Source organism: Gobio gobio (genome assembly GCF_949357685.1).
Source record: "Gobio gobio genome assembly, chromosome: 7".
Classification (NCBI taxonomy): Eukaryota; Metazoa; Chordata; class Actinopteri; order Cypriniformes; family Gobionidae; genus Gobio; species Gobio gobio.
In genome coordinates, this window is record NC_137103.1 from 40,067,969 (window position 1) to 40,189,864 (window position 121,896).

At 39.0% G+C, this 121,896-nt stretch overlaps 6 protein-coding genes across 16 annotated transcripts; 4 read left to right on the plus strand and 2 right to left on the minus strand.

Annotated features, from left to right (window-relative positions):
- The first annotated feature begins 16,164 nt into the window (after positions 1-16,164).
- On the plus strand, positions 16,165-30,335 carry ccdc80 (coiled-coil domain containing 80). The gene is made up of 7 exons (XM_079821963.1): positions 16,165-18,325; positions 18,419-18,575; positions 20,985-21,121; positions 21,943-22,094; positions 24,891-24,994; positions 26,255-26,338; positions 29,641-30,335. The coding sequence occupies exons 1-7, from the start codon at positions 16,706-16,708 to the stop codon at positions 29,958-29,960; spliced, it is 2,574 nt and encodes an 857-aa protein (XP_079678089.1). The 5' UTR covers positions 16,165-16,705; the 3' UTR covers positions 29,961-30,335.
- Positions 30,336-30,528: 193 nt separating this feature from the next.
- On the minus strand, positions 30,529-35,686 carry slc35a5 (solute carrier family 35 member A5). Of its 2 annotated transcripts, none has more exons than XM_079821964.1 (7): positions 35,618-35,686; positions 34,755-34,935; positions 34,526-34,624; positions 34,240-34,373; positions 33,609-33,676; positions 32,758-33,526; positions 30,529-31,074 (listed from the first exon to the last, which is right to left on the minus strand). In XM_079821964.1, exons 1-7 carry the CDS (start codon positions 35,675-35,677, stop codon positions 31,006-31,008), a joined length of 1,380 nt encoding a protein of 459 aa, XP_079678090.1. In that variant the 5' UTR covers positions 35,678-35,686; the 3' UTR covers positions 30,529-31,005. The 2 variants fall into 2 exon arrangements, with proteins under 2 accessions (XP_079678090.1, XP_079678091.1); XM_079821965.1 differs by having other exon boundaries at positions 34,755-34,962; positions 35,618-35,668.
- A 1,278-nt stretch (positions 35,687-36,964) lies between these two features.
- Positions 36,965-54,054, plus strand: f5 (coagulation factor V). The gene is made up of 25 exons (XM_079821124.1): positions 36,965-37,164; positions 37,584-37,666; positions 37,782-37,904; positions 38,308-38,520; positions 41,471-41,632; positions 41,711-41,932; positions 42,104-42,269; positions 42,357-42,537; positions 42,653-42,749; positions 44,948-45,153; positions 46,592-46,742; positions 46,823-47,035; positions 47,155-49,393; positions 49,506-49,674; positions 49,782-50,018; positions 50,186-50,402; positions 50,589-50,768; positions 50,854-50,970; positions 51,067-51,138; positions 51,214-51,299; positions 51,388-51,543; positions 52,440-52,584; positions 52,666-52,817; positions 52,911-53,093; positions 53,186-54,054. The coding sequence occupies exons 1-25, from the start codon at positions 37,022-37,024 to the stop codon at positions 53,330-53,332; spliced, it is 6,060 nt and encodes a 2,019-aa protein (XP_079677250.1). The 5' UTR covers positions 36,965-37,021; the 3' UTR covers positions 53,333-54,054.
- A 15,575-nt stretch (positions 54,055-69,629) lies between these two features.
- On the plus strand, positions 69,630-81,745 carry gpr161b (G protein-coupled receptor 161b). The gene is made up of 6 exons (XM_079821692.1): positions 69,630-70,005; positions 71,039-71,447; positions 72,833-73,551; positions 73,640-73,747; positions 75,569-75,670; positions 80,112-81,745. The coding sequence occupies exons 2-6, from the start codon at positions 71,086-71,088 to the stop codon at positions 80,390-80,392; spliced, it is 1,572 nt and encodes a 523-aa protein (XP_079677818.1). The 5' UTR covers positions 69,630-70,005; positions 71,039-71,085; the 3' UTR covers positions 80,393-81,745.
- On the minus strand, positions 79,319-112,983 carry dcaf6 (ddb1 and cul4 associated factor 6). 10 transcript variants are annotated; one of them, XM_079821683.1, is made up of 21 exons: positions 112,561-112,983; positions 108,490-108,551; positions 106,244-106,336; positions 104,934-105,119; positions 104,663-104,776; positions 103,014-103,149; positions 102,482-102,693; positions 97,930-98,023; positions 95,325-95,441; positions 94,085-94,462; positions 92,729-92,917; positions 90,987-91,046; positions 88,891-89,143; positions 87,847-87,953; positions 87,445-87,754; positions 87,215-87,256; positions 85,757-85,895; positions 85,443-85,599; positions 85,255-85,343; positions 84,855-84,960; positions 80,071-82,726 (listed from the first exon to the last, which is right to left on the minus strand). In XM_079821683.1, exons 1-21 carry the CDS (start codon positions 112,646-112,648, stop codon positions 82,668-82,670), a joined length of 2,991 nt encoding a protein of 996 aa, XP_079677809.1. In that variant the 5' UTR covers positions 112,649-112,983; the 3' UTR covers positions 80,071-82,667. The 10 variants fall into 10 exon arrangements, with proteins under 10 accessions (XP_079677808.1, XP_079677809.1, XP_079677807.1 ...); XM_079821681.1 differs by having other exon boundaries at positions 87,421-87,754; XM_079821687.1 differs by lacking the exon at positions 92,729-92,917 and having other exon boundaries at positions 87,421-87,754.
- A 1,838-nt stretch (positions 112,984-114,821) lies between these two features.
- On the plus strand, positions 114,822-119,376 carry mpc2b (mitochondrial pyruvate carrier 2b). The gene is made up of 5 exons (XM_079821092.1): positions 114,822-115,169; positions 116,743-116,783; positions 116,875-116,959; positions 117,035-117,146; positions 118,920-119,376. The coding sequence occupies exons 1-5, from the start codon at positions 115,076-115,078 to the stop codon at positions 118,963-118,965; spliced, it is 378 nt and encodes a 125-aa protein (XP_079677218.1). The 5' UTR covers positions 114,822-115,075; the 3' UTR covers positions 118,966-119,376.
- The last annotated feature ends 2,520 nt before the right edge of the window (positions 119,377-121,896 follow it).

The following is a 121,896-nucleotide window of genomic DNA, read 5'->3' on the forward strand; positions in this document are numbered from 1 at the left end:
ATATATATATATATATATTTATATTATCTTTTTAATTTTTATTTTACAAATCACTGTTTAGACATGTTCCATTGTCCGCGATACATCAGTTTATTGGAAGTACAATCCAAAACATGTCAAATTAAAACGAGGCTGGATCATATAATCTGATTAAAAACATTACCTGTTCAAAATATGCGACCGCTGAAGGTTGTCGTTGTCATATCAAGTAGCCTAGGCCTATTCCTGTAATTTAGGACTTTTAGTCGTGTGCATATTTAGAAAAACGGATTCTCATGTTAGCCTAGGCTACCTACTTTGTAGAATTATAGTCTACCAAACAATCCCGATTAGCTTCCTTCGTGGTGTAGCTAGTTTCATAATACACCGAGACAGAGGCCGCTCTCTTGACCTGCTATGAAGAAGCGATTAATATTATATGAAATATATGAAAATCCCTCCTCACATATGGACAGCTGTTTCTATTCAGCCGAACAGGGAGTATGACGAAATAGGTATAAACTAGTTTTATTGTGCTAAACTAAATTGATGTAGCCTATGTTACAGTCCTTACATAGTTTGATTATATTGAATCTAGAGAATGTCGATCACAATTACGGGAGGGGACATGTGCTTAATAGAGAGACACAATATTGATTGGGGCATATAAAGAATGTGATGTTAATCCCTTGTTTCAGAGGGCGGAAGTCTGAATTAAAACTGATTTAAATACAACAAAAACGAATTCAAGCTTTTTACATTTTTGGATGACTTAAATTAATACTGACTCTTTGGTTTAAAAATGATTAGTGATTAACATTGAAGAGACATGTTCAACAACATAAATGCTGTTTCTTCTTTACATGTGGCCTAATACATAAATTCAGCTGTGGTGTCACGCTACATAAATTTACCATACATACATTTTTGTTGTTGTTGTTTTGGTCTTTTCTGTCACGAAATATTAAAGCCCATATGGAAATCAATCAAAACAGTGAATGTGGAGTTGAAGTAGCCTATGCACATTGGCGCAATGGAGGATTTAACAAAAAACTTTTTTTCCAAAGGTTTTGCTGCTATACTTCCTTCACCCATATGAGGGTGAATATTTAGGGCTAAGTATTAGTTCACCAAAAAAGAAACAAAAAGAAATCTGTCATAATTTACTCAGTTACGATGATCAATGGAAGCTCAAGCATGTTTGCTTGACGTGCGAGAACCAATGAGGTCCATTATCGTGTTAGGCAGCATTTTTGAGTTTCTGCAAGAACTAATGAGGTTTGTTCTTGTGCGTCAAGTAGGTTTAGTTGAGCTTATGTTCATGTTCACTGATCAATGTTTATATGTGAATAAAAGCTTAAATGTAATCTGTTTATCATATAAAGCAATCACGTCTCTACAGAAAATGTGGACTAAACTGGTCAATTCGTATTATTTTTATATCTCTTTATAAACTTTTTGAATCGTCAAAGTAATTGCTAGCTGTCATTGTAGAGTAGGGCCTACAAAACTGGCTGTATTTTTTATGAAAATATATTCATTTTTGTTCTGAAGATATACAAAAGTCTTACGGATTTGGAGCAACGTGAGGGTGAGTAATTAATGCCAGAATTTTCCTTTTTGGGTGAACTAATGATGGGTGAGCAGCAAATTGGGCGGTTGGGAATAACCAAAGTGATGCTTGACACATGCTACCAGTAGGAGGCATTACCGCCACAACTTATTGATGTAACGTTTGAAGCTCCTTGAAAAAGTGCACTAATGTGTAGCAGACCTTCTTCATCTGCCAGAGACATCTTTTCCTTAAACATTTGCTTGCCAGATCTTGTACTTTTTTCCAGCATAAATGCTCAGTCATGATCAATTATTGTTCAGTGACCAATTATTTTTAGTCTGTGAGCCAAACTGAGCCAACATTTCATGCTGTAAAATATAAAGAGATATGTGATTCAAAAGCTACATATACCATTTCTGATTTTGTCAATTTTTGATGTAAAATACATACATATGCAGTAAATTTTCACAGGTCCCATTTCTCTTGCAGAGGAAACAAGTTTTTTGATGCTGGTTTTAATTCTGTGTACTGTAAAGATGCTCTGCATCAGGACACCCAATACAAGAGTGCCAACTGTGATTAAAAGTATGTTTTATGAGTTGCCAGCTTAATCCTGTGTGGGGCAAGAGAACATATTTTAGAGGCTTCCGTGAGAGTGTGTGACAAACAGAAATAAACAGCCCTCAATAAACAAACTAGTGCGACACATTACCATTTGAACGCGTGCAATAGTCACTATATTGCCAAAAGTTTTGGGACGCCTGCTTTTACATGCACATGAACTTTAATGACATCCCATTTTGAATCCATAGGGTTTAATATGGAGTTGGCCCACCCTTTGCAGCTATAACAGCTTCAACTCTTCTGGGAAGGCTTTCCTGGTTTAGGAGTGTGTTTATGGGAATTTTTGACCCTTCTTCTAGAAGCACGTGTGAGGTCAGGCACTGATGTTGGACGAGAAGGCCTGGCTTGCAGTCTCCACTCTAATTCATCCCAAAGGTGTTCTATCGGGTTGAGGTCAGTCAAGTTCCTTCACGCAGTCATGTTGGAACAGAAGGGGCCATCCCCAAACTCTTTCAAAAGTTGGGAGCATGAAATTGTCCAAAATATCTTGGTATGCTGAAGCATTAAGAGTTCATTTCACTGGAACTGGGCCAAGCCCAACTCCTGAAAAACAACCCCACACCACAATCCCCCCTCCACCAAACTTAACACTTGGCACAATGCAGTCAGGCAAGTACCGTTCTCCGGGCAGCCGCCAAACCCAGACTCATCCATTGGATTGCCAGACAGAGAAGCGTGATTCGCCACTCCAGAGAACACGTCTCCACTGTTTTAGAGTCCAGTGGCTTTACACCACTGCATCCGACGCTTTGCATTGCAGTTGGTGATGTAAGGCTTGGATGCAGCTGCTTGGCCATGGAAACCCATTCCATGAAGCTCTCTGTGCACTGTTCTTGAGCTAATCTGAAGGCCACACAAAGTTTGGAGGTCTGTAGCTATTGACTCTGCAGAAAGTTGGCGTTTCTATCAAAATTAATCATCTAAATATAATTATAAAAAGGTATTTTTCATTTTTCTTTTTTATTCATTAATTGTTCTCTGGAATTTATTAACAAGCTTATTTTACATTTGATATTCTTTGAAATAAAAAAATCTGTGCTTCTTGGTACTTAAGTGTTAGCACACACTTGATTTTGTGAGACACTCTTGATTTTGTTTCACAAAATTAAAATCAGCACATATTTTGGCAAACATACTCTTGAATATGGGATCCATTTACTGAAGTTGTTAGCATTATTTCATTTTATCCATGCCAAGAGCACAAATTCATCAGCAGCTGACTGTTTCTGTATGTGAGAAATGGTTAGCATACATTTTGCTTTAGCAGACAGTGGACTCCTGAAGCACACTTAAGGGAGCATTAGTGGTTTCAGACACCTGAGCATGGAATTGGTTATAACTTATTTTTATGTCTTCCTGCATTCTTCAATATATTATTTACCCAAGGGCCTCATTTATTTACATGTGACAAAATATGTCCCTCTTGCTGAAACCACCTTATTATAATCATTCCCCCGCATTCCTCTCTTTTTAGTAACCACATCTCCATTTTATTTGTGTTAGAGACCTCTACATATCATTTAAAGTGGAAATTCTCATACTTTCCTTGATTCACAAAAAAACCTGTGATGGTCTAAGACAAGTGAATCACACAGCCTTTTCCTTGCTTCAGTTTTTAGTTATTGGAAAGAATGTTCTATAGTTGGATGATTCAGTTCCCTTTTTGTCAATGCTGGCTTTTACTGCCAGTAGGCCCGTGAGCTGACCTTATGAAGTTTCCATAGAAGAGGTCTTTTAGATCAATTAGCCTTTGTCATCCTGTCATGCGATCATTCAAGGTTTGTTTAAGCTCTTCTACCGTGCCAACAAATGTCTGTACAGATAAAAAGTGAGTTTTACAAATTAGAGTAACACATCAGATTATTAAAATGAATGGTTTAAAAATTGTTAAAGGAGTAAAACAAGATTTATGTAAATTCTATGCATATGTTTTGTTGAATTAATAGCTGCAAGACCTATTTTACTTAAGACTGACACCCTGTCTACACCAATAGAGCCCCTTATAAGCATGCTGTCTAGACTGTATGCGGCGCTGTGCGATTGGTATATTAGCGAGTGGCTTCATTAGCGGTCACATTAGTGAAATTTAGCTAGCAAAAAGGTCCACTGTCTATTGTCAGTAGTGTAGTGATGTATGAAGCATGGTTCACAAAGAAGTCACTTTCAAACCAAGCAGCTTTCTGTTGAATTCCATGACCAACTTGAACCAGTTGCGAAATCTAAGTTGGGAAATACCAGATCGCCTGGATTCCTATACTGAAATCACTGGGGAATAAAAAGTCGTCCCTGGATAAAGGTACATTTGACCACACCTTTACTTGACAGTATATAGGATAGCCTATGTCGTTCTATTTCTGACATACTCCATGTGCTGGCTGTAATTTTGAGGACAAATTATTTGGAACGTTCGCTTTGAGTGTCCATATGTTCACAAAACATTTTGTAGCTTTCACATTTGAATTGGATGAACACCCTAAGGCTCAAGTGTTCACAAACCATATTCAGTTATCACAGAGCAACATGTTCAGTAATTGCAGTCAAGAGGTTTTCAAAAAATGTGAACTTTAACACGCTCCATCTGCAGCAGAACCAATCAAACATGTCCTGACTCCATGTGCAAGAAGAGGTTATGGAAAAGTACTGGAAAAGGACTTTTGGACACAAGCCCATCTAAATTTACAAGAGCAAAGAATGCGTCTCACATCTGAACTGTGTTGATTCAACACGTATAACATATGCTTTATTTACTCTGGCATATAACAGAGTCAAATTTAGCCCATGCAGATTCCGTTGTTGTGTTTATCCATGTCAAAATAAAATAAAAAATTAAACGTTTATAGACTTTTATAGAATTTTCAGATCATTTCTGTACATTATGAGGGAATAAAATTAATTGATACGAAAAGGACAATAACAGAAGGACACATTTAATGCTCAGTATGGTGAGGTCGGCATTGGGAATAAACTACTGCATGGTAGCAAGGAAACAGTCATATACATCATCATCACCAGTTATTCTTTTGTGGGAAATGGCAGGCACTGACAAAACCAGCAGAGCTGGCAATGTGGTATGTATTTGAGCGCTTGGAGGGTAACCTTGAACTTGTAGCACTGAAACTGTTCATTTACTCAAGTCCTTTATAGGTCTTTTTTCTCTAAACTAGGAAAATTATCTCTAAAAACTAGGAGGAAATAGGTAAGTGGATAATTAAGCTGATAAAGTAAATTGTGTCTACAATGTCTTTTTTTCCATTTATTCTAATACCAAATGATGTTCGGTTCTGTTTTTCTGGAATATTGAGCTTAATTCAGAGCTGTTATCGAGATATCACACACAATGCAACATCATTCCGATTCTGAGGTAATAAAGACCAGATGTTCCTCAAGGTTTTGTCCATAAGAAATCAATTACACCGGCTCTCAGTAAAGTTTTCATTGCCTCACAAACCCATAGATGTCTTACCCGCAACACTGCTAACCTTTAATATTATTTCAAATCAATAGTTTATTTCGTTTGTTAATAAAAGCAAAAGAGTATAAATCCTAATGTGACTAACTGCCTAAATTGAATGACAACGTCCCTTAAAAGTCCCTCCCAGTGGTGACGTTCAGAAGACCACCATCATAAACATAATTTTTCCCGCAACCAAACATTTCTCAGTATCAAGTATAGTTTTCAAAATATTTACAGCTAAACAGCAAGTACAACAAAGGTCACATATTTTGTCATAGCACAATAAGAGTCTCCACCAGATCTGCTTTTGTTGATGGGTGTGCCACCACAAACGTAAAAGCTCTGGTCCGCTTCACACACACACACACACACACACACACACACACACACACACACACACACACACACACACACACACACACACACACACACACACACACACACACACACACACACACACACACACACACACACACACACACACACACACACACACACACACACACACACACACACACACACACACACACACACACACACACACACACACACACAGAGAACAAATGTCCACAGGAAGCACATGAGACGAGACTAAACCACCACTGGTGGTTCTTGTTAGAGAACTACAACAGACCATCCCTGCCTTTAACAGTCAAAGACACATGTCTGAGTGTTTTCTTCTCATAAACTTCTCATGTGTTTTTAAAGTGCGATCATGAAGAGGAACAGAAAAGGATGGGGTATAAAAACTAAGATATAGTGATGATGATGACAACTGACTACTAGTGCAGGATAATTGCTTATTCTGTATATTTGCTTTGAATAAAATTTTCTGCTAAATAAATAGGAATGACAACAATGATGGTGACATTTCAAGTGTAAAAAAATAATGAAATAAGTTAAATAAATCTGTACATTTGTGAGGTCAGGCACTGGTCAAGCTGTACAATTCAACTGCAACTGTTTCATATTCAAGCCTGCAGAAAGAAAGAAAAGAAGTGGGTATAGAAATAAAATACCACAGCATTCCATAGCTATTGGCTGAATATGTTATCACAAACGTATAACACCAAATCATCACTCATAAGTAGCACATGCATCAAGGCTGGCTTTAAAGGGATAATGTCATCATTTACTCACCCATATGTTGTTCCAAACCAGTATGAGTTTCTTTCTTCTGTTGAACTAAAAAGAAGATATTTTGAAGAATGTTAGTTGATGGTAGCCATTGACTTCCATAGTAGGGGAAAAAAAAACCCGATGGAAGTCAACTGTCAGGTCTTCAGAATGATGGATTCAGCCTTTTTTATTATTATTTAATTTAATTTGAAGTTTAATGTTTAGCACCATTTTCTCATGTCATTCCAATCCTGTATGACCTTCTCTGCAATGACAATGAATAGCAGACTGAGACACAAAATAAATAATGTCTATTGTGGATTTAAACAGCTCTTAAATCATTATTTGATTGGACTGCCAAATAAGATTTGCAAGTCTGTGGTTTTCCAACGGAATTGGGATACTACTTTTAAATTTAAAGGATGCAGTATTTACATATTGCATAATTATATTGGACTGAAATGCTTGCATTGAAATATTTGATATTGATAAAACTGTGCTTGATGTTAAGTTTTGTGAAGGAGGGCTGCTGGTTGGGAGCCTTTGAGCTGTATTTATGATCACTGCAATATAGTGGTTTTCAGTTTGCATAACAGTTTTGGGCTATTTTTGATTGGCCATTGGGCTAGTTTTGTTAAGCAGACCTGGCAACCCTGTGCCAAATGTATATATATATTTTTTAGGCAAAATTTTTTTGCAGATACAAGATAACCATGTATTTCCATTATGACAGCCTCTTGGACTTGATTCGCTGAATTAAACATGCAACTCAATGAAGTTATTTTACATAGTAAGATCATTTTACATGTAGCATTCTTATTTATTTAAAAGATCTATGATAAAAATCCAAGACAGCAGTCAGAAAATCTGGCAACTGCTAACATAGTTCAAATTGTCAAATAAGAACAGAAAGTACACATAACAGGTAAGTAAAAATGCTGATTAAATGCTAACGTTACAACTCTAGACTGACTGGACCTTTTCTACTGTGTACACAAGTAGCCATGGCCTTTTCTGTGTGTGTGTGTGCGTGCGTGCGTGCGTGCATGCGTGCGTGCGTGCGTGCGTGCGTGTGTGTGTGTGTGTGTGTGTGTGTGTGTGTGTGTGTGTGTGTGTGTGTGTGTGTGTGGGTGGGTGGGTGCATATGTGTGTATTGCAAAAAGGAAGAGGAAACTGGGAGAGAGGTGAATGTGTGGGGGCGAGGAGTGGGAGAGGTGGGTCAGTCCTGCCTGGAGCTGAGCACAGAATGTTGTTCTAATGCCTGAATGTGGAATGCCTTATTCAAACACTGAAGTCAGAGCTGGCTCCTTAAAGGTTTAATATAAAATAGCTGGCTATCCTTCTTCAAACATAATTCAGAGGGACATTTGATGTTGTGGGCCGACTGAAAGGTACAGCAAATAAACAACAAATAAGGTTTTTGAATTACAGTTTTTTAAAGAGAGTGAGGTGCTTCACATGAGAGTTCATACTGGAGAGAAGCCATTCATGTGTGAAGTAAACATTTTCAAATCAGTTAAGAATGAAATGAAAGCATAAAAAGAACCCCAGTAAGTTGAAACATACTCATAACGAATGACATCTGAACTGACGATTGTTAAATTTCTTCTCGATAAACAAAGTAGAATAGTTTGTTTGAACTAGGATTTTTTTTTACATGCTCTCTGTGAGGTGTCCATTTAAAAGCATTGTTAAAAAAAACTCTGTTCTTGATAACCAAAAACAGGTGCGTTATCTCATAAGATTCAAGATGGTCTGGATCAAATTATGAATAAACCCAATTCTGTGAACTAACTCAGAGACTGAAAATTGACAACTGTCTGAAGCAGAGCTGAAATACAGTATAAGATTACCTCTGTCTGTGGTCTGTGGCAGCAGACTCTAAAAGCAGATTCATAATCAAATAACTAACGGACATATTCTTTACTTGAAATAAAATGCTCATTAACTGAAAAATAAAACAAAAAATAAATTTATTTCAGGTAGTTGCCAAGGCAACATTTATCATTTTCATAAAGTTGAAGTTGAAGTACTAAAATGAAATAAAACTAAAAATTACATTAATAAAAACTACAGTTTATGGCTAGTTTAAAAAAATGGCAGAAACACAAAGCAAAATCACTAAAATAAAATCTAATTCAAAACATTAACAAAAACTATAGTTTATCAACGACACTAAAATCATGTTTTAGGCGAGCTATCCCTTTACATAACTTTTACATGTCCATTTTACACTATAACCGATTCTAGGTCACTACATGGTCAAGTTCTACCTGACAAAGAGTGATGACACTCTGCTGTAATGTTTGCTCGGTCGAATGTGCACGTTGTTGCAAGCGGTCCAGGTACACAAACAGTGAGAAGAAAATTAATGACTTGTCCTAAGGGTTTAATTTCACATGGAGAACAGATTTCACTTCATGCTCTTCCTGTACAGTCTGTTTGACAGAAGGCTGAGCTATAGTGGAACTACCCTTGGAGAGATTATGGATTATTTTACCTAGTTTTTATGCACTGTTGAGGTCATTTCAACTGGAAGCAGGATGGAACAACAAATGTTTGAGATGCCTTCATTTGTAAAACAGAAAAGAACAAGAGTTGAAAATATCACAGGCCAAGCAACAATTTATGAAAACCAGAGATGTATAATTTCAACTAATTCAACCAAAAGTAAATATTTTGATCTGATACAGTGACATTTAAACTAAACACTTTCTTTTACTTATTATGTTGCCTTGTTTTTGTGTGGGTAGATTTCAGATTTTTTTTTAATATACAGGTACTCTTGCAGTGTGAAAGTGACACATACAGTAGTGTGCCAAAAACTATAAATGGAATGCGTTAAAGCCACAATATGTAATTTTTCGCCGCTAGAGGTCGCTCTTCAAAACAAAGGTGTAGTTTGATGATGCCTTGATTTCGCTGAGCTTTTATTATGCCGCAGAAGACCACTTCTGCTTCTTCCGGTCATGTGTATGTGGGGCAACGCAGCGCTGTTTTATCATAGATACATTATTTGAGTGTGCTGAAAGTTATGTTATAATGCTACAGTGCGTTTGCTCAGCGGCTACTATGAGACACGTGCACACTTTAGTAAGCTAGATCGATAGGCATGGTAAAACATGGTACTTGCGGTAAATCAAGAAAACGAGAAACAATAAGACTAACTGTGTTGAGCTATATCCACCTGTTTCCGGGGGGCGCTACTGTAAAAAAGAACGTGGGTACAACTTCCGGTGAGGCGGCGGAAGTAGTACACCAATGGTAATTTGTGTGCTAGTTAGTGAAGAGGCTAAGTGTTTTTCGGATCATTGGCAAGGTTTCAAAATGATAATTTTTACTATTTTTTTTCTTATCAGATGGTGCCACAAGGGTTTAATGAAGGTTACTGTGAAGCAACATTTGCAACATGAATGACACACACTAAACATTTCAGTTTAGTACATGTATTAGTTAATTAATAATATCACAATACAATAAACAATAAAAATTTCCGTGTCCTTAATTGTCCTTACTTTACTGACCTTCCACAAAAGTGCTGCTGCATGACTACAACAGTGTCCTGGCCCTAATACATGAACAACCCGCTGTCTGTACTTCACCTGTCACTGATGCTAGCACCCATGCCTTGTGATGGGATACGTGTAGGCTCAGGCTTGGCTCAATGTCCGCTTTTAGATCGTTTCCGACAGATACTGATACGCCTCTGAGCTTTTCAAATTGCTCATCACCTTACCATCACAGGCTACTGAATCTAGAAAATAGTTAAAAATGCTACAGTACGTGATACGAGGCCACTTCTTCACATCATCCTCCCAACCAACTACCGCGGAAGGTAAAGGTACTGTTGTTTCACCCTTTTGAAAGTTCGTTGAGGTTGTGTTCCCACATCGTTAGCAAATTTGGATAGCTTGAATGACTGTCAACTGTTGAATGTCAATAAGCTATGTTTCCATCCACCTATTTTTATGCGCATTTTGGGATATTGCATCAAAAAACGCTGAACGGAAACGGCAAGATGCGCATGAATTCAATAAATGCGCATAAAAAACGTATGCCCTCGTTTGAGTCAGATACATTTTCTATCCGATACGAAAACGTGTGCATAAACTACGATGGAAATGCATAAAATCCCGCTTGTTTACTTTGAACCGCAAAAGATACTCCCGCTTTTGACGTAAGGCTTCATGGGGCGTAGGAAACTTGTGGATAACAATGATTCAATGATTCGTTTTCTGTAGATTAATGTATCCAAGTTGCTCACATGTCTAATAAAACACACACGACGCACAGACACGGTTGGTGTCCTGGTTAAAATTGCTTATTTCTCTGGATTTAAACATTCTTGGAATCATTTGGGGTAATGTAAGTACACAAGTCAACAAAATATACAGTATAACATTGTTCTAGTGGTTTTTGGATTTTTTAATAATTTTTTTTTTACATATTGTGCCTTTAAAGGGGTTATATGCGTTTTTCTGAAATTTAAACTCGCGACTGACACCTGTGGCCAAAAAACTCTTATTTTTTTTCCTATATTGCTCTTATTTTCTGCTCGCTCTCACAGCGGTGGTGATGTCATCCGCAGACAGCGTGGGAAAAAAACGACCCGCCAGAAAATAGGAAAAATAGGATACAGGCTTATAGGTGCACCCGCTGTGAGCGGACAAGGTGTCAGTATGCTCATCAGGAGATGTTTGAGTCATAAATGGTAAAATAAAAAGGCTATTGTTACGTTTATTTTGGGGGAAAAGTTGCATATAGCCCCTTTAATGGCACATTTGATCTGGCCATTTATTTTCATACAAACAAACTAAATGGCCAGTTTTAATGCCGTTCTCATCTAATCAACATGTGCCAACACACTGGGCTGTTTCATGACTCATTCACCAGTAGCTTTTGCTCTTTACTTGGCAGTAGGGTCAATCATATTATCAAGCCTTTTACTAGCAAACAGTTCCATAAAAATAAAGCTACTGATTCAGTGAGGTCCTTACAGTGTTTTTGTGTATAAAATGCTCCAAACATTATTTAGAGTGAAATATGACTCAGTCCTTAAAATAAAATTTAATTACATATATTAGCCTACCTTTCCCCTCTAAGTTTACAATGAAGACTTTACATTCAGAAACAAGAGCAGCTGTGTATTAGATTTAAAGAGGACTGTGAGTTCATGGGTGAGGTTTGAGCAAAAGGAATTAGGTATTCTGTAGAGGTCTGTGTCCATATATAAACTTTTTATTGTTTGTATAAATAGACCTTATATGCCAGAGAAACAAGCGTGCAACCATCTTTAGAATTTTGTGTTTGAACTTCTAGCTTCTATATGGCATCGCTGTCGAAGCGTCATTAACTGATGAAGTGGATTTACATATTGTAGAGTTAACGGAAGTTATCATGAGCATTGTAATGTTTGAAGCGGATGTCATAACAAATGTCAGTAGACCGGTAAAATTTTAAAACGAGCGGTTCATTCATAAATTTGTAAGCGGGGCAACATAAGATCATATATACCGAGCACATACACTATATTGCAGGTTTAGGGGTGTGTTTATGGGAATTTTTGACCATTCTTCTAGAGGCGCATTTGTGAGGTCAGGCACTGATGTTGGACGAGGCCTGGCTCGCAGTTTCTGCTCTAATTCATCCCAAAGGTGTTCTGTCGGGTTGAGGTCAGGACTCTGTGCAGGCCAATCAAGTTCCTCCACACCAAACTCGCTCATCTATGTCTTTATGGATCTTGCTTTGTGCACTGGTATGCAGTCATGTTGGAACAGGAAGGGGCCATCCCCAAACTGTTCCCACAAAGTTGGGTGCATGAATTTTTCCAAATGTCTTGGTATGCCGAAGCATTAAGAGTTCCTTTCACTGGAACCAAGAGGCCACACCCAACCCCTGAAAAACAACCCCACACCATAATCCCCCCTCCACCAAACTTAACACTTGGCCCAATGAAGTCAGGCAAGTACCGTTCTCCTGGCAACCACCCAGACTCATTTATCGGATTGTCAGACAAAGAAGCGTGATTCGCCACTTCAGAGAACATGTCTCCACTGCTCTAGAGTCCAGTGGAGGTGTGCTTTACACCACTGTATCCGACACTTTGCATTGCACTTGGTGATGTAAGGCTTGGATGCAGCTGCTCGGCCATGGAAACCCATTCCATGAAGCTCTCTGTGCACTGTTCTTGAACTAATCTGAAGGCCACACAAAGTTTGGAGGTCTGTAGCTATTGACTTCTGCGCACTGTGCGCCTCAGCATGCACTGACCCCGCTCTGTGATTTTACGTGGCCTACGACTTTGTGGCTGAGTACACCTTTGGCCACGTAAGTAATTGGAACACCTGAATTCAATGATTTGGAGGGGTGTCCCAATACTCTTGACAATATAGTGTATATCTTCCTCTCTCAGTGATATTAACATTGTCTAATATGTTTCTGAACAGTTGGTGTGTTGAACTATACTGAGTTATGTATGTAGGAAGTGTTGTCCAAAAATAAAAAGGGAAATGTTTAACTTCTTAAAGACCCCCTGTGGTGAAAATCAAGTTTTTAATGTTGTTTATATGTCTATGTGGTGTTTTTAATATGCTTCAATACAAACCATGTGCAAATGTATTAGTCAGCACCATTTCTGAGTATTTTCTGCCGTGAAGACATTCTCAAAAACATGGTTTGAAATCGCTGGTGTTTCTTACGTCACAAACTACCTTGTAACCAATCACGTCAATGTGCGGGTGGGCTTTAGCATATCATTTAATATGCTGCAAGCCTGCGAAGCAGGGGAGTCTCAAGAGAAGCCAGGTTATACTGTTGATATGAAAAATCTGGTACATTTAGCAATACTGTATAGCAGGTAAATTATGTATATGATGTATATTACGATGTTATGGTGAACTATATGCCTTTCTCCACTGACGTTCTGAGTTGTTCAAAGCATTTCTAAAGATGCTGATTTTTAGAAGGTAGCTGACTCTAAGATGGTCAACGGGAACATGGTTGATGTAACATTAGCAACACATTATTAGCTGTTTGATAATGTAGTCAAGCAAAAGGCTAATCATATTAATTACTGTTAATTGTCCAACGAGCGATACTTAAAACGCATTACCAGTCTCATACATCGACTTGTAGACAAGCCTGTATTTGGCTTCACTCTTCCACTTCTTCTGAATCAGTTTCTGGTTCAAATATAGGCTGTACGGCTGAATTAAACCATTATTTCAGTATGTATTCAGGTATTCTGAGCTTGTTAATCAATCATTTATATCATTAAAGCAATTTCACTGGTGACAAAGTTCTTAATAATACAATAAAATATTAGATTAGAATATGTTATCATAACAATTATTTAAAAAAAGATCTGCACACTGTAGTGAGTGCCATGCATCAGAGGGTTCATTTAATGGCTTTTATCCATGCTGTTTTTAACTTAGCTTCATCTACCCTCTTCTAAAACCTAATAACAGGGAACTGTAGGGTGGACACCATTACGGCAATTTTCAGTTACATCATGTTTCCCCACGTTTTGAAGAAAAAGTCTATTTTATTATATTTTAATTTATGCCCCAGCTCTGTCTAGATGAATGCTAGAAAGCCCACACAGAATCTGTGTCCACAGAACTCCTCAAAATGTTCCACAAAAAAAAAACCCATTTCAAACGGTCATCATTTACAAATTAAGTTGTACACATCCTCCACCCCTTGCATGTTCGTTATTAAATATTATGCCATATTATTATTAGCATTCTGCCATTCCCCACAAATCCACAGATCAAATTAGCTAAGAAAATGTGTGAAAAGTCAGCAGATTTCATCTGGGCCTAGTAATTAGTAATACGTCCATAATTGGCTCACAGATCCAAAGTGTTATAAGTTTAATTGCACATTTCTGAGATTCTCATTATTGAAGGGGTTTTGTTTATATGATGTGATGATCTTAGCTCTTTACACAAATGTTTTTTTATTACAGACTGATGCACTGTATTAAGAGCCACATGTGTCAGGAAGTGAGCATGAAGGGTAATAGAGGATTGTAGAAAAGCCTTGAGCATGTGCTCACATTGGGGCATCTGTTAAGAGAGCAAACCCAAAAGTAACAGGTAAGAAAGACACTGCTTATAAGCAGTAGAACATTGCAGTCAAAAAAAGCCAGATGTGGAACAAGCTTAATGATCATTCCATGCATTCAGATGTGTGCAGTATAGACCTACTACTAGATGATGTATGGGACCTTGCCCTATCATAAAATAATAATAATAACAATAATAATAATTGTTTCACCTTTGCAATATTTTAGAAATCTGTGTATAGAGCTCAGAGACATAATGTAACAACTGCTGAGAAGAATCTGTGGGTTTACTGGTATATGTAGCAGGTATAAATTTGATGACATCATACACTGTCTTGTATAGGGTGAGATAGACCACCATGATATACCCCCTGGATTCTGCTCAGCAGCTGTTATCCAGTTAAATCATTAGGCCTGGTATGTCAAGGGCTGTTTTAAGGCACAGAGCCAAGCATGTGCTGAGTATGCATGCCACGTTATTTTAATTTCATATTACACTACATTGTCGAAATTGTTGTAGTATTTTGACCTGTTAGCCTACAGTTTGATACTTAAGAAAACATTAAGTTGTATGTTAATTAAGACTAATTAAAAAGTTATGTGACTGTTATAGGCCTACTGACCAAAAATGTTTTTGTTATGATGACAAAAATGTGCTGCTTTAATCTGAACAGGTTCCAGTCTACAATATGTTCTGAAATATGTGATCCCAATTCTGTAAAGCTATTTTCTTTTCTCTGAATGAAATATGACCCCATTATAGATTACCAGAGTTACTGCTTTTCATGATATTTTCTATGGGTTGCCAGTCGTTGAATATCTATTCAATGTATCAATCCATAAAAAACGACCTTGAAAACTAACAATGATGAACATTTTAGATTCAACAATGTATATATATATACATTTGCATCTTCTCGTCATTGTCACCTTTAGTTTGCTCATTGGACACTTTTTTTTTTCCTTCTTCATATTTTTAATATTTATTGAAAATGTTTTCTTCAGGTTTAAAATATATACAGGCAACGTTTAATACAAACTGTTTACCAGATAATACTTTAAGAACTTGCTCAATTTGGCTTTAGAGCAGTGATATATAGGCTAAGTCTAATTTGTTTAGTTTTGGAAACAACATGTTGCCTGTAATATTTATATCACATTTGCTATATTTCTCACAATGTATAAATGGGCCCATATACATATAGCTGCCTTTATTTTTTAAAGAAATGTTCATCACAAAGAGATCATCATATTTAGGGTTTGAAAGCCTGTTTTAAGGTTCATTCTGCTTGCAGGAGTAAATCTATGCGCACTGGCACCCCTCAGCTGCATATGGGTTGGTCCCGTGCGCTCGTCAGAGGATACGGAGGCTGCTGTGCTGTTACTTTTTGACATGTCTGGGAAAGCTTCCAGTGATAAGGAGCCGTACGGAGAGTTTTCCATACTTTTGGAAGTATTTCTGACCTTTTCTTATTTTTCGCGACGTGCGTTGTTTTGAAGTGGCGCGTGTTAAACTTCTTAAGACTGACAAAGGACCGGAGTTTGACTTCATGGAAACTATTTTCAGTAGGATAAAGGATTATATGCATTTCAATTTAGGAACGCTGAGATGAGAAAATCTGGCGCTGGGCAGCATTACATGCCCCTTTGCTTTGAATCAGCCATATCGCGCGCTGAATGTTCAAATGTTTCCTAAACGCACTTACAGGTAAACAAAGGTCGACCTAACTTTTGTCTTTATTAAAGAAAATTATTTTAATTTGTTTGTTAAGTGTCTAAAGATGGTTTTAACTAACCCTTGCACTGTTTTGCACTCAGCTTCAGAATTATAAACACTTTTTGTTATTTTTATAAATCGGATCTTATGACGCTACTGTCTTAAGTGTTACTGAAGTTTTCAAACATGAGGGGAAGGTACATGCTTGGTTTCGGTGTTTTGTGTCTGTTGACATGGGCTGTTTACGTGTCAGAGAGCAGCCCGACCGATAAACAAGCGAAACTCAGACTGCTGTCCATAAGACGAGCAAGACAATACAAATCACGACTGGGGCAGATCATCAAAACACGTTCTCCTTCATGGATCAATGATAGACGCCAGCAGATGCAGGGAGATGAAGGTATAAACATTACCAGGAGCGTCCAATCCAGAAGGATCTTGGCACAAAGGAGACCAGGAAAGGGTGGGACTATGAATACAATCCAGCAAGATGATGGAACACCTGGAGCCAGGGCCAGAGTATCCCGCATGCCAAGCAGTGCCGGTTCACCAAACTTATTGGCGTCATTTGCGGGGAAAAATCGCCTACTGGTTATTTCCGCACCTCACGACTCGGATGGTTACTACAGATTGATGATGAGTCTTCTCAAACCAGAGGTTTACTGTGAGCTTGCCGAGCGGCACGTGCATCAGATTGTCATGTTTCACCAGGAAGGGGAATTGGGTGGGAAAATCAGACGCATTACTAATGAAGGCAAAGTGATGGAAGAGCCGTTGGATACCACTCTTATTCCCAGGCTAATGAACGTTCTTAAATTAGAGAAAGGAAAGTTTGGGATGGTCCTTCTTAAGAAGACGCTTCAGGTAGAGGAGCGCTACCCATACCCTGTCAGGCTGGAAGCAATGTATGAAGTTATCGACCAGTCGCCTATGCGCAAAATGGAGAAAGTCAGGCAGAAAGGCTTTGTACAGAAGTGTAAGGGGGCTGGGGTGGAGGGTCAGGTGGTTGAGGGTGGCCCCAGCACTGACTCCCAAGTTGACCCACCAACAGAGAGGAGAAAACCCATCCCAAGAACAACTACAACAACTACTCCAACTCCAACAACCACTACCACCACTACCAAACCAACTACCACCACACGTCCCCCAACTACAACTCGATCTACCACAACAATGACAACAACACGGCCGACCACAACGCGGGCCACCACCACTCCGAGGACGACCAGACCTCCTACTACCCCACAATGGATCCCAGCTCACAAGACCACGGCCGAGCCTTATTATTACAACCGAAGGGACAGATATCAGACAACCTCACCCACGACACTTCCTGTCCACACCAAGGCTTACACAGCAAAATACAGGGACAATCGCACTGATAAAAAAGAATACAACCACAGACATACCAAAATAATACCTACACAACACAAACCACCTAAAGTTAAGCCTACGAAGAAAAATAATGGTGATAAGGAAATTAGCAATGGTTACGAGGAGAAATATGATGTAGGCCAGCCCACCGACGGCTATCCTGAAGAAAAGGAGGAAGAGATTGTGCCCGTCAAGAAAGCCAAGGGCAAGACAGATAAAAAGAAGAAAAAGGACAAGACCGACAAGTTGTCCAAGAAAGACAAGGCGGAGAGGAGGGGAAAGGATGGAAAGGGCGGTAAGAAAAATGGAAAGAAAGTTATAAAGACCCATGAGAAAGAAGAGAATCAGAAAACAACAAAGAGACCACCGCCACCGCCTAAAGGAACTCTGGCAACCTTTTTGGACTATTTTGAAAGCAGAAGGAGACTAATTGTGAGTATCTTTGTAGGTAGTCTGATTTAGAAATGTGGGTTTCTTTATTATACTATTATTTACTCTTCTTCTGTTTTAAACTCTTTACTTCAGTTGATCACCTCTCCAACAGAGGAGAACACCATGTATGTTCAGCAGAGGGATGAATACTTGGAACACGTGTGTGAGATGGCAGTCAGGAAGGTCTCCATCATCACCATCTTTGGCACACTTACAAACAGCACCATGAAGATAGATCATTACCAACTTGGTAAGCCACTTTTTTTATTATTATTATTGATTACATATTATTCAAACCACCAACCATTATTTCAGTTAACATAACTAAATGAGAATGTTTTCATTGCTGTATGCAGTTTTCCTGTTATCTTTTTCTATTGTTTTACTTTCCTCATTCCTAAACCCCTGCTGAGAATCCATGTCATGCGTTGACTTATGGACATTTAAACACAGGTTATGGAAGTTCCGGTCAAAGCATTCCATCCATTCCCACTGAGCCAAACTGAACTCAGGCCACCCATCATAAAATCTTGCAACTTTCATAAAAAGAGCAACTGTTTCCTGTTCTTTTGAGAGCTTTACTAGTTGTGACATGGAGCTATGAATGATTAGGCCAACGATGGATATAATAAACACAAGCCATTTTCTTCTGGTGGAGATTAAGATCTTTTAATATGGCAAAACAATGTATGGCAAACAAAAAGTGCTTTTTATCCAACAGTTGGCACTCACTTGTAAGTTAGGGAAGCACTTTTCCAGATTATGACCTCATATGACACAAAACCTCACAGCAAAGGAACTTGGAGTTTGGTCTGGGAATGGAGTGAATGGTGCTTGTTCAAGTGTCACGGAATGCTGCTAGATGAATCAGATGGAAGAGTGGGAGCAGAGTCTGCCATGGCACGTTATTCTCTAGTTCATTATCCAAGACATGGGAAAATGTCTGTTTCCTTTGTAGATGATATTCTGACTGGAGAGTTTTAGCTCAGTAACAGCAGTCATTTCTTGGCAGACAAGCCAGTTTTGTAGGGTGAGTGTAGATAAAGCATACGTTACTCAATACAATTTCTTCATTGTACATTTTTGATGTACTGCTCCAAAAGCAGGGAAGCCTATGACTTAAATTTAACTGCTACTTGTTGTTCAGGGTTGTGCGCCATTCAGAATTGAATTGAAAATGCTATTTAAATGCCGATTAAATATGCAGAATTCCAATTTGAATATAAGTAGATTAGAAATTAATTGAAATTTATTCAATCTTTAAAAAAGCCTCGTTTTAAAAATGGTGTAAAAGGTTTGAAGGTTTATAGATAGATCTTCTTTCTCCTGTACAATTCCAATTCAACTTCCTTCGGTTCAGAGCCAATTCAAAATCCAGCTCATCGATTGAAAACAAGCCAATTCTTCAATCCAAAATTTTGCGCAACCCTGGTTGTCACTGTTTTTTGATAATTCTCTGGACGTCACACAATTAGATTCTACAAGCATTAAGACAAAATGCTGTGAAAGGGTTTAATAATGATATCATCATCATCTGGACTGCCTCTGAATGAGTCACTGCTTTGACTTTTGTTCCATATACTCATCAGTCTGGTCTGCGTCACATGGTTGTGTGTGAGGGGTCACTTTCGCTGCCACAGGATGGACAAATGGAAGCAAAGTAGATGCTCATAAACATCTCTTAAAGGCATCTAAGTGAACACAAGGCTCTCTCTGAAGGCATATATCAGTCTGGCACGTTCTGAGCATTTATAGCCTTCCAGCTCACTGTGACTGGTTCCAGTGCAGCATCAGAGGTACTAGAAAGGAAACATGACTGACTGTATGATCAGCGGTTCCTGAACCACAATTAAAGGTCCTGTGCTGTGGCTATGGTAGGCATATATAATTAGGAGTGCTGCTGAGGCTAAACCTAATCTTTCATTTTCCGTTTGTAATGCCTATGATGTAACGCTAGTTATTCATATTTTATGTTAAGATACTAGTTGTTGTTTATCTTGTCAGTGAGTAGACATATGCCTAAAGCCTCCTTATTATTTAATGAATAACCATATGTTTAAAGGAAGAAATAGCATTTGGCTTCCGCTTTGATACATTTTTTTTATTGTAGTTCACCTCCCATGCTGAGGTTAGTGTAGTGCCTTAAACCATCTGTTTTGTTGTCCTCTAGAAATCAGAGTGAGAAATTCTTTAGATTTTGTGGAAAGGAAAACAAATACTTTGGGTTGGCCGCATCCTCCCGCACTGTTTCACGTACCCGCAGTTTCCACAGACTAAAGAGGGTCTTTCACATGAGTTGCTCTGTTTTTATCTGTCTCTTTTAGAGCAAAGGAAGCCATGTTCCCAGAATAAACTCACAGACCTGCCATCTATAAGGCCCTGCAGCACTTCATTAAAAGACTGCATGTCTGGTGATTTTCCATTTAGACAAACAGCAGAACAGCATCGGGCTACTCATATAGCAGAGCGTCCCGAGTTCTACCGGCGTTGACCCCATCGGATGGGTCGCCCTACGTACTGTATGTTATGAAAGACACGCATGTCTCTTTGAACTGCAGTCATAACAAAACTAGCAGACTGTGGAGCCATCTGTAATCTACTGTATTCATCTCTCTGGTTGGTTGATCAGTCTGTGGGATTTTGTGTGGCGTCTTTGCAGAGAATGACAAGCCCATGAAAGGTCTGAGACAGGAGGATTTGGAGAACCAGGATCTCATCACGGAGCTGAGGAAAGAGTACGGAATGACCTACAGCGATTTCTACATGGTCCTCACAGATCTGGACATGAAAGCGAAGGTAAAAGACACGTAACTTGGCACACAGTACATTTTCACAGCTTTAAAGCTCTCTTCTTCCATGCTACATAACAAGGTTTGCCAGTGCAAGGCTGAGTTCTGTTTGCAGACAGCTGGAATAAACAAAGAAGCCACTGTGCAGTCTGGAGGTGGATAGAAAGTAAAATTTATTGAAAATCCTTAGAGACACCCGCCAATACCGATTTAATTCTGGGCATGTAGAGTTTAGATTGAATTGTGAGAGCTGAATGTTGACATAACTGACTATGTTAATACATACACTGTTAAACAAATAAACACGGATCGCCACAGTCCGTGTAAATGAGTTTTACTCTTTGTTTTGAGAACGTTTTAACATCCAATGTAATTTAATTCAGTGCCTTCATGAGCTGGATTTGATGTAATGATCAATATAAAACGAATAAAATAGTGTAGCATTTGCACTAAATGTATACGTTTACATAATAAAATAAGAATATATAAATATTAATATTAATGTAATAATAAATATAAATTATATTAAAAAAGAATAATACCAAAGTATAATAATTAAATTAAATAATACAATTTAAACACAGTTATAAAATGGGTGTCTTTCACAGAAGAAATGTGATATTGGACATTGTGGACATGTTGTGGTTTGCAGAAAAATGTCAAGAATTCTTCACAGTTCTGTCAATTTGACACATCATTTTAGGTTCGGCATTCTTGGCTGCTCAGAACCTATTGAGAAAATCCCCTTACTAGTAAAGGTATTCGGTTTCTAACCCTCTGAGGCTGTATATTTCTCTTATGATTTATATCTTTTTGTATTATTTCCAGCAATACTATGAAGTGCCAATTGCAATGAAAGCTGTTTTTGACTATATCGACACGTTTTCCTCGCGCATCAGAGAGATGGAACAACAGAAACGTGATGGGGTGACATGTAAAAAAGAAGACAAGCCAAGGTCATTGGAGAACTTCCTTTCCAGGTAAAGCTTTTTCCATTGAAATTGTGTTGTGCTGGAGCCTGGGCTCATATGGGGGTCTCAATTTTTTTTTTAAATCTGTGCTTTTATGCCATCACAAGCTGTCTTTGATGTCATTATATGCTGAAGACAATTCATAGCAATTCACACACTTATTTATACGTAATTTTGATTCAATTTATTTATTTATATCTTTATACAGACAAAGAGGAAAAAAACTTGTAAAAATATTAAAGGTGTCATGAACTGCCTTTTTTTTTGTTATACTGTTGTCTGGGGTCAACTTATGACATTCGTGTGGTTTTTATATTCAAAAACATCATAATGAATAAGTAATAAGCTATTTTCTGCCTTGGTTTTGAGGCTCTCTGAAAAACGCTCAGTTTTGATGGGCGTGCCGCACTGAAGACTTGGAAGTAAACGCCCATGGATAAGATTTGCATATTTAATGAGCGTCAGCTCCCTCAGTACATGTGGGGATTGTTTTGAAAGCGTCTGGAGAAACGCTCACAGGAATGCCTTTTATCAAACAAACACAATGATTCATCTCTCATCCACCCGCGATTGATTGGAATGTTATTTTTGTATTTTGGCCCACCCGATCGGTGAATAACCGTGACCCGTACACACGCACACGCGCGCGCAAGAAAGAAATGTTATTTCACTACAGCCCGTCGGCAGGCCAGTGATACTTTTTGGTAGCCCGTCTGAAAAACACATAGCCCCGGGAGGTGGCCTTTGCGAGCACTGGCGTTACAAGTCCGAGTCTGATCACGAATGAACCAATAACACCTTCTCCAGCCTGTGACCGCGTGCTAAGGTATGTAATCAATAGATATCAAACTATCTGTAACAATGCAATACTAACACATATCAAAAAAACATGTTTTACTCACATAAGTGTGTTGCACCGTTCCTGTCGGATCGAATATACTACAGAAGGCACAGCATTGTGTTTTAATCCCAATATGTCTGCAAATCCAGCCTCGACCTGTATCTTGTTTACAATCGATTCTGCGGTGAAATGAAGCGAACAAACGCGCAATGTCTTATGCACGTGAGCTGCTCAGTAGCGAGATCCGTTTAGCTCCACGAGTCGGTGGGCAGGCTTGAGGCGGCGCTTCTGCATCCTATTACGTCAGTGGTCGACATATTCTGAGGTCTCTCGTTTTCTGGGCCTGGTGTCAATAAAAGCTTTTCTTTGACTAACAAGGACGTTTTCAGCTCTGAAACTTACAGGATATTCTTATATCACGATGAACTTTTATATATCAAAGGCTCAGGGGAAAGTTGATTTCTCAATTCATCACCCCTTTAACAAAAATGTATTTTGTTATAATAGAGAAAAGGCATCCAGATGGTGTAGTTACAAAATCTACCAAGAGTTAACCAGATCATGCTAACCAGCTAAACTTTTCTTATTTTTTAGAAGCCGTTCAAACATTTTTGCTTTAACTTATTTATCTGTTAGGTAAGATCTTAAATGTTCAATATATGGTTGCATTTAATCTAAAAAGGAAATCTCTCACAAAAAGTTGACAAATCATTACCATCATTTTGCATGGAATAAAATATTTACACACATGCGCATGACTCGTGTTGTATCAATAATAATCATCATAAATATTAGTGATAAAATATCACTAATAATGGCTATTCGAGTGAGGAGAGTTAATCTCTGCTAGATTTTTTTTAATTTTGTGGCAAAGAGGGGACCAAGAACCAGTCAGGGGGGACAAGGGGAAACATAAATATATACTGGCTATATAAGGGGATTTTATGGAACTAAATATTTATGCACAAAGACTATAGATATAGGAAGACGATTCACTCCTATTACATATGAATGGGAGAAACTGCAATGCACATTAGCCTATGGCGGAGTACTACCCGCCCTCTAAGTAAAAGAGCCATTCGCTGATTGGTAAAGTCAGTGCGTCACTGCAGCTGCCTTTAGAAGCTCTGGCTCCCATAGAAATCTGAGGCTGAATCTAAAATCGCCCCCTAAACCCTCAATCACTATTCCCTACTTTAGTCCACTAATACAGTTCACTTGCAGGAGTGAATGAAAACAAGTGAGCAAATTCGGATAGCCATTGTGTGTACATCAGCTGTACACTCGTTATTGCGGTGCAATGTGGGATTGAATGAGTGCCCTCAATAATGTCCACTATGGTTTCGGACACCACTACAAATGACCGTCTCCTCAAATAGTGCCCTATTTAAGGGTATGGGGGGCGATTTCAGATTCAGCCTGAGACTCGCTTAGAACTGCACATGCGCATTGGCTGGTGTAGCCTGAACAATAAGCTTTTTTTAACGCTATTTGAGCATAAGAAACAACATTTATGGGACAGTTCATATCAGATTTTGTTGATGATTTGAAATATGTTTAATTTTTTTATGTCATAATTTAATTATGAGTTTGGCAAGAAGTTTTTGAGATTTTAGGATTCCCCCATTCAAATAGATTTAGTCTTGGATGCCCGAAATAGCTACCCAGAATAGTTGCCCGGAGGCGTCGCAAATATGGCCGCCGAGTGAACAGACTTTCCTTGGAAGGGACTTTGGTTATACATCATTTATCATCTGTTAATACCATGGTGTAATCACCATGTATAGCCCTATATACTGTTTAAACATGCCTGTGTAGTACCTAGTTGCTGGAAACATTGTTTTCAGACATAACTTGTATTAGGTTTTGCATTTGGATATATATTATTTAGACATTAAAGATGATATTTGTCAAATTGAGCTATCCCTGCATTGGTCTAATGATTTTGTTCTATGATTGCATAGGTTCCGCTGGAGACGCAGGTTGTTTGTCATATCTGCACCAAATGATGAGGAATGGGCCTATCAGCAACAACTCTATGCATTGACCAGTCAGGCGTGCAACCTGGGTAAGTATTATAATCACTGATTGGAGAATGTCACTGAAGGAGAATTTTGATAAAATTACCAGACCACATTGCACGTAAATACATATTTCATTATTGCAGAGGTAGTTATTCTTTAGGGACTTCAGTCTGTTACCCGGTGTTCTTTGCATACGTTTATTTATCATGTCTCAAGATATTTATAAAGATAATATCTCACATTGATTTTCTCTTGTCACGAAAATTGAAACCATATAGTTGTTACTGTAGTTCAGACCAAGCCAGTTCTTATAAACTCCACTGAGTTATGGATCTGGAATTTTTCTTGGTATTATTCCCAAGAACAATGTGTATTCCCGATGATACTTAACAGTCAGAAATGTTTCCCACAAAATAAGCTTGACACAACAGCAGTGAATGTGTGCCATTTTGTATCTTGTCCCAGAAATCTTGACAAGCATATAACTCATGTAATTAGCAAAGCATTTATTCATCATTGCAGCAAGCTCTTGGGTGACTCCTTTTTATATTATAAAGCTTTGCATAGACTAGCTGGATTTGACTTGTATATAGAATATATATTTATTAGTATTTGTTTTCTAGCCAGTTCCATACCTGTTGGTCTAAGTGTTGACCACAGCCAGTGACCACACCTGGAACAGCTAATAGTTAGGTGTAGCCTCATGTTCTTTTTCACATGGAGTTAGTGTGGAAAACAACATAAAGAGATGTACCTAGTTGTAAATAAAATAGTAAATAACAGCAATTTAGCAACTTGTTAGCAACGTACATAAAAAAAACAGCTGCTTCCAATTCCACGTGACATATGATTTGTATCAATTTCGAATAATAATGTGTAATTTAGGTGGTAGAAGAAAATGTGAAAGTGTCTTGAAATGGACGTTATTTTACGTCACAACTTTACACAGCTCTGTAAAAAATAATTATTATGTAGCATAATGTGACCAGAAAAAGATCTTAGAACAATAACGATGTTTGACATGAAAAAAAATAAAGACTGGCTTTCTATTCCATTTAAACTGACATCGGTTACCACAGTGCAATTGAATTTGGCAGTCAATTCAAACATGAATGACTTGAGAAATAGCTCTGTTTATTAATACATCACCCACATATTCCATAAACAGCAATCTTTAAGCCACAAACATGCCCTTCAACAGCCTAAATGTCAACAGGGGAACATTTGAAGACTCAGAGGGGTGTGTAGATTTTAGTCTGTTGCACTTTAACCTAAAAATTCCTTTTGTGTTGGTCGATTTGCAGGTCTTCGCCATGTATCAATACTGAAGCTGGTGGGGACAGAGATGATAGACATGGGAGGAGTGTTAGAGCTTTACCCCATCAATGGTAAGATCACTGTCACTGAAACACTAGTAAAAAAGATACACTTCCGTCTATACACTCTTTAAAAATAAAGGTTCTTTATTGGCACCAGTTGTTCCGTGATGAAAAAAAGGTTCTTGAGATTAGTCAAATGTTCTTTACATTAAGAACTGTTTGCTTAAAGTTTCTTTGGCAAACCCAAAATGGATCTTCTACCTCCTTTTGGAGCCTTTATTTTTAAGAGTGTAGTGAGACTTACCAGTAAACACCTAAAATGTTATCTATAATTTTTGGTGCGAGAAGCTCTATTATCGGGTATGTAAGCATTTGTAGCAATGGTTTAAAAAGCAGTTTAAAATATCAGCTGACTCAACATCCTTATATATAGACCCTTTTCACAGACTGTGATGGCGCATTTTAACGGTCAACAATATCGTAAATCCTGCAACGTTTTTTGTATTTTCATTTTTTTTAAAATATACTGTATGTACATTTATAACACTAATACTTTTTATTTTATTACTTTTGCATCAAATTACAAAAAACAAGTTGCTGCTGCTGTGAGGGTGTTTCTAATACAGCGTCTCTGGTACAGGAGTGATGGTCTTTTGACTGCCGTTATCAATCTCACTCTATTTTTTCCCTCTTTTTTAAAGTTGTGAAACCACTATTGTGGCGGTTTTCTTTTGCTATTTGAGCAAATGGCCACACAATTTTTTTTTTTTATGTATTCTCTCATTCACAGCTATAATAGTTAACCCAACTATGATGACTTCTGCTTTGAGAAACCCGTAAATGTGAAAAGGGTCTATTGTGGTCACTTTACTTATATAAAGCATATTTTGCACATGAATGAAAATATGAAAAGCTTACCTGTAGCACTCACAGCAGCCAGGCTTTTAGTAAGTGTGTTAAGGGTTAATCAGCACATTAGATGAGTGCGGTGGTGTTGTGTTGACATTGGCTGCTTTTTTGTCAGCCAGTAGCTCTGGTTTCCGGCCCCTCCCTGCATGAGTCAGCCTCTCCAGCTCCGGCCAGGCTCAAAAATGACCAAACAGTTCCCACAGGAATAATATTTTGCAGGACAGAAATGAAAGAGGGCTCAGGTGTTTACATATTTTCCACCATTGTTGAAACTACAGACAGCTTTGCCTTCATTGGCACCCAGGCCCCTGTGCATCAGCAGTCTGTCTGATGCATTAAGATCAAACAGTGATCCTGTAAGCTGTATTTAGAGTGCTGACACTGAAGTCTTCATAGGCAGTATGTAAGATGAAAGCAATGTCAATATCTGATGTTGGTTTTATAAAAATAAATCTGGTTTCTATTTGAAAGTTTTGTCAAATGTTTTTGTTGTATTACTATATTAAAAAAAGCTCTTCATTTAGAGACGGTCAGTGTTTATTTTTGAAAAAGGATGAGTAAATGGATGGAAAGACCAATAGATCTTTTTCCATTTCAAGTATAAAGTAACATTTAATAACCACCACTGATTTTGAAGGACCACCCCAACACATTATTTATATACATTTTTGTGTTTTGTTCCAAGAATTTTTTTTTCTGTATTCATACATATACATACATACATATACATACAGTATGTATATGTATACATACATACATATACATACTGATCAGGCATAATATTATGACCACTGACAGGTGAAGTGAATAACACTGATTATCTCTTCATCATATTAGGTGAACATTTGCTATGTGCAAAAAAAGTGAACGTACAGCCCAGTAACTATATATATATATATATATATATACATACACATAATACAGTCAAACCAAAAATTATTCAGACACCAGATATATTTTTTTACTAGTGGGTGCAGGACACTATAATTCGTTTATGTAAGTGAGGATAGCAAAAAAAATGTAAACTGTGACTTTATATGTGATATTATACCCAAAAATTCTTCATACAGTGGACTCCAGTAAAAGTGATAAAAATTTGGGAACAAAATTATTCAGACACTTTGACCTGACTATGTTTTGCTTAAGTGTTTTTTCTTGAACTGCTAATGCGACCTTTTACACCACAAACTGAACAAAATTAAGCATTGCTTGGTAATTGGTTGACCTAAATTAGTATTATCTAATTGTGTACTTAAATGTAACAGTTGACATCTGATTGGTTGATTGTAATTCAGTACATACCTTTCTATAAATTTGCTCTGACAGTTTAAGTTCTTGTCATGTTGTATTACCATTTTCTAACCCCCAACCCCCCAAAAAAATTTTTATTATTTATACTTATACTTATTATATATATGAAAAAATGTATCAACGGTTAACACAAAATTTCTAAGTAGCACAACTGTTCTTCAACATAGATAATAAAATGAAATGTTTCTTGAGCACAAAATCAGCATATTAGAAGGATTTCTGAAGGATCATGTGACACTGAAGACTGTGAAGTAATGGGTGCTGAAAATGCAGCTGTCTTCACAGAAATGTTAAATATATTGAAATAGAAAACAGTTGTTTGAAATTGTAATATTTTACAATATTACTATTTTTACTGTAATTTTTTTGTACTGTATCAAATAAATGCTTCCTTGGTGAGCATAAAAGATTTATTTCAAAAGCAAATTAACTGTCCCAAACTTTAAACTGTAGTGTAATGAACTATTAAGCTTGAGATGGTCAAGTGGAAAAATTTAAATGCTTGAAGAAAAATTACCTTAAATTGTTTTTTTTAGTTTTTGTATAACCCATTAAATTGCAATGATGATGAATGCACATTGGCTTATTTTTAGGCTAAAAAAACCCCTTATAAAATAAAAAAATAAAATTGTTTTGCATTACACACTAAACTTTGTCTGGCTATCACCAGACCAAGCTCAGTTTAATATTGAACATTGGTCTGGGGAGTCTGCTCTGTATTTTCTACTGCACAAGAGGCGTGATAAACGAGCATAGTTAAATGACTCTCTATGCAAATGGATAGTCCTTCAACCAATCAGACACAAGAGGCGTGATCAACGGGCAACGACCCATCGCTTCTCTATCCGTCAGCGTGTTAAACCCGCCAATAGCGCGCCAGGTGGATAAGCCAGTCTGTGATTGGTTCCCGCAAAAGTGTAACAGAAGCAGTAGAAATGAATGTACAGGTTTCCAGACTGAGTTGCAGGGCGAAATCAAAACGCTGGCAGATCAGGCTGGGTTTACCCAGTCTACACTAAACTCATATCTATAAAATAATGCTAAGTTCAGTATCCTATTAATGACTAAGTTTCCTGTATATCCACCATATTTAGTTTATGTGCATGCTGCACACCTGTTTCTGACACCCACATCACGTTTATGTGTTTCAGGAAGTGCAACAGTGGAGCGTGAGGGGATATCGGCGAGTCTAGTAAGGGACATTAGAAACTATTTCCAGATCAGCCCTGAATACTTCTCCATGCTGCTGGTGGGAAAAGATGGAAATGTCAAGTCCTGGTACCCGTCTCCTATGTGGTCCATGGCCATCATCTACGACTTGATCGACTCCATGCAGCTCCGCAGACAGGAAATGGCCATCCAGCAGTCTCTAGGCATGCGCTGCCCAGAAGATGAGTACGGTGGCTACGGTTACCACCACGGCTATCATGAGGGTTACCAGGATGGCTATCATCAGGGTTATGGATATTAGGGTTTACACATTCATAAGACAGTGTCATGGTAAGAGATAACTGAAAACTTTCTTTTTTTATTATCTGGTTTTACAATTATCTTATACAGCTGTTCATGTTTTAAGATGCATCTTCTCTGCTATACATCTGTCCTTAACGTTGGTGTATATCATTTCACATCTATGGACAATCTTTTGTAGATAAAAGACGCTGCTGAAACATTTGTATTTATTGGATGTCTTCACTATACGAAGTGGTCATTTTTAAAGGTCACAACCTGCTTATTTCTTGTTGAACTATGTATTGTTGTTGTCACTATTTTTTAAAGAGCACTGTCACTGTCTTATTTATAAACATATAAATTGTCTTTAATTTCAATAAAAATATATTATATTGATATGCCTTTTGTCATAATACATTACAAACATTGCAGGCCATCGTGCAAACTATTTTTTGCTGAACTGATGTACAATACAGGGAATTATAAGTGCTTATGTGACGCTTGAATGTTTTCCCCTTATTTTATGAAGGCATTGTATTGATACAGCCTAAACATTTCTACTTAGGCACTACGCCAACTATGAGTTTGACTTTTACTTTGCTTTATTTCCCTCTGCTGGTCAGTGATATGTTAGCAGTTGCCACAAAATATCAGGATTAGGACAAAATTAACAAATATTTGAGCATATATGATTAAAATATGGACTTTATTAGTTCATACTTCATTAAATACGACATGTGCAGTCACATTATGGCACATTATACATGATGCTTTGAAATGTGATTGTTCCCATTAGAGAAGTATACTAAAAGGAGTTCCTTTTACCTTAATACCTGCACTGTCACCTTATAACCTTCAGTTAACTACTGTATGACAGAACAAAGAACAGTCCAACCAATAAATATAAAAGCAATACTTTCACAAAACCTCCTGAGGAATTTGTAAGAGAGGACAATATATTTCATGTGATTGAAACACTTGTCATTCATTATACATATACATATACACAGGCTGATTCCAGAATATTTACACGATAATCAGAGAGAGATGGGTTCAAAACTGACTTAGAAAGATTCTTCTTCCGATTCGCTCTCTGTGTTAGCCTTGGTCAGCCTCTCCCACTCTTCTCCATCCTAAAATAAAAAGATGACACACAATCATGAAATACTACATACATTATTTTTTAGACCACTGAAGTTATATAGAAAACATGAGAATTTTTAGTGCTGGGCAATCGATTAATCGCATCCACAATAAAAGTTTGTGTTTATATATGTATATAGAAATACACACACATGCATGTATATATTTAAGAATTTGTTTATATTTGTTATAAGATAAAATATTTCTTAATATATACATGAAGGAGTGTGTATTTTTATATACACATAATAATTATACACAGTACACACGCATATATTATGCAAGCACAAAATTTTATTTTGGATGCGAATAATCACGATTAATTGATTGCCCAGCACTATTTCACTATTGTCGTTTGTTAAAACTAGCTGGGCTAATTCACATGACACGTTTTTGCGTTAAACAAAGCTGCTTTTTAGTAATTCTTCTAGGTCTTTAGTCATTTTTCTAGCTCTCTGTGCTATTTTAAATGCTGTCAAATTAAAAAGTTAAAGGGATAGTTCACCCAAAAATGAAAATTAGCCCATGATTTACTCACCCTCAAGTCATCCGAGATGTATATGACATTCTTCTTTCAAAGGAATAAAATCTGAGTTATATTAAAAATGTTCTGGCTAATCCAAGCATTATAATAGCAGTAATAGTTGCTCTGTTTTTGAAGTCCATAAAAAATGCATCTGTCCGTCAAATAACGTGCTCCACGCGGCTCCGGGGTGTTAATAAAGGCCTTCTGAAGCGAATTGATGCGTTTGTGTAAGAAAAATATCCATATTTAAAAATGTATTTAATTTTTTTTCTATGGCTCAGCATAAGCCGTCCCCGCGCCATCATCACTTCCGGCGAATAAGGTCAAAATACCTGCAAAATACCGGCGCGATCATAGATATATACATAGATACCTCATTAGTGCCTGCACGGATCGGTCGAATGAGGCATCTACGTATATATATATCTTTGATCGCGCTAGTATTTTGACCTTATTTGCCGGAAGTTATGGCACTGAGAACACTAGATGACATTCGTCTGATAAGAGGTAAAAAAAATGACATAAATACTGTTCGGTTTCTCGCAGAAACCGATTGTTTCATGTCTTAAGACATCAATGTGTCGCCACGAGCCGCATGGTTTAATATGGATTCGTATGTCTGTGTGTTTTTACTCTCATTGCTCTCATACTCTAAAATATCCCCATTGACATGCATTATACGACTATCACACTGCAACAGTTGGAGTTAAAAATCTTAATTTGTGTTCTACTGAAGAAACAAAGACACCTACATCTTGGATGCCCTGGGGATAAGCAGATAAACATAAAAAATTCGTTTTTGGGTGAACTATCCCTTTAAAGCAAACTTTTAAAAACGGGCCAACATGCCACTAATAGAATTCCATTGCTGCATAATATATTTGATCTAAATAATGCAATAATCCAAGGTAGGGCTTTGCCCCTCCAAAATTACTTTTCATTATAGGCAATTCAGGTTTCTAACTCCTCCACACTAAATCAGATTATAGTTTGCCAGACCTCCTCTACAAAGAGCCCCTTGTTTAAAATGTCAGTGTGTACTTCAAAAATGAAGGTGGAAACGAATGAGTCGAATTAAACAAATGATTAACTGAGCTGCAAAGTGACCACCTTTTTAAAATAAGGCAAATCTATATTTGACCCTTACCCCTCTTGACCTCTCAAACACCTCGCCATTGATGACCCTGAGCCTCTCCTGCTGCAGAGCGTACTCTGGATCCTTCAGTTTGCTGCTGTGGTAGATAAAGATGGCTAGCAGTACTATAGGCGCCTGCAGGAAGAAATCCATCGATGGGCGAAAGTCAAATAGGAAGAGAGAAAGCGCAGTGACGATGACCGTGGTGATCTGGCCCGTCAGAACGTGGAACATGTTATCGCGGAACTTGAGAATGAAAGCCACCGACAGGCCTAGAGCGGCTGTGACGAAGGCCAGAGAGATGGAAAAGATGTTGTGGCCGTAGAGGAGGCCACAGTGCAGCGTCAATTCACGGTAGTCAGAGTGCAGGAGAAGCGTGAGACCGTTGAAGATCAAACCAAACATATACAGCTTGCTATTCTGGATGAAGATGCTCTCCACTAGCTGCTCCCCCTCCTTGAGAATCTTCTCATTGTAGATGTTGGCCAGCGCAGAGATGAAGCACTGCAGCAGCAGAAGGATGTAACCTAGGCCAAAGCTGTTCAGCTTGTGGATGAGCTGACTGTCCCACAGCTCATGTGTCCAGTATGTTTCATTATGGATTTGAGGCTTTAGCTCGGGATGGGCGTATTTCAGACAGCTGTTGGAAGGGGTGGAAATGTGGGCTGGGTGGAGGCCATGCACAGCGATGGCATGCTGGTCACCACTGCCGGTGGTCAACGACACAATGGACAGAAACAAGATGATCAAAGAAGCCCACTGCACCCAAGACAAGCGCCTCCTGCAAGCCAAAAGGATGGAAAGTCAGCACCAGATATATTTCAAGGATAAATGACAGATAAATAAGAAATGTCAGTACTTACTTCAGAACAACTCGGAAGAGAATGGCTGTTGTAAAAATAACAATGTTGGAAAACATTACCGCCATAGCCTATTAAAACATGAGAAAAAATATGATTAAGCAGGGACATTTACATTTACATTTATGCATTTGGCAGACGCTTTTATCCAAAGCGACTTACATTGTCTTCAAGCTACACATTTTACATTTTGTCAGTTCTTGCTTTCCCTGGGAATCGAACCCATGACCTTGGCGTTGCTAGCGCCACGCTCTAGTGTTTGAGCTACAGGACGCACTTTGTGAATGTTACTTGAGCATCAAATCAGCATATTAGAATGATTTCTAAAGGATCATGTGACACTGAAGACTGGAGTACTGATGCTGAAAATGCAGCCGTCTTCACAGGAATAAATTACATTGTAATAATATTTCACAATATTACTGATTTATAATCAAATAAACTTATAGCAAAACCATTTAAAAACTCACTGACCCCAAACTATTGAACGGTAGTGTGAATAGTGAATTTAATTACACTAATGCAAGAATAATTTTTTTATTATTTATATAGGCAAGCAGTAAATGCAAATAAATTAGCTATTTTGCTACTAACGTATTGTCATTCACTATACGTTTTTAATAATTCAACGTACAGGTTGCAGATAGGTCATCACATAGAAGATTATAAGGTTGTCAAGGAAGTAGAGGAATGCAGGAACGGACCATTTCAGGTAGCTAAGAAAAGAGGCACCAGATGAACATCCCAAATCTTTATAAGAGCGGCCCTCTGGAAAACAAAAGCAATAGTTCTAGTCCCATACCATGTATACTTAAATAAAGATACATCACAATTCAACAGACTGTATATATACAGTATAGCTTAGTATGTTAATGCGTATGGTATGAGAATGGTATTTTGGGACAACGAATCTGACTCACCTCGAATGACCACCCGAACTGACATCACTAAACAAAATAATAGTTTGATGGCCTCTGCCATTAAATTCACAGACGCAGGAAGAAAGTCATATTTGTTTTCTGTAATTAAGAAAAAGATAGTTGTAACAATATGTAAATTCTCTAAATTGCAAAAAGTTAAGTTATCTATTGATGGTATTATGGTAAAGAATCATATATCAAGTTGCTCCATGGTGATGTAATATTTTACCTTCATTGGCTGAGAATTTTAGTAATAGGATACGACTGGTTCCCAAGGTGACAAAACCCAGACCCAGAGCCAAAGTGTATGCTGAAGATCTTGAGCACAGCCGCGAGCAGGGACAGCAGCAGCGGCACGAAGAAGAGGAGGAGGAAGAGGACGGGGCCATTATGGAGAATGTGAGCTGAGGCTGGTCATAGGAGGATGAACAGGATCACTGTGAAAACATCAGACAATCATAATAACCACACTCACAGTACTGAACCACTAATGAAAAAGTATACATGCTTTCATGAAATAATAAAACAGATTGGTCTCTCCAGCCCTTTCACTTCTCAAACACCACTTTGTCAAGACCTGTTGCCTTCTGTATCTATGGCATTGTTTTCACAAGCACAAATGATGAGTCAACCAACAAAACATGCAGCGATGATATCATGGAATATTGTGGTTTAGTGTTTACAGATAATTCAGAATGGAAGGAACATGAACATTATGTCTTATGTGAAGGCAATGACATTGTTTCAAATCTTTCAGTACATCACTGTTTATAAACATCAAACTACAAAATGAATAAAGACGATTATGACTAATCTAAGATCTTAGAAATATATAAATAGACATTCTTAAACGTAAAATGTTAAATAATATGTAAACAATACATGATTATAACGCAAAATAATAATAGGATTTACAGTGGTGTGGTTCATCACATTCCCAGCATTGTGCAATTAAATTTTGTTCTGATGTTCGTAACCCAATGAAAAAGAAGTACAGCATCCAGTTTCATGATAGGATATCAACAATGTGTCTATTATAATGTGAATATGGCGATAAAGCTTAAAAAGAATCATATTCGGTGCTTTATTTACCTGCCCATATGTTCTCACTCGAACAAACAACCTGACCACGGCTTCCGCATCTTTGCGCATGCGCACCACAAAAGAAACGTCATCGTTTGATTTGACGTCGCAGGGCAACAGACTTTGCTTATTAATATTAATTAGCCTTTCAGCGGCGAAGGCGTGGCTAGTTAAACCCTTAACCCTTAGTCAGAGTTTGAATCAGACTGTAAAAAGTAGCAAAGGGATTTTAGGGTTGATTTTATTCACTGAATGTAAAATCTGCAACTCATTGTTTTATTTATTGTTTGGATGATGAATAAAGTGTTAAAATGTTTGACGAAATGTCTTCCAAAATGTATTTTAGTTAGTATACTTTAGTTTAGGATTGAAAGTAACCTAGCTAGAATTAACTGCTGTTCATACAGTTCAATGCTTTACACTTACAAGTGTATTTAATGTTGTAAGGTTTAATGCTCTGTTTATTATTTTAACATGTTTCCCATACTTGTCTGTTCTGTGTTTCTCAGCTTCGGTCTGGAAAATTTAACAAGCCTAGTTTGTTAGGAAATTTCAAGTAGCCTATGTCTTCGCCCAACAGGCACTTCTTAGGGAAATGTGCTCATGTGTGAGTCATGTGCCAAATTACATTACGTTTGGTTTGTAACAACAAATGTTGTTTTTCTTTACTATTATATGACGTGATGCTCATAGAGTTATAGTAGCCTAAGTGTTAAACAAAGTCCAGACAGTAATCTTCAGATGCATGATTCACTACTCACACATTTATGCAACTTGTACACTGTAAACAAACAATGTATTAAGAAACTATTCAAGGGAAATCAAAGGGATTATGAGTAAATCCTTATAATGAAATTGCTGTCTGGGGCGGAAGTGTTACGATGGTATTTCTGAAGCCCACATTCATTTAGTTCAGATAGTTCATGATCACAGGGTGGAACCTCTTAATTTTGTGCATATAGTAGTTAGTTGGTTATATTATGACAATTTGCAGTATTTGTGCATACGTGTAAATATGCCTGCATGGACAAATTAAGCACAAAGTTTTGTTTCCAAAGGGAGGGATTCAACTGGCACTGACAAATATGTTCATGGAAACTTGATGTTTTCCATTCTTGTCAACAGAACATTTGCTTTCAAAAATAAAATTGTTTCACATGTTAAGAAAATCCTCAGAGTACTAATAAGGATTAAACAAAAACAAGAAGTTTCAGTTATTTGATAATGATAGTGTGCTGCCCTCGAACACAGTGTTTAAACATGCAAGTGAAGTGTGCATCTGTCTGTGTTCAACATGGGGGGGGGGGGGGGGGGGTTGTTTGGGTAGATAAAGCTCACTGTCATTTCTCTGAAAGTTCAGAATTCCCTGCTCTCCGGAACAGACCGTTTCTACCTGGAGTTTCATTGTCAGATATGAAACTCCACTCGTGGGCAGGGGCCCTATGTGGTTTGGCCCTTCTGGCATGTCTGTGTCATTGTGCAACAGCTGTGGAGAGACACTATTACATTGCAGCTGTTAATATTAACTGGGACTACACAACTGGCACACAGCAAAGGTAGGAAAAATAGCATTATTTGTTGGGGGTTCAAATTGATTCTTATATTTTTCCAAGCAGATTTATATCGATTGTTTGCCTTGTATTTGTTGGGTTCTTGTATATTTCAGATAGAGTCACTCACTGTTGTAAAACTGTATCAAATAATTATATATATATGTACTGAGACTTACTATCTGACAAATAGCATTCAAACACAATATTTTAAATATCAATTTTATGAGTAAGGAAATCAAGGACATGTGACAAAGACATTTTTGTATGAAATACAAACAAACCAGAATAGACAAGATGTTAAACCAGAAATATATGACCGCAAATATATGATATATGTCAAGACTTAATTCATTTCACACAAATGGGTGCTTTGTTTTATTTATTATTTGTTCATTTTTGTATTAATTGTTGTTATACTCCAGGACTGGACCATCGTATAAAAAAGTAGTATACAGGGAGTACAATGAGGGATTCACACAGCCTAAAACACATCCACCGTCCTCAGGTACCTGCATATGAACAGCAATTGACTTTGTTTTAACATTAAAATCCATTAATTCAGTATTAATGCATGAAAATAAAGTAATTTACACTACTGTTATATTAAACTAATGTTCTAGGGTTACTTGGGCCTACATTACGTGGACAAGAGGGCGACACTATCATTGTTACATTCAAGAACATGGCTGATCATCCCTGCAGCATCCACCCACATGGCATAGCTTACGAGAAGAAGTCAGAGGGTGTGTGATCTGATGTTATTGCGGTAACAGTATGATTGACGCAATAGTGTTGTAATGTGTGGCACGCTATAGTAACAAATAGACACTGTGCTAGGAAATTATAGAGATGATACATTTCAAGAGGAATGTTGTTTAGGGGACATTATGGATTATTTTAGTAGTCATCATTTAGTTGAGTAAACACCTTGAGCAACACAAACATCTGTGTTTGATTTCTTTGGAAATATTAACCCAGGATACAAATTAACCACAGGCTGTACCTAAGTCCAAAGCAGTGAATCAAATAAATATTTACCTATAAAGCACAATTTGTTACCCAAGGTTTACTTTCATTCGTATCATCACTAGTTTCACTTATGTATATGAAGCTTCATCCTTTTTGCACTACTAATATTTCCATTAGGATCTTCATACTTTGACAACACCTCACTCCTTGAGAAAATGGATGACATCATTTTCCCCGGCCAAGAGCACACATACCATTGGGAGGTGACATCTGAGGTGACCCCCATGGCTGCGGACCCCCCATGCCTCACCTACACATACCTTTCCCACCATGACATTGTCAAGGACTACAATACAGGGTTAATAGGCACAATGCTGATCTGCAAGAAAGGTATGTGAGGAAAAAAAACAAGATCCTAGATTTAAATGTGATGTTTATGACATTTATGCTTAGATGGGTTAAAAACTTAGTTCACCCAAAAATTTTATTTCTGTCATTAATTACTCTCAATTACCTTAAGACGTTAGTTCATCTTCGGAACGCAAATTAAGATATTTTTGATGAAATCCAAGAGCTTTCTGGCCCCACATAGACAGCAAACGCCAATACCACTTTCAAGGCCCAGAAAGGTAGTAAAGACATCTTTAAAATATTGCAGAATACTATTTTGTGCGCATGTGTAGTGGTGCTCATGTGAACAGCGTCGGAGACTGACATGGAAGTGAAGAAATATATTGAATCGTATTTTGTTTTCTGCACAAAAAGTATTCTTGTCACTTCATTAAGGTTGAACCACTGTAGCCACATGAACTATTTTAACAATGTCTTTACTACCTTTCTGGACCTTGAAAGTGGTAATGGCGTTGCTGTCTAATGGGGTCAGAAAGCTCTCAGATTTTCATTTGTGTTTCAAAGATGAACGAAGGTCTTGCGGGTTTGGAACGACATGAGGGTGAGAAATTAATGATATAATTCTCTTTTTTGGGTGAACCAACCCTTTAAGACTTACCTTTAACTTTTTCCTTTTGACCACTAAATCTCATCTCAACAAATTTACTAAATAGCTATGCTTTATTTATCTTGACTTTTAAAAATATTCAATTTTAACAGTTATGAGGTTAAATTATATTCTTGACAATGGATTATAGTGATCTGTACATTTATTTTATATTAGATATTAAAAGTTTTTGCCTATTTGTTAATGGGTGACTTGTGGACATAATTCATTTAGATTCTTTTTTTATTTAAGTGAAAAGCTCAAGTTAAATTTATAGTAATAATATTAATAATAGTTACTACTATTGCTACAATTGTAGGCTGTAAATAAAATACTAGAATTTAATAATAATAATAATAATAATATTATTTTATTTTACACAACATCATTTTTTTATAGGCCTATCCATACATAATGTCATAATTTCTTTGCTTTCAAATGTTAAACCACAGAGATTTCATTTTGGCAGAAAAACACAGCTTTTGTTTTGTTTTTTGACAACTCAAGGCATAATTATAATTTATTGCCCGTGAATCATTATAGGCCTATTATGGATTTTAAATGGTGATTTTTGCAGAAACAGAATCATTCAGGCTACGTTCACACTGTCAGTCTTCAGGATTGACAACCACAGATGTGCATCTCAAAATGTCACCACTAAACCAACTTACAGTAGGCTAGGCCTATAGCTATGGCGTCTCGAATATTGTGTAAGAATAAACGTGTAGCCTAAGTCGATTTTATCTGTGAAATCTTCATTACAGTTGCTTTTATACCTGGGTGAAGATGCTGAGCATTTGGCAGGGTTGCCTGCTAAAATTTGCATTCCCGGGGCTAAATATCATATAATTGGGGTTGCTTCAACCTGTGGACATGAATAACAGCCCGTGGCAACTGTGTAGAAGTAGCCCAATTCCACGGGAAAACCGTGGACTTGGCAACACTGCCTCAGTCAGAAAATTAACAAATGTGTTAATTTCTTTTGAACAAATTTTTTACATGCTGAACTTATTTTCAAATGTTATGCTACAAAACAAAGTAGCCTAGTGTTTTTAAGGGGGACATCCTTCCCCAACTTATTATTTCGACTTTTCCAGAAATGACTTTAATATAAACAGCTCTGTTTGTTTAGACCAGGGGTGTCCAAAGTCCGGCCCGGGGAAGAATTTCAAACGGCCTGCAGCCTGTCTATATTATTTGTGGCCCGCCACGCATAATTTACCAATCGCGCAGTTTCACAATGTCAACACAAGGTGGCAGTACTAGATTTTAGGCCAGGGAAACGTGACAAAAGCGGAACGAAACAGTGCTATATAAATGAAAAATAAAGCGAATTGAGCCGTCAGAGTTCACGCCTGCTATCGAGTCCGGGATGCAGATCCGTCACTCATCGGTACACCTCGTGTCGGACAAAGAAAAGAAGAGAGGAGTATATTTAGCATTTAACGGCAGCGGGGATGATGAGGTGAGCGCCAGTGATCGCGGCCGCGCCTCGCGTTTCTCATGCCCACTCCACTCGATCAAACGGACAAGAGCGGAGATAGTCACTCTGCCAATCATGCAAGTTGTTTGTCATAAGTTACGCTGCCACAATATACTCCATTAACTGATACTATAAATATATTTCCAGGCTTATGAAATCCGTTCGCTCTGCTGCAATGTTTTCATTGCCTGCTTGATCAGTAATGGTCTCTCTACATAGCGCTTTATAAAGACAGCTGACATTTAAAAGTTTATTTACTTTACTTTATCGGCAAGAGCTACTTATGTCAGAGAGAGAGTTTCTGGTGGTCAAAAAAGAAGGACATTTAATATTAGTATTGTTGCTGTCAATGGCGAATCCATGGCGGCGAAAATTAGGCTAATTGTAAATGGAGGTTTTAATCGCAGGTTAAATTCTAATCCCTGATTTGTTAATCTGGGTTTAAAATTAAGTGGTGCAACACAACTTGATTTAAAATAAAGCCTTGATCAACAAATTGTAGATTAGCTCTAAACTGATCTTAATTTAATCCTTGTCGGTGCAACCCACCCAATTGTTTGTGTATTAAATTTACATGTGTCCTATCGCAAGCTACTCTAATGTCACCTCAATCTTTTGTCAAATCTGTCATGTTTCCAAGAAACAAAACATGTAATATATAGGGTGAATTCAGGGTAATTTGGACACTTTTTGCCATTGAGATGACTTGGAAAAAGTGTCCCAATTCACCCTAAATAATATATATATATAATTGAAAAGGAGCCGGCCCCCTGGTGTGTCCCCAACATCGAATCTGGCCCCTTTTAAAAAAAAGTTTGGACACCCCTGGTTTAGACGATTAATATGTCCTTGTCCCACAGGCACGCTAGACAGCTCCGGAAATCAGATTAATTTCCATCAGGAGGCTGTTCTGTTGTTCGGAGTGTTTGATGAGAGCAAGAGCTGGTACAGCAAAGAGGACCTTCCGCAGGAACAGGATGTGAAATACACTATAAATGGCTACACAAATGGCTCTGTACCAGGTTGGTTTGGTGCATTTCCCACAGATAACATGTTAATTTCTGCAAATCTACTTAAGCATGAAACTCCTTGTCCTACAGATCTGGAAATCTGTGCCCACTCCAAAGTCAGCTGGCACCTGCTGGGAATGAGCTCTGAGCCAGAGCTCTTCTCTGTACACTTCAATGGGCAAGTCCTTTTGCATGATGGGCATAAAACCTCAGTTGTTGGCATCATTAGTGGAACTGCCACTAGTGCCAGTATGACTGGTGTCCATCCCGGCCGCTGGCTCTTTTCCTCTCACATTAGCAGGCACTTGGAAGGTAAGACCTGCCAGAGAAACCACAAAACATCATGAATTATTCATTAAAAACACAAACATTATCAGTCTATATTTCATAGCTTTGTAGAATAACTATTAATGCTGACAGTTTGTACATTATTAAAAGTGATTACAGTGCCATACATTAAAAAATGTGATGTCAAATTTGCAGCCGGCTTGCATGGATACCTAAATATCAGGACGTGTGATGAGTACACAGCACCAAAAAGACGACTTACTATCCAACAGAAACAAGAAAGCCAAGAATGGATTTACTATATAGCAGCAGAAGAGATCATGTGGGATTATGCTCCAAATATGCCAGACAACATTGATGGGTATTTGCATCATGAATCATCAACTGGACATGCTCTTGTGTGAGCTCCATTCTAATGTTTTTTTTCCCCTCACTTTATACCACCTAGGGATTTCCGAATAAAATATTTAAAGCAGGGGCCTCAGCGGATAGGTAAAAAATACAAAAAAGCTGTGTTTACCCAGTATAAAGATAGCACGTTTAAAGAGAGAGCGGAAGACAAGCAGAGGAAGAAGGAGCTTGGGATTCTCGGGCCAGTGATAAGAGCCCAAATCAGAGATGTCATAAAGGTACAGCTCCTCAAATAATCACAGCTGTATTTTATTTTGTGATTAACGGTAAACAGAAGAATATTTCTAATGTTTTTGGTCAGGATGCACAATGATTGTGATGTTGTTTCTATAGATTGTCTTTAAAAACAAAGCATCACGTCCATATAGTGTCTATCCTCATGGACTGACAATTGATAAAGAAGCAGAAGGAGCCAGTTATCCTGAGGGAGGTTTGTCTAATATCTATGAATCTGCACTATTCACACACATGGAATTCATCCATGTATCTCTATTTAAATTATCATACAACATGAGGAGATATTCTGATATCTCTAATGTAGGGTTGCACAATTTATTGAAATAAAATCTAAATCACGATATGGATTAGTGTGATTATTAAATCGCGAAGGCGGCAATTTAATTAAAAAATATATATGCGTTGCTCGTTTCAGAGGTAAGTGCGGCACTGTGCTCACGATCCGGTTTTTGTTTCAGAGTCTCAGTGTCACGGTTGGTTGTTGCAGTGACAAAAGGAGTAGATAACAAAAACAGTCTTTATTAAATTCAAACAGAAAACTCAGGAGATCGCAGGAGGAAACTATAACAAACCCTGATAGTACCAGACATTAAACTGAACAAAACAGGGAGTATATACAGAGAAACAAGGGAATTAAATGATACAAAGGTGTAATTAATCAGGAATAAAACAACAGGAAATGAGGAAACAGGGAAAACCAAACTAATGGATGCTTGAATATGCTTAAAACAGAGAAGTTGTACACGTACAGATGACACCATCGTGAAAATGATCCCCATTCACACGGATCCGTGAAAATAACTAAAGCGCTGTATTCTGCTGCTAGGCCATTAGATGGGGATGAAACCCTATAGATTGAACATGTAATACGCATGTGCATGGCGTCATCGTTTTAGCAGATTCACGTTTTTGTGGTTTACACAGAGATCGTTTTCAAAAACATGCACTTTGAAACCCGTTTTCAAAAGTTTGCGTTTTCAGGCACCCAAGAGCATAAAAAGTGTACGTTTTTGAGTTGAAAATGGTGTCGTATAAACAGCCCCTAAAACACAATGAAACTAAACATAACTCTGACACTAAGGGTGCGTTCACACTTGTCATGTTTGGTTCGATTAAAACGAACCCTGGTGCGATTGCTCAGTTAGTGCGGTTCATTTGAACATATGTGAACGCTGCCATCCGAACCCTGGTGCACACCAAACAAGCGGACCGAGACCGCTAAAAAGATGGGTCTCGGTCCGCTTCCAAACGAACTCTGGTGTGGTTCGATTGATATATGAACGCAACACGGACCAAAGACATGTAAACGAACTAAAAACAGGACGTGATGTCCCAAGATGCGACGCTACAAGTCAGCTGATTTGACGACGCGGAAAGATCGGTGTATCCAAAATGAGTAGAGGGCAAACGTGGAGCAACGAGGAGGTAAAGTGCCTCATCATCAATATATGCAGATCTTCGTTTCTGCATACAACAGAGGAAATCCTGGTGCTGTTTTGAATGTGAGTGAGTTCTCAGCTGGTAAAAATAAAACCATGTGTACACGCATAAAATTATCGCGTTTAATCCAGCACACAGCATTGTTTTGAATGTTCGGTAAGCAAGCTCTGTCGCGAAATATACGTCATAAAAGCCGACCAATCAGGTTGTGACCGTATCCCTATGCCTTTGGTTCGGTAACTTTAGGTTCACTGTTAAAAATGCCAGTGTGAACGCTAAGCGGACCAGGACTGTGTTTTGTTTTTGTTTTTTGGTCCGGCCCAAACGAACCGAACTACAAGTGTGAACGCACCCTAAGAGTTGCTTGGTTCCTGTACTATGAACTGAGCAGCTCTGATACACTGAAAACACAGTTATCATGCGTGTAAATGAACACAGTGCCACGCTTCACTCTGAAACAAACAACACATTTAAAGCACGCATTTTCCCCAAGTATCACACAGCTCTACTCTATAAACTTCTTTATCCATGGCGAAGATACCTGTAAAATAAAAGCTTAAAGGTGCAGTGTGTAGTATTTATGAGTATCTATTGACAGACATGCAATACAATATACATAACTATGTTTTCAGTGGTGTGTAAAGACCTTAGATAATGTACCGTTGTTTTTATTACCTTAGAATGAGCCATTTCTATCTACATACACCGCGGGTCCCCTTACAGTGAAATCGCTATTTTGCGGCGTCATGTTTTTACAGTAGCCCTAAACGGACAAACTTCTACAGAGCGCTAGTCACTCTCTGCTCTCTCCAACGATAACATTTTTGTCCTGTGTCGGCCCCCATAGCTTCTCTATGTGCCTCGAAAGGGAGGGGTGAGCGGTGGGTGATTGCAATTCACAACTTCACTGCTAGAAGGCGCTAAAATTCAAACCTGCTGTTTATTTGAAAGGGAACCAGACACATGGCATTCAGCCAGGAGAGACCTACACCTATACATGGAGTGTGTCTGAGGAAGATGTACCAATGGACAGTGACCCCAGATGTCTGACCAGGATGTACCACAGTGCAGTGGACATTCCTCGAGACATTGCTTCTGGTCTTGTGGGTCCTCTTCTCATCTGTAAGAGCCAGTCTCTCACGAAAAAGAATATCCAGGTAAGTGCTTTCCATTTGCGATATATTAGGTCACTGAATTAGAATCAGATGACTCAAATCAATCTGTTCCATACAAAAGCTCTACATAAGGCATCATAGGAGCACCTTATATGATTGGAAGGCTGTTTCAAACAGTAGGCAGAAAAGTAATCAATTTTTTTTTTCTTCAAAAATCAAAATAGGTCTATCTATTAATGCCATTTTACTCAATATTTCAGAACATATTTGTGTGTTTGTGTGTGTATGTATGTATAATACATATATACATATATACATATATATATATATATATATATATATATATATATATATATATATATATATATATATATATATATATATATATACACACACACACAAATATTTGTGCTCACATTTCCACATAGCTTAGTGACAAGCTAGCATCAAATTTATTTATTTTATTTATCCTTTATTTAACCAGGAGATCCCATTGAGATATTACATATCTTCTTCCAGGGAGACCTGGTCAAGATGGCAGCACATAGAGTTTCATACATAGATAACCACAAAAACAATAATCATACAAAACAATTAATAAAGATAAAATCAAGAAAAGCACTGACAAGACTTGTTTAAATCACTTGGCAAAAGACATTTAAAAGTACTCAGAGGAGGCTGTATCTCTAGTTTAACTATATTTTGCAGGTCGTTCCAAGCCCAGAGTATACCTTTGGAACTTTTAATCGAATGTGCGATTGGGATCAAATAACTATTTGTATAAGAAGTTAAAAGATTTGAAATATAAGAAGGCAATTTACCTAGAAGTGCCTTAGCAATGAACATATACATATGCAATTTCCTCCTATGGTGTAAAGATGTCCATGCCAATGATTCATATAGTATGCAGTGATGAGTATGTGAGTTTGCACCACTAACAAAGCGTAACGCTGAATGATAAACCGAATCCAGTTTCCTTAATAAAGATGAAGCCGAGTGCAAATAAACAAGGTCACCATGATCAATTACTGATAAAACATACACATTGAGTGCGCGCAAACCATTTTAGAGAAGCCTTACTAAACCGATAGACCTAAGTTTCTATAACAAAAAATGATGGTCAACAGAATCAAAAGCTTTCGAAAGGTCCACAAATAACGCTGCACAGGACTTTTTGCTATCTAAGGAGTTTATAATATAGTTTGTGACTGGCAAAGCCGCAGTTCTCTAAAACCCGATTGGTGATCATTAAGGATCTTATTATCAGTTAAAAATGGTTTTATTTGATCATTTATCCATGATTCGAATACTTTAGCTAGAACTGGTAATTATAGTTATACTGTAATTATACTGTTAATTAATAAACGTGAGTAACGGTTTATGTAGAGTGTTTCAATGTTATGATGCTCTGTTATGGTTAACATGCTAACTAAGATGGTAGCGAAGCAGTTCACTTGAAAGCAATTCTTCTCCATTTCAGCTAAAAGCTGACAAAGAACAGCATGCCATGTTTACAGTTTTTGATGAGAACAAGAGCTGGTACCATGAAGAGAACATTAACACATACTGCAGTGACCCCAAAAGAGTTAAAAGAGATGATCCAGAGTTTTACAAATCAAATGTTATGCACAGTGAGTGATTTTCTGATATAATCATATCAGTGTTGTTGATTCATATATGGTAGATAATGTATTTATTGCAACTTTTACAGCAATCAATGGTTATGTTTATGAAAGTGGCCAAGAACTGGGATTTTGCAATGGTGAAATTGTGACCTGGCATGTGTCGAATGTTGGCGATCAAGATTACATCCAGACTGCCACATTTTATGGCCATACATTTGAGCTAAAAAACAGAGAAGAGGATATACTCAGTCTGTTTCCCATGACAGGTGAAACGATCTCTATGAACATGGTTAATATAGGTGAGTAGAGTATCCAAATTATTTATAATTTTTATTTTATTATTTAAATATTGACTATACAAAGAAATACATTTTAAAAAGAAATTATAAATATGACATCGACATTCTCCACTTTATAGGTATTTGGCTCTTATCATCACTGTACTCTCATGATTCCACTAAAGGGATGAGGGTGAAATTCAAGGACCTTGAATGCTTCAGAGATTATGTAATGGAATATGAATATGAGGCAGAAAAATTCACTGTATGGAAACCTATGTCCATCACTGACATAAAAAAAGAGCCACCAAAACCAGGAAACCCTAGCGTGATTGACGAGGATACTGAAAACTATGCAGATTTCTTAGGCTTGAGGACATTTCAAAACGCAGCAGATGACGTTGAGCAAATCGATTTTTCAATCCTAGATTTTGATGGTTTATTGCCAACTGTTGAGGCACAAAGTCCGGCCAATTTAGCAGATGAAGTTGAGCAAATTGACCTTTCAATGCAAGATCGTGATGATGGTTTATTGCCGACTGTTGAGGCAAAAAATTCAGCCCTAAGCAACGAGTTGGACAGATCACACAATGTTACTTTAGAAACTTTCAATCAGACTAATGGTTTATCATCTGAGGAGGCTGGTTTGGACAAGATACAATCTTTATATAAAGTCCTGAATGAGAGCACAGAAGAGACATTGCTAGACATGGTGAGCATTTCTGTTTCCAATTCAGAGGACATGTCAAACAATGAAACGGACAGTATTATCTCACATTTTCCAGTTGTAGAAAGAAAGGTTCGCAGTCTACCAACAAAGCCAGTGAATGAAACAGAAAGTGTATCCACAAACATCACTCTGGATATTCAAAAAAATGCCAACATAGCAGAAAACAGCAGTTCATCATTAGAGACAGAAAGTGTCTCTGCTAATACTACTCATGCTCCAATTATTGAAACAAACATTACCCAAACATTACCCCACACAATGAATGAAACAAACAGTTTCCCCACTAATTCAAGTATCACTTCAACTGACGCTCCAAATGGTGAAAGAAACATCACCATGAAGGATGACAATGCATATTTAAATTCATCTGAATCAAAGCCCCTGCTATCAAACCAAACCTTAGTAAACGAAACAGTTATTCAAGAAGAGCTAAAAGCTAAAAATAGCACTGATGTAGCAGATGATAGTTCGAGTCATGTCTTCATATACAACGTGCCTAGTCCTGACTCTCTGTCCAATATCTCAGAGACACAAGTTGAGGAGGATTTTGTGCTTCTGGACAGTGACAGTGAAATTTCAACAGATTTGGTGGAACATGATGTCTCACAATTGGACACACTAGAGGACATTGGTGAACTAACTGAAAACACAACAAGGATTCAGGAACTCAACAGCACAAAGGGGACTTACACCAGTGAGATGTTTTCACAGATAAATTCTGAAACTGAGAGCATTCTTAATCTCAATTTGTCTTCTCCTTTGAGAAACAGCACTGCACAGAGCAATGAGTCTGAATCTACAAATGCAACCATGTCTGATTTCAGCCTTCCTCTTGAATATGGAGAGAACAGAACATCATCCACTAATGATTCAATGCAATCTCAGAGTGAAATTTCATGGAACGCATCACAGCCCTTACTTTTAGACAGTAAAGAGAATACATCCTTTCCTCTTGGCCCTTTCAATGTTTCAGTAATGAAGAACAGCTCAGAAAGCGAAAGCGAAGAGGAAGTGGTCATCTATCTGAAGAACAATCACAGCGAGGCCATACTCACATCTCATATCGACCCAAAAGAAAAGCACTGGGGTTATGAAGGCAAACACGAACTGGTTCATATGGAGATCCCAGATCACATGAAAAAATACATAGATGCAGCAAATTCAAATAAGCCAAAGAGTGAAAAGAAAAAAAAAGTAGTTCACCAGAGGGTAAAGCCGAGAAAGGGACATGGCATGAAGACGAAGAAACGGAAAGAGTATAAGCCACAGCAACGTTCTGCTTTTTCTCCAAGGGGTCTTTCTCCAAGAGGTTTTGGACCTTCCCCAAGGGGAACCAAGCCTGTCTCAAGCGAGGACGACTTGATGGGGAAGGACATTGTCATAGGAGTGCCGAGACGGGATTTCAATGATTATGAGTTATATGTTCCAAAACAAGAGCAGGAAACAGATTTTGATGGCATGTTTGAACCCCAAGAAGAATATGAATATGTCGAGTACAAAGACCCTTATAGCACAATGGCAGATGCTCAAAGCCCAGTTCTTGATACAACATCAAAGCATTTCTTAAAAATGGCTGAAGACAAGAATACCAGGACTTATTTCATCTCAGTTGAAGAGGAAGAATGGGATTATGCTGGGTATGGGCAGAGGTACTATCAGCATCAAGTATTATTTTATTTTTTTTGCATTTCTAGAAATAAAAACAACTAATTATATGAGTCTAATTAATTTGTTAAATGACTTTGTTTTATGTTTGCAAAGGAGGCTTGATAAAACATCTCAAAACGATAGGCCCACAGTTTTCAAAAAAGTGGTATTCAGAAAGTACCTGGACAGCGCCTTTAGTATCCGAGACGTCCGAGGGGAAATGGATGAACACTTGGGAATTCTGGGTCCGGTTATTAAAGCTGAAGTTGATCAGACTGTTCTGGTACACCATTAAACATCTGAACATGCTTGTGCATAAATGAGAATTTCATTTATTCAGAAATCATATGAAATAAAGATTAACAATTACATTCCTGTTTTCTGTGCTAGGTATTTTTCAGGAACCGCGCCAGCCGTTCGTACTCCTTGCATGCAAATGGAGTAAAATACTTAAAACAAATGGAAGGCTTTAGTTATGATGACCAATCACCATACTGGTTCAAACAGGACGATGAAGTTCAACCCAACAGCACCTTTACCTACATGTGGACTATCAATTCCAAATCTGGACCTCAAAATAATGAATCTGACTGTCGAACATGGACCTACTACTCTGCAGTGAATCCTGTAAGCATGAATTTTCCTTTACATTCCTTCAAGTAGCAAGCACTTAACCCAAGGGGCTTCAGGGGGCTATCCATTTAATAAATGTACTGTAAGTTCATTTGGATAAAAACGAGTGCAATATGACTGCAATTAATTTTCACTTACAATTTAATTACTTTCTCGCATAGGAGAGAGATATAAACTCTGGACTGATTGGGCCGCTTCTGGTGTGCAGGAAGGGTACACTGGCTAAAAATCCTGTGAACAGAAGAGAGTTTGTACTGCTCTTTATGACGTTTGATGAGAACAAGAGCTGGTACTATGAAGAGAATAAGGAGAGGATTGAAAGGAAAAACAGAAGAGCAATCATGGATCCAAAATTTCATGATAATTTAAAGTTTGATGGTGAGAGAATGGGTTATTTTCAGCTATTTTTTTGTGCTCCAGAGAATTTATTTTACTGTCAGTATCATTGGATTAAAACCAACTAAATTGGAGGAAGTATTGAGAAAAATACTTCTTCACATAAAATTCTATATTTTAAATATACTAATATTTATATTATCTTATTTTTTTAATTTGTTTCATCAGCTATCAATGGTATTATATACAGTCTCAAGGGACTTAGAATGTACACAAATCAACTAGTAAAGTGGCATCTGATCAACATGGGCTCTCCCAAAGACCTCCACAGTGTCCATTTCCATGGTCAAACATTCATAAATAAGGAATTAAAGGACCATCGTCAGGGAGTTTACCCAATTTTACCAGGTTTGTAGTGGGGTTAGAATATACCTAGATTATCTAAAAAAAAAAAAAAAAAAAACGCCATTCACACTCAGTCCCCATCATTTAGGTGGATTTGCCACATTGGAAATGTTGCCTTCAAAGCCTGGTCTCTGGCAGCTGGAGTCTGAAGTTGGACTTTCACAGCAGAGAGGAATGCAGACGCTATTCCTCTTGTTAGATAACGGTATGGCATATACATAGTAATTTACCGTGCTGATCTTATTACATAAAAACAACTGATTCTGTCAGATCTTAAAATCTTACCTGATCTGTTTTGCAGACTGTGATCACCCTCTTGGCCTCATCTCTGGAACTGTGCAAGATGAACACATAACAGCATCTGATAATAGAGGTAGGATCTGACGGCATAGCTTTTTTAAGTAGCATGGTCATGGTCACACTATTAACACATTTAACTATTTTTAAGGACAATGGTATCCTCATTTGGCAAGACTACATAATACAGGGAAATACAATGCATGGAGTACAACAAATATAGGACAGCATATTCAGGTAACCACTCATAATTGTAGACAATTTACCCATAAAGAAATGCTAATGAATGACTAGTTACTTGAGGAGGTTGTATCCAACGTTCCAGGTGGACTTTCAGAGGCCGGTAGCGATTAGTAAAGTTGCCACACAGGGAGCCAAGCAATTCTTGTCACATAACTATGTGCTGAACTACACCATTTCCTACAGTACAGACAAAAAGAAGTGGATCTACTACAAGGGAGACAGTAATACTGTCAGAAAGGCAAGTGACTATTTCTGTGTGGTTAGACTTAATGTACATTTCAGCAAACTGGCCTGTTCACACTAAACACATTTTTTTCCATTCCACTTCACTGCTTTTTAGCCGTTTTTCTATGTAAAAACATAGAAAACCAACTAGGGCAGGGACGGTCCAGTTTAGCTCCAACCCTGATAAAACTTGCCTGCCTGTAGCTTTCTAGTAATCCTGAAGACATTGATTAGCAGTCTTAGGGGTAACGCATTACAAGTAATCGGATTACTTTTTATAAAAAAAAATCTTGACATTACTTTTAAATTTACTACAAAACATCCCAGCACTAAGGGACCTTAGCAAACTTCCAAGGTGGCCTCAATGCAACTTAAATGTAATTAAAATGAGACAAAACAAGCTAAAAACAACAAAAAAAGATATGTATTACTTGAATTAACCTCCTCAACAGCTATTTGCTTCTTTTGAGGAACTAGGGTTTCCACTGTCTTAGAAAACCTGGATATCCTATATAATGAAAAGTCATGTAAAACATTCAGTTACTAAAATCTGGAATGCTGATATTTTATTATTTTAATGGTAATTATTGTAGTTTGTTTTACAGAAACAAGAATTGGCCATTGTTCAAAATAAGCTGAAAACAAAACTAGGGCTTGGGGGACCTTTGAATATTGTTGCGGGCATTAGGGGGCCTAGGAGTTGAAAAACTTGAGAACCACTGCAATAGACTTTGGCCTTGACACTGCTTCCCACTGCTTTTTTAGCACCACATTTTTTAAGATATGGCAAGTTAATAATTTAAACACATCTCAATACCTATATTGTTTATCGTGTCGAATCAGAACGTATTCTGTGTGAATGGCCCATAGGATGCAAGCAAAAAAAACCTTGTTTTTCAATGCCAACAGACTCTTGAAGGGAACAGTGACGCTCATTATACGAAGGAGAATATATTTTTCCCACCTCTGATTGGTCGATACGTGAGGCTACATCCTTTACATTCTTACAACTACCCAACTGTCCGTTTGGAGTACTTTGGCTGTGAGATTGATGGTATGGATGAAAATCAAACAGATTTTGTTCCCCCATAAGATTCAGAATCCATTGTACCAAACCTCCTCATTGTGCTGACAGGTTGCTCTCTGCCATTGGGAGTGGAAAGTGGCCTCATTAAAGATACTCAAATCACTGCCAGTTCTGTAGCCTCCAGTTGGTATTCTGGACCGTGGCATCCTTGGTATGCACGCTTAAATAAGCAAGGGATCGCCAATGCATGGCAAGCCAAGGTAGCCAAGACATAACTCATAAATAAAACCTTTAATGGTACTGTTACACTTCAAATAAACCTCAAGCCTCACTAAACTGTCTGCAATTTACAGAACAATGACATTCAGCCATGGATCCAAGTGGAACTCAAGGATATAAAGAAAATAACTGGAATTATAACACAGGGGGCCAAATCGTTACGCAATGAGATGTTTGTGACAGCATATACTCTGGAGTACAGTGAAGATGGAAAAAGATGGACAAAGTACACGGATGATGAGGATTATGAACAAAAGGTAAGCAACCTCACTTTTTGGGATTACATTTGTGGAAAACCTATAGTGTTTTAATATCTTCAGAATGACAGCGTGACTTCTTTTATTTCCAGACTTTTCAAGGCAACACAGATAACAATGGCCAAGTAAAGAACTACATCCACCCAGCAATATTTTCCAGATTCATCCGAATTATTCCAAAACAATGGCAGAAATCCATTACTATGAGGATTGAGCTGCTTGGTTGTGATTTTGAATAAACACTGTGCTATCTTTCACTAATGTTTTATGTATGTATGTATGTATGTATGTATATATATATGATAAATATGTTCTGTGTATGTATTATGCTAAAACTCTGAATAACTTAATGGATAATTTCCCAAAAAGTGAGGTGGATGAACGCAGACATTTTAATGTAATCCCACATTTATAATGGTTATAATTTATTATCAAAATCAGAAAGAGCTTTATTGCCAAGTATATTTACACACACAATGGATTTGTCTTGGTGACAGGAGCTTCCAGTGCAGAAGGAAAGTACAGACATACATAGGAATTAAAACACACACACAAAATAAATATAACAATAATTATGATCACAGCATGCATACGCCACCTAGTGTTGCATGAATGTCAGCGCAAGCACGCACACACATACACACACACACACACACACACACACACACACACACACATATTTAAAGGGGCACTTCAGCGCTGGGAAGATGAATGTGTATTTAAACTGTGTAATTTATGTAGTAGAAATGTGAAATTATTTTTGAATTTAGTGCCTTGTAGACTGAGAAAAGACAGAAAATGTATTTTTGTCTCATGTGGATGAAAGACAACAACTCCCAGAATGCACTTGCTTCGCTGCCCTACGAGGCCACTACCAACACCGCCACCAGCGTCGTTTTGATCTTCATAATAATACAATAATTTCATTCAGTTAGAGAATAAACACTACAATTAAAAACTGAACGTGTCTTTTCAATAAAGTGTGAGTGAGCCGAACGAAAGTCACAGGACAAACACAGCAGGAATCCGATTTCATTCAACATGAGAGGGAAGTAAGAGCTGAGGTAAGCGGGGCTGTTATTCTTAGCGCGTGTCTAGTCTGGCATGTTTTCTGAACGCATATGGAAGCTAAACTTTCATAGGAATTCATTGAAAAGTTGAAACACTCACTTGCTCTGCATCGCTCCGTTATGAATGCCCGAGCCAAGCGCCAGCGGGCGTGCGCATTTACATTCTGTGCGTGAGATCTCTCCCCTGTGGGCGGTTTGAAAACATGCGCAACAGCTCCTTCTACTGGCTGTAGTTCCCTTTCGAGAGTACTCTCGTATTGCGTTTAGCTAAACGCTAGGGGAATTTCCTTTCCTCGAGATTTTGAAGCAAATTTTTATCCTAAAAATACCATGTAAAACGCAGTGCAGCTGCACAGCTCTCAGCAGGAAGCAGCTGCGTGCTGATTGGCCCTGCTGCTGCAACTGCAGGAACCTATGGTGAGACCGCTGGGCGGGAAGGACCAATCAGGTCCCCCTAATATTCCCGCCACAAGGGGCAGCAGAATTTGTATAGCCAAGGGTATAAAAGACCCTGTCTCGCCAGGTTCGTCAGATTATTTCTTCTTCAGCGACTCACCTCGCTGAGTTCTGGATTGAAGCCTGCCGTCGACACGCACCCAGCGGAACTCTGCAGCCTGAGGACGTCGGATTCTCCGCCTTCAGCCTGCATTCCAGCTGCGCCATCCGGCACATATCCTTTTATACCAATCCGTGTGTTTGCCGTTGCCACACACTCACGAAATGAGCCGAGACGTTGTTGCAAATGTCTCGTTCCTCCTGCGCTTCGTGTAGAGGCTTTCTCCCGGACGAGGATCAACACATCACCTGCGTCTCATGTCTCGGACGAGACCACGCGCAGGCCGCACTCAACCAGGGCGGCTGCCCGGAGTGCGACAAACTGGCGCTGCAGACCCTTCGGGCTCGGCTCGCCAGTTTCGATCCTCTCAGCCTCTCGAGCCGCGTAACAAGAAACGCCGCGACCAGAGGCCCCCGGAGCGCTCTGACGAGCACATGCCGGTCATTTCCCCGCGTGCCTCGCCATCGCCTGCCATGTTTGCAGAGGAACAGCACAGCTCCCCTCGTCTGGCGGCTGCTACTGTTTCCTTCGGCGGACCGGAAGGGGAGGCGGATGACATCCTTTCGCTTGCTGCATCTGAAAGCGGGTGGTCGGACACCGTCTCGGAGCACGCTACTTCGACGCGGACTGCCATGGGCGGCAAAACCTCAGTTGACGCTGAGCTTATGCGCCTGCTCAATAAGGCCGTGGACGACCTCGGTATTGACTGGTCTCAACCCTAGGAGCCCACGAGAAGCAGACTGGACGAGTGGTTTTTTGAGAACCGCCACCACCCGACCACTCAAAAACCCGCTCCCTTCTTCCCAGAAGTCCACGAGGAATTATCCAAGTCGTGGAAGGCGCCATTTTCATCTCGCGCAAAATCCGCTTTTTCTCCCGCGCTCTCGGTGGTCGATGCCGCTCAGGAAAAGGGATATCACGCTCTTCCTCCCCTCGAGGAAGCCGTCGCTGCACACCTTTGTCCGCCCTCCGCCAGGGGATGGCAGTCAAAGGCTGTACACCCATCTAAAGCCTGCCGCACTACTTCCAGCCTCACCGGTCGAGCGTATGCCTCCGCCGGCCAGGCGGCTTCAGCGCTACACTCTATGGCGGTGCTTCAGGTCTTCCAGGCCAAACTCCTCCATTCCCTGGATGAGTCTGTCCCTGATACTGAGGCCCTGAAGGACCTGCGCGGCGCCACTGACTTGGCCCTGCGTACGACCAAGGCCAACGCTCAGGCGATCGGCAGATGCATGGCCAACTTGACGGTGTTGGAGCGCCATTTGTGGCTTAACCTAACCGAGATGAAAGACTCGGACAAGACCGCTTTTCTGGACGCGCCCATGTCGCCTTCAGGATTATTCGGTCCCTCTGTGGTTGGGTTCACAGAACGCTTCACCGAGGCTCAAAAGGCCTCACAGGCAATGAGACATTTCCTGCCCAAGCGTTCCAGCTCCTCCGCTAGCCGTCACACTAAGGCTGGACCAGCCCAGCCCACCAAGGCAGCGCCACCAGCTCACCAGCCTCTCACGGCTTCTAAGCCCAGACAGTAGTGGTGTAACGGATCACAAAACTCACGGTTCGGATCACACTACGGATCATGAGTCACGTATCGGATAATTTTTCGGATCAGAACAAAAGGGGGAGGAGACTATTTTTATTTGCTTTCCATTTATTACATGAAAACTTTTGGTGTTAACATAACCTATATAGTTTATAGGTTAACAAGGAACTTTTGGTGTTAACAGAAATAACCTATATGGTTTTAACAAAAATAAAATAAATAAATAACCATCTGAATAAATCAAATTTTACTCAGTTGTTAAAGTGTAACATGTAAAAAACAACCTGAGACGTGAAAATGGGCCTGAGTTTATAATGACATTTTTTTTTTTAAAGATTAGGATGTCAACATTCTCAGGGGACAGAGTAGACCTCTCACACTCGTCAGCATTGCAATTCTCTTTGTAGGCCTATACACTATTTTATAGATATAATGTTTAAACGCACAAAACTTAAACAACGTTTTATTGAATTCATTACTTTATATTTATATAGCCTAGTACCTACTTTAGACGTATATATTACGCTGCTCATGCAAGTTGCAAAACTGTTAAAATAACAAACATTTTAAATTAAAACTTACGATAGACAAAAACCGACTCTAGTCTTTTCTTTCGTTTTTAAATATTTTTACAAGAAATCCTGCAGGTCATAAGTTTTCCCACTTCCAAGAAACGACAGGTGCTCTCCATTATTTCTCCTTGTTTACTTAATGGCCGTTTTCCTTGCTTTACTCGAGGCAAAAAGCCATGTGTTGACTTTAAAACAGAGTAGACTTTACATTATATGCATCTGTGGTGGAATTTCTAGATTTTCGCATCGATACATGTTTAATGCGGATGCGCTGTCACTTTAATTCAGCGGCAGCACATCAAAGTGCGGAAACGATCGCAGCACAGCTGTATGGCTACGCGCTCCTGGAACTCACTGACGAACCGAAGCCGCGTGCAGTGTGAAAGCTGTATCCGTTAACATGGGTACGGAAAAAATACGCACCTCATACACACTCCAAACGGAGTATGTGTGAAATGGGCATCAGCAGGTGCCATGCTCGATGTAAGCGCCACTTTCATACGGCTTTCTCGTGCCACAGTGCCTACATACTGTTAGAGTTTTGTCCACCACCCTTCTTCCGTCATCATTATATTTTACGGGGAAGCCAAAATGCTCCCATACATGCGATTTGAATGATGCGGGAGGGTTTTCAAGTTCTTCTACTTCTCCGCTAGCCACTGCTGACTGATTAACATGCCCTGTTCACGTAAACACATGTGTTTCTCTGAAACTCAGCATCGAGTTTAAAGGAACGAGATCACTTAAAAAGCAAAAAAAGTATTTTAGTCTGCGATCGCTAAACAATTCAGATTAATCCACAAGTTAAAAAAATGCGCAATAAATCCGCGGGTCACGTGCGTGCCGAACCGTGGGTCGTGATCCGTACGGATCATGGATCAACTGCGATCCATTACACCCCTACCGGACAGCGTTCCCACTCTACGAGCCACAGCAGACCGCCGGAGCATCGAGGTCCCCGACCCAGCAATGTGTCGAAACCTGAGCTGCCGAAGCCGTCCTAGCCAGAGGCACAAAGAGAAGGTGGATAATACCCGCATCGGCCGGTTTACCACCTCACTCTCTTCCAAAACGTTCCCCAGCTCCCTTCAACCAGGCGGCTGGGCACACTACATCCACAGCCAACGAGCCCGCAAACAAGCGCGCTCGCCTGTACACAAACGCCATTTTCACGGTGACCCATATGAATCACAAAAAGGTTTTTTTCTCTGTAGACAGTGTGCCAGCATTAAAGCATGTACCCCTACACTCAATCACTCCCCCATGTTCCCCAGCCCCCTGCACTCAGGTGGTTGGAAACATTATCCTCACAGTCAACGAGCCCGTATTCAAACGCGCTCGCCTGTACACAGGTGAGATTGGGAGATTGGTTTTTCACTGTAGATCTAGATGATGCCTATTTCCACATACAAATAGCCCCCTATCACAGGCCATTCTTGAGATTCGCCTTCAAGGGGAAAGTTTACCAATACAGGGTGCTACCCTTTGGTCTATCTCTGGCTCCCCGCATGTTTACGAAGTGCATGGAAGCAACGCTAACCCCGCTGAGGCTTCGGGGAATGAGAATTCTAAACTATCTCGACGACTGGCTCATAATAGCTCAGTCAGAGATACAGTTATTGAACCACAGATCTTGGCTTCTCAACCATTTGAAATGCTTGGGCCTCAGAATCAATGTGGCAAAGAGCTCATTGTCTCCCACACAGAACGTTTAGTTTCTGGGAACAGTGTTAGACTCACTACAGATGAACGCGCGACTGCTGTCACAGCACGCGCTCTCTGTTCGGAACTGAGCGGTTTCCCTCAAGTCCGGTGCATACACTCCTCTCAAGGGAGTTTGGGAACTGTTACGAAGTGGAAAGTTATCTCGACAGATTCATCCAACCTAGGTTGGGGAGCCCTTCACGAGGGCAGGCCAGTCTCCGGTCTCTGGTAAGACTCGGAAAAGAGCCTTCACATAAACTGTCTAGAGATGAAAGCGGTCAAACTATCGCTAAGAGCTTTCCTTCCGTACATAAAGCACCACCATGTCCTGATCCGAATGGACAGCAGGTCAGTGGTAGCCTATATAAATTGCCAGGGTGGTCTAAGATCTTTTGGTCTACACACAATGGCGGACAAAGTCCTAATATGGGCAGAGCACAACCGGAGCTCACTGAGAGCGACTCATGTGCCAGGCATTCTGAATTTGTGTCCGGACATGCTGTCCAGGGGCAAAGTGTCCCCAGCAGAGTAGTCTCTTCACCCACAAACGATTCACACAATTTGGGGCATGTTTGGAGAGGCAAATGTGGATCTTTTCGCCTTGCAAGACAATGCTCAATGCCTAATATATTTCTCCAAGCACAAGGACATGTTGGCCCACGAATGGCCCAACCTTCCTCTTTATGCTTTACCCCCAATCTCAATGTTACCTCAGGTCATAGAGAGGATCAGGGAGAGCAAATGCGCTGTGCTTTTAAAAGCCCCGCTTTGGAGAAATCAACCATGGTTCTCACTGCTAAGTCGGATGTCAGATACAGCCCTGTGGCCAATATCGCTGAGGAGAGACCTCCTCATGCAGGCGAAACGGCAGATCTGGCATCCCCGTCACTATCTATGGGCGCTTCATGTCTGGCCCATCAACGGGTACATGAGAACCTCTCTGAAAGTGTATTAAACACTACTTCTGAAGCTAGAGCCCCCTCTACCAGGCGGCTCTATTCAGGCAAATGGTAAGTCTTTTCGGACTGGTGCAAAGCACGAAGCTTGACCCCACATAACTGTGAAGTGTCAGAAGTGCTCACTTTTTTACAAGAGCTACTGGACGCGGGTCATTCCCCCTCCATGCTCAAAGTTTATGTGGCTGCTATAGCAGCGTATCACATTCAAGTGAATGGACTGTCACTGGGGAAGAACGATCTTATCGTGCGCTTCCTCAAAGGGGCTAGAAGGCTTCACCCACCAAGCCCCCCTTCAGTCCCTATATGGGACCTGTCCACGGTCCTGGATGCTATGAAAGGCTCAACATTCAAGCCTCTGCATTCGGTGAGCTTAAAGCTCCTATCACTCAAGACTGCTTTTCTGCTAGCGATCGCATCAGTTAAGCGAGTGGGTGATATGCACGCGCTCTCTGTGAGCGCCTCTTGTCTGGAATTTGGGACAAACGACTCTAAAGTCGTCCTCAAACCAAGACATGGATATGTACCTAAAGTGCTTTCAACTCCGTTCAGAGCACAGGTCATTTCACTTTCAGCACTCTCATCATCGTTAGATGAGGAAGATACTAATTTGCTCTGTCCTGTCAGAGCGCTGAGAATATACATAGAGCGTTCCGCTGCTTTCAGGCAAACTGAACAGCTCTTTGTGTGCTTTGGGGGCCGCACCCGTGGGTGCGCGGTTACAAAGCAGACCTTGTCACGATGGATAGTGGATGCTATCTCGCTGGCTTATGAGTCCAAAGATCTCAGCTGCCCTATAGGCATCAAAGCCCATTCTACTAGAGGCATGGCCTCGTCGTGGGCTTGGTCTACTGGCATTTCTCTGAATGATATCTGTGCGGCGGCAGGCTGGGCCTCCCCATCCACTTTTATCAGGTTTTATAATTTGGATGTCCCTGCCTTACAGGCTGGGCTTCTCGCTGTGTAATACATATTAACCCTTTAAGGCCCGACAGTCTGGTCTGGGTTAAGTATTTGTATAAGTCATAAGCACATTCCTTACATGACTCGAATTATCTGGTCATTCAATATTCTTTGGCCCGACTATGTCTGGTCTGTACATACATATATATATACTACACGTATCTTTGCGTGTTATTCTCATTAAATGGCCCGACTCAGGTCTGGCTCATATTGGGGACTTCTATGAATATCATATTTACGGGCCCACTTAGGTCGGTCTGGGTATAGTGTCTCCAGACTTTCAGAGCACTGCGTTTTGCATTGGGTCCCCTAGCGTTTAGCTAAACGCAATACGAGAGTACTCTCGAAAGGGAACGCTTCGGTTACTAACGTAACCTCAGTTCCCTGAGAACAGGGAACGAGTATTGCATTTGCTTGCCGTGCTTCGCTTGCTCAGGGAGTCGCTTCAGTCGATTAACCTGACGAACCAGGCGAGACAGGGTCTTTTATACCCTTGGCTATGCAAATTCTGCTGCCCCTTGTGGCGGGAATATTAGAGGGACCTGATAGGTCCTTCCCGCCCAGCCATCTCGCCATAGGTTCCTGCAGTTGCAGCGGCACAGCCAATCAGCACGCAGCTGCTTCCTGCTGAGAGCTGTGCAGCTGCACTGCGTTTTACATGGTATTTTTAGGACGAGGAAAGGAAATTCCCCTAGCGTTTAGCTAAACGCAATACTCGTTCCCTCTTCTCAGGGAACCGAGGTTACGTTAGTAACCGAAGCGTTTTTAGCCTCTGGCCAAAAAATCCTCCGATTCGCACATTTTTTCCAGAAATAAAATGCATAATTATCTAGTCTAAGGGGGATATGAGGGGGGAAACGTACCATAATTCAAATATACTACGGGTTTTCTACTTATACAAAGCTAATTCACTGAAGTTACCCTTTAAGTGAATACAACATGCCTTGGTGGTCTTGGTCAAAAGAATCGTTTCGGTTACTAACGTAACCTCGGTTCCCTAAGATGAGGGAACGAGTATTGCGTTTTGCTAAAACGCTATGGGGGAATTCCTTTCCTCGAGATATTGAAGCAAATTTTTATCCAAAAATACCTTTTATACGCAGTGCAGCTGCACAACTCTCAGCAGGAAGCAGCTGCGTGCTGATTGGCTGTGCCGCTGCAACTGCAGCAACCTATAGCGAGACCGTGGGGCGGGACGGACCAATCAGGTCCTTCCAAATTCCCGCCACAAGGGGCAACAGAATTTGCATAGCCAAGGGTATATAAGACCCACTCTCGCAAGGTTAGTCAGGTTAATCGACTGAAGCGACTCTTGAGCAAGTGAGCAAGCACGGCAAGCAAAATGCAATACTCGTTCCCTCATCTTAGGGAACCGAGGTTACGTTAGTAACCGAAACGTTCCCTTACGAGAGTACTCTCGTATTGCGTTTTGCTAAAACGCTATGGGGGACCAATGCAAAACGCTGTGCTTGCTTAACGGCTCTAAAGCCGACGACACCAAACCCAGGCCAACCTAGGTGGGCCCGTAATATGATATCATTAATTCAGAATGAGCCAGACCTGAGTCGGGCCCTAATGAGAATGAACACGATATACGTGCAATAATAAGTATAGACCAGACATAGTCGGGTCAGGAATAATGAGTGGCCAGATAATTCGAGCCGTATAAGGAATGTGCTTATGACTTATACAATATTCAACCCAGGCCGGACTTATCGAGCCTTAAAGGGTTAGTTCACCCAAAAATGAAAATTCTGTCATTAATTACTCACCCTTATGTCGTTCGAGACCCGTAAGACCTCCGTTCATATTCGGAACACAAATGAAGATATTTTTGTTGAAAGCTGATGGCTGAGAAAGGCTTCAGATAGGCCTCCATTGGCATTCAGTACACTTATACTCCCAAGACCGATAAAAGACCGATAAAAGCCTCTTAACTGTCACCGTCCCACAGGTGGGACGCCTGGTGCTCTTTTTTTGATCGCCTTTTTTTCATATCATATATTTAAGTAATTATCACAAATTAGGTATCATTTGAAAGCTTACAAACTCAAAATTCATCCTGTGAAAACCGTTTTGAAATCGGACATTGTGTTGCCATGGAAACGTTACTCTAAATTATTCTAGTGGGCTCCTCCCCTAGTGGGCGCTGTCATGTTTCATATTACAACAATTATTTTAACTACTTTATATTCAAAATCTTTTCCAATCTTGACAAAACGCATATTGTCGGAAAGGTCTGAGTCTCAAGGGTCCATATTTGGTGACTGTTTTGTGATGGAAGTAATATTTGGACAGAAATTTACAGGAAAATGCATCAAAACAACAATAAATGGAATTTGAATGACACCCGGTGGCTATTTTTGGTACAGCACCCTAAACAAAATCTCATGGGGACTTCAATTTTTGTGATATCAACTTCAAATTTGGAACACAAATTGGTTAGACATATGGCTTTGATTTTATAGTAATTTTAGAGTAAATTCTTTTTTGTAAAATATATATTTTATATGAAATAAAAAATATTTAGTACAGTATTTTTCATTTACAGTAAATTTAAACTTCCATAACTATTTCATACTTTCATATTTTGAATTACTTTCACTTCAGCAATAATCTGCAGAATGTCGTCTTTAAAACGAGACCAAACTTTGGTCTATATTCCAAAGCATTCTTGAATTACAGCCCTTAAGTTTGGATAGTGCATTTTCATGTGTATTCTCAAAAAGGGGGGTGACAGTTAAAGGGTTAAAATGTCATTACAAAGTCCATCTCACCACAGTGACTCTACAATAATCTTACGATGCGACGACAATAGTTTTTGTGTGCAAAAAAAAATCAAAATAACACCTTTATCCAGCTTGTTATTGCCTTCCGCGTGTGCCTCCACGACGCATGCGCGAGAATATGACGTAGCGCCGGGGCTCGGGATTCCATGAAATGCACACTCTAACCCCATTTTGAGAACTACGCCGAGACCTAAAGCACGATCAATGTAGAATCCAACAGCTGAGATACGCGCGTCTTCCTCTGATTGTAAACAAATCACTTCTGGGTCATCTGTCCGAACGCCGGATCTGCGTCATATTCTCGCGCATGCGTCGTGGAGGCACACACGGAAGGCAGTAACAAGTTGGAAAAAGGTGTTATTTTGATTTTTTTTGCGCACAAAAACTATTGTTGTCGCATCGTAAGATTATTGTAGAGTCACTGTGGTGAGATGGACTTTGTAACGATGTTTTGAGTGCCTTTTATCCGTCTTGGGAGTATAAGTGTACTGAATGCCAATGGAGGCCTTTCTCAGCCATCAGCTTTCAACAAAAATATCTTCATTTGTCTTACGGGTCTCGAACGACGTGAGGGTGAGTAATTAATGACAGAATTTTCATTTTTGGGTGAACTAACCCTTTAAGGGGTTAAATCTGTTTACACAGCAAGAAGCCCAGCTTGTAAAGCCGGAACATCTAAATTATAGAATCTGATAAAAGTGGACGGGGAGGCCCAGCCTGCCGCCGCACAGATATCATTCAGAGAAATGCCAGTAGACCAAGCCCACGAAGAGGCCATGCCTCTAGTAGAATGGGCTTTAATGCCTATGGGGCAGCTGAGATCTTTAGACTCATAGGCCAGTGAGATAGCATCCACTATCCACCGTGACAGGGTCTGCTTTGTAACCGCGTACCCTCGGGTGCGGCCGCCAAAGCATACAAAGAGCTGTTCAGTTTGCCTGTAAGCAGCGGAACGCTCTATGTATATTCTCAGCGCTCTGACAGGACAGAGCAAATTAGCATCTATTTCATCTAACTGTGATGAAAGTGCCGAAAGTGAAATGACCTGTGCTCTGAACGGAGTTGAAAGCACTTTAGGTACATATCCATGTCTTGGTTTGAGGACGACTTTGGAGTCGTTTGGCCCAAATTCCAGACACGAGGCGCTCACAGAGAGCGCGTGCAGATCACCCACTCACTTAACTGATGCGATCGCTAGCAGAAAAGCGGTCTTTAGTGACAGGAGCTTTAAGCTCACTGAATGCAGAGGCTCAAATGCAGAGCTCTTCATGGCATCCAGGACCGTGGACAGGTCCCATATAGGGACTGAAGGGGGGCGAGGTGGGTGAAGCCTTCTAGCCCCTTTAAGGAAGCGAACAATGAGATCATTCTTTCCTAGTGACAGTCCGTTCACTTGAATGTGATACGCTGCTATAGCAGCCACATAAACTTTGAGCGTGGAGGGGGAGCGACCCGCGTCCAAAAGCTCTTGTAAAAATGTAAGCACCTCTGACACTGCACAATCATGTGGGGTCAGACTTCGCGCTTTACACCAGTCTGAAAAGACTGACCATTTGCCTGAATAGAGCCGCCTAGTCGTGGGGGCTCTAGCTTCAGTAATAGTATTCATTACGCTTTCAGAAAGGTTCTCATGTACCTGTTGATGGGCCAAACATGAAGCGCCCATAGATCGGGATGGGTCTCTCCTCAGCGGGATCGGCCACGGAGCTGTATCTGACATCTGACTCAGCAGTGAGAACCAAGGTTGATTTCTCCAAAGCGGGGCTATTAAAAGCACAGCGTATTTGCTCTCCCTGATCCTCTCTATGACCTGAGGTAACATTGAGATTGGGGGAAAAGCATAAAGAGGAAGGTTGGGCCATTCGTGGGCCAACGCATCTTCGTGCTTGGAGAAATATATTCGGCATTGAGCATTGTCTTGTGAGGCGAAAAGATCCACCTTTGCCTCTCCAAACATGCCCCAAATTGTCTGAATTATATTTGGGTGAAGAGACCACTCTGCTGGGGACACTTTGCCCCTGGACAGCATGTCCGGACCCAAATTCAGAATGCCTGGCACGTGAGTCGCTCTCAGCGAGCTCAGATTGTGCTCTGCCCATATTAGGGCTTCTTCCGCCATTGAGTGCAGATCGATAGATCTCAGACCGCCTTGGCGATTTATATAGGCTACCACCGACCTGCTGTCCGTTCGGATCAGGACATGGTGGTGTTTTATGTACGGAAGGAAAGCTCTTAGCGATATCGTGACCGCTTTCATCTCTAGACAGTTTATATGAAGGCTCTTCTCAGAGTCTGACCAGAGACCGGAGATCGGCCTGCCCTCGTGAAGGGCTCCCCAACCTAGGTTGGATGCATCTGTCGAGATAACTTTCCACTTCGTAACAGTGCCCAAACTCACGCCCGTCTTGTACCAGACGGGATTTTTCCAAGGAGCCAGAGCTAACACACAGCTGTGGTCTACCTTGATTTGCAATCGGCCCGAAAGCCATGCGTGAGCTGGAACGCGGCGATTCAGCCAGCGCTGTAGGGGGTGCATGTGCAACAGACCCAGTCTGAGAACTGGCGCCGCCGAGGCCATGAAACCCAACATCCTCTGAAAGTGTTTGAGAGGAATGTGTGCCCCGGACCTGAGGGAAACCGCTCGGTTCCAAACAGAGAGCGCGCGCTGTGACGTCAGCCGCGCGCTCATCTGCAGTGAGTCCAATACTGTTCCCAGAAATGAAACTTTCTGTGTGGGAGACAATAAACTCTTTGCCACGTTGATTCTGAGTCCCAAGCATTGTAAATGGTTGAGAAGCCAAGATCTGTGGTTTAATAACTGTTTCTCTGACTGAGCTATTATGAGCCAGTCGTCGAGATAGTTGAGAATTCTCATTCCCCGAAGCCTCAGCGGGGTTAGCTTCGCTTCCATTTGCTTTGTAAACGTGCGGGGGGCTAGAGATAGACCAAAAGGTAGCACCTTGTTTTGGTATGCTTTCCCCTCGAAGGCGAATCTCAAGAATGGCCTGTGATGGGGGGCTATTTGTATGTGGAAATAGGCATCCTCTAGATCCACAGTGAAAAACCAATCTCCCGGGCGAATGTGCGCGAGGATTTGTTTCATTCTCAACATTCTCAACGAGCGCTTCATAAGGGCTTTGTTCAGATGTCTGAGATCTAGGATGGGTATTAGACCACCGTCCTTTTTTGGTACAAGGAAGTAATGGCTGTAAAAGCCCGACTCGCTCTGTGAGGGGTGTACGGCTTCTACCGCTCCCTTTATTAACAGTTTTGATATCTCGGTTCGAAGCACGTGACTTTTGTCGCTTCTCACCGTTGTCTCTTCCACGGCGCGAAAGCGCGGTGGTCTGCGAGCAAACTGTAGCGAGTAACCTCGTTCTATTATGTTCAACACCCATTTCGAAATGCGGGGAATGGCCCGCCAGGCCTCGGCCTTCGAAGCCAGGTGCTGAATTAATCTGTGGGGCGAGTCGCTGAGTAACAGGGACTCGGTGGCCCGATAACCTTGCGCTAAGTTGGCGCTTATGAGGGAAATGTTTCCCGCCGCCTGAGTGCAGGGGGCCGGGGGACATAGAGTATTGGTGCTTGTGTACAGGCGAGCGCGTTTGAGTGCGGGCTCGTTGACTGTGAGAATAATGTTTCCAGCCACCTGAGTGCAGGGGGCTGGGGAACATGGGGGAGTGCTTGAGTGTAGGGGTACATGCTTTAATGCTCGCACACTGCCTACAGAGAAAAAGCTCTTTTTGTGACTCATATGGGTCGCCGTGAAAACGGCGTTTGTGTACAGGCGAGCGCGCTTGCTTGCGGGCTCGTTGGCTGTGAATGTGGCGTTCCCAGCCGCCTTGAAGGGAGCTGGGGAACGTTTTAGAAGAGAGCGAGGCGGTGCACCGGCCGAAGCGGGCACTATCCGCCTTCTCTTCATATCTCTGGCTAGGACGGCTTCGGAGGCTCAGGTTTTCGACACATTGCTGGGTCGTGGACCTCGACGCTCCGGCGGTCTGCTGCGGCTCGTAGAGCGCGAACGCTGACCGGGCTTGGAATCCGCGTGAGGCTGGCGAGCTGAAGGCGGCGCCTTGGTGGGCTGGGCTGGTCCAGCTTAGCGTGACGGCTAGCGGAGGAGCTGGAACGCTTAGGCAGGAAATGTCGCATTGCCTGCGAAGCCTTCTGCGCCTCAGTGAAGCGCTCCGTGAACCCAACCACGGCGGAACCAAATAATCCTGAAGGCGAAATGGGCGCGTCCAGGAAAGCGGTCTTGTCCGCATCCTTCATCTCGGTTAAGTTAAGCCACAAATGGCGCTCCAACACCGTCAGGCTGGCCATACATCTGCCGATCGCCTGAGCATTGGCCTTGGTGGCGCGCAGGGCCAAGTCAGTGGCGCCGCGCAGATCCTTCAGAGCCTCGTTGTCAGGAACAGACTCGTCCAGGGAACGGCGGAGGCGAATGCTCGAACGGCGAGGCTGGACGTAGTGCGGCAGGCCTTGGAAGGGTGCACAGTCTTTGACTGCCATCCTCTGGCGGAGGGCGGGCAAAGGTGTGCAGCGACGGCTTCCTCGAGGGGAGGAAGGGCTTGATATGCTTTTTTCTGAGCGCCATCGACTACCGAGAGCGCTGGAGAAAAGGAGGATTTGGCGCGAGAAGAAAATGGCGCCTTCCACGATTTTGTTAGCTCCTCGTGGACTTCTGGGAAGAAGGGAGCGGGTCTTTGAGCGGTCGGTTGACAGCGGTTTTCGAAAAACCACTCATCCAGTCGGCTTCTCGTGGGCTCCTCGGGCTGAGACCAGTCAATGCCGAGGTCGTCCACGGCCTTGTTGAGCAAGCGCATAAGCTCAGCGTCGACTGAGGTTATAACGCCGCTAGCCGTCCGCGTCGAAGTGGCGTGCTCCGAGGCGGCATCCGACCACCCGCTTCCGGATGCAGCAAGGGAAAGGCTGTCATCCTCTTCCTCCTCCGGTCCGCCGAATGAAACAGCAGCAGCCGCCATGCGAGGGGAGCTGTGCTGTTCGTCGACGAACAACACGGGCGATGGCGAGGCACGCGGGGACATGCCCGGCGTGTGCTCGTCAGAGCGCTCCGGTGGCCTCTGGTCGCGACGTTTTTTCTTCCGTGGCTCGAGAGGCTGGGAGCAAGGGACGGGATCCGAGTCGAAGCTGGCGAGCCGAGCCCAAAGGGTCTGCAGCGTCAGCTCGTCGCACTCAGGGCAGCCGCCCTGGTTGAGTGCAGCCTGCGTGTGGTCTCGTCCGAGACATCACATGCAGATGATGTGCACGAGGCACAGGAACGAGACATTTGAAACAACGTCTCGGCTCTTTTTTGAATGTGTAAAACACAGTAAGGTATGAAAGGATATAGTGCCGGATGGCGCAGCTGGAAGGCAGGCTGAAGGCGGAGAATCCGACGTCCTCAGGCTGCAGTGTTCCGCTGGGTGCGTGTCGACGGCAGGCTTCGATCCAGAGCTCAATGATTGCAAGTCGCTGAAGAAGAATTAGAATCTGAATAACCTTGCGAGAGTGGGTCTTATATACCCTTGGCTATGCAAATTCTGTTGCCCCTTGTGGCGGGAATTTGGAAGGACCTGATTGGTCCGTCCCGCCCCACGGTCTCGCTATAGGTTGCTGCAGTTGCAGCGGCACAGCCAATCAGCACGCAACTGCTTCCTGCTGAGAGTTGTGCAGCTGCACTGCGTATAAAAGGTATTTTTGGATAAAAATTTGCTTCAATATCTCGAGGAAAGGAATTCCCCCATAGCGTTTTAGCAAAACGCAATACGAGAGTACTCTCGTAAGGGAACAGCTTTAACCACTGTATAAAACACAGAACTGTCAAAGAGTTTTTTCTCTTATAAACAGCCACAATATTTCAATATGGAACTCAATTCATTTTCAGATTTCTGACTCAGACTAAGCAAATCAAATATTTTGATTATATTTGTGTTAGTCATGCATTTAGCCTGTATGTAGAATGTCAGGGGGCCACAAGATTACTTTACTTTTACAATTATTGAATTGTTTGTATTCACCAATTTCACAATTCCTGTCATTTCGCCCTATATTTTTTTTATTTACATACATTTATATAAAATATTTTGTATTAGGCTATTTGTATTTATTTGATGCGTTATGCATCGATTTTTGTTAACATCCGATATAGATAGATAACTTAAAAATATAGATAGATAACTTTACTTGACAATACAGTTACATTTGCTTGTCTTATCCTACTAGATTGTTTTGTTGTTGTTATTATAAGCATAGCTGCTTTGTTGGTTTTAGCATGGTTAGATATTCTAGTGGAAAACAGACCAGGGGCTCAAAGATCAGGGGCTTAAGCCGATTGAGCAAATTAATTTGCAGTGTATGTATTATATACCCCATGAGAACACAGCAGAGCAGATTGTGTAGTCGGTGAATGGAGACCCTCTGGACTGCCTGCCGTAGAGATGGAGCGAAGTTTTCAAGGCGAGGGTTTCCGACGCCATTGTGACGTCAGCGGCGCCTCTTTATTCGCCACCGTCGCCGACCGCAGCAGCCGCAACAAATGAACATCCCTGAAAATCGTCTGATACTTTGTAATTGCAGTGAAACTTCGAGCATGTGTCTTCAAAACGCGTTTTTGTTCCGCGAGTGCGTGAGAAACCCCAGCATCTTGCAGGAGGCGATAAAGTTTTTGGATTAAAGTTAGTCGCCGCTCACTAACAAAGCCGCCCGGGGAAAGTTACCAACATTGCACTATAGCGGGATATCGCCTGGCCTGGGGAGCTGGTACGTTATCCAAGCATCTATAATTTCATTGGGATAAACTATGCATTTTGAATCTAAAAAATCATGAGCACATTTTGTGTAATGCAAAATATCGCTGTTGTTGGAAATTTGAGAAAGAAATCTACTTGCGCTTCACTCTCTCCGCTAACTGATCACATTGCTGTGGTGTGGTTGTTCATTGAATGGGCATCATGGTGAACGATTTATTGAAGAGGCATGCCAGAGACAGACAGATCCGCATGCACTGGCCCCAAACGCATTAAGATACTTAAGTCACACTTAAACTGTAAACAACTTAAAAATATAATATATTTTATTGTTTGATATTTTGTTAATCAATGCAGTCATTGATATGAGCAGTGTGTCCAACAATTTTTTTTGTTTATTTGATGTTGTCGTCGTCATTAGTTTTATATAGCCTAATAATTTCTGATAATCTTAAATCTCAGTTTTGTAAACGTAGCCTACTACTGCCGTCTACAGTAACCTTATGTAAAGCCTAAATACATGTAAAACTTGCATGTATTATTTTCATAATAGTACACAAAATATGCAATATTGTGTGCATATAGTTGAATAAATGTGATGCTCTCTGAATTCTGCACTGCACAGCTCAGTTGTATAATGATTTCTGATTATCTTAAATCGAATTATTGTAAACTTGTTATTTTTAGTCAGCTGTCTGCAGTAAGCCTGCCTGCTAACCTGATGTAAAAGTTTCATATTTTGTGCACAGTTGACTTGTTTCATTCACATCCTGTGATTCAAAATTGGTAGGAGTCTTATTTATACTTTAAAATCTGAGATCAAATGGTCACTGAATTCTTCACAGCACAGCTCAGTTCTTAACAAACAGCACATTGTGACATTGTGAGTGCGCATAATCCACATTTGTACAATGTTTTGTACAATTAAAATCAGCTTGCTTTGTAATGCTTTACACAGTACACCCTTGAATAAACCCTCCACAGCAGATTATATCTCAAGTTCCAGGCAGCTTTAACCAGACTGCTTTTTCTCTCATTTGTTGTAGTTTGTCAACATGTCTGCCCAGTCCTGGGTAGCCAGCAGCCTCCCATAATGAACAGCTCTAAGAATGGGACAGCGGTGGCCAACTCCACTAATGGCCTGGACGACGGTGGGCTCGTGGTCTTGGAATCTGTCTCTATCATCATCATAGCCATATTGGCATGTTTGGGGAATCTGGTCATTGTGGTGACGCTATATAAGAAGCCCTATTTGCTGACACCCAGTAACAAGTTTGTCTTCAGCCTGACTTTGTCCAATTTGCTGCTGTCTGTACTAACGCTGCCCTTTGTTGCGGCCAGTTCGGTGCGTCGGGATTGGATGTTTGGGGTGGTGTGGTGCAACTTCACAGCACTCCTCCATCTACTTGTCAGCTCATCTAGCATGCTTACACTGGGAGCCATTGCCATTGACAGGTCAGTTGTTGTGTTATCATATCATGTAGTTTGAGAATTCCTTGTGTACAAGGGTCAATAAAGGTGTTCATGTTAAGAAAGGGACCAAAATTTGGTTACATATGGTTTCAAGGAAAATTGACTCTAAAAATGCCCTGTGGTGTAACCATCAAGTAAAAAGTAATAACAAATTCTCACACCTTATACATATGAGTGTACAGATCTTTTTACATAATCTCTTAAACATAATTGTGTACATATACACCCAGGTTGAATGCAAAGGCACATTAATTGATTAAAAAAAAAAACAGTAAAGACATTTATGACATCAATATATATTACAAAAAAGGTTCTATTTATAATAAATGCTGTTCTTTTGAACTTTCTGTTCAAATAATCCTGAAAAGTTTCCACAATAATATTATGCAGCACAACTGTGTTTGACATTAATTCTAATATGCTTATTAAACAAATAAGCATATTTGAATGATTTCTGAAAGATTGTGTGACACTAAAGACTGGATAATGGCTGATAAAAATTCAGCTTTACCAGGAATTAAATAAATTACATTTTAAAATATATTATAACATTTAAATAGTAATAATATTTATACAGTATTACTGTTTTTACTGTATTTTTGATCAAATAAATGCAGCCTTGGTGAGATTGAGACTACTTTCAAAAACATTAAAACACCTTACATTTCAAAAAGGTTTCTCAGCATATGTTTTTTTTATTTTTTTTTATTAATATAAATGAATATATAATATGTAAATGAATAAAATTCATAAATATAAAAATATAAAACTCGTCAAATATAAAAAATGTCAAATTATTTCATATTTTAAAAGATTACTTGACCTTGACACAAGGTTTTGCAGGGGTCCTCTCTATGATATCATTTCCTGTATTATGTTTATTTTTTCAGCATGTTGGTGTTAGTTAGATTTGGTATTAAATATTAATGAGCAGTTTTTTTCTTTTTTCCAAAGAAATAATAGTAAAAGATTATGCCAAACTACTTATTGACCCATAAGTAAATATACTTGAATTTTCAATCACGTGTTGTATTATCTCTAATTCAAGTTAATTCAAGAACATTTCTGTAGTCAATGGCCATACTGTAATTCTTTAATTCTGCAGCACTATGACACTGAAGTCCAGTCTTGCTTGAACAGTTCCTCTGTTTTTATGAATACACATATATACACATTGAAAAACATCAGTCCTATTTAGCTCTATTAATACACACAAACCCTTGTGCCCATCTGAGAGAACTTAAGGACCATACATTATTTCTGGCAGTAAAAGAGTTAGAAAAAGACCCTCTTGTTGTTTCATTGACTAGTAATGTGCATCTCACGAGGGACTGATTGAAGTGTATCTGTTTTATATCAATGTCTAGGTACTATGCTGTATTATATCCCATGATCTACCCCATGAAAATCACGGGAAACCGAGCTGTGCTCGCCATTGTTTACGTGTGGCTCCACTCCCTGGTCGGATGCCTTCCGCCGCTTTTTGGTTGGTCAGCTTTCGAGTTTGACCGCTTCAAGTGGACCTGCACGGTGGCTTGGCACAAGGAGATCAGCTACACCGCCTTCTGGGTTACTTGGTGCTGCCTTCTGCCACTGGTGGCCATGCTGGTCTGCTATGGCATCATCTTCCGAGTGGCCCGCATCAAAGCACGCAAGGTTTACTGCGGTAGCGTGGTGGTGGCTCAGGAGGAGTCCAGCTCTCAGAAGAACGGCCGCAAGAACTCAAATACGTCCACATCTTCTAGTGGTAGCCGCAAGAGCCTGATCTACTCTGGAAGCCAATGCAAGGCGTTCGTCACCATTTTGGTGGTGCTGGGGACTTTTCTGACAACTTGGGGCCCATATGTGGTAGTTATCAGCACCGAAGCACTATGGGGTACATACAGTGTTTCTCCACAGATGGAGACGCTAGTCTCCTGGCTGTCCTTTACAAGTGCCGTGTGTCATCCGCTTATTTATGGGCTGTGGAACAAGACCGTACGTAAGGAGCTGTTGGGCATGTGCTACGGCGACCGCTACTACAGAGAGTCTTTTGTTATACGGCACCGGACCTCTCGTCTCTTTAGCATCTCTAACCGGATAACGGGTGAGCCTGCTGCTGTTATTTTTTCTCCTGGGATTCTTCATAACCTAGCGTTTGTATGGGATGTCTGAGAGTCTTTGTTGTTTAACAGATCTGGGGATGTCTCCTCACCTGACGGCCATGTTAGTTGGTGGTGGGCAGCTCCTGGGCCGTGGCAGCAGCACGGGAGACACTGGCTTCAGCTATACACAAGACTCAGGTAAACCTCACATGAGTCAAAAAGCTGTTAAAGGAATAGTTCATCCTGAAATGAAAGTTTTGTTGTAATTAATGCACCCTCATGTTGTTTCAAACCTATATGACTACTACTTTTCTTCTGTGGGACAAAAAATAAGGTATTTAGCGAAATATCCTGGGTGTTCTTTCTCATAAAATAAAAGTAAATGGAGGCAATTGCTTTCAATCTCTAAAAAAGCATGTAAGCACCATGAAAATAGTCTGTGCTACCCATGGGCTGTATTTCAAGTCATCTGAAGCCATACTAGATACATTTTCTGAGGAACAGGCCAAAATTAATGTTGCTTTTCACTGAAAATCTTCTGCTGTAGCTCTAGAATCTTAACAGGCCAAAATTAATGTTGCTTTTCACTGAAAATCTTCTGCTGTAGCTCTAGAATCTTATTCACACTTCTGCATGAACTGACATATTGCATTCAGCCAGAAGGCATGCTACAACTATTGTTAGAAATTAGAGAACTAGCACAACACCTCACACCACTTCTGAATATATTGAAACCGAATCTGATTTGAAAGCTACAACCAACTGGAAGGTTTTCAGTGAATAGCAACTTCAATTCCAGTCTGTTTGTCATAGAAAATCAAATGGCTTTAGATGACTTGAATAATAAATTAATGGTAAAAACTACTTTTATGACACTTTATCAAGTCTTTTTTGGAACTCCACATCATCCGTCATCTTTGAAGTCCAATGTATGGAAAATGAAGAAGAAGAAGAAAAAAAACTCCTTTTTCCTTTTCCATGAAAGAAATTAAAATGGATCTGGGTGAGGGATGAGTAAATTGACAAAACTGTTCATTCTTGAATAAATTATGTATTTAAAGAAGTTCGCAAAGATCATGAAAGGTTAAATATCTTTTTGGTTTTGTGATGGTACTTTTTTGTAGGGATCCACAATAAAGTTGTACCATATTCCTCTGGTTTAACAGACAAAGCTTAAACTAGTCCTAGACTAAAATGCATGTTTGAGCGGTTTTAACTGAAGCAACTTGCACCGACATATCTTAAAATATGTCACTTACCTTGTTTGGTCTCAAGATGCATACCAGTAATGTTATTTTCCGAGGCATGTTTATAAAATATACTTAAATGCCTTAATCGAACTAAGGCATAATCCTGGCTTAGTCTAAACCCTGTCTGTGAAACCATTGTCTGATATCAGAGATTTGTTTTTGTTTATTTTGTCAGTATCAGCCAATATTGTATAATCATTTGTGCATTTAGATTACCTTTGTCATCATCTAATGGTTAAGTTGATCTTTAAAAACAGTTAAATATAATCCTTAACAAATATCAAAATAAATGTTCCAATGTCACATATACATTATATTATTGTTGTGATGCCTAAATTCACTTGTAGCATGTAAAATGACCGATTTGACAGTAATTTAATTTATTTTTGATTTCTAACTCTTTTTAAACTGTTTAAACTGTATAATGTTATATTTTGACACAATGGAATATTATTTTGATATTATAATTTATAAGTATCAGCCAGAATTTTGATATCATGGCATCCTTACCTCTTTGAGTACAAGAAAACCAAACAGCAGCAACCCCCACAGCTCCGAGCAGTCGGCAGAGGTGGTTTGTTGGCTTGCAGACTGCTGTTATCAGGGTTTGCCATTTGAGGAAACACAGAGCCCATGAGTATCGCATAAAAGACAGACGGCGATGCTCAGCGGCTCTCCCACAGTGTCCAGACTGGTGTGGGTGGGTGGTGGTAAGCAGTGTTAAAACTGATATTTGATTGAAAGATGCCTGCTGTGATTTACCCGCTAGCTACAGACGTCATGCTGTTGGACTCCTACTCAGCCCACTGTGCTGCCAATAAGAGAAGAAGTTCTGTCACATTCGAGGACCAAGTGGATCAGATTCATAAAGGTATCTAACATGGTCTTATTTTAAATCTGACTAATGCAAAAATGTCTTTGTTAGTTGTCACCAGTACGAAACCAAGCACATACAGTGGGGAGAACAAGTATTTGATACACTGACGATTTTGCAGGTTTGCCCACTTACAAAGCATGTAGAAGTCTGTAATTTTGATCATAGATACTCTTCAACTGTGAGTGACGGAATCTAAAACAAAAATCCAGAAAATCCCAATGTGTGATTTTTAAGTAATGAATTTGCATTTTATTGCATGACATAAGTATTTGATGCATCAGAAAAGCAGAACTTAATATTTGGTACAGAAACCTTTGTTTGCAATTACAGAGAATTATACGTTTCCTGTAGTTCTTGACCAGGTTTGCACACACTGCAGCAGGGATTTTGGCCCACTCCTCCATACAGACTTGTAGGTTTCGGGGCTGTCGCTGGGCAATAAGGACTTTCAGCTCCCTCCAAAGATTTTCTATTGGGTTCAGGTCTGGAGACTAGCTAGGCCACTCCAGGACCTTGAGATGCTTCTTACGGAGCCACTCCTAAGTTGCCCTGGCTGTGTGTTTTGGGTCGTTGTCATGCTGGAAGACCCATCTTCAATGCACTTACTGAGGGAAGGAGGTTGTTGGCCAAGATCTCTCGATACATGGCCCCAACCATCCTCCCCTCAATACGGTGCAGTCGTCCTGTCCCCATTGCAGAAAAGCATCCCCATTGCAGAAAAGCATCCCCAAAGAATGATGTTTCCACCTCCATGCTTCATGGTTGGGATGGTGTTCTTGGGGTTGTACTCATCCTTCTTCTTACTCCAAACACGGCGAGTGGAGTTTAGAGCAAAAAGCTCTATTTTTGTCTCATCTGACCACATGACCATCTCCCATTCCTCCTCTGGATCATCCAGATGGTCATTGGCAAACTTCAGACGGGCCTGGTTATGCGCTGGCTTGAGCAGGGGGATCTTGCGTGCGTTGCAGGATTTTAATCCATGACGGCATAGTGTGTTACTAATGGTTTTCTTTTAGACTGTGGTCCCAGCTCTCTTCAGGTCATTGACTAGGTCCTGCCGTGTAGTTCTGGACTGATCCCTCACCTTCCTCATGATCATTGATGTCCCACGAGGTGAGATCTTGTATGGTGCCCCAGACCGAGGGAGACTGACCGACATCTTGAAATTCTTCCATTTTCTAATAATTGCGCCAACAGTTGTTGCCTTCTCACCAAGCTGCTTGCCTATTGTCCTGTAGCCCATCCCAGCCATGTGCAGGTCTACAATTTTATCACTGATGTCCTTACACAGCTCTCTGGTCTTGGCCATTGTGGAGAGGTTGGAGTCTGTTTGATTGAGTGTGTGGACAGGTGTCTTTTATACAGGCAACAAGTTCAAACAGGTGCAGTTAATACAGGTAATGAGTGGAGAACAGGAGGGCTTCTTAAAGAAAAACTAACAGGTCTGTGAGAGCCGGAATTCTTACTGGTTGGTAGGTGATCAAATACTTATGTCATGCAAAAAAATGCTAAATAATTATTAAAAAATCATACAATGTGATTTTCTGGATTTTTGTTTTAGATTCCGTCTCACAGTTGAAGTGTACCTATGATAAAAATTACAGACCTCTACATGCTTTGTAAGTAGGAAAACCTGCAAAATCGGCAGTGTATCAAATACTTGTACACTGTAAGTGGATCCTTGTGAATGTTTGTAGTAAAGCGAATTTTAATTGGCACCAATACAGTTGGGTTTAATCTAAATGGGGTCAGTGAGTGTTTTTAATGTTATGAAAGAAGTCTCTTATGCTCACCAGGGCTGCATTTATTTGATCGAAAATACAGTAAAACAGTTTAAAGGGGTGGTAAAACACATTCTTTCGAAGGCTTGATTGTTTTTGTGGGGTGCACTGTAACATGTGTTTATGCTTCGTTGAAAAAAAAAAAAAGCATTATTTTTCATATATTTTACCTTTTATTCTACACTGCTCTGTCCCTCCTTGTAAAAACGGTCTGATGGTTTCCGGGTTGTATGTAGCCAGTCCCTCAAAAATACGCAGTGGGCTCAGATTGGTTAGCTGGGCCAGTGTGCTGTGATTCGCTAACCGCCTAGTGCACGTTTGTTGAAAGCGTCACGCCCCTTACCTTTACCGGTAGACTGTGAGCCCGAATCAGACCCAGACAATTTTAGTGAAGATGATCGAGCAGAACCTGTTCAGTCCTCAAGAGTAAAGACTGCGGATCTATAGTGATCGCTACTGAATGGCACCGTTACTTTTGTATTTTTAGAACGATTATAGCCAAATATCTGTCGCAAGAACTATTAACCCAAAACAAACACTAAACATTGGCTTTACTATAGTAGCCAAATCAAACACAGAATCATGTTTAGCATGCCTGTAGATAAACAAGCATGTAGATAAACAATACATAAAAGCTCTAATCAAAGAATAATTTACACTAATGCCAAGTTCGCTGTTGAGATTTAAAAAAAAGTATGTAACGTTAGGTGTTTGTCGGATAACGTTAAGTATGAATGAACTTTTAACAAACTGGTTTGCACAGCCAAACAGCGTTGTCATTTGTTTACTTCCTTGCTACAACGTACAATTAACAATATGGGTCTATTAACTATTACAGGAAAACACATAGACGAAAAATATATCATGCTTACAGGTTGTGGCCCATAAACAGCTTCTGTTTTTAAATCCATCGTTCAGGACAAGCCGTTGTGCGAATTCTGTATTGAACTCGCAAAGATTGTGGAAGCTTTCCTCCGTGAAATGTGCAGCGGGAGCCGCGCGTGCCGTTGTGCTTTCACACTGGCAGTGTTTGTCTCGCGCAGCTGAACCGCGGCTCGTGTATTGCAAATACAGACGAATATTGTCCATTATGTCACATTTTCCAGTCTTCTCCTCCGACCCCGGTCTGTCTCGTGCTTTGATTTATGATGGGCAGCATATATCTGCTGCAAATGCGACCGTTTTCCCCTCTGTCTCATTCACACATGCATAAATCATGTTGTATGTTAAACGCACTGCAACGCACCCCCGTCCCTAGGAAGGCTGAACAAAGTGGACCTGCAATCCGGATGAAAATAACAGCGTTTCGTCGGCATTGCAGCAACAACACTCCAGCCTACTAACTACACAACAACGATTCCCTGCAGTAATACAAAATGGCCTCGCCCACCCCTTATTTAATATTCTCGGAGGATGGGTTTATGTAAATATTGGGGCTGGTGATGTCAGCAACCCTGGAGGAATGTCTTTAGTCCCTACCGGCCGTTTGCTGTAGTCCTTAGAAATTGATTTCTTTAAAAGCAAATATCTCCCTTTGCTTTAAACTTTGAACGTTGTAACTTTTCAGATGTTGTTTATGCTCAAACAGCAACATTACACGCTAGCTAAAGTTAGAAAAGTGAAATCATGGTTTACCACCCCTTTAAAATAACGTTTTTCTGTTTTTTAAGATATTTTAAATAGTTTTTTTTCCTGTGGTGCCAAATTATAATTTTCAGCATCATTGCTCCAGTGTCACATGATTCTTCAGAAAGCATTCTAATGTGCTGATTTGGTGCTCAAGAAACATTTCTTATCATTTATCAATGATAAAAATGTTTTTTTTATACTTTTTGTGAAAACTGTGACACATTTCTTCAGGATTCTTTAATACAAAGTTCAAAAGAACATCATTTATTGTACATTTGATTTTTGTTTTGCATTGTGTAAAAATAAACATGTAAAGTATTTTCTGAGTTTTGATCAATTTAATGCATCCTTGCAGAATAAAAGTAATTTATTTAAAAAATCTTGACCCAAGCTTTTGAACAGTATTGTTTGTGCAAGTTTACATGCACACCGCTTAGAAAATATAGTAATAGGACTTTATACGTGTTTACTTATACGTGTTGACTAATGCGATAAAGCGCTTTGCAAAGTTATATCTACATTTACATTTATGCATTTGGCAGACGCTTTTATCCAAAGCGACTTACATTGCATTCAAGGTACACATTTTTACATTTTTGCTTTCCCTGGGAATCGAACCCACGACCTTGTCGTTGCTAGCGCCATGCTCTACTGTTTGAGCCACAGGAAAGCACATATCTAGTCATTAAACTGTTAAGGCCTGGTTAATCCATTAAAATTGGTAATTTTCACACAATACATTTATGAAAATGTAGACAAAATAACGTTTGTGCATGCTTCGTTTAACTGTCTAGAACAGTAGTCCCACTTCAAAAGTTTGATTTTAAACAACTTGCATCTAAAATTTTTATGCAGAAGAAACTTCACATTTATGCTTTTCCATCTTCCCCAATAAACCTCCATTGAAAAGTCACTGCTATAAATGGGATTTTTTACAAACTGACAGAAAACACCTAATTAATTCAACAAAGCAGCATCTAAGTGTCGACTATTTTAACTTTCTTCCATTTATTTTTCTCAAGGTGACCCCTCAGTAGAACAAGTGACAGCAGACATCCATAACTCTTTGGACAGCTTTGCGTCCTCTCTGGCTATGGCTATAGAGAATGATGCCAAGCTACAACTCTTTGGGGAATGGACTCAAATTCCCACAAGTCTGTTTACGGTACGAAACACGCAGAGAGCTCCCCGTTACCTGGATGGACAGAGACTCAGAATGGAAAGCATCGATGAAGGAATAGTTAAAGATGATGATGAGGAGGAGGAGGAGCATGAGGAAAAAATAGGTGACAGTTCCATGTAGTTATTTGACTCAGTGAACTTCTTAAACAACCAGAATCATTGTAATCTTTAGCTTTTAAAGGTACAGAACGTTCAACAAACACATTGGCAAATGTTTACAAATATACAGTGATTTGTGTGTAATTTACATACTAGGTAACAAACTTATACTTGATTATTCTAGAAGTAACTGCTGCTACTTGCCTTGGTGAGACCAAAGACCTACAATGATGGCTGTACCTGTAAGGTATCAGGTACTAGAAGCCCTACTGTCACTCACCAGAATAAGTTATGTTCAAAATCATGTACAGCTCTCATATATTGTCAGGTATTTTGCCTCTTTTGGGTACTGTATGTATTATGTTTACTCTTTTCTTACAAGGAAACTGTAACCACTCTGTTTTATACTGTGTACTGGCTGTTTGTAAGAATGAATATCCTAGAGAATATCCTCTTCTCTCAACTTTTCAAGTTCATGTTTATTAATATATTCAATTATTTTAAGTGCCACAAGGTTTAAAGAAAATATACCAAATGGAGTTGTATTGATTACAATTTTAGGCCCTTAAACCTTACTCAGGCTGCATCCAAAATTGCATACTTCCTGAAAAACAGTATGTGACAAAAGTATGTCCGACTTTACAGTACTCATAAAAGAGTACCTGGATGACCTACTTCTTCCGGCAAGATTCTGAATACGATGGACACTTTACTATCCCTTGAGGCCACGGGAGAGGATTTATGAATGGCAGTGAAGCGACGTAACTGACGCTGGTTGGTCACATGATAATGACAACATGGTAAATGTAGTACGTCAAGATTACTACATGCTTTTTTGGCGGTCATGATGTAATTACTTATTCAAAATAAGTACTCAAGAAAGTATGCGATTTCGGACGTAGCCGAAGTGTTTTTTTTTAAGGCTTTGAATTGACATTGGAGAATCATGTAAAGGACAGAATTAAAGGTAGAATACCTCTTAAGATGCATATTATTTTATCTATTGTCTTATAATCTGATTAAAATGCTTAGATTAAATGCAATTGTGCGAGAAGTCAAGAACAATATTTTTGCTACGTCTACAGTGTTATTACTAAAGTCATTGGTAAAATTGCACTTGAAGATTTTACGTTGATCAGTGACTGATCACATTTGTGTTTTCACTCCGGTTAGTATACTCTGAAAATGTGTTCGATAATAAGGATTAATCATTCCTGTGGAATCTTTTTTTGCATTGCGCCAGTCATTTATATGCCAATATTAATAGGCTTTTTTGTCAATGTGGCACTGCCAAAAAGCTGCATTACTTGTTTGAAATCCACAGCACGCTTTCTTTAGTTATGATTTGTACTGTGTTATTAAATTCTTTATGCGTACGCAAGCTTTCAGTCATGTTTTGTTTAAATCACAACACATTTAATGTTTAAATGGTCCTCTGGTACATTGTTTGAAAAGGAACCGGAACTTAATTTGAAAATCTGTAGACGTTTAAAAAGATGGCTTGCATTCCTTAACAGTGCTGAATGAGGATAGCATAGAATGACATCCTAGATTTTTCATCTTAGCTTCTCCCGGCAATCACTAGTCACTTAGCAGAATGCTCGAGCCAACAGCTGCCACAACAAAAGGCCATCTGTGCCGTTAGGAGAGAGAAACACGACCTGCTAACTGATGCTAGAACCATTTGGCTGGACAGCAGTGGGTTGTATGTATAGACCGAGTCAAAAATGGTTCTCATTTTAATAAACTTTCATAAACATTCCGCAGTGTAACAATGTGCCTATTTTGGATAATGAAATATTGCAAGTAGTACCTGTACTTGGGGTTAGGCAGATGCCTGTGCAACGCAAGATTCAGTAATGACAAAAAAAAAGAGCCATTTTTATACACAACATTGTTAGAGACTAAGAGAACATGTTTTCAGCAAACTCATGTTTGACATGCATAATTCATGGTATACAAACATCCGAGTTCTTCATTTGAGGCTACAATAAGATTTCACACTTAACACAGTTCAAAGCTCAACCGTTTGATTTAACAAAATTAATATTGCACTTAAATACTCTCAAGCACCAGCCGTCTAGTCTCATCTTCTCATTTCTTACATGTCGCCTTGTTTGCATGAACTCCCCAGACGCAGTTTACTCTCATATAGAGTAATTAGTTAGAAAAGTCTCGTTAAAAAATAACAATGCCAAAAACTGAACTAATAAGGAAATACTCTATTTTGTAACTTGTACAAATCTCAAATGCTCAAGTGCACTGTAGCAAAAAACCATTCACTTTTAGCAGGAGAGCTACTGTTCATCCTCGTTCTCTTGTCCGGAGCCTTCCGAACGGTCACCCTCCACACGGTCTGAGAGGAAGATAGATTAGTGAGTTAGACACCCGTTCAAGGTTGTAAAAACAAATGGTAGTACAAGTATCCACTGGCAAACACTGCAGGTGTAAAAATCATTGCTATATGAGACTTCTTTAAAGCAGCACTAGGTAACTTTTCAACCTTTATAATATATTTTCAAGACTCTTGTGATGATACATCGACTTACAATAGGTTGAATGACACGTCTGCCATAGCCTGACGGGGTCTGTATTGTTTTTAATCGTACTTTTAAACTTCGGGTTTCGGGAAGTAACCCGAGAAAAAAAAGAACTACAAAATTCGACTGCTTTACGGCATATACGTCACTTCCACCACCACTTCCTTAAATTCGGACGTGCGAGCCCAACTATCATTTGTTTGCCGAATGTTATAGCCATGGCCGAAGCAGCACAGAAAAATAAGAAAGCAAAGGTTTTGTCGGAGGAAAGCAAAAAGAGGAAACGAGAAAGTGATCGGATTAAAGGCAGGACGAGGATCAACATTGGGCAGCGTTTGCTCGTTGGCGAGAGCTGAAGGAGGAGGGGCTACATTCTTGCAAGTAAATACGTAAGACGTACAAAATCATATTTTAGGATACCTTACATGTCTGTGATATTTGTTTATTTGTCTTGCCTCAAGCTATAATGCAAATCGATTTTTCTAATTTGCAGATTAATCTATGGTAGCTTGATATTATAATATTGACGATATATGGTTATTACCTACCACTCAAACATTGAATTGAAGTATCATATAGATTCTGTAAAACGGTAACCAATAGACAAGGCTACTATAATGACGCTGGCTTGTAAACGTGAGCATCGCGATCATTTGGCGTTTGAAAAAAAATAAAACCCATGAAATTATATTCATATGACATGCTGAAACATATGCCACTGTAACTGGGATGAAGACATTTCACACGCGACGCAAGTAGAACACCTGAATGTGAACTCCTGCAGTGTTCAGGGCTATCATGGTTGTCATGTCAATAAATGCACGTGCGATGCATCCCCTGATGTAGGATGACAGTTTACGACAGTAGTAGAGGACAATACTGTTTCCCAACTGTAGGGGGACCCCGAGAGAAAACCTACCTAGTGCTGCTTTAAAAAGATCATTAGACAAATTCTCTATGTTTGGTGTCTTTTGCTTTAATGACAGCTGAACTCAAGCTGCATGAACTCCACAAGTTTGTGTAAAAGCTTTCCTGTAGCTCAGACAGTAGAGCGTGGTGCTAGCAACGCCAAGGTCAGGGTTCGATTCCCAGGGAAAGCAAGAACTGATAAAATGGAAAGTGTGTTGAATGCAATGCAAGTCGCTTTGGATAAAAGCGTCTGCCAAAATGCATAAATGTAAAAGCTTATGATCATGTTTTCCAGTTTGATTTGAGTGATTCAAATGGTGTGAATCAGTGTGAAAAATATACAATACCATTCAAAAGTTTGGAGTCAGTAAGATTTTTTACATTTGAAAGAAATTAATACTTTTATTCAGCAAGGATGAATTAAAAGGAAGTAAAGGCTTGAAAACATAAAAAAACGCTGTTATTTTCAACTTTCTGTTCCTAAAAAATATTAAGCAAGGTTTTAAATCTTGTACATAATCAGAAATGTTTCTTGAGCACCAAACCAGCACATTAGAATGATTTCTAATGTGAAGGATCATGTGACACTGAAGACTGGAGTAATGAGTAATAATGAGAAAATTCAGCTTTGCCATCACAGAAATAAATTACATTTCATAATAAATTAAATATAAACCGTTATTTTAATTTGTAATAATATTTTGTTTTATGGTATTTTTGCAATGTTTTATGGTATTTTTGATCAAATAAATGCAGCCTTGGTGAGCATAAAAGACTTCTTTTTCAAAAACATGTAAAAATCCTACCATCTCCAAACTCTTGAACGGTATTGTAAATATTTGATTAAAGACCTAGAAATAGTGCAGAATTTTAAATAGGTCTTGCAAATTTGCTCAACTTATTAATTTTTTTTTATTTCATTTTCAAAATCTCCAAAGGCCTTTAGACCTCACTACAAATCTGCTACATTAATATATGTGAATGTGACTTGGATCAAATGAAAGTATATTAAAAAAGGAACGGGAGGAAGTTCACCTGTTCTGATGTGATTTAATGATGCCAGCATTCGGAGCATGAAAGAAGCAGGGACAGTGATCGTGTTCCTCGTCTCTTCCAGCATTAACTCATTACGAGCAATCACCTACGACACAGAAACAGATTAAATCCATATGTACATTTATATAATTGGCTACTTTACTCTTATAGTTATAGGCATAGGCATAGATATGCCAATAAAACTGCCTTTAAAAGCCTCTATTTAATAGATTTGCCTGCCTCTATAAATCAGACACAGTTCCTTAGGCTTAGCCTTAGCTCTGGTGCCCTCTACTGGGGATTTCAATTACATCTCAACGCATGCACTTTAAATACACATTTTAAAGTCTGAAGGATCAAAACTTTATTCATAGAATCAAACAGAAAACACTGTCCATACCTCATCAGCGAGGACTCTGTTAAATGATGCTGACTGTTCCAAAGGCGACCACAGCTTAATGTCATAGTCAATTCCAGATGAAGCAAGAACTGCAAAAAAACAATGTTAGACCAAATGATGTGATCCAAATCATCTAAAATAAAGCCTTTAATGGCTTGCTCAATCTATCTTTTTTTTTTGTTGCTCACTGGGGTCATAAGGGTGGGGCTGAAGGCAGTTGACCACATGGTTGTCGGCTTCCAGTAGCATCAGGTGCTCTCCTGTGTGTCTGTCCCAGATGAAGATGTGGCCACAATCCGAGCCGCTCATCACAAAGTTATTCCCCCAGAAACACGACTCCTTTATCTACAAGCACAACCAGGTAAATAAAGCCAAATGTCTGTGAATGGCTCTTTACAAAACATGATTGTTTATGTACTAGAACTAATTAAGTAAAAGCGAGTGCTTTTTGTGTACAATACGCATCAGACTGTGGACAGACACTAATACACTGCCATTGTACCATGGTCCTGGAGTTGCGGTGGCCCTTGTACATCATCTTGACAGAGGGTCTCCTGATGTTCTGAGTCTCACTCTCCTCCATCTCACGCCTTTCCTTTCTCCTGCGGAACAGCTCCTGGATGCGGGCCGCGGCGGAGCGTCTATGAAAGATTGAGCACAGAATATCGCTCATGAAATGCATCTATGCACAAAAACACAGTACAACTCAATAGCATATCAATGCAATATTAGTCCAAGATGGTCAAATTTTCACAAGCTTAAACAGTTTGATACGTCTTGCAGCATTGAACGAGAGGGACACTATTTTATCGGAATAGATTTCTACATTTTCTGCAGAAAATATAAAGGTTGCTTGACCGTGCAAAACTCGACATGATGCTAGGGTGTTGTGGGAGGTTCTGGGTCAGTCCTCAAGTGTTTTTTCTATATCCTGGTCACTAGAAATAGCTCAAATCTGTCCTTTACACCAGGGGTCTCCAAACTCAGTCTTGGAGGGCCAAGGTCCTGCAGAGTTTAGCTCCAACCCCAAATAAACACACCTGAACCAGCTAATCAGTGTCTAACTGGGACCTTGTAAGACACTGATTAGCTGGTTCAGGTGTGTTTATTTGGGGTTGGTGCTAAACTCTGCAGGACCTTGGCCCTCCAAGACTGAGTTTGGAGACCCCTACTTTACACCATTTTATAATTCATCCATATCATGATCTAATAGTAATAATAATAACAACAACAGTATTAACTTCTATGACTAAAAATGTGTTTTCAATGGATATACATTTTGGTTAATGTCTCTTTAAGAGAGCATTTTTGGAGTTAAATCAACTTTGTTTGTAGAGAGCTGTGGAAGTGCACAGGTTTTTTTTGGAAACTGTGGAAAACATATACACTACCATTGAACTTGCCGCACAACTGTTTTTAACATTGATAATAAGAAGAAATGTTTCTTCAGCAACAATTTGGGATATTAAAAAAAGATTTCTGAATGATCATGTGACTGAAGACTGGAGTAATGGCTAGTGAAAATTCAGCTTTGCCATCACAGGAATAAATTACATTTTAAAATGTATTAAAATAGAAAACTGTTATTTTAAATGTTAATAATATTTCACAATATTAGTGTTTTTACTGTATTTTTGATCAAATAAATACAGCTTTGGTTACATTTTTTGCTTGTTTTTGTCGAAATCTGAATGCAGTTTTTAAATTCCAAACAATTATACCTAAGGTAACTTATAAATTCATGCATGAAATGAATTTGCTTGGTTAGTAACTAACCAATGGGCCATTACTGACACATTTTGTACAGTCTCAGGCAGAAATACTACATTACATACATTATATAGTGAATAACATTTTACACAGCCACACAATATAAATGTCAGGTTAATGAAAAGTAAATCAATTCTGCACTCCTTGCAATTAGATTATATTAGTGGCCATCTTAGAAACATCACAGTACCTTATCATCCTATCACCTACAGCTGATCCTCTGAAATTAAATCTAATGAGAAGAGTAGAGTTTTACTTACGACTGTCCAAAAGATAAACACTGTTTAACACAAACATGCTCATGTTTTATGGGACTTCCCGCCTGTCATAACATTTGCCTACACACGAGATGATTTGCGTCATTATAATACATCTTGACATGACGAGAGTCCATACCTCTGTCCCTGACCTCCTCTGTACCTGGCTGAAGGGATAAGGATGGGGTCGTCATCGCTGTCATCAGAGTCCTGATTATTTCGGGAGGGTTGAGTCGAACCCTGACCGCCCGTTCCTGCGGTCTCGCTCCTCCTGCAGTCCTCTGAACCAGCAGCCTGGAGCTCCTCCGAGGGACAGGGTGCGCTGGGACGAGCTGTGTCTTCAGTAGACAGGCCCTCAGGTGGTGCCGCCGGTGGCGTGCTGTTTTGAGAACTGATGGAGGGCTTTTCATTGCCACTGTCTGCAGTTTGCGCCCCGTCCGTTGTGGGTTGACTCTCTGAGGGTGGGCTTGACCCTGGTTGTGTGACAGAGTTAGTTAGACAAGTTAAGATGAGCCACACAACCTAAACAACTTCTGTAGCATTTGGCATGTGGTTGTTGACTCACTCTGCTCTGAGGTTTGTCCCATAGGCTCCTCTTTGGTCTGGCTCTCAACTACCTCCCCAGGCTTATGTCCTCCACTGCTGCCTTTGGCACTGGACGCCGGACTGCTCCTGTGCACAGACACCGACAAAAGTTAGTCATCTGTTCTTACAAAGAAAGGCTATTCTTAAAAATTACATACCGATAATTAACAAAAGGAGGAAGGAATGGGTTCAATTCATAGGAATGGGTCTTTGTGAACTGGTTTTATATGCATATTTCACATCTGGCTTGAGAAATACGAGTGTCCAAAGTATTATTTATATACTATTATAGTATTTATTAACATTTTGAATTAGCTTTTATTTTTACGTTTCAGTAATTTTGTAATGTGCTTTTGTCTTTTTTTTTCCGTTTGTTTTTTATATTTCTTTTTATCTTTAATTTAAATAGTTTTAGGTTTAGTAATTTTAATACTTTAGACAAAAAAAAACTATTTTAATAGTTTTAGTTTTAAATAACTATTTATTTATTTTATTATATTATATTTTTATTTTAGTTATATACATTTTAGTACTTCAGCTTCTTTTTTTTCAATCTAATATTTGTTTTATTTTATTTCGTCTTAATTTTAGTTAACAATAAAAACACTATCGATTCTCAGGAAATGCATGAACAGATAAAAATGTTTGCAAGTACACAAAGCTTCATTTAGAATATGAGTGAAAGTAATGACTTGTACTTCAGTAGATGAGTCACATGTTGATTCAGTAACCACTCTTGCAGGCTCAAGGAGTTCATTCAGTGAAAGATTTATCAGACTGATTCAAAATATATTGTGAATTTGTGAGCCTTTATGAGTGATTCATTAAAATAACCAGTTCCTCACTCATTTCTTGCTTGTGAATCGGATCACACAAGTTGCATTGTATGTTTGTTGTTTGAACAACGTAACAGAAAGACATGTCTTGGCATTACTTTTTGGTGCACTATTTTTTTTTTTTTTTTTAAATAACTATATACTATTTTTTTTTTCCAGAGGTCAAGGCTGATTCTCTGGCTGCTCACCACTCATCCGTGAAGTCCAGTTTGATGGTGCTAGTGGTGGTGCCCTCAGTGCTGTAATGCAGACTAAGGACCGGTTCTGCCGTGCCTGTCCGCCCAGGCCCTGGAGGAGTGCTGCCGCTCCCACTGCTGTTACCAGAGCTGGTGCCAAGTGAAGGCGTTGATGTGGATGGCACGGTTTCTGTAGTCTCTGGGGAAGCTTTACTGATACCTGTAGTCTGATCACTGATTACATGTCCTGCTGCTTCTGCACCTCCTGGAAAGAAGACAGAGGAAACACAAGGGATGTAAAACTGAGCTTTCAGAAAGTGTGCTACATTCGTTATAACTACAGCTAATGATGCAGCTGTTCTGAAATATTAGTTAGTGATTATGAGTTTGTGAGTAGCTGTCAAAAGTACAGCTCCAGTGGTACAAGCTTTCACAGTATCGGTAATACTGAGAAACAACACAATTCAGTACACACAGGTGGCAGCTTCAGATGCCCAGATTTCACTGAGAATTTTTTTTATTTGTTAATATTTACATGAATACTTAACTTTTTAAATAAAGGATAGTAACAGCATTTTCATTTTAGCTGTGCTACTGAGAATCGTGAAATTTCACTGTTTGTTTTGTATCGTGTGGATATCTAGCGGAGTCTCAAAAAAAAAAGGGATTTGTCTTTGCTGCAAACCTGTAGTACACATATATACAAAATATATGTGGGAAAGTGAGCTGCATACATAGACTTCATGCTCTAAAGAATTAGATTATAGTTTGTTAAAGTTCAACAACTGCAAGCAGTTAACTCAAAGCAAAGAGATTTAGTACAATGAAACTGAAAGTAAGCAAACAACAAGCAGATCTCGTTCTGAAGAGGAATGTGTGCAGACACCAGTTTGGACAAGGAGTAAAGAGGTCTGCCATAAAGAGGAAATATCTCCAAAATCTGTTTCTCCTCAGTTCCTAGGAAACACTCCATATTCCAAAGCAGAATAACAAGATCATTTTAAAGGAGTCCTATCATACAATATTTTTTTCCATTGATAAATGTTAGTCAAGGACAATAAATAAATATAATTCAAAATATTATAATTCAAAAACAAATGCAAAAACTCCTTCCTTATTACTTCACCAAGAGGCCTGCACCATTGCATGCGTGTTGTTGACGTACACTACCGTTCAAAAGTTTGTGTACGTTTTGAGAAATTACCACTTTTATTCAGTAAGAATGTATTAAATGTATTTACTGACATTTGATCAATTTATGTTATAAAATATTTATATTTCAAATAAATGCTTTTGAACTTTTTATTAAACCTAAGATAATGTAAAACCAAACATTGATTCTGAAGGATCATGTGACACTGAAGACTGAAAATATATCATAATACATCTTAAAATATATTCAAAAAGAAAACAGTTATTTTGAATTGTAATATTATTTCACAATATTACCGTTTTTACAATCAAATAAATGCAACCTTGATGAGCATAAGAGACTTCTTTCAAAAACATTACAGAAAATCCTACAGACCCCAAACTTTTGAATGGTAGTGTAAATGTGGAAGGTAATTTCTTAATATTGTTAATATGACATTTCAGAACAAGGCATTTTTCTAGCTGAGTTTCAACAAGTACAATTTTAAACCAGGAAGGAAGTTCTGGAATTCTGGAATTTCAAGAATGTTTTTATAGCACAAAAAAGAAAATCTCGTGATATGACTCCTTTAAGATAAATTCTGATGTTGCAAGCCCACATCAGTCTCACGGAGGGTGAACTCATTAACTAAAGAGTGAGAAACAAATAATCATGTCCCTCTGTACAGGACATTATTTGAAAGATGAGATTTACATGAACTTGGCCCCAAAGAAGGGGAGAAAAAGACAATCGTGAGAATTATTGACTTAAGCGTATGTCCATTAACTGATGATGCTTCACAGAAAGCCTCTGTATCTTTCTGAAGTTTCTCTGTTCACTGAAAGGCATATCTGCAGAGTCTTCTTAAGATGAGTGAGAACAAAGACAGCTCCAATCACAGATGCACAGGGAGCTCAGGCGCAAGGGAGTGAAAGAAAAATCAAGAAAAGGGAAGGAAAAAGAGGAAAGGACGCACCCTGCTCCTCATCCAGAGTCATGGATCCGAGCTGTTTGTTTACCACAGATGAGGGAGAATCTGAAACAAAAATAAGACGTACTGAAAAACTGAAACAATAACAGAGCCAGTACAAACACACAAGTGCAGACCTAAATCCTCAGGAAACACTGCAGCGCAGGCAGGATTAAAAAAAAAAAACCTTCCCACAACAAACTCAAAAGCCACAAACTCTGTAAAGAGGAGTCTAAGAGGCTTAATTCTGAGTTAAAGACACAAAGCCAAGGGTTAAAGATTGGGTAGGTTGTTCCTTAAAAAAAAAACTTGAAATAGCATCCAGGAGATGAGCAAACAAAGGAGCACAGTTTATGAAGAACAAACTGATGCACAGCCTTCTTTAATGCAGTATTCACTTTCAAGCAGAATAAACAAGTCACACAGCAATCCGTAGTTCAGGGGTTGAGGATGATGGTGGCAGAAAAGTTCATTCAGATGCCAGACCTAGGTTCACACTTGAACTACGTGACTTGCAGCTACAAAGCAACCAGAAGTCGTTCATTTTTGTTATAGGTTTGTGAAAAGCAAGATGTGATGTGTCAGGATGTTGTTAAGCAAATAGCGCAATTCTTTATGCCACAAAATACATAGCGCACAGTAGGCCTATCAAATAAAATGAACTATTCCTGAAGTGCCTGGCTTCATAGACAACAAATATGCTCAGTTTGCCTCTAACCATTTCATATTTGTCTACAATAATTGAATGCATCACATATCACTGAAGGTATGGAGAAGTATTTTGTGGAATATTGCAGAAGAACAAGAGGTTTAAAAAGAACAAGATAAATGTGTATCAGTGTTGAAAGTTTAAGTTGGAGAAAAACAAATTAAGAAAAAAAAAGGCAAATAGCACCAACCAACTCCAATGTGGTTGCATTCCAAATGAATTAATCAACAGATGGCATACACATACGTTTGACATCTGACCTCTGCTCAAAATCTAGTAAGTTACCTCACTGTCTACCATCTACACAGGCACTGCAAAAATTCAGCAAGGATGCATTAAATTGATCAAAAAGGACATTTAGACATTTATAATGTCACAAAAAAATAGAATTTCGAAAAAAATAATTTTCTATTAATCGAGGCATCCTGAAAAAAATAATCGATAATGCAGCAAATCAGCACATTAGAATGATCTCTGAAGGATCATGTGATACTAAAGACTGGAGTAATGATGCTGAAAATTCAGCTGTCATCACAGGAATAAATTACATTTTAAAATATATTAAAATGGAAAACATTTATTTTAAATTCCCAATAATATTTCACAACATTACAATTTTTACTACATTTTGATCAAATAAATAGATTTTTTTTGTGTGTGAAAAATCTAACCAACCACAAACTTTTGAACACTTAGCATTACAATCAAAATGTCTTACAAATCAAAACCACCTCCAAATGTCTCCGGTGGTTGTGATCCTGTATAAGATTTTGGCCAAAACAAAGGGGCAGCTTTTGCATTGGGTGTGCATCTGTGATGCTTAAAGACGTTACTTGGTTTTGAAACAGAGCTCTGCTGTTGGTGAATGTAAGTGCGAATGACCAGCAGTTAGATGGGTGCGCGTCAGTGTGGCAGAGGAAGAGGAACACACTCGATAGCCAGAGGTGCAGCAACAAATCAGGAAAGCCATGAGACAGGCAGCCAGACGGGTCAGGAGGTTAAAGGAGAGCGGGGATGCAGGCTATGAGGGGATGGTAACCTGCAGGAGGGCCTGCTTCAGAAGCAGCAGCAGCAGCAGCAGCAGCCTGTTGGGCTGAACTCTCTGGTCTGGAGGTCACGGGTATAGAAGGGATTGTTCGTCTGCCCTGTCCAGGGGGGTCGGACAAGAGAAGCAGTCTCTGCAAACGTCTACACACTAAACTTACCGGCAGCCGGTGAGGACCATATTCTGACAATGTGGGATCAGAGGGAGAGAGAGAAGAGCAGGATGGGAAAAAAATTGATGGGATGGGGAAAAAGAAGAGAGGCAAATCATAGATAAGGAGGAATGTTGGGAAAAAGTGCAAATTAAAGATTGAAGCTGTAGGCTGACTGATGACAGACAAGACTGCTGGGTTTCATCACCCGCCGCTAAAAAAAAGTTCTTTAAACTCACAAGTCCACACATGTTCTATGGTCATGAATGGAAACGCACACATCAAAATGCCTGCAATGATACCATGGGCAATTAGGATTTATCATTCCATAAATAAAAGAAGGCAAAAGACACAACTACATGTTTCATCCTGCTTCTGTTTGTGTGATTGTTGATGCAGGCCCTAATGGCACTCAATGTTCAAGAAAGAACCCCACCTGAGGACAACAAGTCAGTAAACACAAAGGCCTTCAAAAAGGAAGTGCATTAGAGTTGGATGATTGAAAGCTGATAAATGGACCTATTGTATAAACTGAATGAGATGAATTTGACTAGAAAGTCTTTCATCATCTTTATGGAGCAGAGATTCAATGACTGCATTTACATGCACATGAAAATTCTGATTATGCCAAAGTCTAAAGTAATTTAGGGAGCTTCATGAAAAAAAAAAAAAAAAAATTCAAACCATCGAAGAAACACATTTGTGTTTTTTTCCGCCAAAGCATTAAAGAAATTAGCATGAAACAATATACTACACAGTTTAAAAGTTTGGGGTCTGTACATTTTTAGTGCTTTTGAAAGAGGTCTCATTCTCACCAAGGCTAAAAAATGTATTGTGAAATATGATTACAAATAACTCTTAATTTTTGTGGAAACCATGATCCTTTTTTTTCACCATGATGAATAGAAAGTTTAGCATTTAATTGAAATTGACATCTTTTGTAACATTATAAATGTCTTTAATGTACATTTTCAACAGAAAATCTTACTGACACCAAACTGTTGACTGTCCATATGTAGGAATATTTTAATAGCTATAGAAAATGTAAATATATTTTTCAGAATAAAAGCTAAATAAAATCTAAATAATGACTTTAAAATGGCAATTTATGTGCATGTAAACATGCGCATTGTCTCATAATATATAAATGATAAACGCAATGTAAAAAAGTAACCGTTTTGTCAATTGTGCCATCTTACCAGATAAAGCTGCCTCTCTAGATGGGGTGGGTGTGGCTGAAGGAGTGGGTGTGGCCGAGGGAGTGGGCGTAACCTCACCCTGGCTCTTCTGCTCTGTGTCTGGGGAGGAGAGGAGAGAGGAGGATGTAGCGCTCTCCATGGAGGATGAGCTAGACGGGGGAGGAGCTGTCACAGTGGAGGAGGAGCCCGAGGAGGAAGAGGAGGAGACAGACTTGGGGAGAGGCTCTGCTGGTGCAGTAGGAGCAGCAGGTGTAAGTAGAGCATCAGGGGCAGGCGTCTCCACCACCATCGCTCCTTCAGCTGACACCTCAGCGGGCCCCTGTGCCTGACTCTGTGCCTCTGAGGTCGCAAATGGCCCCTCTGGTCGAGCCGCTGTACCTGGAGTCAAATCATCAAACATCAAGCTTAACTTTTCAGAGTAAATTTAGATTTTTTTTTTTTAAAGTAGAGGACATTTAGGGTGTGTTCACACTTGTAGATCGGTTCGTTTGGTCCGGACCAAAAAACAAAACATATAGTCCTGGTCCGCTTTGCGTTCACACTGGCATTTTTAACAGCGAACCTAAAGTTACCGAACCAAAGGCATAGGGATACGGTCACAACCTGATTGGTCAGCTTTTATGAAGTATATTTTGCGACGGAGCTTGCTTACCGAACATTCAAAACAATGCTGTGTGCTGGATTAAACGCGATAATTTTATGCGTGTACAAATTATTTTATTTTTACCAGCTGAGAACTCATGAAGAGCTCATAAAATGTTCAAAACATTCAAAACAGCACCAGGATTTCCTCCGTTGTATGCAGAAATGAAGATCTGCATATATTGATGAGGCACTTTACCTCCTCGTTGCTCCACGTTTGCCCTCTACTCATTTTGGATACACCGATCTTTCCGCTTCGTCAAATCAGCTGACTTGTAGCGTTGCATCTTGTGACATCAAGTCCTGTTTTAGACCCATCTTTTTAGCGGTCTCGGCCCGCTTGTTTGTGCGCACCAGGGTTCGGATGGCAGCGTTCACATATGTTCAAATGAACCGCACTAACCGAGCAATCGCACCAGGGTTCGTTTTAATCGAACCAAACATGACAAGTGTGAACGCACCCTTAATTACAGACTTTACACCCTTTGTGACACATGATTCAACACACCATTCAGTGGTTAATGTTAAATGACAAATAGGATCAAAGTTGAAATTGTCTCCATAGAGTTCAATGCATTGTGGACCTGAGCTGTTATACCTCTTGGTCGAGTTTGCGGACGTGCTCTGCTGCTCTGGGCCTCGCTGGCCTCTTCGAACCAGCGTGACAACATGTCCGACATCCTCTGCATGAGCGATACATTTGGACTCTGCTCTCCTGCAAAGACGACATATCTCTTCATAATCAATATCAAACCAGATCAAAACCTCAAATCTTTCCACTCACAGAAAGTAGAAGCACTGGAAGCCTGCTGTTCGCTTCAAGAGCTCGCTGCAATACATTGGGAAGTAGTGAAGTGAAGCAGTCTTTGGACTAAATCTCAGTGAAAAGCTAACAAGCTCCCCTTAGACAGACTCAGTGTTGTTGATATTCTTAGTCAGAGGTACTGAGAGAGATTAAAAACTTATTGAAAGACACTGGAGACTGAGGGCTTCAGACTGTTAAAAATAATGGAGGAGAATGCCAGTGCGGATAATAGTGCTGTTCATAGAGGAGACAGCTGGAGATGAAGTGGATGTGCAAATGAGATGTGGTAAATCAGGAATAGCAGAGGAGTTTCTGCTCTGAGACACTCTTCAGCAACGAACGATGGTTTTGAGGCTTCAAGGCTGTAACATTTCAAAGAAGAAATATAATAATAATAATAACACAATAACAATATTTTGAATTAACTATGATATTTAAAAATAAATTCTGTTTTTGATGATTACAGAAGTGTAATTTAAAGCACTTTACAACAAAGTACTACAAAAAGCATATTGGCATGGAGCGGGACTGGTTACACTTTTCAGAGACTTTTTTTATTGATGTGGTGTGACTAGGATATGCTGATTCTCATATAAAATATACTGCTTTATACAACGTCTGTCAGTCCAAAATACCATAAATTTAAAAAAAAGAACTGATCTGAAAATAAAATAAAAACACTATTTTACTAACTATGACATTTTGATCAACTATTAGAACGGTTTTTGGTGATTATAGTGGTATAATTTACAACGCTTGACTACAAATCACCACAAAAAGCCATCAGCAAGGGGCTTATAGCTATTAAATATGGTGAGGGATGTCTTACGAAATTATTACATGAAGAAATGTAATATTTCAACCCTTGCTAGCTAAAATTCACAACCCTAAAAAATGTATGTTTGCCTCCACAGCTGAATCAATCATCAATTTGTGATTTCTGATATAAAAACACATATCTGAAGATCCATTCCTGGTGCATTAATCTGAAGCATTAGTCACCCCATTTGTATGTTTGTAAAAAGAGCTCTTTGTGTTTATTTGCCTGTGTATATGTACCATCCGTACTCAGGCTGCGTTTACACTTGGCATTAACATGCAACCTGTATCCAGATATTGTCCATATACACATTGAAAAGACAAGTGTAAACGTGTTTCTAATCGCAATGTTATCCAATCAGTGGGTCTTGGTCCAGAGGTAGTAAGGACGCATTGTGATCTCAGTGTAGTGTAATGTAAACGCAATCTAACATTGTATCTGCATTCAAAGGTCGACATCATATAAATCCATGCCCACTCTCTCTGAACTTGAAGGCTGTCGGAAAATAATAGACGGACACAGTTTTTCAAACTTATTTCAACTTGACATTAAACGTCAATATTTAAAACTGTTTATTTAGACTTACATGATGCAACATTATCTGAATGAGGTCATTGTCAGCTCTGCTGGTGTACTCAGTCGTGAGATCTAAATGAAGAGCTGCACGCTGCTCAAGTTACTCACTGCCAGAGGAATAATCGGAATACACTATGAATTTTATTTGTAATGTTATATGTTTTTATTGTTTCAGCATGTTAATTATAAATAATCTCCCATTTCTGCTTACAATATATGCATTGCACGGATTTAAACCCGGATTATATGACTCGTTTAACATTATCGACCCAGTTATTTTTGAATAATCAACTTTGGAAATATTTCTTCATTTAAAAACTTCAGTTAATTTGATCTAATACTGGAGATCATATCAGAAAGTAAAGTAAGTGAATGAAAGCAATGCAAGCATCGTTTAATTTGTACCATTTTCACTTGTAGTTTATCAATAAATCATATGTGTTGTATAGCCTACCCTTGTTTAGTTCTAATTAAGGCTTTTTGATGTGTTGTTTATTGTGTTGTTGTATTTCTTTAATAAAAATTCTGAAGTTTTCTGCATGTTACACATACAGTAGCCAATATAAATGTTTGCACACTCTCTTTTCAATCATGGAATGCGTTGAAAGAACATTTTTCTTTGTTTCATCATACAAGATTAATGTTGGGAAATTTAAACTGGTAGATTAAGTAAGTACCCTATTTGAGATTTATTGATGAATAAATCCCCAAAATCCTGTGCTATATGGGCACTGCCATTGATAGAGGCTAAAGCGAAACTTGTTTTCTATTACAGTCGTATTACAGACCTAATTTAAATATTGTGTAGGAAACAGAAATCCAATCAGTTATCCAAATACAGAGGCCACTTGATGTGAACGAATGTAAACGCGCCATGTCCTGATTGGCTGATGATCCGACCTGCTTGTTTGGATCACGGTGATCCCAAGTTAATGCCAAGAGTAAATGCAGCTTTCAGTATTTGTGACATCGATAGGGCATGCCTGCATGTTCTTATCTTACCATCACGCTCCCTCTCGCTCTCAGGCCGAGCGCGCGGTCCCGTGTCTGACCAGTCCCCTCTCAGACGCAAGCGCTTCACCGGTGGCTGCCTCAGCTGTGGGAACACACATCAACGAGCTGTCAATCACAGTCAAAACCTCTCAGACACCCTAAAAATAACACTCTCCACCCCGAGCCTTGACATCACTTATCTAGACTGGCACGTTTGCAGGAATTATGACCGACAAACATTTATATGAGAGCAGGTCTAATAATGTTAAAGGAGGGTTTAGATGCCCTACCCTACAAAGTGAAACAGAACATCATCATGGTTTTCAATTACCAAGCAGATCTCGGCCCCCCCATTGACTACCATAGTAGGGGGGAAAAATACTATGGTAGTCAATGGGGGCCGAGATCTGCTTGGTTACAAACATTCTTCCAAATATCTTCCTTTGTGTACAGCAGAACAAATAAATGTATACAGGTCTAGAACAACTTGAGGGTGAGTAAATGATGACAGAATTTTTTATTTTTGGGTGAACTATCCCTTTAAGTTCACTTCAATCAAAAGTCAAAATAAGAAGTTAAAGTAACGTTTCTTTGTTTCACCAACATTACAATGTAGTACAATTAAAATGGACTGACTCTGTACATAAATATTGATTATTTTAATGGCTTTAGCTGTATCATAAAGTTTGTAAACATATTAATACATGCTTTTATATACTAGCCATAAAGGAGGTAATTCACCAAAACAAATGAAATGCTGTCATTATTCATTCACCTTCATATCGTTCCAAACCAAAAGAAGATTTTTTTAAAGTCAGTGGGGTACACACAACATTGGATATGTCTGATTTTCATTGTATGACTTTCTGTTCCACAAAAGAAAGTAAGTAAATTATGACTTTATTTTGGGGTGAACTATCCCTTTAAAATTCAACACTAAATTTGATACAATGTGAACAGATCTCTGTATCCAACAAGGGGTCCGTGGTCTGAAAACGTTAAAGACTTTGAGATGGTGATGGGATAAACTATTGAGGCCACCTTTCGTACTGCCTCACTCTCATTCTTTTACCATCTCAGTCTGTCAGGACACTCTATTTTGGGTGTCCGGGTGCATTAACAAGACAAGCACCAGCTCTAACATAGCCACATTAGACTAAACAGAGCACATCAGAGACCAATGCATTCTTCCTAAAAATAATGTAATAATGAGCACTGCAGCTTCTCCCCACTTCACATGAAGGGATAAAATGAGCTATTATTTTTTTACTTGGTTAAGAGGCTGGAGAGGACACATGCAGACTGTCAAGGTGCTTGTGGTTTAATGCAAAGTGCTGTTTATTTTGAGTAAAACTTGCAGAATGGCTCAGTTACAAGGCACATTATATTTCAAATGTAAATCCCTAAAAAATTGGACACCGCACTAGCTCCACATTCACTGATAGATCAATTGAGTAAAATCTTTTTGTTGTAGCAAAGATTTATTGAAGTCAATAGGAGCTCCTTCACTCTCTCTGGCAGTCATTGTGCACTAGGTGCCTATTTCTGTCTCAGCAGTGGAGCTCTGCGTGTTTCTGCACCTCTATTTGGAAAGGAATGTGATCGCGGGGGATCCGGACACAGCTGATCACACCGTACGACAGCTGAAGGCACTGGAGCGGTGACCCAGCACATTTCACCACTACTATCCCAACACAAGACAAGTCTGTACACTGGCAGTTTAGATCAAAGAGACTTGATTAATAGAATAGTATAGCGATTAATAATGTTTACCAAACCAGCATGATTTCTGAATGATCATACGTCACTGAAGACTGGAGTAATGATGGTGAAAATTCAGCTTTCAATCATAAGTATAAATTGCATTTTAAATAATATTAAAATAGACAACCGTTATTGTATATTGTAATAATATTTCACAATATTACTGGTTTATTTTACTATTGATCTATAAAATGTAGCCTCAGTGAGCATAAGAGAAAAATTCAGGAGCACATCGGAATGGACGTTATGCTTCTGGCTGATTGGCCTCGATTGTCTTTTCTGGTTGCGAAAAAATCTAAACATTGTGACAGAGAAATTACTTGTTCCTGGAAACGTGTTGCATCAAGCCTGGTTAGTACATGGTATAACAATCACAAAGCCTGTCTAACTTCTTTTGCCATTTCATTCCCTTAAAGGTGCCCTCAGTCATTTATTTCCTCATTAAGCGTTAAATAAAGAAATGATACTGAAAACTGTACAATTTCACTCGCAAAATAATTTACTTAAACCATTAATATGGTTTTTAAGATATAAAGATCCCTATTCCATATTTTCATTCCTTGGTCAGAACCAGTCTTAACAGGGGAATGTCTCTCAGCAGTGCAGTAAGCAGTGATCCACATCCTAAACCAAAGCAGCAACGTCTTTTGATACATCCTCTCTGACACTTCTCTAAAAAACTCATTTCAAACTGCATCACTGAAGCATAATACTGCTGAGGATTACACAGAGTGCATGAGACAAGAGCGCAGGGAACTTCAGAAGTCCTTATTTAGTTTTCGCCTTGGGCAAGAACAGACTAACTGCTCACACTTGCCCCCAGACCAGTCGCTCTTGACTTTCAGATGTCTGGCTCCATTTTCATTAGGGCTGCACATCTCATAGAATTAAAATTGAAAGTGTGATTTGGTCTTGTGCGATTAATAAATGGCAAGAGGTTGCGATTTGATTACAAAATATATAGTCTGAATGCTTCAGTGTCTGCAGTCAAGTGCACGTACTGAGAGGGTGCAGGGGTCTCATGCTTTCACATTTACATTTACATATAATCATTTAGCAGACGCTTTTATCCAAAGCGACTTACAAATGAGGAGAGCAATAGAAGCAACTAAGCAAACAAGGGGCAACAGCAACAGCATGCAAGTTTTGTAACAAGTCTAAGTTAATCTCGCGGAGTACACATAGTACAGTACATACAATTATTATATTTTTTTTTTTGAATAAACAAACAAACAGAAAAATGAATAGAATAGTTAAGTGCTAGTCTTTGTTGGCTTTGTCGAATTGAGATCATTCCACCAGATGGGAACGGTCCAGGAAAAGGTCCGTGAGAGTGATTTTATGCCTCTTTGGGATGGCACCACGAGGCGTTGTTCACTCGCAGAACGCAAGCTTCTGGAGGGTGCATAAGTGTGAACAAGTGAGTTTGGGTATATTGGTGCAGACCCCGTGGTTGCTTTGTAGGCGAGCACCAGTGCCTTGAATTTGATGCGAGCGGCTATTGGCAGCCAGTGCAAACTGATGAAGAGAGGCGTGACATTTAGTATGTTTAGTATGTCGTGACGTTTAGTATGTTTAGTATGTCCATACATACATACATACTAATCCAGTTCACTTTAAATTCGTAATGTGCTCGTTCGCAATGTGCACTGTGCACAAAAAGCCCTACAGGTTCACACTTGCACAATTCCAAATAGTCCTGGCTATTACAAGTTATTACACAAATCTAATAAGGAATAAAGATTTTACAAACAACAATTTAATTGATTAATTTGAAAACATTTGATTTTAAAATTTTTGTTTAAAATCGGGATGAAATGTAAGTTGCGATAGTCTTTTCTTCCAAATTAAATGGCTTCTCGAACAAGAAATTGATTTTGTCCATCAGGAATTGATTCGATTGTTGTATCGTTGTGGTTTACTATATAGTGGTGTGGGTATGACATCACTTTGTAGGCCAAAACGCAGAAGTGAGTTAGCATTTTAGCACTTCCAGTTCCATCGTCTCAAAGTCAATGAGCTTTTTTAATGGGATTTTGTTTAACCTCTTAAAATGTGGGACCATTTTTGGGATTTCCGCCTGGATTTGGCCTATCCAAATTGAAAAGCTTCCCATACACACATACAGTGGTCTAAGTTCAAAATGTTGGTGTCATTTTACAGGAAACCCTTTGAAGTTACATAAAACACTGCTAAAAGTGATAAACATGTAAGTATAAGTTGTCTTTAAATCGTATAACAGACCTCAAGTTAACCATGTCACTTTTAAATACTGAAATGCTTGGTATTTGTAATGTGACTGATATCACAAGAGATATGTTTCAGTCTAATCAAGCTCTGTGGTGTGGGTTTTTAAAGTATTTCCTTTTGTTCTGCTCTCACAATGTGAAAAAGACAAGAGACACTGTGTTCTTGCGATCTTCTTATCCGATTTAATTATTTTCCATGAATTATTCCACTGGTCTGCACTTGGAATCTATCGTTTCTCTCCACAAATTCTCACTCAAATCTTTCTCTCTGCCCATTTCCACAGGGTGCTTTAAATCTCTACTTTTCTTCTTCACTTCTAATCCCTATTAGCGTCCCGTACTGAGGGAGTGTTTCTGAAGTAGGGAAACGCAACAGACAAAATACCTTCATTTTTGGTCTTTCAAAATGATGTAAAGCATTTTGAATGATCAGTCAATGTTTTTAAAATGTAGTAAATTACCTCTTCTCTCAAACAAATGACCTCAGGTGCTCACCATAAGCTCTAGTGTGAAAATGGCTAAAGAACATCCTGCTGACATCAGCTTACCTCTTCTCGCCGCTCTTCAGAAGGGCCCTTGAGCTCCCTGGCCTGGTCATCTTTGGGGTCAAACAGGTAGATGTAGTCAGAGGAGTAACTGACCAGCACTTCTTGCCCATCTTCACTGTAACACAGAGAGGTGACGCGGCAGGATTTGGTGGACAGGTGGGCAGGGACAAAACGCACACACATGCCGGTCGTCCCTCTGCCCATGTAGTTACCTAGCCAAACAGAAAAACATTTATAGGACAACATGATGAAAAATTTAAAACTCTAGGCTTGTTTCTAGCCTGAAGGAGGAACTTAAATTTCGGTGATTCAGAGGATATGAATCATCTTTAGGAGAACTTAAAAATATAAGCTATCGTTTTCAAATGAGTTCTGAGAGTTCAAGACCTCTCGTTGCAGTCACAGATTCAAATCTGGCTCCTAATGCTAAATATAAAAGATCATGAAATCATGTGGTAGGTATTTGTTCCTCTATAAGCATGATTTAAAGAAGAACAAAAGGCTGAAATGTTGAACATGAACCATTTCTCACCCGTAGCTCTTGTTCCCAGCATTCTTCTGTCGTAGATCCTCACTGAGCTATCTGAACAGCCCACAGCAAGATAGTAGGGGACCAGGGGGCAAATGGATATTGAGGTAGCGGCTCTCCGACAATTAATCAAAATGTCCTGATAAGGGACAGCAGACAGAGAGAGAGAGAGAGAGAGAGAGAGAGAGAGAGAGAGAGAGAGAAAGTGGGGAATGACGTAAAATAGAACAGAAAATATATACGTGGGATGTAACATTTGAAAACCACAGCATACAGGTTATCAGGAAATCATTAAATAAACATTAGTGAATCAATCACAAAGTGCAAATAGAAGTGTGTGTGTGTGTGTGTGTGTGTGTGTGTGTGTGTGTGTGTGTGTGTGTGTGTGTGTGTGTGTGTGTGTGTGTGTGTGTGTGTGTGTGTGTGTGTGTGTGTGTGTGTGTGTGTGTGTGTGTGTGTGTGTGTGTGTGTGTGTGTGTGTGTGTTTGATTGACTGAGATAATTTGGAATATAATCAATAATGTTGGTTAACATTCAAAAGGGCATTTTTAAAAATGTTTTTAAAACAAGTCTCTTAAGCACACCAAGGCTGCATTTACTTGATCAAAACTACAGTAACAACAGTAATACTGTGAAATATTATTACCATTTAAAACACCCATTTTTTGTTTTAATATTTATATTTTAAAATGTAATTAATTACTGTGATGGCAAAGCTGAATTTTCAGCAGTCATCACTCCGTTTCTTATGTTTCAGATGATCCTTCAGAAATCATTCTAATATGCTGATTTGGTACATTTCTTATTATTATCGATGGTGAAAACTGAAGGCTGAATAAAGATGAATAGAACAGCATTTATTTGAAGTAGAAATCTTTTGTAACATTATAATCAATTTAATGCATCCTTGCTGAATAAAATTATTATTATTAATTTTAAAAAATATTACTGACCCCTACATTTTGAACGGTAGTGTATAGCAGTACACAGCAAGTATATGCAGTTGCCCAAAAAGTTTTTTTTTCATGCATAAATGCTATTGCATCAGTATAATATTGTATAAAATAGACACCTTGCAGTATCTTCGCAGTTGATGGCATTAGATAAAATATAAAATCAAAATAGCATTTATTTTATTTTATGTTTTAATATTTTATTATTATTATTATAGTACAAGCACACCTTTTAAGTAAAATATATTGTATGTAATATAGTCAAAAGAAATCTCATTGGTTCAAAATCCAACTTCACATGTATATTAAAGCTATTTGACAGCTGAAGCTCTACTACTGGCAGAACGCAAGCAGAGATCCAAACAACAAGCAATGTGTTGTCTCAGCCTCACAAACAAATGCCTTCTGATAGCAACAGAAAGCAATCATGCCCTCAGGCCAATACCGTCCTCACAGCACACACTCTGTAGGTTGAGAAATCGAGGTTGGAGGCTGCTTCCTCAGAAATATATCAGAGGTGCTGCACTGCATCAGTGTTATTTACCAGCTGGAATGGTGACATTGAGGGATGTGGGAGGGGAGCCTGATCTCAGATCAGTACAGCAGCCCCTCCCCAGAGCACTACCAGGAAAAAACATGCTGAGCCTTTGGGTATATTTGGTGATGTATGTATCTACAACTTGTTCAAAGCCTTCTTACATCTTTACAGTCCTCCTTTGTGCAGCTCGTCTTCATCCGCAAGTCAAACCACCTCACTGTACCGTCTTCTCCACAGGACAAGAAGGTATAGGGGTCATTTGGCACTGTCATTATCTGTAGACAGAAACAGAAAGAAAGAATTATGCGAGACGTCAACCTCCACCTCGCCACACATCGACTACAAACAAAGACACTGCTGGCACAGAGAAACGCTCAGAAGCACACATTGTGGATTTTATTTCCTTCTCTCTGCACTCTTTAACACCTGTACCTCATAAGCAGTGCCATAATGGCATGTGAACTGGCACTGTCTGTTGATTTCTTGGCTCTTCTCTGTGTGTGTGTAGAAAATGATGCCGTCTCCTGAGCAGGACACAATCTGTTGATCGTTAGTATGGGGCATGAACTTTGCGCTGAAGATGTTGGCCCGATGTCCTGAACGAATAGTCGTCTTGACCTATAGACAAAAGTACGAAAATTTTAATTGAACAAAATGTCAACAAATATGGCACTGTTTAGCACAGGTTTGGTCTAAGAAAGCTTTGACATTTTAAAATGTCAAATCAGCATTCAACGCATCAAATTTCCTAGATTGTTGGGAAAATTCTGGCTGATACAAAAACAGATAATAACAATTTTCATGTTATGGCCAATAACTAATAAATGGCTGATATTAAAATTTGATCTAAATAATATTTTAAAAAGTATTTTGTCTAAAATAGATGAAATCTTATCCAATATCGACTGAACCCATTAAACTGGCAACACTTTACAATAGGTTTTCATTAGTAAATATTAGTTAACTACTTTAGATAACATGAACTAACAGCATTCTATAGCATTAATTTTAGTTCATGTTTATTTCAACATTTACCAATACATTATTAAAATCAAAAGTTGCATTTGTTAACATTAGTTGATGCACTGAGAACTACCATGAACGACTGCTTTTTTATTAACTTACATTAACAAAGATTAATTGGACCCACTTTATATTAGGTGGCCTTAACTACTATGTACTAACATATTAATTAATCATTTGATACAATGCACTTATTGTGTACATACATACATACATACATGTTTTTACATTGTACTTACATTTTAAAAACTACCTGCATGTAATTACATATGTACTTAATTTCTGTAGTTACATTTATAATTACACTGTTGATTCTTCCCTTACACCTTAACCTACGCTTAAACTTACCCGTACCACCACACCTGTCCCTAACTTAACCCGTATCCCACCTCAATATCAGCAAAAGTGTTTTGCAATACAATATGAACACAATAAGTACATTGTTTGATGTTAAGGCCATATAAAGTGGGACGATTAATAAATACTCTAACAAATGTACTCCTCAATGTTAGTTCTTGTTAGTTAATACATTAAACTAATGTTAACAAATGAGACCTTATTGTAAAGTGTTACCGATAAATAAGTCCGATAACCAATATGGTACTGATCGTACTCCCAGCGATTCAAAATAATCCAATATTTTAATATAATGCCTACAGTGGCATGCATTACAAAAGTGAAATTCAGTTTTATTTGTAGCGGATTTGTCTTTAACTTACCTTTCTGTTGTAAGGGTTTGTGATAACCAAGTTAGTGTCATCGGAACCTGATAAGATGTATTCTCCTGTTTCATTCCAGGATATGGTGTTAACCTTTGAAGAAACACAAAAACAACCTGATATGAATACACCAACGTGGGACTGCTCTAAAAAAGAAAAGCTTATTTCTTCTGATGCAAAAACTGTGCCACTATTTATCATAGTCTCCATTTTATTTAAAGAAATAGTTCACCATAAATTAACATTTTCATCACTGACACAAAAACCCATATAATTTCTTCTTTCGAACACAATTTTTAAGAATTCCACTAAGTTTCTACCTGCTGACATCATTTACTGAGCTCCACTGATAACACCGGTATTTTAACCATCATATAGATTCCTGCTTGAACATTTTAGAGCTGAAATGGACTGAGGTAGTGTGTGCTGCCTGTGCCTTTAAGAGAAAGCAATCAATATTTCATTAACTCAAGGTTGATACGCTCTTTTCCTCCCCTTTCTAGAGCAGCTCAAACATCATCACAGAGGGTCCATTTCCTTTGACCTCTGCCTTTCGAAAATAACATCATTGGGAGGGATTAAGCATTTATCCCTCATTCTGCTCTTCCGTTTTCACTCTACAGCTCTGCTTTGTGTAGTGAGGAGATGGAATTAGATTGTGTTAGATGTAGTAAGATGCATTGCATGTTAAAATAACAAGTGTTGAAAGCAGTCTGGACTGTGTCATTAGGGAATGCGGAGAGTCTGCTTTAAATGAGGCAACGCTGGAACAGAACCTGAAACGTTACCCCAAAGTCAGGTGATAAAAGACATCTATCTCTTCTTGAAGTTAAAAATGCACAGTGTGCATTTGTCCTGGTTTTATACATCAGCTGACACGGTTCAAAAAGAGTGAAAGAGGAAGGCCATAGAGAAAGGCCATCTGATCAAATGGAATAAACACACTGTTTATAAACTGCATCTGTAAAATTCTATGTTGTTTGTTTTTAGGGAGAATACTAGATATGCGTATGGGGTAGTTTATGGTCAAACACATATTTTTCTTTAATTTATGAGAAATATTTAGTTCCAACAAAGAGAGAGCTAGACTTAGATCAGGATAGTTTTTGATTAAAAAAAGCTGCATTTATTTGATCAAAAATACAGTAAAAACAACATAACTGTAAAAGATTATTACAATTTTAAATAAAAGTATTTTATTTTAATATATTTTAAAATGTAATTTATTCCTGTGATGGCAAAGCTACATTTTCAGCATTATTACTTCAGTCTTCGGTGTCACATGATCCTTCAGAAATCATTCTAATGTGATGATTTGGTGATCAAGAATCATCATGAAAACAGTTGTGCTGCTTAACGTTTTTGTGGAAATCATGATAAACCTTTTCAGGATTCTTAGACGAATAGAAAGTTTTAAAGGACAGCATTTATTTGAAAGAGAAGTATCTTTACTGTTACTTTTTTGCAGGATATTAATTAGCAGGATAACAGTATTCATTTCTTTAAAAGAACTTACCGAACCAAAACTTATGAATGGTAGTGTATTTCGTCAGAATACATAATATATTCAAAGATGCATTTTTTTTTGAATGGCCGTCAATTGAGAAAGATGCTCATTGCAGCCAGATGGTGTAGTTATGGCATCTAACAGCAGGGGTTTTACAAACATGATGCCTTGTATCTGCTTATTGTGAAAAATCCTTGGTAGACCATATTAAAGTGCTGCATTCTGTTCCTGGCTATGATCAGGCCTCAAATTCTCACAGTGGTCACCTCACTATCACTATCAGACTCAGTTGTACTGTAGTAAAATACAGAATCCTTTTCAACTCGGTTTTTCAAGCTTTTTAAAGCCTGTTAACGGATATATTGGAGTGTTTGTCACTTGCAAGACTTGCAATTAAAATAGAGTACATGTCCCAGCAGTAAAGCAGAATTGACAAAATGACGTCCCCGGTGGCTGTCTGGCGCCTATCAGCTTTTGAGTTTAAATCACTGACAGATAAAGAACAGGAGCCACTGATAAGTGGGTAGAAAGAGACACACACACACACACACACAACACTCACACACAATATAAGCACAAAGATTCCCCTGAGACTAAATAACCCAGACAGACACATTCTCCTACAGGCACATTTATCAAGGAAAGAAATTAGCCAACAAAAAAAGACTGCTGGGGGGCAAGAGCATCAGACACAAATGGAGCCTTGAGTACAGGTGAAACAAAGGCTTTAGTGACTTACACATCCATCATGCACATTGAGAACGGCTTCGAGCTTCAGTCGTTGCACAAACTCTCTTCTACCTACAGGAGAGAGGGAAAAAAACAAAATTTAGTTGTGGCATCTCTTTTCACTTACAAACTCATTTGCATTGTCTGTTAAACCACTCAAGAGAGTATTCACAAGGATATACAGCTGACCTGTCCCACATTCAATACACATTTAATTCAGTCTTTTAAAGCTGTAATTTCTGTGCTACTAGCAGCACCAAATGTAAGTGCACAATTGACTGTTTCCAAACAGGTTTCTCCCCATCCTCAGAATTTTGTAAAGAAATATATTATTTAGCTAGAATGTTTATAAGAGACATTAAAGACTTTTATGTTGTTACAAAATATTTATACAATATATTGTTGAATTTCCTATTCATCAACGAATCCTGAAAAATGATGCATCACAGTTTCCACAAAAATATTTCTGTTTTCAACACTGATAATCAGGGATGCACCAATATGAACATTTTGGCTGATACCCATAACCAATAATTCCTTATATTTCAAAGCCGCTAACCGATATATTAGCCAATAGATCCAAATTTGTATATCATTTTTGAGAGCCTGATTACAAAAACAAAAGTCTCGCCATTAAAAGCCAAGCACACAATTATAATGTTCTCATTATAATTTTATGTAGCATATATGACAGACTGTTGTTATGGCTGTTGTACTTAACTGTATTTTCCTTTTCAAAGTGATTTCAATCATAATTCAAGCAATTCAAAGGCATCATGGCGAACAGTGCGCACCTGAAGTGTCTCAGCTGAAGAAAATAATCCATTATTTATTGGCTTTAATATATCGGCCCGATAAATTGATGTTATGTATGGATTATCTTTGAATTGATTATGTAATTGGCATTATACACTTACCTGACTGCCTACTGATAATAATAAGAAATGTGTATTGAGCAGCAATTCAGCATATTAGAATGATTTCTAAAGGATCATGTGACACTGAAGACTGTTGTAACAGTAATGCCTGTTTCATCTTTGCAATACGATTCATTTACATTTTAAATGATACTTTAATTCTATTTTAATAATATTATGTCACAATATTTCTGTTTTTACTGCATATTTGATCAAATAAATGAAAAATGGTAGTGCAAGTTGATCCAATTCTGAAACTCTCAAACAAACAACAGCAATGTGTTAATAGCACCACAGTGTTTACAGTTTTTGGTTGAAAGTTGGAAGTTGACCACTATTGCCAAAACACTTTTCAGTTTAATCAAGATCAGCATGTCCCATTTACTCTTAAACTGAGCTTAGCTATAGACAATCAGAGGCAGTTTACTTTATGTTTGTATGAATAACATGCACAATAATCTAAGGTTGGAAGCCCATTTATTTTGTAATTCTAAGCTGGAGTGTCTATGAAACTATATTATGAGCAAGAGGAGGCTGGAATGATTGTTAATGGCTGCTGATATCTTCACTGCTTTGGAGAAATGCCACAACACTATTACGTTACCTCCTGCATTTGCTGAGTCGCTGTCCAAAGATGGAAAACATCCTGTCATACACTGATGTGGTAATTTCAGCCTCCCCGATTTGGTTTGTTGATGTTGTTTTGTTTTTTGTCTAATCTCTTATCAAATACCTCCGATTTATTTGACATGCAAATACTGTAGTTTAGAGCCAACAATGCTGGTGCACTACAACTACAATACCAAGTCGCACTTGGCACTTCTTGCATTAAGAAACCTTGCAACATTTACATGTTTTAATTCCTGACAAGCAGATATCTGTGTGTGGTTGGTAAATGACAGATCTTTCCATGGCTGTATTTTCAGCCTGTGTAATAAGGAGCTACAAATAGCAAGTGCCAAACTTAGGCCAACCGTTTTCAATGGTGTGAGCCTGGAGAAGAGCAGCAGCCTGAGATGACATTGCTCTATGCATTGACCGTACAACCTCTATACTGGCAGATCACACATGCCAAAATAAAGCAAAAGCTGCCATTCACTTATAAAATGCTAAATCTCAGTATTTTCAATTGGGTTATAATTTGTAGACTTGAATTTGTGAAGATTTGTAGGGATGTAGGTTAAATCCACTCTCGCTCCATTCACAAATGCATGAAACTGAGATACTCTGTTTTTGGCTGTTCTTTGTTTCTAACCGTTAGCGTTGGCAGGTTTTATAACATGAACAAGAGCAGAGCTAAATTCGGCACACTCTGAATGATATGCTATCATCATCACTATCTGAATGTGAGATCCAGAGCAAAGCAGCTCGCAGACACAAAACACTGAACATATTGGCACAGTTCATTAACCAAACAGAATTTAACATCCACATTTTTAGGGCATAGAGAAGAAATGAGCTGAACTGGTCTTGTCTAAAATACATATTTGGGTCAGACTAGGTGGATTCTATTACATAAGCTTGCTTTGAAGTCTGCCAAGACTGGCTGACACTTCTCTCAGGTCTCTCAGCTCAAGTGTAATATTGCAGAGGGGGATGTCTGACTACACAACAGAGCTACAAATTCACCAGTGAAGTAAAATAAAATGACTTTTAGAGGTCAGATAATGTCAGATTCTCTTCATTGTCAAGCCATGAGCACAATTCCTATTTATTTCTATAATAAGTATTCAAAATATGCCTCTTGCTCCGCTAGCTAAAGTGAAAGTTCAACCAAAAATGTCCATGACCATTTCCTTTCAAATCCAAAGCCTTACACAAGGCGATAATATGGCTTTACAAGACTAAAATAGTGCAAACATCATATGTTTGTGGTACTTTTTATGTTGCTTTTTGTCATTTTGGACCTTAACAGCCTCTGTACCTGTTCACTTTCATTGTATGGAAAAGTACAGCATGGACATTCCATGATTTAACTCATTTTGTGTTTTACAAAATAAAAAAAATACAGGTATTGAATAATAAGAGGGTGAGTAAATGACAGATTTTAAATTTGTGCAAACTACAAACTTTTTTCGAAACATTTTACAATCCTCCTGATATAGTAACACTGCAAAACACAATACTATAGATTCTCTATCTAAAAATAAAAAGAGCTAAACTACATATGGCAATAAACCAAAGATACCTGCAAGCCATATCAGTCTGTACCTAACACTGAAAATAATTCCAGAAAACAATACATGTTTTGTGTCATAAATCAAAAGCTAGTACTGTTATTCAATACAAGAACCTTGAAAATGTAATGGAACAACAAGGTTGCTAATGTAACAAAGAAAAACATTACGTCTAAAGTTATTAAAAACATAACCGATCAACAAATAAAACAAATCAGTGGCAGTATTGTGTTTTGCATGTTTTGATGGATTCTTACAACCTCTTCACACTATGATTACCTCCAATAACATTAAGACTTGTGCTGACAATGGCACCCATTTGCATACATAAAATGTAAAAACAAACCTGCTAATATCTAATGTTTCATGACACTAGATCCTTTTTCTTATGCTTCTTAAATTATATTGTTATTAGTTGTTTTTGAAAAATCGTTTTTGGTACTTTATAAGCCATTTTTAAAGATGGTTCATATATACATTATTTTTTTCCTAGATATTTTGGAACATAAACAAAGGACTTATGAATCAATGCTACCATTATACAATAATAACAACGTTTATAACCATTTCTGTGGGGTCTGTTTCATTTTTTATATAATCTGCAATTGTGAGAAATGCATAATTTAAAAATGGGTAAACATTTAAAATTAAATTAAATTAGGGGGGGGGGGGTGTAGCCAATTCAAGTACTTCCCCTTAAATCTGAAAATCTAAGGCAGTGCTCTTTCCAGATACTATTGAATCAGTTTGACATTTCAGGGGTTTTTTTTTTTTTTCTTAATCAAAATGTTAACAGTAACACTGGTACGATTCCATTATGTCGTTCTGAAAACAGATCAGCATCAGAGTAACAGGTCAGATGATCTTTAACCAGTGTCCCTGTCCTGTGTGCAAGCTCAAATGACAGCTGTCACCTAAAAAGGTCTTCGTAAACAAGTCTGATTTTCAAGTGTGTGATACAAACATATACTGGTCGTAGTTTCTTACCTAAATAATTTGTCCTGACCGCATATGGATCTGAGCTTCCAATGGTGCGTTTTCTTACATCCCAAATGAGATTGCCAGAGCAGGACATGGTGTTTAAACCTCTAATGTTGAGACATGCATGGATGGAAACCGGAGAGCAGACGCTTTTCTTGTGTGTTTGTCTTCCTTCCGTGTCGTTTGATTATTATTGTTTGCCTGCACAAAGCCTAATAGTCGGTCATATAAGTTCATCGACAACTGATACTGGATGAATGAGAGAATATTACTCCTCGATATCGACACCCCCGCGGCGATCCGTTTCCGACGCTATGTCCATGATTGCTTGCTTTAAGGTGTAGTAAAAATATTGTGCTTCTTGTTTGGCTATCCGCTTTAGCCTCTGCTGCTCTGGTACGTCAAATCCATCTCGAGCCCAAAGCCAATGAAGGGAGAGAGGCGCAGTATGTTGACTGTAATGAGCGGCTCGCTCTCGGGAACGTCAAGTCTGCGCACAAATTACGCCGAAATTGCGTTTGAATCTCAAGAATGTTTTTTTTATTTTGTCTCACCTGAGGTATTTGTACACTTTAATAGTAAAAACAAATATATTTTGTAACTGGCATATAAATTAAAACTCGACATAGTACTGTCTTTATTTAATTTTTTAAAAGGCAAGTGATTGGTTCATACTTAAAAGCGTTGAGAAAAGTAAAAAAAAAAAAAAACAACAACACACAAACAAGAAAAAAATTAAAGAGGAAAAATATAAGAGTGATTCAAAAACTATAATAGTCTGGATGAAAATAACGACACATTAAACATTTTAATTGCTATTGAATTGCAAATATAGGCTATACGTGGAGTTAAAATATTAGAAATATTTTTAGACTAAACTAATTTCGTTGCAAAATAGACAAACAAGTCATACAAATACAAATGTAATGCAATATTTTAACACTATTTTTTTAACTGTATTATATTAAACAAAACAAATCAACCCAACCAAATAATCAATCATTTTTAATTCATTTGCAACCACGCTATTTTCGTGCTACACTCTTCACTTAAAAAGATACTGTGAAGGACGACTTTTTAAAATAAATAGCATGGACACTTTTAACTTCCACGCCCAGAAATCCACAATCAACTTCATGGAATATTTGTATTCTAAACATAACCGTGAAAACAGCTTCTTTTCTCAAAGAGCTTTGACTTCTTCTTCTTGCTATTTGGACTTCTTGGAATTGTATTAAGCTTTGTCTTTTTTGAGGTTTGTTAGGATCTTGTATGTTTCTTCAAGCAATAATAATAATAAAAAAACTATATATATATATATTCTATGTTAATTCAGTCCATTATTCAGCAGTGTTTGTAAGATTTCCTATTCCCATTTCTCTTAAAGGCACAATATGTAATTTTAACATGAGGTCACTTATTCAAAACATAGGCCTGCGTGGAATCATGGGAGTTGTTGTCTTCACCTCTACAGCCGGTGGAAAAGAATCCTACGGGACTCGGGCAGAAATCATATTCATGGATGAGCTAATGTATGAAAGATTTATTAACGTTACTGTAGTATGAAGGGTGGGGCTGAAAGCCGTTGGAGTGGAATGAGGCGTGATTGAGCAGTGGAGCTTTTATTATGCCACTTCCGCTTCTTCCGGTCATGCGGGGCAACGCAGCGCTGTTTTATCATATTAGATACATTTGAGTGTGTTGGAGGTTATGTTATAATGCGTTCACTCGGCGGCAAGGGACACTTTAGATCGATATTAGGCATGGTAAAACATGTTAATCGCAGTAAATCAAGAAAACAAGATTTAAACAATAAGACTGTGTTGAGCTGTATAACAATTCGTTTTCTGTAGATGAATGTATCCAAAAAGTTGCTCACCTGTCTAATAAAACAATATATTAAAGCATCTTTGGTGTAGCCAAGATTTGCTCTACAGTTTCTTCTGAGCCACATAAACTACAATTCCCAGACTCATTCTCCCTGTTCATTCTAGAGCTGTGTGCCCAAGGCAAAGTCTGGTGGTAGGCCTAATGATTATCTTCTTGTCTACTACTATAATTCCCTCTTTCACCCCCTACTTGATTTTGAATATGATACAGATGTCTTCCTCTTCCCTCCACATTCGAAAGTTCTTGCCAAATGATCAACTTCCTCATTAGGGCTTTGCCTTCTCAAAGGTCCCGCCTTTTAAAAAGGTGCGAACGCCGTCCAGCCAATCACACAAAGAGGCGTGACCATAGCAACCAATCCTATACCTCAGAGGCTCAGTCGCGTCATGACGCAATTAGCTTTGCGACGCGTTCCCGCTGACAACATACTAGTACGCTGCATTAGCAAGGTCGAGAGTAGGACAATAACGTAGACTTTGTACTTTATGCTCGTCCAAAGGTCTTGTTTTCTGGACTACGGGCTCTTGCCTTTTGGAAATACCACGGGCCAATAGCAGTAGAGTGCTTTGCACGTCCTGCACTGTATTTTCGTGCGTGCAAGTCGTAGCATTTAGCTTGTTTAGAAGTCACCATGGCTGGGCTGAGAGCTTCTTACCACAGAATCCTCGGCAGGATCGAGCATATCCTGCCGGCCAAACTGAGACCTTTTTATAACCACCCTGCAGGTAACACAAATGCTGTTAGTGTGGCAGCTTATTTGTCAATGACACTGATCCTGTTAACCTCTTGAAGCGGCGGTGTGTCATATGAGGGTGCAGCCATAGAGACTGCTACCTGAGCAGGAGTTTTTGTCTTACTGGTCAAAAAACAATCACTCCGATATTTAAAATATAGGTAAAAACTAGCTTGGTACACGAATAGTCTCCTTTGATTTAGATGTAGCCTAGAATAGATCTGAGGTTTTAGATATACGTGTATTTTGTAGGAAAATGCATTTTATAGTAATTATAGCCGCTGTATAATATGGAGAAATGTTCTTTTGTATTAATGGAAACCATGGTGTATTGTTGACACTTTTCAGGAAATTAAATTTACATGTAAAGCTTCAGAGTAAACAGCATTTCCTCAATATTTTTGTTATATCTGCAGTTCTGGTCTTGGCATACAAATACAAAATGGGTACTAACATTTGCATTTATATACATATAAGTATTTCTGCAAGTATTATAACTGAAAAATATCACTCTTCGTTTTAATTCATTTTATGTGTTTTTTTTAATGTGTTTTCAAATTTTAAGACATGATTAAACACAGTTTATAATCCTTGTGTGATTGCAATTTTCCAGCTATTCCATTATTAAGTATTAGTATTATGACATATTAATTGTGCATGTTTGATTTTAATTGTACATGTAATGGAAAAAGGTCAAAAGCTTTTAAAAAACGTCACAGGTCACCGAAGTGTACTATATTCGTGCAAAGTGCTTTTTACAAACAGAAATGACTAAATAACGAAATATATTTTCTGTTATAATAACCTTGCGTGATTTCTCTTAAGAGAGTCAGTGTGTTTATAGTTCTAGTTTTTGGTGGTAGGATAAATAGAGATCAAATTACATGCGTGTTGATAAACAGGTTGACTGACAAGAAAGAAACTAAAAAAAGATGAATCAAAATAACTGTGTTGGCATATAGCACAGCTGATTTTGACCTTAGCTTCACCTTTGCCAGAGGGAGAGTGTCATATTAAGCGCTAGAGATAACTGATCTTTTATTAAATTATATTCATTTTTTTAATGCAGAATGTTTTTTCAATGTTCTAAAACAAATCTGTTGTGATATGTAGATCAGCAATGGAAGCTGATTAATGTCTTTTAGTCTTACTGAATGTTCAAATATTCTGTGTTTGCAGATAATAGTCCATAATTGTATCATCAGCCATTGTACATTGTACTTCATTTAAAATCAATTTAAGTTTGAGCTTTGTGGTGCACATGCTCACGACACAGAGCCACAGGGATGCAGGTTCAAATCTGTGTCTGAATCCCAGTATCCCTTCCCCTTCCTCCACTTTCCTGTCCTGTAAATAAAGAAAAAATATGTATTTAAATTTCCCTTTTAATTTTCGGAAGGATATTGGGTACCAAAACACAACCACAAAGTGCCAGTATGTAAAGTTTTAGTATCTTTTGTTGTAAGTTGAAACATATCTGACACCTGTCACAATTACACACATTCTTTGTGAACATTTGACCTGTGAAACATGAGTTTAACTGAATTGATTTGCTCTTTATTTAGGTCCAAAGACTGTGTTTTTCTGGGCACCAATGTTTAAATGGGCAAGTATAACAACATACAGTATCTGGACGTTATTTGGATATATATATGTAGGTATTTAAATTTTATTCACTTATTTGTGATTTCACACAGGGTCTGGTCTTGGCTGGCTTGGCAGACATGGCACGTCCAGCAGATAAACTCAGTACCTCCCAATCTGCTGTGCTGACAGCCACTGGTATATATCACATCTCTTTTTTTATAAATATGCACATTTTGAAGTTTCAAATCTCCCTCATTCTCTGTTTTTCAGGTCTTATTTGGTCCAGGTATTCCCTGGTTATTATACCCAAGAACTGGAATCTGTTTGCTGTAAACTTCTTTGTTGGAGGTGCAGGAGGATCACAGCTCTACAGAATATGGCAGTGAGTACACTCATTCGCCTATAGAATACATTCAGGAGTGTGAAATGTAAAATCACTGTTACGAACCCCTGTTTTAAACACCCCTGCAACATTAAAGGACATGTGAGGCAAAGTGTAGTTTAAACATTTATTATAAGGATAAATAATGAATGCACAAAAGGCAACAGATTAAAATACTGAAACCAAAATATACTTAACAGAGGAAAAAAAAAACATCAAACAGAACACAGCTTGTCTTCAGCGGCTAATTGGGCATCATGACGTGCACAGGATTCACTGCTGCGTGCCTCTTTCCGTGCCTCTTGTCTTATATACTCTCAACCAGGAGCCCTTAGAGTAATGGGGCACAGGTGCACAGGGGCGGAGCCTAACAACACTCAGAAGAGAAAGAAAACAAATCTGAGCATGCACGCACAAAACACAAATACAACACCCATAAGGCTTAACAATCACATAAATGGGGAATTAGGCAAAAGGGGAGTGTTCTGGATTTTCGACTTGCAGAGTAGCCAGCTGATGTCATGTCATTCAAAACAGCTACATGTAAACCAGTTCTGGGGTCCATTCTTCGTACGTCGCTAACTCATTTAGCTGGATTTGATTGTTGACGATTTGGCATGATCTTGGATTGTTTGGTTCTTCAACGCTCATCCTGGACTTGCTGTCATAGCAACATGTCCGTAAGCGTAAACCTGCTCGGGAGCAGGCGTATTTCATGTAAACAGGGTTAGATTGCATCTTTTTAAGTGCTGTTGATACTTAAAATTTGTCCCAATCACTGACTTTATAACAAGAGTTCCTTACTGAACCAGGGGCAATAATAATAATAATATAAAAATTTATTTGAAAAAAAATATATATTATAATATTGTGTGTAATACTATAGACACAGCCAGACACTCTATAGAGAGATTTATTTTTGATAGAATAATTGCTTTATCATTTTATTGGAGTCTTACACACATGTTGTACAGTTAATCAGAGCCGTGCATTCATTTGAGTGGTGACCGATATTATGGGAGTGTCTTGATGCAGCGCAGGAGATGCAGAGACATTGATCTTGACCCTTAAGAAACTAAGAAATGAATGCCGACACATAACAAATCTGCTTCAAATATAAAATTAAATGAATTGCTAATTACAAAATTTAATTAAAAATGTAAAGGCTGTACAAATACTAGAAATTGTGAATATAAATAGTTGGGAATCATGGTTTTTAAAAAAAAAAAACAGTGCATATTTAATTTATCTATTATAACTTTTAGGTTGTTTTGGTCGCTTGGCTGTTTCCTTATAAAGTTCCAGAAAGAAGTTTTTCGCCAGGTGTCTTTTTTAATTATCAACTGTACGGTCTAATTAAATGTCTGACAATACCTAAAATGACCCAAAATGGTAATTTAAAGCAGTAACGTCATATGTTTCTTCCCTTGAGGTCTACTTATTTTTTATTAAAGGTTTTTTTTTGCACCCAAACACTCGTAATTTAATTTGTTAGGCCTTTTTCCACCTCTCTAAATTAAATGGGCTTTGTTGCTGTTGTGTCTTTAAAAAACAAAAAACAAAAAAACAACGTTCTGGTCTAAAAATCTTCCCACATTTTATCTTCTGTGAACTCAGAGGTTTTTTTTTTTTCTTTCTTTTTTTTAATCTACACTTTAACAAGGTTTTCCAATAGTAGCAAGAAAGCAGACAGGGTCTTCCAGCATATTGTACAATTTAGGTGTGTGACTATGGTGGGAGATTTTCAATATATGAGCTCTTTAATCCCCACAGGCATAGCAGGGAACAGAAGGCAAAGGAGAAGGAAGCACAGGCTTGATACCAGTGCTGTGTAAAGTGCCTCCAGAGGACCTAAAGGGACTCTCCTCAACTGGCACCCCAGAAACTTCTCCTCCATCATCAGTCATCCACTTTCTTCATGAAAAGAGATCATCTGATTGTTTTAGAGTTCAGGTCCTTGTCCTGTGCCACTAGTACCTATAGCAACTATTATTACGGTTGTGAAAAACGCACAAAATGTTACATTTTCATATTAGTAAAATGCTTGTTTTTGAAATGCATCTTGATAAAGGTGCTTTCCATCCAACATACTTGAGTTACCATCATGATCCTTAATAATTTCTTCACTCAGCCTGTCATACTATTAACAGAATGTCTCCCAATACATTTTAGAAAATTATTTTATTATTTGTATTTCTTAGGAAATATTTATTAAACAGCTGTAATATTTTTTTTTAGTATTTTATTTGAATCCGCACTGTCATATCCATAACATGAAATAGTTTGTGAAAACCCATGTTACGAAATATAAACTGGACTGTATTGTAATATTGGGGATTTTTAATTCACATAAATAAAGTAACATTAAAGTCAGATTTACTAAATGCGCCTTGCTTACAATCTTTTGTGCTGTTAGAAGTCCACATGTGCATTAATCTCAGTTATTCACCTGTCGTGCATTATAAATAAGGTATATAAAGCAGAGTCCTGCACGGGTGCGGGTACCCGACGGGTAACCCGCGAATATTGCTGAAACGGGGGGAAAACTTCCTACTGTGTCGGATGCGGGTCGGGCAAGGGAGAACATGGGTCTAAACACGGGTTTTAAACAGTCACGTGCAAGCGAATATAGGCCTATATATAAAATACATGCATGTATATTGTAGATGTGTTCCTAAAAATATGCCTTGCCTGTATTTCAAGTTCATAAAATAATTTCAATTCCATATCAGTTTATTTGTGGCGGCGCGCACGCGCGCCCCCCCAGAAGAATCACAACCGCGCGCGTGCGATCTGCTTGCGCTGCAGTCGTCAAGATGGATCATGAGGAGGAGTTGAAGAAAAGATAGCCGCAAATGTGGAACTTCATCGCTGAGGAAGCACGCAGATAACTGTGGTAACAAAACCAAGCACAAACAGTTCTATCGAACAGTATTTTTGTTATGTTTCCTGAGTTTTGTCTTAACACCTGTTAATAGTGATGGGCAGACCGAGGCTTCGTGAAGCACTGAAGCAGTTGAAGCAAATGTGTCATATTGTTTCGAAGCTTCGAATCAATCTGACACCCGTCTCTACGGCGCCATCTAGTGGTCATTTCCATGTGTTGATCTGAAATACCTTGACAATGATCCATGTAAAAAAAAATGTTTTTAACATCTGTCTGACAACTACATGATCTTGGTTTTGTAACCTGTAGCCTCGTCATTGTAAAGAACTATATATATTTTGTTTGTTATACAAAATGAACATTAATAAAATAAATAAAGCCACAATGTGTCACATTTGTCACAAAACATTTTTATTCAAAAATATGAATTGCTCTGCTGTTGAAGGACTCAGCTGACTTCTTTTTTTACATATAATTTCTCCAGCCTTTGAAAAAATCCTCTCACAAGGGACACTTGTTGCTGGCATGCACAAATATTTTTGGATGATGTAAATACATGGATGATGTATTGTTGCAGAAGGCTAGCTGCCTATCACAATACACACATCTCACTTTATTTGGTGCTTCCAAATGGAAATGCTCCCACACCACAGATGTACGGCATCTCTTGCGTGCAGCCTCCATTTTATATATATTCTATTAATATATCTATCTATATATCACCTATGAATCTATATCTATATAATTCTATATATCTAACTTATGCTGTGCTATCTATCTGTCACTATCTAACTTAGCCTATATGAATGTGTCACTATATCTATACTATATGTCACTGTCTATACCTATCAGTCAATATATCTAATTTAAATCTAGCCTAAATATAACTAACCAAAGCGCACTATAAATCTCACTGCTATCACAAAATCACTGCTATCACAAAATCACTCTCCTCTCACAAAAACCCACGAGGTGAAGATGGATTTACTTCACTTTTAAACTGTGGTGAATTAGGTTTATACAGATGTGTGACTGTGTGGCTTGTTCCCGCCCCCTTTAATCAACGCAGTTTCGGAAGGCGCCACCTGATGAAACACTTTGAAGCTTCATTTAGCCATAGTCACGTGACAAGGGTGTTTCGAATCATAGGCTGCGTTCGAAACCGCATACTTCCCTACTATATAGTATGTAAAAAGCAGTAGGCGAGCGAAGAGTATGCTCGAATCCTTTGTATTCATAAAAGAGTAGGCGAGAACTACCAGGGTTTTGGAGTATTTCTCGCGAGATTCGGACGTGCGTATACTGATGTTGCGTTCGAATATGCCTACTTACCTACTATATAGTAGGCGAAAACAGTACGTGAAAGGAGAAGTATGTTCGAAACCTCAGTAATCATAAAAGAGTAGGCGAGAAGTTCCCGGATGGCTTGCTGATTCCGCCCAGATTGTGAAGTACCCATCGTCGGATACTTTTCTATCCCTGCCTTCCCATGAGGCCACAGGAAAGGATACGTCAGGCGGAGAAAAGCCAATCAAATGTGAGTATTACAAACCAAAATCACCGTTCCTTGTGTTAAAATCGCATTTGTTGGACTACTGTAGAGTAACGTTATACTGTTGAATTGTTAAAAGTGTAAAGACGACAGACAGTATAGTGTAGTTGTGATTGGGCTGTAAAAACACGTTTTATTATGTATGAGCTCCAGTCACACACACACACACACACACGTCTCCAAAGTGGATTTACATAAACGATATACTTAAAGATAAAGATGCTTACTAAATGTTTATTTAACATCTGACAGGAACATTTTCGATAAGTATTGCAGATGACATCACAGCATGAAATAGACATCTGATCAGA

What these genes read in the sequence shown, in the direction of transcription:
- ccdc80 (XM_079821963.1), top strand. Translation starts at nt 16,706, where the DNA reads ATGAGGGGAAGGTACATGCTTGGTTTCGGTGTTTTGTGTCTGTTGACA. An exon ending in GATAGATCATTACCAACTTG is followed by an intron (nt 18,576 to 20,984) that starts GTAAGCCACTTT and finishes GCGTCTTTGCAG; the next exon opens with AGAATGACAAGCCCATGAAA. An exon ending in TTGGAGAACTTCCTTTCCAG is followed by an intron (nt 22,095 to 24,890) that starts GTAAAGCTTTTT and finishes ATGATTGCATAG; the next exon opens with GTTCCGCTGGAGACGCAGGT.
- slc35a5 (XM_079821964.1), bottom strand. Translation starts at nt 35,677, where the DNA reads ATGCGCAAAGATGCGGAAGCCGTGGTCAGGTTGTTTGTTCGAGTGAGA. An exon ending in AAAATTCTCAGCCAATGAAG is followed by an intron (nt 34,625 to 34,754) that starts GTAAAATATTAC and finishes TCTTAATTACAG; the next exon opens with AAAACAAATATGACTTTCTT. An exon ending in AGTTCGGGTGGTCATTCGAG is followed by an intron (nt 34,374 to 34,525) that starts GTGAGTCAGATT and finishes TTTGTTTTCCAG; the next exon opens with AGGGCCGCTCTTATAAAGAT.
- f5 (XM_079821124.1), top strand. Translation starts at nt 37,022, where the DNA reads ATGAAACTCCACTCGTGGGCAGGGGCCCTATGTGGTTTGGCCCTTCTG. An exon ending in AACACATCCACCGTCCTCAG is followed by an intron (nt 37,667 to 37,781) that starts GTACCTGCATAT and finishes CTAATGTTCTAG; the next exon opens with GGTTACTTGGGCCTACATTA. An exon ending in AATGCTGATCTGCAAGAAAG is followed by an intron (nt 38,521 to 41,470) that starts GTATGTGAGGAA and finishes CTTGTCCCACAG; the next exon opens with GCACGCTAGACAGCTCCGGA.
- gpr161b (XM_079821692.1), top strand. Translation starts at nt 71,086, where the DNA reads ATGAACAGCTCTAAGAATGGGACAGCGGTGGCCAACTCCACTAATGGC. An exon ending in GGAGCCATTGCCATTGACAG is followed by an intron (nt 71,448 to 72,832) that starts GTCAGTTGTTGT and finishes ATCAATGTCTAG; the next exon opens with GTACTATGCTGTATTATATC. An exon ending in CATCTCTAACCGGATAACGG is followed by an intron (nt 73,552 to 73,639) that starts GTGAGCCTGCTG and finishes GTTGTTTAACAG; the next exon opens with ATCTGGGGATGTCTCCTCAC.
- dcaf6 (XM_079821681.1), bottom strand. Translation starts at nt 112,648, where the DNA reads ATGTCCTGCTCTGGCAATCTCATTTGGGATGTAAGAAAACGCACCATT. An exon ending in CTGGACTTCACGGATGAGTG is followed by an intron (nt 87,954 to 88,890) that starts GTGAGCAGCCAG and finishes GTCTGTGCACAG; the next exon opens with GAGCAGTCCGGCGTCCAGTG. An exon ending in AGAGGAGGTCAGGGACAGAG is followed by an intron (nt 87,257 to 87,420) that starts GTATGGACTCTC and finishes TCTTCTCATTAG; the next exon opens with ATTTAATTTCAGAGGATCAG.
- mpc2b (XM_079821092.1), top strand. Translation starts at nt 115,076, where the DNA reads ATGGCTGGGCTGAGAGCTTCTTACCACAGAATCCTCGGCAGGATCGAG. An exon ending in GGGCACCAATGTTTAAATGG is followed by an intron (nt 116,784 to 116,874) that starts GCAAGTATAACA and finishes GATTTCACACAG; the next exon opens with GGTCTGGTCTTGGCTGGCTT. An exon ending in TGCTGTGCTGACAGCCACTG is followed by an intron (nt 116,960 to 117,034) that starts GTATATATCACA and finishes TCTGTTTTTCAG; the next exon opens with GTCTTATTTGGTCCAGGTAT.